The 144,179-nt window shown below is 44.7% G+C and overlaps 1 protein-coding gene across 2 annotated transcripts; it reads right to left on the reverse strand.

Annotated features, from left to right (window-relative positions):
• Window positions 1-1,623: 1,623 nt before the first annotated feature.
• Window positions 1,624-73,113, reverse strand: ELK3 (ETS transcription factor ELK3). Of its 2 annotated transcripts, XM_060112271.1 has the most exons (6): window positions 72,730-73,113; window positions 41,410-41,618; window positions 19,518-20,300; window positions 10,710-10,835; window positions 9,842-9,964; window positions 1,624-4,248 (listed from the first exon to the last, which is right to left on the reverse strand). In XM_060112271.1, the coding sequence occupies exons 2-6, from the start codon at window positions 41,614-41,616 to the stop codon at window positions 4,150-4,152; spliced, it is 1,338 nt and encodes a 445-aa protein (XP_059968254.1). In that variant the 5' UTR covers window positions 41,617-41,618; window positions 72,730-73,113; the 3' UTR covers window positions 1,624-4,149. The 2 variants fall into 2 exon arrangements, with proteins under 2 accessions (XP_059968254.1, XP_059968255.1); XM_060112272.1 differs by lacking the exon at window positions 10,710-10,835 and having other exon boundaries at window positions 72,730-73,109.
• Between the last annotated feature and the right edge of the window lie 71,066 nt (window positions 73,114-144,179).

The raw sequence follows: 144,179 nt of genomic DNA on the forward strand, positions 1-144,179 counted from the left end.
GCTATACAACATTTGCTTATCCACTCATCTGTTGATAGACACTGGTTTTTTCCATTTTTGGCTCTTGTAAATAATGTCACTATGAACACTGGTATACAAGCATCTGTTTGAGCCCTTGTTTTCAATTCTTTGGGTTTTATATTCCTAGGAGTGGAATTGTTGGGTCAGTTAGTAATTTTATGTTACATTTTTGAGGAACCGCCCAACTGTTTTCTACAGTGACTGTACCATTTTACATTCTCAGTAGTAATATATGAGGTCCAGTTTCTCCTCGTCCTTGCTTTTTAAATTTTCTCCCATTATATTCATTCTAATAGCTGTGAAGTGGTGTCTCATTGTGGTTTTGATTTGCATTTTCCAAATGACTGGGTGTTAAGCAGCTTTTCATGTGTTTACTGGCCATTTGTATATCTGCTTTAGAGAAATGTCTATTCAAGTCCTTTGCCCTTTGAAAAATTTGGTTGGATGTCTTTTTGTTGTTGAGTTGTAGGAGTTCTTTATATATTCTAGATTAGACCCTTATGAGGTATATGAGTTTTAACTATTTTCTCCTGTGGGTTGTGTTCACTTTCTTGATGGTGTCCTATTGATATACAGAAGTTTTTAATTTTAATGAAGTCCGGTTTATTTTTTCGTTTGTTGCCTCTGGTGTTGGTGGCATATTTAAGTTGCTATTGCCAAATCCAAGAACATGAATATTTTCCCCTGTTTTCTTTTAAGAGTTTTATAGTTTTAGTGCTTACGTTTAGGGGCTTGATCCATTTTGAATTAATTTTTGTCTGTGGTGTAAAGTGAGTGTCCAGCCTTATTCTTTTGCATATGAGTATGTAGTTTTCCTAGCCCTACTTGTTGAAAGAACTCTTTTTCCCACTGGATGATCTTGGCATCCATGTTGACAAGCAGTTGACCATAGGTATGAGGGTTTATTTCAGGGGTCTCAGTCCTGTTCTCTCAGTCTACATCTCTGTCCTTCTGCCAGTACCACAGTGTTTTAATTAATTGTAGCTTTAGAAGTTTTGAAATCAAGAAGGGTAAGTCCTCCACCTTTGTTTTTCAAGATTGTTTTGTATATTCAAGGTTCCTTGAAATTCCATGTAAATTTTAGGATGGGATTTTCTATTTCTGGGGAAAATAAGTTTCTTTGGGATTGCGATAGGATTTGCATTGAACTGGTAGATCACTCTCGGTAGTATTGTGATCTTAACAATATTAAGTGCTCTAATCCATGAACGCAGGATGGCTTTAATTTCTTGATATTATTTGTAGCTAAAAGAATAAATGGTAATTTAGTTTTTCCCATTCTCCTTACCTCCCTATCTGAGTACAGAATGACAGATAGAACTTCAGATTTAAAAGATCACAGGACCACTTTTCAAATCCATTCCCTTCCACCCAACTCAACCTCAATAAGTGTATTTGTTTCCTTAAATATCTGTGTTTAAATAAGATTTATATATACGTAGTATGTTTCGATGTGCAATATTTAAGCTAAATAACAATTCATTTTCCAACTTATACCCTATAGAATGGTGGAATTTGGATCATCCCAAGTAAATGGAAGTAAACCAATCCACTTGCCTCTTCACACCTTTTATCACAAAGTATTTATTGAACAAAAATAACAGTAAAAATGATACATATATGAAAGTTGAATGAAGATTTGCAGTCATAGAAAAGATGTGTACAAAGAGACCAACGTTTAGGTTATAGTTCTATAAAACTTTACCGTAGCGTTTTAACACTGATCAAGCAAACATATAAAAAGGGGAAAACAAAGTTATTTCTTAAGTTTTTTGAAACCTATTTTCTGACTAAAATAATTGTTTAAAAAAAAAAACAAACCCAACACACAGAATGAGTCAGAGCTATAAGTGTTATACTTCAATACCTCCAGTTCTCTGTTTGTGTTATAGTGAGTTTTTTGGTCCATCAAAAATTATTGTATTTTTCCATTTCTAGTAAGTGGAGCTAGAGTGTATGTTAATCATAGTATTTGGAGGAAGGGAGTACAAGAATCAGATTTACATTCAACATTTACATTTAAAATAATATTTTTGGTTGAGGTTTTTGCACATTGACTTAGTTTGTAAGAATCTTGAATTTGAGGTGTGCTCTTATCTGACAAAATGGGTTTTTTTTAATGCTCTTTTTTTGTTTTTTTCTACCTAACATACAGTTTTGGACCAGTAGTACCTATAGCTAGGCATGGGGAACTAGAACTGGACTGAGCACCAATCATTGTTCTACCTTTAATGGACTATGTAGCCTTAGGCAACTCCCACTTCTCCTGTGCAGTGTCCTTAACCTGGAAATGGTGGTTGGATGCATTTTCAAAGGCCTCTTCTAACATTTTATGTTTGGTGAATACCAGTCCCCTGGACCAGCTCTTTTATTTTAAATGTACAGAATTATCCTTAGCCTATAAGGGAGTGATAGTAGTGTCTATTTGGAGATTTTAGAACCAGGCCCATTATTTTATATTCAAAGATGCATATTGGAGTGTTTGGATTTTTTCCCCCCAGATAAGGGCATACATCCCCAAACACAGAGATGCTCAATTCCACTTGAAAATCTCAAGCTTTGTAAGTGTCAAAACAAAATTTTAGATTTCCTGAAAATTCAAGAATATTTGTTTTGGCAACCTTTATTTTTTTACCCTTTCTCATAATCCCTGCCATTTAATGCCTCATTTGGATCGAATTATTTAGCCACATTTCAAATTGGTTTCTGTTATAGTTAAGGATGATAATTAATTTAATATTGAATTGAAAGCACTGGGCACTTTCCAGTTCTTTTATCTTACATTAGAACTTTACTACTTCATATACAGAATGGCACTGTAGACTAGTGCCTGCTGATTTTTTGAAGGAACAGAAAATATGTTTCTATTATCACTGCTCTAAACTACACTGCACAGAAGAATTTACTGCTGAGCATTCCAAATTGTTATATAATCAGTTCAGTTCCACAATGATGAGGTTCCTGAAGAATTTTATATTTCTTTTATCAGTTTTCCTTCATTCTCACCATAAACAGTAATACATAAAGCAGTGTATCCTACACCTCTCAATTTCCACAAGCAAGGGTATACCTATACACATGAAGACACCTGGTGTTACAAAAAAATTGTTTCTACAAAATTGTTTCTTTGTTATTTGTATTCATCACCAGTCTGTGAACCTCTTCCAAAGCATAGGATTTTTAAACGTTAATTATAGTTTCTGGGGTTTAGAGAAACCCTAACATAACGCTACAGTAAATGCGTCAAAGAGAGGTATGATTCTCTATGGAAAACTGGGAGAACCAGGTTAATTTTTTTAAACAAGAATATGCTAAACTAGGAAATATTCCAGGGGCATGGATAGAGTGAACTTTATATAGCTTTTCCATCTCAGGTTTTTGTTTGGAAGGAGTCTAAAAGATTGTAAACAGGAAGCTAGCCTTTCAACGTTCATTTCTCAAAAAATGCACTTTAGAATATTTTCTTTTATGAAAGTTTATTGTCTAAATATGGCTTAGTTTTTTCTTATAAAAACATTACTTGGACATTATATTCACTGAATTTCAGTTCAAAAGAGGGTTCTAAGGCAATTCTCATACAGTTGAAAGCAAAAAAGAAGTAATATGAATGCTTTCATATTGCCTACTTGTGAAAAATAATGAAATTCTACTAGAGAGCTGTTTGATACTAATTTTTGTCTTTCAAACAATTTCTCTTAATACTAAAAAATATATAAATCATTTACATTAAACTAAATGCAAAGGAAGGCACAGCTGGTTATAGTGTATATAAGCACAGTTCAGCATATGCAGAATTAAAGAGGAAAAAAGCTTCACATCCTTATTAGTTACATTGAAAACCATTAAGAAAAGTTCTTCACTGTCAACAGTGTTCAACACTTAAGAGCTAAGAAGATATAAAAACAAAAACATTAAAATTCACTTAATGCAAAACAGATTTTCATATATACTTGAATATAAAAAAGTTTTTAAAATGCTAACATAAATCTAGACCATCCATGTTATGAAAAGTGCAAACCAAATTAACAGACGGGTTTCACAACGTCCTTCTCACGACACAGGTAAACTAGCCCATGGGGACAAATTTGTTTCATCAGTTAATGAGTCTTTAATTGTGGCCAGATGTCATCAGGATTTCTGAGAGTTCGAAGAAAGCAGTACTGGAGAAGCAGCTCTGTCCAGACTGGGGATTGGCACTGGCATGTGGCCATTAAGCAGTGTAGGGAACTGTAGTGGACAAAAGATTTTTTAAAATAGTTATTGCAAATCCATCGGGAAGACCTGAGTTCTTTACACTCCTAGACAGACCATAGTGGATCAGTTCTCTCATCACCCCCGTGATTGATAGAGGTCAGTTGTCCATTATTTTACAGAATGTGTGATTGGGAGATGACAATGAAATCAAGGTTACATACAGCAAACAGGCTAAGGCTTAGAAAATGTCCCTAATTATTTTATGTGCCTAGGCTAGTAGAAAAAAATATGTACTTTATATGTTGCCAAAGTATGTTCTAATACTATTTCTAAAAGATTCCAATCTACTCAGAATGATAATTTGCTTTAAATACTAAGAAAAATTAATTTTGAAAACCAGGAAACTGATTCCTTGCATGTAAATCAGTAACTTCTCATACTGTATTTTGAAATTGGCTATCAGTTTTCCAGAGTACTACAATGATGCTTCTTGGTAACTGTTAAAAATGAGGAAGGTTCTTATCTTTAAAGATATTCTTATTTTCTAAATCTTTTAAGTATTCTTTCTAATTAAAATGATAAACAATATCAAACTGAGTAGAGAGATCACCCATAAGTGCCCAAACTTAAAGACTAAAGTTAATTTCTGTCTTGTTGGTAACTAGGATGATAAATAGGACAAAGGTATATGATTTGATACCTTTCAGGTCTAAAATACAGCAGCTATACTCCCATTTAATTTTAATGAAATAATTAAAGACCTCCTTTTAAAACTGGTGGAAACTAGGTTTTCATTGTCCAGGATGATATGTGTCACAATGCTCCTCTCCTGGGCTGTCTTCTAGTTTAATTCCTATTTAGTCTAGATAAGCTAAATGTTAAACTTCACTTCATCAGTAAGTATCAAACTACAGAGCCAGGCATGTGTTAGAAGTACAATATTTGTAGAACAAGTAAATATATTTTTGCAGTTTTCAAACTATTTCAGTAACTGTTATGTGTCTAGTCCCTTACAGTTTATCAATCAGTGGTTGTCATTTCATTTGATATCTAGAGCCTATAAAAGTTCGGTTATCCCCATTTTATGGATGAGAAAACAGATTTCATTTAAGATCTGATTGATTGGCTAAAGGTCATAGCTTAGAAGCAGTAAAGCCAAGTTTAAACTCTGAAGGATACTGTGCTTTCTGTACCAAACTGCCCAACTTATTTTTGTCAGGGGTTGGGGGATGGTGCTCTTTAATTACTATTTCAGTTTATTCAAGGTTTTTGTTTCTTTCCTGACACTTGGAATTTTAATGTTACATAGAATTTTATCCATTTCAGCTGGGTTATCAAATCTATTTGCATTTAGCTTATACTCTTTTTATTTAAGGCGTGCTCCTAACCACTATTCCCATTGATTAAGAGTGAACATTGGAAGAAGAGCAGATTTTGAATTTTCATTCTTTGAGTTTATTTATATCTTCTCTCAGTTTTTGTCCATCTTATTGGTGTTTTCAAAAGAATCAGCTTTTGGTTTTGTTACTGATTTCTGTCCTGTGCTCTTTATTTCTGTATACTCAGTTGTCATAGTTTCTCTTGGTTAGCCTGGCTTTTCTGACATATTTCATACTCCTCTTTATTGCCCCACCCCCCAAATCATCCACACACAGTCCCTTTTCTTAAATTACAGCATTCCCCAACTTTTGTCCTCAGCCTTCCTTTCTCCTATACTGGACTCAACAAACATTTCCTGATGTCAGTTAGATATCCCCACCAATGCCTCTTCCCCACTCACTCTTAAGTCAAGAGGAGTGGTGGTAAGGAGCTCGGCCCTGAACAGGAATCAGGGCTCTGCCACTTACTAACATGCAATCTTGGGTAAGTTGAGCAACATCTCTGGGCCTTAGTTATCTTTTCTTTTTCTCGTGAAATTGGTTATCTTTTCAAATAGAACTATTGGGACTATTAAATAAGAAGCCATGAAAAAGTGTGCTTAGAACAATGTCTGGTATACAGCAGTCCTCAAAAAAATGGTAACTATTGTTATCAGTAGCATTCCCAGTCTTCTAATCACTTAGTAATCCTTGCCTCTTCCTAATTTTCACTACCTACTTCTTACACTCAACTAAGTCATCCTCTCAATTTTACCTCTGGAATGTCTTCTAAATATATTCCTGTTTTCACTGTTCTTATCTAAAAGATGATTCTTCCCTCAGAATTTGGAATAGTATAAATTTCCTCATGTTTTCCTGCCCCTTATGCTTTCTCTTCTGTCCTTTCTAGAGATGTTATGCTATTTCCAGCTTAAAAAGCCTTCCCTGGTTATCACTTAACAACTCCTTGGTATACTCTTCAAATCCCACAGCTGCTTTTCCAACCAGTCTCCTATCACCCAGTTCCTTCCAGAACAGACTATGTACGTTCATATCCAAATGATGCAGATCTATTCATTTAGAATATACTTTGCCAGAATCCTGGCCCTTCTTCCTAGCTCAGGTGACACTCTGTCCAGCCCCCAGCTGGAAAGAGCTACTCCTATGGGGCTCCTGGAGCACTTTGTTTACACATCTATTATTCACATAGTGTATATCCCCACAGTCCCTGCCTCAGAGCATTGCAAATATTTGCTGGGTTAGATTTGTTGAATTAAAAATGACAGAAAACAGCCTCAATTGAAAATTACCTTGTTTCAAAATATAGCTGTACCGGCCAGGTGTATTCCAAATCTGATCAAAATCTGTTTCAAAAGTGGAACAGACATCCTAAAGACAAGCTTAAAATGCTAAACGGTCCAACTGTAACCCATCTCTATTTATAAATCAAGGTTGTATATTTAGATTTAGCACAATGTCTTTGGCATCTCTCTCTTCACTAAAATGTGTCTAGATTCCAAAGCATACCTCTTCTAGAAAGGGTAATATAATATCTTCACTCTCCTTCCCTTAAGATTTTCAGTATCTGCTCTCACTTACTATAGTAATATCAGGGGACCTTCTGTGCCAAAACCCCTCAGCTCTGTCAACTGTTAGCCTAAGGATTCTGATCGTTTCTAGTCATCATAGCAGGAAATCTGCCAGCATCATTTAAAACTTACTATAGGCCAAGTCTTAATTTGTTTCCTCCTCTAACACATTCACATAGCATATGTGATAGAGGCTTGCTATTTTTAAAGAAACTTACTTTCATTAGTTTAAAAAGGGGTACTGTTGATACTAATCTGAATTGTGAATCCCATCATTTGACATGTCTGATTATTAAAAATCAAATTCTTCTTACCATGTTGTTTTACCATTTTCAAAACTGCTAATTAATTTCAGCTTTCACCAGCTCAATGCCCTTATCATAGGAAGAGTAATAATACTTTAAAAGGTACAAAATTGTTTTTCCTTAGGGCCCAAGGCCACGCGACCTGTCAGCCATCCAAACCTGGTTGCACTTTCCTTTTCAGGAATTGTTTTGCATGGTTCCAGGAGAGAGGACAGGTCCAGTTTGTGAAATCAAAATTCTGAGCAGGTAGCCTTTAAATGCAGCATTTCTTCTGCAGAATTCTAAATGTCAATTAGGAACCGCTGGTCCTCAGTGGTTCTCAAAGTGTGGTTCCTGGAGCAGCAGCATCACTAGGAACTTGAAAGAATGTTTTTATCAGGCCCCATCCTAGACCTTCTGAATCAGAAACTGGGGGTGGGGCTCAGCAAACTGCATTTTAACACACCCTCCATCTGATTCTGTTGCACGTTAACTTTGAGAACCACTGGTCTACAGTAGTGACTGAAGAGGAGGGATATGCCTATCTCCCAATTCCCAGAGCTCCTGATACCCTACTAATGTGTAGAATCACTATGGACACAAACCACTGTTCCTGTTGGGAGTAACGGGCTGGAAAAGGTTTAGTGTCTAAGGCAAGAGATCTCAAAGACCTCCCAACCAGTAGTTCTCCATGGCTTCCTTTGGAGGTCACCAAGCCCTGCACCAGTCAGGTGGCAGAATTCCCAGTGAGGAGGGAAGGAAGAGTCCATTCATTATTCACAAGTATCTAGGGAAGCCTAGAGAGGCCCTCTGTTAGGTTCTAGGATTAGAGTAGTATTACAGTCCCTACCGCCAGGGAGCTGGCTGTGCGGATGCACCATACAACTAACTCCTTTCTGCTCTACCCGGAAACTCTCTGCTGCTCCCATCTGGAGACTTCCAGGAAATAAGGTCTGTTAGTTCCCCCACCAAAAGATTACTAATCTAAAACTTGCCTAGTCCTGCACTTGCTCACTGGTTTTTGCTATTTCTAGTTTTTGTTTCCTTGCCTGAGTTAAAATGGCTAAGAATCACCACATTGGCTGTGCATGACATATCCTCAATTTCTTGTGATGAGAAGGGCCAGGAAGAGAAACCTGATTACTCCAGGGATATAGTCACATCATGACACCCTACCTCAACCCTATTAGGAAACCAGAGAAGCAAGATAGTAATCAAAACCTCTTTAGCTCCACCCTTCTCCCAATGAGACCCTGAATACCAGCGTGTACAGCCCATGGCACAGAGGTAGATATTAAGCTTGACAAGCAAAATGAACAACTCAGAAAAGCACTGGAGGCCTGATCTTTTTAACACGTAACTTTCTTAGACATCTCTTGATGAATTCTGAGGCATCCATTCCTTAGTCGGCCAGTGATACTTACTGAACATCATTCTGTATACCAAGAAATGTGCTAGATGCCAGGCGCACACCACAGCAAACAAGATGGCCTCTTGAGGGCCCACAGTTTAGTGGGGAGATTGCCAGCTGAATACAAAGTGGCAAGTGCCAGATGCAACGAGAGCAAAAGAACTACAACTAACTTGGGGTAAGCCATGTTGGGGGGCGGGGCAGACGGGTGCAGGGTGAATGAGACAGACCAGGCTAGAATCGGGTCAAGAGGGGGTTTGTACTTTATCCAGTTTTGCTTCATTCCTATGCCTAGGATCCCTTCTATACTACATTCACATATTCAAACAGTAACATCTTGGTCAGTGAGTAATCTTTGGGTCTCCAAGAGGAAATACTGATTTCCACATAATAGCAAGCGATGCTACTGCAGGATTCTAGTGTGGGAATGACTAATGAATGTGCTTACCTGGTACAGGGAGTTTTACAAGATAAAACAGCAGAGGCTTAATTCATTTTTAACCAAATGACCTGGAAGCTTTTTTTTTTTTTTTGGATCAAGAACTTGATTCTGATTCATAGAATTATGCAGGTAACTTTTCCATTACAGTTTGGAGAAGCTGTTCACTATTTTTCAATTTACTTTGTGATGTCACTACATTGACTAATAGATTAGTATTTTAAAGTCTTTTATGAGATTTTATAAAATACAATTAAAACAATTTTTTTCCTTAATAAGTTTCCAGTTTTCATAGTCAGTGAAAATATCCAAAACACTTCAAGAACTAACTGTTCTATTTATGGGTATCTGACATGAGAACTCCACCTCAGTGAAAATACGTGCCTCTGAAGACAGCCTTTTGCAGCCACGTGAACGTGAATTCCTTTTGGAAACTGAAACAGTGAGTTCTGCCCTATATTTAGTGAAAATATTACCTTGCAGGATTTACTGGGGAAACATCCCTTAGAAATTCCACATTTAAAAGTTCGTTTCCAAATGCTCACCTGGAACAGCGTGTTTGGCCCTTGCAGCCGGGCAGGACTCAGTGGAGCAACTGGACTAAGGCTGCTCCAGAAATGTATGCTGGACAGCAGTGGGCTCGGGGTCAGAAGCAATCCATTTGGTGTCTGGGAAAGAAGCACACACACAGTGTTTGATACAGGTATCACCTGACTCCAGCTGTGGTCAGTAGTGTGGCCAGGGGCATTAGCCACAAACCAAGAAACAAGCGTCACCATTTTAGGAAAATCTGACAACTTTGTTATTTCTGCAGGGCTGTGCAGCTTAATTTCCTTCAATGCTAACTGTATGAGCAGTTTTATAAAGGAAGAAAGCATGGAAACGTTACGTTCCTTAAGCATTCTAGTAGAAAAGTTAAGTTCCTAGCAACTTTTGTCCAGGTGCTCTTCAATTTGCTCCTCCTCACGCATTAAACAAGATTTATTGTACAAGTAAGTGGGATCCCATAAAAGGGCTTTACTTTTTCTTATCTATATTTTCTTATTTTTCTACAGTGGACATCCATTCCTTTGGCTACACACACACACATTTTTTAAAGGGCCTCCCAAGCTTCACTTTCCCTATCAATAGCCCTTTAATACTTCAGGATCTGCTGCTAAAATACCCTGTAGCAGCTTCATCAAAAGCTCTGAACTGGGTTTTCCAGATTTCACTCCGGATATGGGGTTCATGAGAATTCATCTCCCTGGCAATGGTTTGGAGGGGGGGGGCGGAATCCTTTCTTGTCAGATTGGGTATAAAGCCAGAACTCTGGGTTTCCTGGGAGAGTGCCAAGGATTGCATTTGCTTGCATACACGCAGCAGGAGTCCTGGCCTGCAAGCCAGCCAGAGTGCAGAAGAAACAACACTTACCGCCCCAGCTGGCAAGTCTGCATGGCTTTTATTCTCAGCGGAGCCAAGCGCCCTGGCCAGGGTGGTTTTGTACCTTTGCTGACTAGGAGGGGCCCCTCGGTGGTTTTGTGATGTCAGTAAGGTGCTCTGTGTAGGAAGAACGACAGTAAGGGCGCCAGCATTTCAGATTGCATCATGCTAGATGCTGAAGTGTTCTTTTTTCCTAGAATTGGCCCTAGCAGCTTCGTTAATTATCCAGAACATTTAGCTTAAATGAAAGGTCTGCTCTGTTCAGTGGAAAGGAGACAAACATCCAAAGGTTCTCAATCAAGCTGCTGATCAGACTCAAGTTATTTGAGTCTTTGGTTCTACAGCATTTCCTACATATTGAATGACCTATGAGGTCACTAGGATAAATACTTGTTTTGGATAAGCTTCCCATTTGTTCTAATTCAAGGCAATTTCACAAACTTGCCAGGCCATCTGGCCTAACGGTTCAGGCTTAGCAGTTCCACATGGGCTCTGCCAGGGTTCCAATCTCAGAACCACTACTTACTAGCTAGGTTACCTTTCTATGCCTCAGTTTCCTAATCTGCAAGACAGGGAGAAAAATGCCTACGTTTTTTACATTACAGGATTGTTAGGAAGAATAAATAATCTATGTAAAGCTCTTAATATGTGCCTGGAGCAAATGCTCAATAAGTGTTCAGGACTGTTATCATTAGTAATTAATTCAAAGTATACTTGATGAACTGTATTTCACCTATTCATGGGAGAAATCCTCAACTGTATATGGAAAAGTACTTAATGTTCTGAAACAGACAAACCAACCTAGTCAGCTGGTGCTTTAAGGTTCCTCTCAGTCATGGTAGGGTCAAGTCCACAGCTCAGGTGATCTGAGAACTAGTATTTGCATGTTACTCTGAAGCCAGGTCCCAACCACAGTATATGCCACATTAACATTTACTAACCAGTGTGTTCAGGGCCTCCTAGTTTACCTACCAATGAAAGTCTCACAGCTCTAAAGAGACAGTGAATCTGCTCAACTACAAAACATAGCTAGCTACCTTTCTCTCATCCATGGCCATAAATATATATCCATTTCTTTTTAATCCTCTGAGCAACATATGAGGTGTAGAATATATTTTCATAGTCTAAAATTCATACCCATGTCTGAATTTGAGAATTTGTTTCTAAGGGATACAGGATATACTCAGAATACAGTAGCCTTCTGTTTCTCATGTTAAATACATTCGAAATGTCTTCTATAGTACATGCAAATAAATACTGTAAAATGACTACATTCACTCCTCTCCCTCCCATCCCTGTTCTGCCTGAAGATAGGTGGCCGTAGAGAAAAAAACTGGTTGGTTGCTCTTTTAGGGAAAATTCCTATAAAGCCTGGCCTGGGTTATCTCTGGTATCATGTGAGCTTTCACAGCCTCTCTCCACAAGCACCTTGAGTCATGGAGGGTAAGCTGAGCCCGAGGTAGAGGCTAAACAAAGAAGCCACCAGCAAAACGCACGCTTCCTCTTCCTTCACTGAAGAATGTCTTAGCAAATGAGCTCTTCTGAATGGCAGACAGGGACTGATCCTGGCACCTGCCAGGGAAGGGGATGCCCTAGGGCCCAAAGGCAATGGGTGTTCATTTTCAAGGGGAAAGACCCTCCTCTCAGGACCTCGTTTCATCCTCCCCACTCAGTTCTTCTTACACTTAATACTGAGCCTTCTAGAAAGCCCTCATATCTGAGCTAAACCTGGTGAGTGAACACTGTCCAGACACACCCCTCCTGAGTGCCCTCCTCCTGGATCATGCCCTCTGACCATCAAAATGCCCTCCACCTCCTCAAAGGAGATTCCTGATTTCCCCTCAACCAGACAGCACAAACTCACCACCTTTCCAAATCCAGTGTTTATGACGCATCCATTTCTATCAACAGGAGCACCATTTATCTAGCCACTCGACAAATACTGACCGAGTACATAGTATGTATCAAGCGCCAGAGAAACAACGGTAAAACAAGACACTATCCCTGTACTCACAGCCCGGTCTATGACCCTGCATCCAGCCACTGAGGTGCAAAATGCCTTCCCCTCACCCCCTGCCACACCCTCTGGGCATGGCCTGTGGACACTTCCTGGAACTGACTCTCCTGCTTACCCCCTCCTTGGCAGTCTTGCTGCATCCAAGCCCCTATCAACTTCGGTGGCACTCAGCAACTGCCACCTGAAGCAGCTCAGCTGCCTCTGGTCTCTCCCTTCCAATCTGTTCTCATCACTGCCACTTGAATCACTCCCCTTAAGACACTGGGTTTAGTTTCAGGGAAAAAAAGAGTACAACCTCCCTGGCCACAATTCTAGGTTCCCCCATCGCCTAGTTTCATGTGAAACGCCCCCCTCCCCGCACGCCCCCCCACCAGCTTTGGTTGAAGTGTCCTGAGCACCACACAATTCCAACCTACTAGTTCTTTAGCACTCATTCCAGAACTGTCCTGACCACTCAGCCCATGGTCCCCTGGGCTACAGCCGTTCCACAAGTGACCGTATCTGCTTCTGCAGTTATTAACCAACCACCACTTGACCATCCCCAGACTCTCTCCTTAGCCCCAACTGAGCTGGGTGTTTCCTCCTGAATGTCTTTCAGGCTCCTCAAAGTCAGCACAGCCCAAACCGGACCTGTAACCTTTCCCCATGAGCTTCTTTCCTTCTGTGAAACTCATACTCAACTTCTGGCTCTCCCCTGGCACCTCCACACCCATCACCAAGTCCTGTTGGTGGCAGTCCCTGTGTCCCTCAGAGCCATCACCTTTCGCATCATGCCACTGTCACAGCCTTAGGTCCTCGTTGTCTTTCACCTGGAATTTTACAGTCATATTCCTAACTGCTTCCAGCCTCTCCCCTCCCTTATCCACGTCATCAGGATGGTTTCTAAAACACAATTCTCACTGTGTCACTCAGGCTCCATCTTCCACCACTTCCTTTACCTTTGGAATGTATCCTCCCCTCTTGCTGAACTACTGTTCTGCCCTAATGCACAAGGCTATTGCACATCTTTTTTTTTTTTGCGGTACGCGGGCTTCTCACTGTTGTGGCCTCTCCCGTTGTGGAGCACAGGCTCCGGACGCTCAGGCTCGGCGGCCATGGCTCACGGGCCCAGCCGCTCCGTGGCGTGTGGGATCCTCCAGGACCGGGGCACGAACCTGTGTCCCCTGCATCGGCAGGCGGACTCTCAACCACTGTGCCACCAAGGAAGCCCCACTGCACATCTTTATGCTTTGGCTCAAGGTGTTCCTCTGCCTACAATGCCCTCTTCACCCCACGTGCCAGATAAATTGCCGCTGATCCTTTAACACCCTGCCCAAGTGTGATCACCCCTTCCACGAACACCTTTTCAACACCCTTCCCCATCCCCAAGAAAGTTAATACCTTCTTCCTTAGTATTCCTTTTATACCTAAGAATTCCATTTGTACTGTGTCCGGGATAGTATATTAACCAACTTAAGTTACGAGTTCCCTCCCAACTAGCAGGGACTATCTAATTCACGTTTGCACCCCCAGCTCCAATCAAAGCCCGTGACATGATAGGTGCTCAATCTGGGTTTGCTGAATTGAACTACATGTTCTTTCCCCGTTCTTTTCCTAAGGTACTTCTCTGCACTGTGTATCTGGCTCTTGCCGTGTGCCATCTTGTGCGTGTGTATGCCTTGTCATGGCTAGGTCCTAAGGTCATAAAAATAGGCACTTGTACTTTTGGTGTCCTTCCTGTGATTTGCAGATAATGCTAAATAATTACTTGTTGATAGATTCTAACAGGGATTTTTGTTTCCCTTGACTTACACCTTCAGCAGCTATTAATTTCCCATCAAAACAAGTCTAAATTCCTCAGCGAGTTCCCAGGGCCCTGTATAATTTCACACCACCACACGTTACATATTGCCCTTATTCTTTACCTACTGGACAGCAAGCTTGTAAGCTCATGAGAACAGGAACTGTGTCTGTCTGGCTCACCTCCGTATCTCCAGGTGCCTAGCCGATGGCTGGACAGGTTGTAGCAACAAACATCTCTAATCTTAATCTCCCATGGATGCCAACAGAATCCATGACAGTGCTATTTTGTGGTTAAAAAAATCCTCAAAAGGTGACAGTGAACCTCTGGAAACTCCTAGAGTTGTCTGAATTCAAATAAAAACATGGTTTTAAGAACTTCCAAACAGAAGTAGAGTCACACAGAAGTTTGCGTAGCACTGAATGCGCGGATCTGAAGGAAAAGAGGACCAACAGGAGAGTTCCCTATTGGTCCAGGGCAGCCACGGTAAGAGGGGGAAAAACAGAAGAAGGGTAGGACTGGGGAGAAGTCGGCAGATCCACAAAGGATCTACAGAAAAGATAGGCCCCAGGGTGGAAAGAGGGAGGGCGACGGTCACACTTCGTTCATCTTAGGCAATCCAGAGCTGGGAGAAGCAAGAACCTTCAGCTGGAGTGTCAAGTCACCCCAAAGTCTACCAGTGACATCCTCCACTGAACAGAGCTCCTAAAAGGACACCCTTCTTCTGTAGGGCCTGGAGAAAGCTGCAGGCTGAGCTAGGGCAGTGTTACGGAGTGGGACGAAGGGAAAAAAAACCAAACTTCCTTCCTTTTGGGATCATGGCGAAAGAGACAGTAAGATGGAAACGACTCCAGAGCTGCGCCCGGAGGCAGTCTACCCAATGACTCCACACCACACGCATCCATTTTACGCCCAGTTCCCACCTTACGATCTGGGCTCAAGGCTATCACATCCATCAGTAAATGCAGGAGGGAGGTTTTAGCAGTTCAGTCCTCAGCAAGCTGTCTCTACTCAGTGTTAACCCAAAGCCGCTACTAATAAAACAGCCCGGGGCATGCATGCTCAGACTCTGATGTGAGTTCACGCCCTGGTGCCCGTGCATATCTGAGTTCAACATCTTAGACATCACGTGTGAGATGAACAGAGGTCTTGGCCTACATGGAGGGACGTGCAATGAGCCAACCTCTGATTCTGAGCTACCTTTACATCGGTAAGACAGGAGGAGGGAGAGGCTAAAGAGAAGAGGCAAATGGAAGGAAGGAGGGACAGGTGACACCCAGATGCAGAAGATACAGAGAATCAGAAGTTCCAGCTGGCACCATTTGGGCTTCCACGGTGCCTGGCTGGAAACCAGGAGGGTTTCACATCCGGGCTCCTCCCCCCGCCCCCATCTCAATTTCTGTAGCTCATGCCATCAGAGATAACATTCCTGTTTTTCTAGCAACAGCCCGATGTGACCTCGGTGGCGGAGCTCCAACTACCTCACTCCTTGGTGCCAGCTGGCTTTTGTACCTCATTTCCTCAGTTCCTCACAGTCCACGCTGGGGCTGCCTCGGGGGGATCCTCGTGTCCGTCTACCTTTGTAATCGTTTCTCAAAGACTGAGGAGACTCATCTCAACTGCATCTTGTATGGGTGCCAGCAGATGTGCCACAAGTATTCTTGATGGGAGTGGCGGTTATGATGTTGGGGGAGTGGCAGAACGCCGATGCTTTTTCATGCTCATCACGCTGCAGGCTGAAATTTCTAATCTGAATTTGGGCCTACACGAGGTATGTGGTTTAATAAAGTCCTTGGAGGGCACTGTAACCACATGACCCTAAGCAGGCCAAGACATGCTTAATCCTACCCTTCCTCCTGCCACGCTTCTAGCTGAAACTAACTGGGAATTATCCTTGGAATAAATGAATCAATAAAATATAAATCCTTCTTGGAATAAATACAAGTTCTTGGGAACTTCATTTTCAGGGTATCAAGTTATTACAGCACACTTTTATCTCTTTTAAAGCTAGCCACGGAGAAAGTTGATAGGCGGTCCCCACAGGTAACCAAATGTTTCTGCATACACACTGCACACCCCACAGAACGTGGGAGTTTCTGCGACAGAAAGTGCTAAGGGAGGAGAGAAGCCAGTGAGCCGCAGAGCGAGGCGCCACTGCTGCCTGTGAGAGAAACGCCCCACGCTCCCTTGGGTGGAGAGGAACCCCCCAGAGTTGACCTGGGGCCAACAGGAGTCCGCTCTCGTCCCTGGGGGCGATTTCAGGGAGATGGGCTCACCCCTCAGTTTGAGGCCCAGTGGACTTCAGGAGAACTGCTGAGGGAGCTGATGCTGATTCTGACTGTGCACTGGAGAACCAGGGGCTGGTGGGTGAGTTTCTGGGGCACCTGAAACAGCTCCTGTTCTCTGAGAATCCAAATCCTTCACTGACTCGAGGCCTCCCCGAAATCCTAGAAGACTCAAGGGCTTGTCAAGTCGAGATAAAACCACCTGACTCTCCTGTCTGCTCTCAGAGAAGCCACCTGGGGGAACACCCCACCCCTGAGTCCTGCCCTTCCTCTGCTCTCTCTGGTGTCTCCCTCCTGGCCTCTCCTCTCCCTCCCTGTCAGCCACAGGCGCTCCAGGTGCAGAGCTGAGCCCGCTAGAAGGTGAGGGGATCTCAAGTCCTGAGACTCCGCCACCCCCCAAGGGCAGCCGTTGACTCCTTTAGCTCTGAATGGCTTCAGACACTACCTAGCCCCCAACGCCACCCCCTCACACCTGATCCAAAGCCCCTCCCCTGGCCCAGGCTGCCACTTCCCCTCTCCTGTCCTTGTCCAGATCCTGCCCTGTGCCTCTCTCCCCTCGGGAAGCGCCCTCCCATGTCTTGGACGTCGTGGCCCACAGGTCGAGGCCCCGCCCTCACGGCCTGGGAGGACCAGCCCGCGCATCTCCCTAAGGCACAGGTTCTCTGTTAAACATCCGGCTTTCCCGTGCTTCCCCCTCCCTGCTGGCAGGCCATTCTGGTAGATGCCGTCTCCCAGTCCTGAGCTTTGCATCCATTCCTCCACATCCACCCTCTGTCCCTAACTCGTGTCACTGTCCCCCCTCCCCTCGGCCCAGTCACACATCCTCAGTCCTGTTGCCCGGAGCCTCCCTAAATTCACTATGTCCAGGCCCAGAACCACAGGGCTAGCCCGAGCTGCTTTCCTCCGACGCGACTACAGGGCTGGCACGTGTTCAGAGACGGTGATACACAGAGAAAGCAGAGACCGAAATCAGAGTTGGCCTGGGCCTGGCTCTAGGCCTCTCTACACCTCACAGCTGGAAACACAGAGGAGGCCGGGGAGGAGATGCTCAGATTGCACCCCCAGCCTGCTTCTCTAGTTACTTCTCTGAGCGACATCGGAAGCCACTGTGCCTGAGCCATTTACTCAGCGGTCCTTAGTCACTGGACAGCTTTGCTTGGTCAGGAAATGCCCCATTTAAGAGCACACACGCTCCTTCTGCCTGTAACGGAGCCCTGAGCCCTCCCCTCCGCAGCAGCCTGCCGTCACCAACAGCTCACAAGCTGAGCCGACACGAAATCCACAATCATCTGGGAGAAGCCACGGAGAGGAAAATGCCCAAGAGCTGCTTTCAGCTGCCTGCAGACTCCACGGGCGTCTCATGATCAGGGACAAGTGGGCATTTTCCCAGTGCACATGCCGAGAGCGTTTTACTTGCTTCTGAAGCGGACTAACCGGGTTCAAGTTCACCTCTGTGGCCTATTAGCTGTGTGATCTTGGATGAGTTACTTTACCTCCGTGCCTCATTTACCTCTGCTGGAAAAATGGGACAATAATAGTATCTCCTTCACGGGCCTGTGATGAAAAGTAACTGAGACGGTGCATGGACGGTGTTTAGAACAGTACCCGGCACACATGAGCAGCTCAGTTATGCTGCCACTAATGATGGTGACAGCAAGGACACCTACAGCGACGGGTACAGAGGCAGGGGACAGAGCTCCTACCCTCCTCAAGCATGACCCCACCCTGGTGCCACAAAGTCACAGGAGACTAAAACCTGCCGGTTGTAGCCAGCTCTCTTCCCACGGCCATTATCCCCTTTAATCCTCACAACAATCCACTGCACAGATGTGGAAACTGGCTCAGGGAGCAAGTACCCAGTCACGTTTCTACCCAGCAGTGCAGCCAGGGACTGAATCCAGGTCTGTGACCCCAAAGCCAACGCACTTAACCTCTGCCACTGAAACGCATCCAGTTTTCCAGAGGAAGCGGAAGTCGGTTTACCAGTACCTGCCCTGCCTTTGCCCAGCAGCTGCCAGCTGGACAAGAGTGAGCATCTGAGTTCCGTATTTAGAGGAAAAGGCCACCTTCCTGTTGGAGTTAATAGCACCGAAGACTGGTCTTGCTCCACGAGTTTGCTTTCCTCTCCCCTGTGCTGTGGACCTGGGCTTTCTCAGGCTAGCACTGTTTTTTACTGAAGCTTCTCTTTCTCACCGTTTGATGTGGCCCCTGCATTTCTTATTAGAGACTCCAGGACAACCCAGCTCCCCACTGACAACTGCAATGGCCGTATTGGTTAGCATCTATTTTCTTATTAACAGAAAACAAATAGCTACTTATCAAGGGCCCCCCAGAGAGGATTCTCCCATAAAATTTTCATAAAGCCCAAGCGCCTTCTGAAACGTCACCGGCCTGCTCCGCTTTCCCTAGGAAATCACTGTTTGGATCTGCTTTGACGGCCAGTGTGCGTATTCCATCTTACGATCACTTTAGGCCCCTAAAAGCTAGAAACCAATCAAGCATCCCACTGTAGCCAATACCCTAAGCCTCTCCTCTTGTGTATGCTCCCACCTGGGCATGGAAAAGTAATTTCCCTGCACAATGACACAGTGACTTTGCCACAGGGGCCCTCGGATTAGCCTCTGAAGATCAGAAGGAAGTTGCTTCGGTTGCTCTTCCCTCCCGTCCACTAAGCCACTGAGACTGGGGGCATCCAGGACGACAGAGACGCCTCTTACCTGGGCGGTGAAGAAGGCTGGGGTGAGGGATCCCGAGGGAAGGGCCGGGCTGTTGAGGGCGATGGAGCCGATGTCGGTGCCGGAGAGCACCAGCGGGGGCGCGGAGATCTCCAAGCCTTTGGGTTTTTTGGCCTTTGGGGGAAGAGATGGAGACCTGGTCTTGGAGCCCGATGACAGGTTCAAGGGCTCTAGGGAATCCGAGTCATGGCAGGCGGCCTCCAGGAAGAGGCTTCTGTGTTCGGAGGGGAGGGGCGAGTTCGGGGACAGGGACGGGGACCGAGAGGAGGAGGGTGAGGCAGACGAGATGCTGGCGGCGGCATTTGGCAACATTAACGAGGAGATCTTGGCGGAGACGGACGAGGCCAGGAAGGCCTCGGACGTGGAGGGCAGGGACACCACGGGCCTGCTGATGTGCTTGTCGGTTTTGTTGGTCACAAACCTGATGACAGTCCTGACTTCTTCCACGGGAGGGCTGTCTTCCGGCTGCTCCTCCAGTTTCTCCGTCTTGATGGCCTTGAGGGACTCCGGTGGGTTCTGCAGGGAGTTGATGGTGAAGGAGGAGTACAGGCCCGAGTGGATGTACTCGTTGCGGCTGGCGCTCTTGAGGGCGGACAGGCCATGTCTGTGGGCCTCGCGGCTCTCGGGGGGCGCCTTGCACTCGCTGTCCTGCAGCAAAAGGCTCTCCCGGCTGATCTCCACCGCGTGAGGGTCCATTTTCAGTATCTCCGGGAAAGAGACGAACTTATACACAAACTTCTGCCCGATCACCTTCTTGATGATGTTCTGTGAACACAAAAGCAGACGTGGCAAAGATGAGTGCGTCAGAGAAACTGTTAAGAGGCTCATTCTTGTGGGGGACCTTGCTGGCAGAAGCACTGAAACAGTCCTGATGGCACATGTCAGCTAAGGTGTAATGGAAAGAGGACTAAAGCTGAGGGCCGAAGAATCTGATTTGCATTCCAGTTCTGCTAAGTACAAATGGTGTGATCTTCGGCAAATTGGCCATTTTTAGTTTCCTCATCTGTGAAGTGAGGATCGTTACACCTAAGAACATAGTAACAGTTGCCAATTATTAAGCACTTACTATGTCGCCAGTATTGTTTATGCATTAGCTCATATAATCTGTACAGCGATCCTAAAAGAAAGGGATGATTCAACTCCCATTTTAGACCTTAGGAAAATAAGCTTAGAGCGTTTAAATAACCCACAGAGCCACATGGTAGGTCAGTGGTAGAGGCAGTGTTTCCTTTACCATAATATAGTATTGTCTTACCTACCTCTGGGACTTGTGAGAATTCAATGAAATAATAATGGGAAAGCATTCTGTAAGCTGGAAAGCATTATAGAAACGTAAGTTATTATCACCAAACCACCACAGTGTTTTCTTAAATCATGCAGCCATTTTTTTCCTTTTTAATTCTCTGCCAAGAAAGCCGCTGGAGGAAAAAACAAAGTGTCTACTTGGATGTTCACGACATTCATACAGTATTTTCAGTCGCTGGTGTCTACTTCTGGATCTTCAGTTTATGGCTCCCATCCTCAAACATTAGGATGTAAATGAAAACCAATCATCATTGCAAAAGTTTCCACCCCCTTTGGGAGAACGGACTTCATTTTAAAGGCTGTACTGTTCTTGAGATTTATTAAATCCGAACATTAGCAAAGTCTATCAAATGTTTGCCGGGCCCGAGGTGCTCAAGGCAGACAAAGATGGTCTCCCTCAAGCACAGAGAGGTAGTGGCACCGTCCTGTGGGAAGAGGACTTCCGTACAAACTGTCCTCCTAAAACCTGGGTATGGGGGCCTCCCTGGTGGCGCAGTGGTTGAGAGTCCGCCTGCCGATGCAGGCGACGCGGGTTCGTGCCCCGGTCCGGGAAGATCCCACATGCCAGGGAGCGGCTGGGCCCGTGAGCCACGGCCGCTGAGCCTGTGCTCCGCAACGGGAGAGGCCACAACAGTGAGAGGCCCGCATACCGCAAAAAAAGAAAAAAAACAAAAAAAAACCTGGGTATGAATGAGGGTAAAAAAAAAAATCATTTTGGGGAGAAGAGCTTGAAAAGTAGCTGCTGCTGAGCATCTACTCTGTCCTGGGCGTTATGCACAAGTGATCCCATTTGATCTCACATGAACCCACTTGTAGGCTGGAAGGTACCATCCTTATGACATAAGCTCAGAGATGGGAAGTGATGTGCTCAAGAGCCACAAGATCTACTAATTCTAAAGCCTAAGGTTGTTCCCATTTCCACACAAAGTTGGAGGGAGAGAATCAAAGAGCCCCCTTAGTAGAGACGACATTTTAAAATTAGTTCAGGGCTTCCCTGGTGGCGCAGTCGTTGAGAATCTGCCTGCCAATGTAGGGGACACGGGTTTCAGCCCTGGTCTGGGAAGATCCCACATGCCGCAGAGCAACTAGGCCCGTGAGCCACAACTACTGAGCCTGAGCATCTGGAGCCTGTGCTCTGCAACAAGAGAGGCCGCAACAGTGAGAGGCCTGCGCACCGCTATGAAGAGTGGCCCCCGCTTGCCACAACTAGAGAAAGCCCTTGCACAGAAACGAAGACCCAGCATAGCCAAAAATAAATAAATTAATTAAAAAAAAATTAGTTCAGGGGCTTCCCTGGTGGCGCAGTGGTTGAGAGTCCGCCTGCCGATGCAGGGGATACGGGTTCGTGCCCCGGTCTGGGAGAATCCCACATGCCGCGGAGCGGCTGGGCCCGTGAGCCATGGCCGCTGGGCCTGCGTGTCCGGAGCCTGTGCTCCGCAACGGGAGAGGCCACAACAGTGAGAGGCCTGCATAATGCAAAAAAAAAAAAAAAAAAAAAAAATAGTTCATCTCAAATTTTTAAAAATTGAGATACAATTGACATACAACATTAGTTTCAGGTGTACAGCATAATGATTGACATTTGTGTATACTGCAAAATGACCACCATAATAAGTCTGGCTCACATCCATCAACACACACACCAAATTTTTTTCCCCTTGTGATGAGAACTTTTAAGATCTACCCTCTTAGCAACTTTCAAATATATGAGAGGAAACTGAATTAAATGCTGATGTTCATCTTGTGATCATTTTGGTGTATAAATATACTATGCTTTTGCCTCCCCTCTTGTTACATCACAGCCTGCTAACGTGCCTTTGTCCTTCTTAAATGCATCCTCAAATCCCAGAAGTGAATTTATCCAGCAGTCAGGAGGGATGGGCATAATTACCAAGCCACTGAGATTTTCAAGGAAGAATTCTTCAGGGCAGGCATCTAAGGGAGGGACACTCAAGGTCCCCAGGCAGCACCAGAAAACCCAATAACGTAAATCCTGGCGAAACTTTGCTCAGCACCAGCACACAGGCGGTTCAAACCTGAGTACGTGAGATTCAAAGCTGAACAGTTCCAGTGCATGGCATCCTGGCCTGCAATTTAACCCACCAAATCCCATTTACTCCATCTGACCTCATTTTCACACTCGACACTAGCAAAACTGAAAACCACTTAGAGAAACTTCAGAGATCTAGTAAACTTAAGAGTTCCACCTGGGCCTAATTGGCATCATCTCTGCATGTGACACACCAGGCCTGGGTAGACAATGGCGCCTGCGAGAAATCAGCTCCCAAAAGGAAAGGGTTAAATCAGGGTGTTACTGGTGCCACCTGACCCATAAAAAGAAAGCATGCTGGCCTGGTGTGTTCCTCTGCTAAAATTCGAAGGTATTTTTGTTTCCCACTCATAATATTCTTCTCCCTGGAGGAAAACTTCATTTTATTCTCAGCCAGTTTGAACACTCATCTCAACTGAGTGAATCATTAAAGCCTAAATAATTACACAGAAGAAAAGAGAAACTGTATGGGCTGAACCCTTTCTTCTGCCAGGTCTTGGAAATTTTTTTTTTTTAACAGAACCAACCTTTAATTTTATGATGGGTATTCAGAACGTAATGTCTGAGCAGGGATTATGCTCACAAGCAAACCAAGAAGTCATCTGGGGCTGTGATAAAAATGATAAAAGTGGCGGGAAATTGAAAGGCAATCTCAAATAGAGAGCTGGGCGTCAATGTGTTAAAAAGAACATAAGGGGGCTCCCCTGGTGGCGCAGTGGTTGAGGGTCCGCCTGCCGATGCAGGGGACATGGGTTCGTGCCCCGGTCTGGGAGGATCCCACATGCCGCGGAGTGGCTGGGCCCATGAGCCATGGCCGCTGAGCCTGAGCGTCCGGAGCCTGTGCTCCACAACGGGAGGGGCCACAACAGTGAGAGGCCTGCGTACCGCAAAAAAAAAAAAAAAAAAAAAAAAGAACATAAGGAACAACCCACACGACTATCAACTGAGAAATAAACAAAACAGGGGACAGTCATATGACAGAATATCATCCAGCCATAGAAGGGAATGAAGCACTGGCATAGCTACAACATGGACACACCTTGAATGTGTTCTGCTAAGTGAAAGAAACCAGACACAAAAGGCCACCTATTGTATGATGGACTCTATTTATATAAAATATCCAGAAGAGACAAGTCTATAGAGACAGAAAATAGATGAGTCATCTCCTAGGGGATGACTAGGTGGGATGGGGGAATTGAGGGGTGACAGCTGAAAGGTAAGACATTTGGGGGGGCTGGTAGTGAAAATGCTCTAAAATTGGATGTACAACTCTATAAAGACACTCAAAGCCATTGACTTGTATGCCTTAAATGGGTGAATTCGCTGGTATGTGAATTATACTTCAGTAAAGCTGTTATTTAGACAGAGAACATGAGGAATCCTTTTTCCCCCAGCTTTACTGAGATATAACTGACATATAACATTGTGTACATTTAAGGTGTACAGTGTGATGATTTGATGTACTATAGATCACAAAATATTTACCACAGTAAGGTTAGTTACCACATCCTTCACCCATGTAATTACTATTTTGTTGTTGTTGTGAGAAGATTTAAGGTCTACTCTCTCTGCAACTTTCATGTATATATTACAGTATTATTAACTCTAGCCACCACCCTGTACATTAGAGCCCCCAAATTTACTCATCTCACCGCTAGAAATTGGTACCCTATGACCAACATCTCCCTGGTTCCCCCACCTCAGCCCCTGGTAACCACCAATCTACTCTGTGAGTTCAGCTTTTGTGGATTCCACATGAGTGAGATCATACAGTATGTCTTTCTCTGACTGACTGATTTCACTTAGCATAATGCCCTCAAAGTCCATCCAGAACATAAGGAATTTTAAGAATTTTGGCATGCTTAAAGGGAAGATGGTGGGAACTTTTGATGGCTGGATGGCAACTGCCATAACATGCTAACCCCCACTCTGAACAGAAAACAGAAGACACTGCACAGGGCCCTGAACTCCGCTGAAGCAGTAAGGGCCCTTCAGCAGCTGCTGCCTTCGTGAGGAGAGCTGCTTGGACACCAAGATAGTTTTTTTAGGGAAAGGCTACACAGTGACAGGGATGGAGACAACTGAAGAAGCTGACGACCGACCGAAGGAGAAACAAACAGCTTTTGGAAAGAGCCAGGGAGGGTCTTGCTTCTCTAGAAACTAACAGGAAAGATGGACTAGATGTGGCTACCTGGACAATTTGAAACCTCTGCAAAGATGGAAGGCTGGGAAGGGCTGGGAGAAGAGGGGAGGGTGGGGTGCAGGGAGGCGTGCAGGAAGGAGGTCAGAGTGTGCAGGCCAGCTGTCTGGGAGCCCAACTCCACACCGGGGATATCTGCTCACATGAGGGGAGCCAGTGAGGAAAGCCCCCCACCAGGATGCCCAAGGCCAGAGACCTAGGTGGGTAGGGGGACCCAGAGGAGGTGTGTGCCTGGCCGCTGAACTGACAGCCCCTTCGTACCCGACTTCCAGGGCAGACCCCAGGAGCATATTGGGGGCATGTGTGTTTGAAGATCTCTCTGTAGCCTCCAAAGGGAGGTTTCCTTGCAAGAGTTTGGCCTGTGAGGGGTTTGCTGAGAAAACGCACAGCACAGGGGAATAACATCAGGTAGTATTTGCTGAGTATTATCTATCAGGCTGTGTACTAAGAACTTGGACCACCTTCAAGTCATTTAATCCTCTGAAAGATTGGAACTGTTATTACCCCCATTTTAGAGATGGGCAAACTGAGGCTCAGAGAGTATAGATCACCCCCAATCACGAGTGTGTACTTGGGCAGTCTGACTCCAGAGCACTTGGCCACAACGGAAGGTGACACAAGACTCGGGCTGACACAGCCCAGGACACGAGAGCACTTGGGATGGGCTCTTATTATGAAAAGTGACAAGGATATTCAGAAGAAGCCTGGTTTTTCCACCCCTTCCTCCCAGACTCACACATATTTGTTGTTTACGGTTGCCTGGTAACCTGACAAACTCTGTCTGTGTCCAGTTGGGCTGAGTGACTCTCAAGCACGGTTTCAGGGCAACAGCTGCACACATCTTCCCTCCACATGTGGAGGACCAGCCTCTGTCCGTAATTTCCCATCAAATGCGTATTCACAACCAGGGTGGACTTCTGACCCGGCATTCCGCGTGGGGTTACAGGCGGCAAGGACGGGACCAACTTCAGCGAGGGGGGAAAGCAACATCCACCCAACGCACCCCAAGCGGCAGTTCCAGCAGAAGTGGAAGCTCGGGTCGCCAAACCACTCCATTACCACTGCCCAGTGGGTGTTCTAAGACTGCTGGAGCCTACAGGGCAAGCAGTCCATCTGGGGCAGGACTGTGGCCGCCTTGTGCAAAGGAACCCTTCCTGACGCACCAGCTACCTCTGGTCCCTTGAGAGTCTCCCTAGGCTATTTCACCCTAACAAGAGAGACAGTGCCGAGAGAGTGGGTCCTGCTTCCACTTCCCTCAGTGTCACCTGCTGCCCTGATGGGTTCCAGGCTTACTTACAAAAATAGGGGTGTCCATGGGTGTGTTCAAATATGTATACATTACACCCAACTCTGCCTTCTCCTCCCACTGAAGAAGAAGGAGCTTGTATAAATAATCCCATACAGTGGAGAACTCAGACATATGTCTATTAAGTATTATGGTTTAAAAAAAATTACATACAGTGCAGGGTATTGAAGAGATGCTTGTGGAATTGAATTTACCGTCTTAATTTTGATGTTATAAAGGATACTATTAAGTTCGCTACATGTTTACTGAATGAATGACTCTCATTGTGGAGAGAACCGACTGAGGCAGGAAGCCAGAGGCTTCACCCCATGACAGACAATTTTCCATGGCTAATCCCCAGGCTGGTTAAAGCTCCATGTGATGCATCCAATACATATACTTTCGCATATGCTTTTTTGCTGGCATTTTTAAGTGGAAAGCTCCCAGACAGACACTGGGGGCTAATGCAAACCTCCACAACCTCACACCTTCTGTGAGAGCTTAATAAACTGTAATTCCACGTATCCCAGCAAATATCTGTTGCCTCTGTGTGCTCTGGCCTGGCACCCCAATTTTTTTTTTTTTTTTTTTTTTTTTTTTGCAGTACGCGGGCCTCTCACTGTTGTGGCCCCTCCCGTTGCGGAGCACAGGCTCCGGACGCGCAGGCCCAGCAGCCATGGCTCACGGGCCCAGCCGCTCCGCGGCATGTGGGATCTTCCTGGACCGGGGCATGAACCCGCGTCCCCTGCATCGGCAGGCGGACTCTCAACCACTGCGCCACCAGGGAAGCCCGCACCCCAATTCCTGGGCTCAGACTTCTTTCCCCAGCTCTCATTCCTTCCCGGTGCTGTGCTTCCCTCGGAGGCTGTTCCTGACCCCAAGAGGAGCCGGACCAGCTGTGGGTTCCCCATCAGTAGGGCTGCGGCTCCCTTCATCCTCCACCATTTCAGGGCTCCCAGAAACTGCAGGACCCCTGCCCCCACCACCCCCGATTTCACAACTTTCCTATCTTGTTCTCAAAACTGAGAGATGTCTGCGGCTCACGACAGACAGCCCATCCTTCTCTGAACCCAACACGGGCAGCAGGGCTGGGCACAGAGGCCTGAGTGGTGGATTTCCCACTTGACCTGGCCACCAGGGCTGCCCCTGGGATGACAAGGAGCGGTTCCAGAGTCACGGCCTGAGGTCAAATGCCACCCCTGTCTCTTATCAGTCGTCTCCTCATCTATAAAATGAGGGGACCGACCTCCCACCCACCTTGCGGGATTGATTGTGTAATCCACATAACGCTTAGCAGAATGCCTGAGACAGCCACACGTGATAAGCCCACAGTATATATCAGCTCTTAGCATTATTATTTTTACACTCCCACTGAAGCAAAACCAAAACACAATGTAAAAACCACCCTCTATCAGCTCTAATGACAACTGAAGAGTCCAAATTAAACCTCTTACAAGGCTGTACTTATTCCCATGGGTCTGGGTGACCGGTTGGGTCGCCTGGCAGACAGAAACACACCTGGTTTACATATCTCGACCAAGGAGGGGAAACATGATGTTCTATTTAGTTGGGTTAAGACACGAAGTAGACGCAAGGCTTCAGTCCGTCATGCCTCGTGTGGCCAGCACTTGACATCCACTGTGAAGAAAACCTCACACACGCCAACTGATTCAGGACTCGGGGGAAGAGAGGCTCTCCCGCAGAGAGCAGCAGACGCGAGCAACTGGGGAATCCAAGCGTCCCGCTCAGAATGTCCCAGCAGCTTCGGCCGAGATGCCGCACGTCCAGCCTGACAACTGGTGCAAACACTAACCAGACACCCCAGCCAATCTCGCTGTTCTCTGATGCCTCTCAGAGCAGGAAACGCACTGCCCAGGCTGGAGGGAGCAGCCCAGATCCATGGCGTCTGCTGTGGCTGCGGCCCTCGGGGAGGGTGATGCAGGCAGCTGGCCCTGAGCGCCTGTCACCGAGATCCTGGGGCGGGGAAGTGGGAAGGATTTACTTGGGGGACTTTCGTCTGGCCGGGGTAGATAGCCTACATGAAAGGAACCCGTGGCCAGAAAGGGCAAAAGAAAGAAGCAAGCATTTGCGAGGGCCTATCGCGTGGTGTACATGCACTGCCTCGCGGGATGGGCACTGGGATCCCTTTTTTTTTTTAAATTTATTTTATTTTATTCTTTGGCTGTGTTGGGTCTTTGTTGCTGTGTACGGGCGGGGGCTACTCTGTTGCAGTGTGGTGGCTTCTCATTGTGGTGGCTTCTCTTTGTTGCGGAGCACAGGCTCTAGGCACACGGGCTGCAGTAGTTGTGGCACGTGGGCTTAGCAGTTGTGGCTCACGGGCTCTAGAGCACAGCCTCAGTAGTTGTGGCGCACGGGCTTAGCTGCTCTGCGGCATGTGGGGTCTTCCTGGACCAGGGCTCGAACCCATGTCCCCTGCATTGGCAAGTGGATTCTTAACCACTGCGCCACCAGGGAAGTCCCTGTGATCCCATTTTTAAGATGAAAAAGTCGAGGCTCTTGGTTGGAAGTGAGGTTATACCCAATTTCCCACCCCACAGGGGTGGTTTCAATACTGGGTGAGCCTTACGACAGAATGCCACAGAGGTCTCTCAGAGGACAATACATCATTAACATCTCCCCATGTCTTTAAATTAAAATTAGGGGGAAAAGCAGCATGCCTGGGATGCTTCCATTATTTTAATGAAATCATTTTACATGTATCAAATAAAAGGAGAAAAATTAATCTTGAAAGGTGTGTAATAAAATTTGACAGAGGTAGGATTACCATTGATTTGCAAATTTGTTTTTGCTTATCTGCATTTTCACATTAAAAAAAATTATGTTTCATATGTTTTGCTTGTCAGATTAAGAGAAGGAAGCAGGCTCTGAAAAGCTTAGGCACCCAAGACCACGTAGCTTGTAGCTGGAGGAGCTGAAGTTTGAACCCAGTTCTATCCAGAGCCAAGACCAAAGCCTCCCCTGTTCCACCACCACACCCTCTCCCAGAAAGCAGCTGAGTTGGCTGAGAGGCTGCTGCTTAAGCCAGGCTGCCAGGACCACGGGCTCTGCATTCCAGAGGAATCTCGGGGTAACTGCGGCGAGCCTGGGAAAACCAGCTCCGCGCTCAGGAAGCTAGGGCACTTCGAGCCCCTCCTGAGGGAGGCCGGCTTCCTGAGGCTGTTCTTTAGCTCCACTGGAGCTGCCCCTGCCCACCTCCAGGGCAGAGGAGGTGCCTGCTTTGATGGGACACCCTACTTGAGGCACCGGGGACCCAGCGGTCCCACCGCAGCAGGATGGACATCAGAAGCCCACCTCTAAGTGGGTGACACCCAAGGGTGACAGGAAAATAACGGGAAGCTGATGTCCACATACAGGGCCTGGTTACGGCCCCCGCCGAGCAGCAGAAGGGCCTGGAGGGAGCATGGAGAGGGATGGGCAACCCCTCCCAGTATCCACAGGCCTGAGCAGAGCTGCTCACACACAGGGACAGGCCCAGGGCCTTGACGGGCCAGAGGCGAAGTGCGACCAGCACTGGGGTGAACACACCCAGGTTTGAATCCCAGCTTCATTACTTACTATGACCTTGAAAAGGTATTGAACTTCTGCAGGCTTCGGTTTGCTCACCTCAATTCAATGAGTTGGAAACACATTTAATATGAAATGTTGATATTCTCAAAGCAACCTTTTTACATGAATTTAGGAAAATGAATGTTAAACAACCTTGAAAACACGATACAGGATGGTGGTATCTTTGAAAAACATACAAACGACGTTAAGAAGGGAAAAGAGATGTATTAGATAGTTGCTTTCCCCAAACTAGATATTTAGTTTATTCCTAAAAGGGAAATAAAAATACCTCACAGGGCAGTTTTTTCTAAAAGGCCAGTGTAAGTCAGTGCCTCACTCAGAGACGTCCTCAAAACATGAGCTCTCACCCAGTGGAATTTCACCTAGCAAGCAATGATCTAATGGAATAGCATCCTCATTATATCACACTGTCTTCTCATTTTATTCTGCCTTCAAGGAATCAAAATTCCTTCTATGGGTACTTTGGTTTACAGTTACAGAAGGCTTATGCAGCATCTCATGTAAGCCTCACAACACTTTGAAACCCATTTCACAGATAAGGGATCCGGGGCTCCAAGCTGGGTTCACAACCTAGTAAAGCAAAGCTGAGCCTCCAGGCCCCCGGCTTCGCAGCCAACACCCTGACTTCAGCTCCTTGTTTTGGGTTCCCATCCAGACCAAGATCTGATTCATTCTTTCCTGACACAGAACCTAACTGTCCTCTCTCCAAAGTCAGAACAAGGACTCACTGTAGGAGTCATGCTCCAAGTTCCTCCTCCATGACACGCAAACATTCTTTCAACAAACACCGAAACGCGTTTGTATGGAAAGCTCCTTGCTGGGCTCTGAGGAACAGCAAGGGAAGGAAATCTGGCCTCTGGCCTCATCCTCTAAGTGTCTGATGGCTGCCTGCATGGCAGTGCCTGCCTCTTCTCGTCCCTGCCACCTGAACCTGAGGGGACGCAGAGGTTGGCTGGCTGTACTGGGCTCTGCTAGGAATCTGCCGTGGGCAGGCTCGCCTCCCAACGGCGGCCCTAGAGCAGCTATGAAAGGGATCCTGCGACCCACCCATGAGCCTGAGTTCCCTCCCCCGGGGCAGTCCTTCTCTTCGGTCCTGAGTTGAATGGCACTGCCTTCACCCAAAATCCACACCCACCCTCAAATGAGACCTTATCTGGAAATAGGGTCTTTGCACATGTCATCAGCTAAGGATGTCAGGATGGAATCATCCTGGAGTTGGGGTGGGCACTAAATTAAATGACTGATGTCCCTACAAGAAAAGGAAAAATCCAGAGACACACACAGGATGAAGGCCATGGGAAGACCGGGGCAGAGATTGGCAGGTGCAGCTATAGGTCAAGGAACCAAGGATTTCCGGGAGCCACCAGAAGCTGGAAAAGGCAACGAAGGATGTTCCCCTAGAGCCTTCAGAGGGAGCGCAGCCCTGCTGAACCCTCGATTTCAGACTTCTGGCCTTCAGATCTTTTAGAGAATAAATGTCTATTGTTTTGAGCCAACAACGTGCGTGTTAATTTGTTACAGCAGCCCTAGGAAACTCCTTCCTCTTTCTCAACGTCTCTGTCCATCGGGGCAGGGAGGCCTGGCCTTTCCTTTCCAGAGCTCGGCCCGCCTTCACGCCGTCACATTGCTGAGGGCACTGGGTCCAGAACAGCCTGGGCCGTCCTGGGCCTCAAGCTGAAGCTTGGAGTGCGCACATTCGCACACACGCGCGGTCACACCCAGCCCCACTTCCAACTTCTAAGAATAACGTGCTGCCAATAAAGGGCTCCACCTCTGTCTCCGAATTGGCCGACTCCCGGGGGAGGTTTCCTTGTGGTTTGGGTTGAGATCTCTATTCTCTGGCACTGTAAAGCTGCAGGGCCAACCGTCCTTCCAAATTCTCTCCCGGCCTGGAGTGAAGGGCTCCTCTCCCTGCCGCCCAGGGGGCACCCACCGCACCGAGCGGCCCACACTGCACGATGTTAAGGGCATTTTCCCACCCCCTCTGGGCCCGCGGCTGCGTCTCACTGGATGGGGAGTCTTGTCTCCCCCTGGCTCCCTTTCAACACTCAAGGGTATTTTTATTAAAGGCCTCTGAAATGTTAATAAGATGTAAAACTGCTCCCCCACTTCCCCTGCGGGTGGGGCGGTTGCAGGGGATGCAGTCGGGATGGGGCCAGATGGTGAAGGGACTTTGGAGCCTTTCCTGGAGGCTGCACGGAGCCGGGCAGGTGCACAGGCGGAGGCGTGCCGTGCTCCAATCTGGCTCTCTTTACGAAGTGTCATCTGGAGGCAAAGGAAGTGCAGGGCATCCAGAACTACCACCTCACGTTTTCAGCAGTTTTTCCCATTATCATTTCCAACAACAAACATTGGACCCCTCTGCCTGCCTGCCCTGGGGCAGTAATCAGCAATATGAGGAATATGGGATTCAAGCTTGAGTTCCTGGCTCTGCAACTATGTGACCCTCCAGCTTCGTAGTCCTGAGCGGGGGCCTTGGGGTCAAGACTCCGAGGCAGAAAGCTCTGCTGCTCACCGGCCGCTTCATCTTGAACCTGTTAGTTAACCTCTCTGAGACTCAGTATTCCCACCTCTAAAATGGGCCCACTGCCAACAGAGATGACAGGCATTTCACGTGTTAGGGAACGAGTCTCTCAATGTAAAAATATCTACCACAGGGCCTGGCTCAAGACAGATGCTCCGTACATGTGAGCTTCCCCTCCTTCTGTCACAAATTTGGGGTAGGAGCTGAGATAAACTGTTGCCGGAGCCCAGGCAGGAGACGGGGAGGAGGCCGCTCAGAGGAGCAGCTGGGCCTGGTGGGTGGATGGTGGGTGGCGGGCAGTATGCTGTGAACGTTAGGGGTTTTGTCAGTTTGTCTGCACAGCCACTAAATTTTCCTGCAGCTAGAAGCCCAGAAGCGGGAAGGCTCATGCTGGCACACTGGTGTGGGCTTGGGTAACGGCCTGACGTAAGGGGATTCAGCCGGCCTGCCAAGCACAGCAGCCTCATCAACACAGCGCTGAAGTTATTCCCAAGACTCTGGGTGTTTCTTAGCAACGGCCCTATTTGGGGGAACACTGAGTGCCACAAGGAAGCTGGCTTGGAAGCTTGTACAAGACAGGCGACACCCCCAATCAACACGCAGGGTCCCCCCTGCAGCCTGGCTCCCTCATGCCAGCTGCTCTCTCCCGGGGCAATGCGGCCGGGCTGGAAGCCCTCCACGAGGCCAGCAGCTACCCCGCAGGTCTCCAGGCTGCATCCAGGACCAAAAGCTTGCAGAGAGGCCCTGGTTAACCCCTCGGCCCCCAGGCAAAGCCCAGTTGCCATCTGTTGTACTCCAAACCATCCAAGCGGCTGACGGGACACAAAAGAAAAAAAGACACCCAACAAAACACGCCAGGCCCTCAACACTCAGACCCAGGGCTGAGCACAGAGGGCGCCTGTGAGATACAAAAGACCCCCGAATGGAGTCCAGGATAGATGGGTCTCCTGTGGCATTTTGCAACTAACCAAGGTGTTCTAGAAAGTTCCAGGATATAAATGCTCGCTGGACTTTTGTCCTTTCTCCACTCTGACAGACAATATGTCATATTATCTTCACAAAATGTATCTGGGGGAATTAAAGAATTCTGCCAGGGCCAGGCTTCTTGGTGCAGGCAGTTGAGCTCAGATATGTATTATGAACACGAACATTTTCCTGTCGTGATTGCGCACCCAATTTAAAATGAATTATCCAATTAAGTTAAGAAGGTGATGCGTTCCGCTTCCAGGAATATGTTGCCAATGACTCTGTCTTGACTGTTCTCCCCTAAAACCCTTCCAATTAAGTAAAGACCGCTCGGCACATCGTGAGGATAAGCCGGGAGGTTGCTGTGGAGACAGGAGGATTTTTCATCGTATCACCATTTCAATCTCCTGATGAGAAGGGAGCTGGCAAAGCTTTCAGCCTCCCCCTGGGATGAACATTCACCGCCAACAACAACAAGGACAAAAGCTCTGCTGGACAGAAAAGGATGAAGGACTGTGTAAGCTTCCAGGTCTCCTTCGGCAGCAACACAGAGAGTCATGGCTTGGGCTCCCTTGAGCAGAAGTCAGTTGGCCGGTGTTCGCAAGAGGCAGACGCCACCATTTCCCTTCTCTCCCCCCGCCCCCTCTCGGGCAGTTCTAGAGCAGGGCGTGCAGGCCTGATGCTGAAGGTGTAACAGCACCAGCTCAGCCCGCAGAGAGCAATCGATTTGTGCTAACCAGCCAAAAAGATCAGGGCTGTGGGGTTGGACTGTGGCACCATCAATGTCACGAAGAGTAAGAGGAGACAAAGATCTGTATTTCTAAAATGCAAACCTGACCACGGCACTCGCTCGCTGACAGCCCTGTAGTGGCTTCTCCGTTGCCCTTGACATCAAGTTCCAACTCTTTAGCACGACACTCTCCATCCTCCATCCCCTGCTCACTCTTCCAACCTCACCCCTCCCTCATTCCCTAAATAAACACTCAGACTCTTTCATCACACCTCCTGGCCTTTGTACATGCTGTTCCCTTTCTCAGTAAATCCGTTCCCAACTTTTGTCAGCCTAGTAAATGCATTCTTATTCCTCAAGACCCGGGTCAGATGTCTTGACCTCTGGTAACTTTGTCTCTGCCTTTACTTCTCTCCCCGTCTCTCCTGGAAGATAGATGCTAGAATCATGGCCAAGCCAGCGCTTTACAAGATGTCGCTATTATAACTGGTTTGCACGTTTGTCTCCCCAGCCAGCTGCTAAGCCACTCACGGGGAGGTGGTATGTTTTCAAAGGAATGACTGAAGCACAGAAGAATAGTCAGAGGTGAGAGAAAGGGGCCATGTCACCTGGAGACGGATGTACAGGAGTATCTCGGAGATACTGCAGGTTCGGTTCCAGATCACTGCAATAAAGCGGCTATCCAATAAAGCAACTATTGCAGTAAAGTGAGACACAAAGTTTTTGGTTCCACAGTACATATAAACGTTATGTTTATACTGTACTGTAGTCTATTGTGTGCAAGAGCATTATATCTAAAAAAAGAGTACATACGCTAATTAAAAAATACTTTATTGATAAAAAATGCTAACCACCATCTGAGCCTTCAGCAAGTCAATCTTTTTGAAATAGTAACATCGAAGATCACTGATCACACATCACTGTAAAAAACATAATACTAATGAAAAAATTTGAAATACTGTGAGAATTACAACTCGCTCCACACACGGTTGCCACAAACTTTCAATTTGTAAAAAATGCAGTATCTGCAAAGCGCAATAAAACAAGGTATGCCTGCATAATTAAAAACCACCCGGAAGTTGTTCAAGAAGAGAATAAATGCTGTGAATCCCAGCCGTCCCCCATGCTCGTCACACTTGGGCCAATGGGTGTGGGCAGGCGTCAGGGCCAGTGATGGCTGTGTGCTGGGTACAGAGCCCTTTCTTCCCTACCCCAGGACAAGAGATTTAAAACCCAAGTCTGCCTGAGGTAATTAAGAGCTGTTCAACTTTTTAATAAATAAAATCTCTGTAAGAGATCCTTATAACATCAGCCTTATAACATCAGGCTGTAAAAGTACCTTTTGGAAGACTCAGTTTAAAACTAAGAAAAGGGGGACTTCCCTGGTGGCATAGTGGTTAAGAATCCGCCTGCCAATGCAGAGGACACGGGTTCGAGCCCTGGTCCGGGAAGAGCCCACATGCTGTGGAGCAACTAAGCCCGTGCACCACAACTACTGAGCCTGTGCTCTAAAGCCCACGAGCCACAACTACTGAAGCCCACCCACCTAGAGCCCGTGCTCCGCAGCAAGAGAAGCCACTGCAGTGAGAAGCCCGTGCACCACAACGAAGAGTAGCCCCCACTTGCTGCAACTAGAGAAAGCCCACGTGCAGCAATGAAGACCCAACACAGTCAAATATAAATAAATAAAATAAATAAATTTACTTTAAAAAAAAAAAAACTAAGAAGAGGAAAAAAGCCCTACCCCATGTGAGCCGCCAGAACTACTACCATGAACCAATCCATCTCTGGAGGCTTAGAGCAAGACTGAGGGAAACAAGCTGGCAGAGGGTGACGGTGAGATACCCAGGCACGAACTAAATGTTCCCTTTAGGTCTCTGTCAGCTCTGGTTTCTGCGCTTCATAGGCTCAGACACAGGCGTCCTCCCATTACCTGCATGTTTCCAAGCTGAACAGGGGCCTCCAGTCCATGTCTGAGGAATAAAATATGCTGCGTCCTGGTCTGGGCATCACTCCTTTCTTAGAGTTCAAGTTGGGTCTGCCCAGCCGCCTCTTCAAAGCTCTGAGAGGGCCAGCAGGTCCTTGGCAGTGCCTGGCTGCAAAACCCAACCTCCCCAGCCTTCCCTCACGCATGAGAAATGGGCAGTCCACAGAAACGCAGGTGGGGTAAGGAGCCTCAGGGACCAACACCAGACCTTAGCCATTGCTAATCCAGGGTTGGAGCCATCGGGGTCGGTCGGCTTTTCTCCCGGTCTATGTCATGTATTTAAATTCATTTGTTGAGCAGGGAACTGCTGAATTTCTAGACTCCAAAACCCTCTAAGGCAGGACTCATCTTCTTGACTTTTGCTTCCACCCCAGGGGACCCAGCACAGCGCCCGGCCCACAGTGGGTACACTGTATCGTGCCTGTCAAAGAGTCTAATTTCACACCTGCAGTTGAATCTAGCTGCTGTCCATGTCACGGGGAGCAGTTTTCCTTTAGGATTCGTTGAATCCAAAGCTCTCCCTTGGTGTGTAATTTTGAAAATCTAAATGTAAGTCCAGGAGTGTCAGAAATATATATACATTTTATGGGTTGAAGTGTGTTCCCCAAAAAGGTAGGGTGAAACCCTAGTCCCAGTACCTGTGAATGTGACCTCGCAGATGTGAGTTAAGATGAGGTCATGAGCGTGGACTGCAATTCAATAGACCTAGCGTCCTTTTAAGAGGGAAATTTGGACACAAAGACACACAGGGACCACCATGGGATGGCAGAGGCAGAGATCGGAGCTACAAGCCAACGAACACCAAGGACTGATGACGACCACCAGAAGCTGGGAAGAGGCAAGGAAGGATTCTACCTAGAGTCTCAGAAGCAATGTGGCCCTGCGGACACCTTGATTTCAACTTCTAGCCTCCAGAACTGTGAGAGGATAAACTTCTGTTGTTTTAAGCCTCCCACTTTGTGGTAATTTGTTACAGCAGCCCTAGATAATTAATACAGTACAATAACCCAGAGGCAGGAAGTTTTTGTTGTTTAACACCTATTTAGCGTCGGCTTTCATGATAGAAGTGATTTGAATTCGGGTGGCGGCCACTTCATTATGTTATCCGTTTGCTCATTCATTTGCTTCCAGTGTTTACTGAGCCCCTAACATGTGCCAGACTCTGTGCACAGTACCAGGGTGATGAAAGTGGCTAAGCCAGGAGCCCATGGTGAAGACGGCTTTGTAAGGATGACGGCCATAGACACGACTGTACCGCCAGGCAGTTAAGTCTTGCAAACGCGGGTATCAGAATCGACCGGCATTTGCTACGTGTCCTTACCAGGTGCTGAGCGCCTCACGCACATGGTCACACGTACTCACACAATCCCACGGAGGAAGGTGCTATTCGGTGCCCACTCCCCCATCAGGGATCTAAGACTCAGGGAAGGAGGCACGGCAGGACTTTACCCTGGACAGCACTGACCGCAAAGGGAGCACGGGGGAATCAAACAGGGAGGTGTTTGAGTCAGAGGGGCAGGAAGTGTCATTTAAATATGAAAGCATCGGGGCTTCCCCGGTGGCGCAGTGGTTGAGAGTCCGCCTGCCGATGCAGGGGACACGGGTTCGTGCCCCGGTCCAGGAGGATCCCACATGCCGCGAAGCGGCTGGGCCCCTGAGCCATGGCCACTGAGCCTGCACGTCCGGAGCCTGTGCTCTGCAACGGGAGAGGCCGCAACAGTGAGAGGCCCGCGTACCGCAAAAAAAAAAAAAAAGAAAGAAAAGAAAGCATCTTTGAAAGTTGAATTTTCAAACCAGCCAAAATAGATATCATTAAAAAGCACAGCAAAGCACTCCTGAGTGCTCACAGTGAGAAGAGCCGTAACACCCAGGATCTGACGCCCCCTCCCTGTGTGTAGGATGCTGGCACAAAGGTCCTAACTTTCTTCTTGGTACCTGCCTGAATTTTTCAAATTAGCGATAAGGAAACTATCCTCTGTGTCATTACTCTGGCTAAGACTTGCAGCACTTGACGTGTTTGGGCACTGTTCTCAGCCCTGACCACGTGTTCACTCAGCTAATCCCCACCGTAACTCTCTGATGTAGACTCTACTCTTATACCCGTTTTATAGAAAAGGAAGCTGAGACCAGGAGAGATTAGGCAAAGCACTCACAGCCATGGAGCTGGATTCAAATCCAGACTCTGCAGCCCAGAGTTCATGCTATTATCATAGTTCTCACTGTGACAATCTGCCCCTCGGAGGAGAGGGAGGGATATTTTAAGGAACGATGATTAAAGCACCTCAGCCCCAACCTGATACCATTAGCCCATACATGGTTCTCTGACGCCTTCTGCAAACTTTTGCACACATTTTCCACTTTTTTTTCTCTGCCCATTTCTAAATATTCTGGAATGAGCTAAAAATATGACATATAACATACAAAAATAATGATATCCTCATGCCTACCTACTCTGGCAGGAAACGTCCCTATTAGGACAGACCAAGGGATGTGCAATTTCAGCCGACAGTGAAGAGATGATGGCAAGCCGGAAAGAGGAAACACAACAGGGGCAAAGACGCAGCTGTCAGGTAGGGAGTCACTGACTCTATGCCACGTGCAGAGCAGGCTCTGGCTAAGTGTCAAAGGGAGGGGGAGGGGTGAGAAGGGGACTGAAGATGACACTGAAAGGCACACAGGGTCACAGGAGGGCTGGGTGGCCGTGAGAAGCACTTGCAGTGCAGGATGGGGCACAGCAAGGGGTGCTCATGTGGCCAGGGGCTCCACATTCACAAAGACCTTCCTCGAATCTGTCTCTCCAGTGAGAGACCAAACCATTTAAGACTGCCGTTTTTGTGGGTCAAAAACGGTCAGATATTGGCAATTTCACACTAGTCAACTTACACACAGTCCCTGAGCAACGCTGGCCAAACTGAGAAACGTAAGAGTCCATCACAAAATGTAACATACAGTTTTTTAACCTTCCTTCACCCTTTCTCCTCCCCCCTTTCTCCCCGCTTTCTGCCCGCCCTCTCCCCTCGCTCTCGCCCGACTCCTCTCTTCTCCTTCATCCTCCTCCCCCTCTCCTCCCTCCTCTTCTTCTCACGTACAACTACATTCGGTGTCTAATGACCACTCTTACTCATCACTTGACAAGGTTTCATGAGAAAGATTCAAACGGCTGTGTGTAAGTGCGTGCGTACGGTGGACACGTTTCCAAGGAAGGACGATGGGCGTCTTCTCCTGGTGGCCAAGCCTGCACGACACCCTGGACAAGAACCACTCCCGCCCTCACTGTCAGGGACAGCTGGCTGCACGACGGTCACGTGGCCGGACCTTAGCTCAGCCCCAGCAGAGGAGGAAAGGGACACCTGGGGCGAGCAGGCCACACTGGCCACTTGGACCTGGGGCTTCACAGTCGATACAAATTTCTAAGGTTGCGATACCCTTTGTGCTGCCTGACTGCCTACCTGGAACTCAGGTATTCAGAGGCAAAGGAAGTGAACAGCACAAAAGGCAGGGCGCAGGCCTTCTGGCCAGGAATGTGGGCATCCTGGCTTTACCACTTCCTGGCTGCAGGAGCTTGGGCAAGGTTTCCATCAAACGCCCCTACGTTCTGATCTGTAAAAGGGGGAGAGGCCAGCAGGACTGTCTCAGGGGGCTGTGATAGTTTAAAGGAGACCATGGGTAGGGAGTGCTTGGCACAGTCCCTTAGACACAGAAAGTACCAAGACATGGTGGGTGATTGAAGGCTCTGAAACTGCTTTCCCTCGAGATTTTCAAGATCTGCCCGAGGGAGATCAGATGTAGTCTGAACAGCACAGCTTTGCCCATCTTTTGGGGAGTCATCTCCAGCCCATGATCCCTCTGTGTGCTGAAGATACACAATCCTCAGCCCTAATGCCTGGGCCACGTGAAAAGGTGAAACCGAGTCACAGATGCCAAATTCCTTTTCTGTGACACCTTGATTTAAAACAATAAAATTCCTTTTTTTTTTTTTTTGGTCAGTCTCAAAGCCATGCTCTCAGGCACCTTGCCAGCCAGCAAGATGACTGTTTTCCCTCAGAGGGCCCCAATTCCCATTGTGTAACTTAGAACCTGGGGGAAAAAATGCAAAGCAATAAACCATCTGCAAGGCTTTCAGACAGTGCAGTTTGTGAGAAGTGCTTTTACATCTTGGTAAGACGCTGCATTAAGCCAGCATTAATTAACTGCTACATTAAAGAGAAGCACCTTTAACATTTCAATGACAATCATATGCAGTTACGATCATACAAAGGAACACTATAATTAATGATGCTCCCACTTCCTGCAATGTGCAATCCTCTGTCTTGAATTCCAAAGAGGTTGGCAGGAGGAAAGCACCAAACACAGATCAGGAACTAATATTTAAATCCGTTTTTAATTCACCTTTCACCAAGAAGAGTAAAACCAGAACAAAAGCTTATCCTTATTAGGACTCCAAATCTTTATGTCTATGAGGCTAAATATTCAGCAACAACAGATCAACACAGAAATGGTCAACAATTACAGGCCTGAAATGATTACCCCTAAGGGCACTAATTTTGCCCTACCAGGCACATCAACCGCTTTCCCAGAAATGCATTACGACTCACCCCAACAGTCCTGACTTTGGAAACTATGCTGTGTTATCATTAACAAAGCACTCTGACTTGTTTCTGTGACTTAAAAATGAGAATGGTTTTTCTTTTAATTAGGGAAGTTTCCCACGAAGTCACGATCCCCAGGCACCAAGCACTGTTCTAAGTGGTTACCGTGTGTTGGCTTGTTTAGTTTTTCTCGGCAATCCTGAACCCACACTATTATGAGCCCCATTTTATACGTGAGGATAGCAGGTGCCCAAATGTTAAATAAACTATCCCAGGTGCCATCCCCCGGATTCCTGCAAAGCCTGTCTGAGTGAATCACAAACCGGACAGACTTTCTAGATTGCATTCATTCTGTCACTCAAGAACTGCCCACGAGGGAGGCCCCAGAACCTTCCCGCATCTAATTTCTGTTGTTATTAGCAAAATCCTGCAGCAACACAGAAGAAAGTGCAGAGGGAACAAGATTTGACCCACGATAACACCTTAAGGGCTTCCAGAAAAAAAAAATCCCTACGGCATAGTTTTTCTTATAAAACAACAGCAACAAAACCCACATAAATTGCCTCGATTTCCCTACTTTCCACTTGCATGGATGGATTGTGAAGGTGGCTCCCGCCCCGTGACAGCCTCCCGTAAGGGCAAAGGCTTACCTTGTCATAGTAGTATCGCAGGGCTCTGCTCAGCTTGTCGTAGTTCATGTTTGTTTTGTTTTTCCGGAGTCCCCACAGCTTGGCCACTTCTTCTGCTTTGAGGAGCTTGAATTCACCATCGTTGGAGGTCCAGCAGATCAGGTGCTCATGTTTCTGGTCCAGCAGCAACTGCAACAGGAACTGCCACAGCGTGATTGCACTCTCCATACCTGAGGAGGGAGGGGCCGCGTCAGTGCAGGTGCCAGGTCTGGGGGGGGTCGGGGGCTCAGGGCGGGCACCTCAGCACCTCCCCCTGCCCCCAGTGAGCCTAATCAAAAGTTGCTTTCATTTCCATCCCAACAGGCCACTCTGAATCAGGTGCCTTCTGGCTGCATTTTTTTTTTTTTTTTTTTTTTTTGCAGTACGCGGGCCTCTCACTGTTGTGGCCTCTCCCGTTGTGCAGCACAGGCTCAGCGGCCATGGCTCACGGGCCCAGCCGCTCCGCGGCATGTGGGATCTTCCCGGACCGGGGCACGAACCTGTGTCCCCTGCATCGGCAGGCGAACTCTCAACCACTGCGCCACCAGGGAAGCCCCTGGCTGCATTTTTGTAAAGAGCCACAATTCAGAAGTACAGGGAAGCCCTGTGACCTTCGTATTCACCACACACATCCCGGCAGGTAACAGGGGTGCGTTGAGAATAATGTGAAAAAAATGATTAATGAACTGCCCATTCCTAGAATCAGTCCTCATACAAACTATCCCCCATGTTAATCACTGTTAATGCCCACAATGATTAACATGTTCCCGCCCATCCTATCAACTCCTTTGCTGCTCAGCCTCTAGGCCATTATTTGTGTGAAACGTTGGACCCCGTGATAAGTGCATTTACGTGGGGCCTGGGGTATTTCCATCAGTGTGACCACACGGGGAGCTTCGTGAGGAAGGGACTTTGTTGGATTACTCTTTGTATCCCCAGCACTCTGATAACCCAGCCCAATGCCCGAGTGTAGCGTGCGTCTGACTGATACATGTTTATAGACCTAAGGAATGGGTCACTGCCACTTGAAGAGTCGTTCTCTTTCCCAGGCACTTGTCATGTGGCACAAGCACAGACATGGGAAAAGCATTTTTTTCTCCACTGTGAGAGGAAAGCCTATAAAATCTTATCTTCTTTCCTTGACTCTGGTGTGGACTTTGTCGGTGCTGTTCCTTCTGCCTAAAATGCTGTTCCCTAGCTTTGGAGCCTGGTGAACTCCTACTCATCCATCATGACCCAGTTTATAGGGGACCTCCTTGAGGAAATTTTTCCCCACTCTCCCAGGCAGTTACCAACTTCAGACATCTGAGGACTTTCATGGCAATGGGTACTGATTCTAAAAATAATAACAACAACAACAGTAATAACAACCGTTTGTCTTATCAACATTCGTACGTCAGGAAAGAAGCAGCAGTTGGGCTGGCCTCAAAAGCTTCACCGCAGATCGACTGTCATGATTGGACACGTGAAGTGCCCTGGGTTTTGATCTGGGAAAAATGGGGGTAAGATCCTAGTGCTGGGCTGAGGGAGCCAGGGATGACCAGAGGGTGGAAAATTGTCTTCTGGCACAGATGGAAGCTTCAAAGGCCAGTTGTGAGGTGGGGGCAAAGCCAGAGAGAACTTGGGATCATCCCCTACTGTGCCAGGAGGAAACTCTGAAGCCCCAGGAGGTAGCCAGGGTGAAGGGAACAAGGGAGCAGTGAGAAAGATGCACGACTCTGGGAGACCCGGAAGCCAGAATAACAGCCTTAGGGGGTGTTATCTGTACCAATATTTTTGTCAACTCCACACCTCTCCTGCATTTCTCTTAAAGGGGCAGCGTTCAGACTGACAAATCATTTTTCTTCCTTTCCGCACGGGGATGGATGTGAACATACCTAGCCCTCCAGTAAGTATTCATTTCCTTATTTCCTTTCACATGTTTCGCCAAAAGAATACATTTTATTGTTTCCCTGAGCAACGTGGGTTTCTCAGTTAAAGGGAAGCAGATTAGGAATGTTCTTCAAACACCCACAGGGTACTTTATTTATGGCTCTTTAAAGGAGATATTCTCTACAGAAATCAATCTTCACCACAATGGCCACTCAGTCTGTAAGACAGTAAGTCATTTCATTGTTAGATCAAAACCGCCTTTGCATCTCATGAGTCTTGTAAGCGCAACGGCGGTGGCGCATCCGCAGCAGCCTGCCAGCTCCAACTCCTAATATGAGCTTCCAATTACTTGAGGACGAGCCACAACTTTCTTCTCATCATTGGCACTAAGAATTGTTAACAGTTGTCTCAAACTCTTTGGTGTGTTGTCAGCCAAACACTTCAGACAGTAAGCTTTCAAATATCTTTACAATTTTCAAGGGCAGAAGGCGGCCAGTGGGTTTAGAGGTCTGGACAGAAAGGATTTCTGGGTCTGTGGCTCACATGCCAGGTAGGATAGTGGTCAGCCACCTGCACCTCCCCCACCTTTAATTGACACGAGCCATCCTGTTCCAGATGGGACGGGAGGACAACGTAAACACCTCCATCTGTTTTACACTTAGTGCTTCTACCAACCAGGACTCCTCGGAGCTTCTTGTGCTTCCTGGAATCCCTTTCCTTGGCGTTCCAAGCCCGTGTATCAGAGCCATGTGCCTCGGACATAAATGATGAGGACCTGTATGGCAGACTGGATAAATGTTCTCCATTCTTCACCCCTTCTCCCTTTCAAGTGACCATGAAGCAGTGCCCCAGAGCAGGTGGAGTACTTTCTTCCCATCCCACTGAAATTTGGGCTTGGCCACGTGATTTGATTTAGCCAATAGAAGGATGAGTAGAAATGACAATGTGCCAATTCTCAGCTGAGGTCTAAGAGGCGTCCCATGTTTGCACTTTTCCTCTTGTGCTCCTGTTACTGCCGTGAAGCTGCTGCCCAAAAGTGAAAGGCATGCGGAGCCAACCTGAGCTCAACCCAAAGCCTGGAGCCAAGTCCCACAACACACAGTCTGAAGCAGCATCCCTGAGGTTAACCAATGAGGAAAATAAATACTGCTGTTTGCCAGTGACTCCTGGGGCTGTTTGTTATGCGGCACCATTGTAGCAAGAGTTGACAATTACAGTGCCCGACATCTTGGTCTAAAATAATTCTCTCTTTGCTGGGGTGCAATATCTTTACACTGTAAACTTACATTCACAATCACGAGGTGTGTCTAGACACGAGAAAGCATGCTATGTAGGGGGATTGCCCGATCACACCTTTACTCAGAGGGTCACGAGTGGGCCACAAAAATGACCATGGGTGCTGTGGCCACGGCCTACGGCAAATGCAGAAGGAGGAAAGAGGGAAAGAAAAGGGAGACATGAAAGAGTAGAAAGTGAAAAGGCAGAGGAGCCAATGGTGGGGATGTGGACCCCCTCATTAGGGCCCTCCCAGGTTTCTGGAATAAATGGACCGGGCTGAGGGGAGGCACGCGCTGAGAACTAGGAATCACAGAGCCGCCCCAACAAACTCAGAGCTTTGGTGAGGCTGGGTGGGCTGAGGAACAACCCCTTCGCCCCCTGACTCTCCCACACCAAGGTGTCAGAGCCAGGCTTCGGCTGCGGATGGGAGGATCCCTTAGAGGGCGGATGTGAGTAACAGGGCTGCACTGGAGGTGACTAAGGCCTCAAGCCACCTCTGCCTAAAGCCCGTCAAGCCCGGCGCTGAGGGCCTCCTTCTCCTTTGCCAGCTCTTCGGCCACTCCTCCACCCTGGTGGGTCCACCAGTTTCAATGGGTGTGCAGTCACACAAATCTTTACTGTTAGAAATCCAGCCACACATTACTCAGGGATGAGTCTCAAAAATGTTTCCTTGTGGGCTTCCCTGGTGGCCCAGTGGTTGAGAGTCCACCTGCCGATGCAGGGGACACGGGTTCGTGCCCCGGTCTGGGAAGATCCCACATGCCGCGGAGCGGCTGGGCCCGTGAGCCATGGCCGCTGGGCCTGCGTGTCCGGAGCCTGTGCTCGGCAACGGGAGAGGCCACAACAGTGAGAGGCCCGCGTACCGCAAAAAAAAAAAAAAAAAAATTTCCCTGTGAGCGTACTGCATCTACAAACATCTGTCATCCCCTTCTACACTCGGCAGAAGTCATTCTGGGAGACAGTGGGCCCCCAGGGCGGCTCTGGATGCCCCCATCCTCTCTGGCCGGAGCCAGTGGTGTGATGGAAATGGGCGAGTGTACGTGGGGAGTGGGGACACGGGGAGGGAGGGAAACAGGAGGGCAGACGGGGGAGGGGTCACCAGCTGACGTCACCGCTGTGGTTCCAGCCATCAAGGGTACTCACTGTTTCTTTGATTTTAGTTCCCACCTTAACTTATTTTAACTATGATTAAGTTTCATCATTTACACAGTTGTCTTCACATACAATCATGCTTCACGTTCTGTGACACACCTCTGCCAGCTACAAACTTTGCCCCCTCCCAGATGCTGGCAAAGAAAAAGAGTCTAACATCGTGACTGGGGAATAGTCTCCCCCGTAACCACCAACACATATTAGCAAATTCATCCAAATGAAGACTTCTCTCACCAGAAAGAAAAATTAAGTGTTTTTTTTTTTTGCGGTATGCGGGCCTCTCACTGTTGTGGCCTCCCCCGTCGCGGAGCACAGGCTCCGGACGCGCAGGCTCAGCGGCCATGGCTCACGGGCCCAGCCGCTCCGTGGCATATGGGATCCTCCCAGACCGGGGCACGAACCCATATCCCCTGCATCGGCAGGCGGACTCTCAACCACTTGCGCCACCAGGGAGGCCCAAATTAAGTGTTTTTTAAAAAAATTAATTCCTTGATGCCTAGAATCCTTAATAAAGTCCTATATCTTAACATGTGGGTACAATCAAGTCCAAGTTATACGGCTGCCATCGTAAGGAATGTGTGTAATTCAGACAACATCCTGTGGCTCTTATTAAATAAAAAGTTCAAGAAAGTGTTGATACTTGAGATTTATGTTTGATATATTATTATACAAACTGGGGTCTGCTTTAAGTTAAAATGTTTCATCAGCCTAGCCTCACTGAGCCGATTTCCCACAAATCTCCACTTAAAATACATAGAATACATAAAAAAAATGCTATTAATCAAAAAAAAATTTCCCAAATCAAATTTTTGGCTACCTAGAAAATGCTGTTTTTTCCCCCCAGATCTTACTTTGAATGGATGAAATTTTATCAAGTATTGTAATGTCATTTTTTTTTTTTTTAGAGTTGATAAAATTTAATTTTCAATATGAACACATGATCCTTTGAAACCTTAAAATCTCATGAAATGATATGATAGCTGCAAAACCATCAACTGATGATTTTTAAATTATTTTTAATTTCATGGAAAGCACATGATTCTATTCTTTTTTTTATTTTTAATTTTTTTAATTGATTGATTCTTTAAATTCTATAGCACTTGTAATGCCATTCTTAATGCAAAAGCAAACTCTGCACTTTTACATTTAGGAGGATCCACTTCTAAAGCATCACTGCTCTTACAGGAAGAGGTGTCCTTCCGCATTAGATACTTTCTGTACCCCGCTGACTGCACCCTCAATCCCACCGCCTGCCGTGGATGGTCTCTCTCTCACCACTTCTGTTGGAACTAACCCAAGACCGCAGTCACAGCAGCTGGCAAGCCCTCATCCAGGCCTCTCCAGAGAACAAAGCTACCTGCTATTTGCCCCAACTGTTCCTTTTCCTTTGTAATTTATAACCTAGATCTTGCTGCTGTGGAGCACAGTTAGATCATTTGAAACAGTTTGTCAAATCTGAATAATACACACACATCCTTTTAAAGGAGCAAGAGATATGTGTATTATGTTCCCATGTTGACAAATCTTTTCCACTAAATTTTTTTATTATAGTCTCCCTTCAATATAAAGAAGAAAAATGGATATAAACACCTCAAGGTTTATAGTTCTTATACAGCCACATGAAATTCACAAATAAAATAGACTGCTCCCACCCTATTCAAATTAACAATTAATTTTGTATATGACACATGATGTTTTGTTGAAAGGCAACCAACAAAAAGGTTACGGCAATGTAAGTTATTTTGAGTAAGATGTGTTTATATGATTATACCCTACAAAGAGGAGAGAGACCCAATTCTCTCTCCACTTTTTTCAAAATTTTTTTGAGTGTACATTTTATGCCAAGACACCCTCTGGGTATTTGGGACACATCAGAGAACAAAGGAGATGAAGACCTCTGTCCTCATGGAGCTTACATTCCAAAGGGAGAAGACAGGCCATAAACAACAAACATATGACTATTAAAATACATAGTATGTTGGAAGAATAGTGTTATGGGGAAATGCAACCAGAGCAGGATAAGGGTGTGGGGAGCCTGGGGTGTATGAGCAGAAGGTCATGGAAGGCCTCACTGAGAAACTAAGAGTTGAGAAATAACTTTGTTAAAAAATAATTTTCTAATTGGGTGAAATCATGGCTCTCCTACAGATATAAAATGAAGACATGTTAAAGATTTTATTTCACTCATTAGTCAAGCAGGAACTTGGCAGATGTTCTAACGAGTTCAAAAAAGAATCTGAATAATAAAGGCATTTATAAATTAGGAATATTGAAATGAATGCACAAATGGGGTGAGAGAGGAATCAACTGAACACTATAAGATAGAACAGAATTTGCATATCTATAGACAATAATTATTTTGCTATCAGTTATCTATAATTAACAGGATTGTAAAATAGCTTCCATAAAGCCAGAATCACATCATCCAAAGGGGTTTTTCTCTAGAGACTAGATAATGCAGTTTTTCATGGAAGCACAATTATTTTCTACAGCTTGCAGCAGGCGAGAGGGTGAACCACTTCTGTCTACTTGGAAGGTTACATAATGGGTAAAACAAATTCAGAGCCAGACTCTCTGGGTTCAAATGCAAGTACCAGTCCTGTCTGCCTGTGGGACTTTGGGTAAGTTACTTAACCCTTCTGTGCCTCAATATCCCCATAAGGAAAATGGGGATGATGATAATAAAAGTATTCCCTTTACAGGGTGGTTGCAAGGATTACATGAGTTACTAAGAATGCACTTGAACTACACCTGGTACATAATAAGTGTTATTCAAATGTTTACTATTACTTTTTAAGCAACAGGGAAACCTCTGCGTAGAACACATTGTGAGGACATTTGGCCTTCACCTAGCTCAAAGGCATCATTTAGCTACTGTATCCACCTTGGTTCTTTGTTCATTAGACAATGACTCCAATACAAGCATTGAAATCCAGGGAGAATCTTCAGCTATTTGGTGACTATTGTTTATAAGGTAACCTGGAATACGTTTATGTGAGTTTTTTTTTAAAGATTATCATCAAAAAATGAAAGAACATTAACAGATATACACTACTATTATAAAATAGATAAATAACAAAGACCTACTGTATAGCACAGGGAACTATATTCAATATCTTGTAATATGTAAATTGATACAGCCATTATGGAGAACAGTATGGAGGTTCCTTAAAACACTAAAAATAGAATTACCATACGACCCAGTAATCCCACTACCAGGCATATACCCTGAGAAAACCATAATTCAAAAAGACACATGCAGGGGCTTCCCTGGCGCAGTGGCTGAGAATCTGCCTGCTAATGCAGGGGACACGGGTTCGAGCCCTGGTCTGGGAGGATCCCACATGCCACAGAGCAACTAGGCCCATGAGCCACAACTACTGAGCCTGCGCGTCTGGAGCCTGTGCTCCACAACAAGAGAGGCCGCGATAGTGAGAGGCACGCACACCGCGGTGAAGAGTGGCCCCCGCTTGCCACAACTAGAGAAAGCCCACACACAGAAACGAAGACCCAACACAGCCAAAATAAATAAATTAATTAATAAACTCCTACCCACAACACCTTAAAAAAAAAAAAAAAGACACATGCACCCCAATGTTCACTGCAGCACTATTTACAATAGCCAGGTCATGGAAGCAACCTAAATGCCCATCGACAGATGAATGGGTAAAGAAGATGTGGTATATATATACAATGGAATATTACTCAGCCATAAAAAGGAACAAAATTGGGTCATTTGTAGAGCTGTGGATAAATCTAGAGACTGTCATACAGAGTGAAGTTAGTGAGAAAGAGAAAAACAAATATCGTATATTAACGCATATATGTGGAACCTAGAAAAATGGTACAGATGAACCGGTTTGCAGGGCAGAAATTGAGACACAGATGTAGAGAACAAACGTATGGACACCAAGGGGGAAAGCAGCGGTAGGGTGGTGGTGTGATGAATTGGCGATTGGGATTGACATGTATACACTGATGTGTATAAAACCGATGACTAATAAGAACTTGCTGTATAAAAAAATAAAATAAAATTCAAAAAAAACAAAAAACAAAAAAGTGAAAGAACATTAACAGATACACACTACTATATATAAAACATAAATAACAAAGACCTACTGTATAGCACAGGGAACTATATTCAATATCATGTAATATGTAAGTTGGTACCACCACTATGAAGAACAGTATGGAGGTTCCTTAAAAAACTAAAGATAGAACCACCATACAACCCAGCAATCCCACTACTGGGCATATACCCTGAGAAAACCATAATTCAAAAGGAGTCATGTACCCCAATGTTCATTGCAGTTATGTTTACAATAGCCAGGACATGGAAGCCACCTAAGTGTCCATCAACAAATGAATGGATAAAGAAGATGTGGCACATATATACAATGGAATATTACTCAGCCATAAAAAGAAATGAAATTGAGTTATTTGTAGTGAGGTGGATGGATGTAGAGTCTATCATACAGAGTGAAGTAAGTCAGAAAGAGAAAAACAAATACTGTATGCTAACACATATATATGGAATCTAAAAAAAAGGTTCTGAAGAACCTAGGGGCAGGACAGGAATAAAGACGCAGACATAGAGAATAGACTTGAGGACACGGGGAGGGGGAAGGGTAAGCTGGGAGGAAGTGAGAGAGTGGCATGGACTTATATACACTACCAAATGTAAAATAGATAGCTAGTGGGAAGCAGCCACATAGCACAGGGAGATCAGCTCGGTGCTTTGTGACCACCTAGAGGGGTGGGATAGGGAGGGTGGGAGGGAGATGCAAGAGGGAGGGGATATGGGGATATATGTATATGTATAGCTGATTCACTTTGTTGTACAGCAGAAACACACCACTGCAAAGCAATTACACACCAATAAAGATGTTAAAAAATATATCTTGTAATAACCTACAATGGGAAAGAATCTGAAAAAGAATATATATATATATATATATATATATATATATATATATATATATATATAACTGAATCACTTTGCTGTACACCTGAAACTAACACAACATTGTTAATCAACTATACTTCAATTTTTTAAAAAATGAAAGAACAGATTAAAAAAAAATTCTGACAGAAAACTCAGATCCCTGCGTACCTATTTACTGCCTTCAGCTTAAGAAACACTGGCTTAAAATGCTTAGCCTGAGGCCTCCGAGTTGTTGCGACTCCAGCAAAGATGGCCCTTGAGTGCTCACACTTCCCTTGGAGCTAGGTCTGTGCCCGTCCATCTTGTGCCCCTGGAGCGGGGAAGGGAGTCAAGTAGATGAGAACTGTTGGGTCAGAAAGAAGAAAGAGAAGTGTTCTAAAACGACAAGCCAAGGGATAGCCAGGACAGCACTGCTTACGAAGATGGAGCCCGCCTGGGTCCATTCCCTGGGCTGGTCCGGGTGGAGGTGGCCCAAGTGTAGAGCTTGTCCACTGGCACAGAGCGGGAGGGACACTTAGGCAGACTCTGAGCGGTTACTTTCCACCCTCGTTCTGTGTTTTCAACTCCTTGTTTTTAAAGAATGCAAATAGTATCATTGATTCATCCTTTAATTTCTGGATGGAGGTTCAAAGGGAAGGATGCTATAGACTGTAGATACTGACTCATCATCGCTGGTGCACCTCTCGGCCCATATGAGAGCCGTCAGGCCACGTGGCCCCATCACAGCCTTGGCATCTCCCTCGGGTCAAGGGTACCAGCCACCAATGCTCTGGGCACACCAACTAGCTAAAGCCAGGCAGACTTCCACTGGGGGTGGGGGTGGGGAGCTGAACACCCTCCTCGGGAGCAGAAACAGGGCCAACGCTCGTGAAACAGGGTGAGAACAGTAAAATGCAGTCACCATCCTTGTGCTAAGTCAGGTTGCCTCCAACAGTAAGTACAAAGCACGGGACAGAGAAGATCAAAAGGTCCTCCCAAATGGACATCACTTACACTCACACACTCATGTGAACACACTCATCCCAGGGGTCCTTAGAGCACTTTATCATAGTGTGTCCTCCAGTGGTATCATTCATTCACTAATCTGTCTTTTCCGATTATAAGAGCCTTCTCTTGGTTTTCTCTGTACATGTTGGGTATTATGTATTAAGCCTTTACCATACACCAAGCACTTTGCATGATCTCACTGAATTCCCACAACAGCGCTCTGAGTTAAATAAAATTACTGTTCCCTCCTTGCAGATGAGGAAATTGAGGCCCAACTGTGGAAGAGCACAGTCTACTCTCTGTGTGGCCAACATCAGCGCAAACTGTTGGTCACCAGTCCATGATGAGTTAAGTACAGGAATTGAGAGTAAATATTTAGAGACTTCACTGCAATTTGTCATTGTCACCACGTCCAAGTATGTGATCAGTAGGCTTATCTGGTCAGCACAAACTATGGACTAGTCAGAAACATGAAGAAGGACCATGCTAAGATGTGTGATGTTCAAGGTTAGTTTTTCAACTATAACCCCAAAGTGTATAAAAATCTACAATTCATTGGTTTCATTAAAAGATGATTTAATTGTAACTGTATTATGTTATAGGATAAATTGTTGGAACTGGCAACTAGTGAAGGAATGAAGATGGGAGTTTAAAATTCAGCAAACTTGCTGCATTTTAGATGAAAGTTAAAAAATGAATATCCTGAGTTTGCTGGAATGGGTTTAAAAATCTCTTCTTTCTGTCTGGTCAACATACCTCTGTGAAACGGGCTTCTCTCAAGCGTAATTAAAATAAAACACAGAAACAGTTTATATACCTCGTCTCCTGAAAGTAGCACTGTTGTATCCAACCTAGATTAATTAGTCAACCTAAACACTTTCCTACATGAAAAGCGAAGTATTCATAAGTATGGTGTTTGTTTAAAGTGTGCTTATAGGCATTTAATACAGGGAATCTCTATTTCACTTATGACTTTTTCCTTTGGCTAAAATTACAGAACGACAAAAGTTATCAGTAGGAATAGTGATCTTCTATGTAACTGCCTTTATATGCATTTTCAGTGAATATGTAGCTTTTTTTTTTTTTTGCGGTACACAGGCCTCTCACTGTTGTGGCCCCTCCCGTTGCGGAGCACAGGCTCTGGACGTGCAGGCTCAGCGGCCATGGCTCACAGGCCCAGCCGCTCCGCGGCATGTGGGATCCTCCCGGACCGGGGCACGAACCCGTGTCCCCCCTGCATCGGCAGGCGGACTCTCAACCGCTGCGCCACCAGGGAAGCCCCGAATATGTAGCTTTTTGTAATTATTTCCCCCATTATGTTTATTCTTATTTACTGAAATATAATCTTACGCCTGCCTAATCTATAATAAAAACTAGGGGCTTGTATTTTGGTATCTTTGTTTTTAATTTTATTTTCCTAGTAATTAATTTTTATGGTATTATCCAAAATTATCAGTCCACAATGTACTGGAAATTTAAAACACCGGTCCTTCTCCATAGATGGTTTGAAAAGCACTGCTCTTGAAGGTTGACTCCACGAGTCCCAAACTTTGTTTTGCTTGCTGATGCAGCCCTATCTCTTAGATCACTGCCAGGTCATAGTAGGTGCTCAAGAAACATCTGTCAAATAAATGAATGAATAAAACTGAGATTAGTATAGGCCACAGCCCATGCCCTTAGCCACTCTGTTATACCGCCTCCTACCAAGGATATAGAAGTCACATCAGGATCAGGATTAGGATCAGACTAGCTGGAGAAGGCTTTCTAGAAGAGTAAGCTTGAGCACAGCCTTAAACAAAAGGTGAGGAAAATTTGAAAAGGGTGAGAGGATTTGATCAAACCCCCTCCTTCAAAAGCTGAAAGCTAGAGTTAAGGAACTGCTGCTGACCAGAGAGCAAGCCCAGAATTTCTCCCCTTTCCTTGCTAACATTTAGCTTCTGTTGGGTCCTAAAAACCAGGTTCTGGTACAGATTTACAATTCACTGAGTTGTGTCCTCAGGAGTGAGTCTTGGGTAGGAGAGCATTTGAGGTTCTGGGGGCCAGAAGGCAAGAGAAGAATATTCTCCCACCTTAAAAAAGAAAAGCGTGAGAGGACAGAGGCAGATGTTCCCCGCGGTGGGCAGGGCAGGGGTGGGGGGGAGCAATGGCAAAGGCAAAAGCAAGGCTCCGCGTAGGGGCCTGGATGAAACGGCTCTGCGGTCTACCCAGAGACAACCTCCAACTTGTGCCTGAGAAACAAAGGCCACCCTAGACGCACAGAGAACAAACTAGTGGCCACCAGGAGGGAGGGGGAAGCGGGGAGGGACAAGATAAGGGTACAAACTACTGTGCATAAAATAAACAAGCATGGGGCAGGGACAAGATGGCAAAGTAGATGGACGTGAGCACACCCCCCTCACGAAAACAGCAAAATCACAACGAACTGCTGAACAACCATCGAAAGAATAAATAAGCTACAAGGATACATTGAACAGCACAGGGAATATAGCCAATGTTCTATAATAACTGTAAATGGAGTTTAATCTATAAAATTTGGAAACACTCTGCTGTACACTGGAAACTAATATTGTAAATCAACTCCACCTCAATTAAAACAACAACGACGAAGTCCAGAGGTTACTGTGCGCCTTCCAAGTCCACCAAGCCTCCAGCAGCGGCCAGGCTGCCAGGAGAGTTAGCCCTGCCCCATGAGCGCCAGCATCACCACCTTGTCACCCTGCCGCCAGGAGGGCTCCCAGTGAAGCTGATGGGAGACCCGAATGCCCCGGGGACCACCACCTGGCACAAGTCTAGGGGCCCCAGGGATGTTGCATTTATAACTTGGTGGGGGCCTGTACAAAGAGGATTTCCCCAAATTGTTTAAGCTTCAGCCCCCTTGACACCTAGACCTGCCCCGGCACCTTCTCAGGCCGCCTCCTTCCTCATAGAAGTTGCTTTCCTCTCCTTGGAGGCAGGCACTCTCTCTATCTGCCACAAGGTGGCGCCAGACATCCTAACGTGAGACGGGACTGCACAGACCATGTACGCAAAGCGTGAGGTTTTTGCTTCCATTCTTAGAAGCTGAAAAGCCCACTTATTTGCTCTTCTTTATATCCGTGGCAACCTAACACTTCTCTTTGCATGTTTCTGGTTTCATTTTTTAAGTTACACTGAGGTGGGGCCTGAAGGGGGTCAGATTATCTTTATAAATCCTACATGTTGTGGGAACTAGAGAAATTAGCCAACTTAAAAACACCAATTAGTCAGAAACGAGAGAGTCCAAGGAAAGGAGAAAAACTCCTGTGTAAGAAATAAACAAAGTAGGTGTTGCAAGTTCATGTCTTTTTACTTGTTAAAAACTGCATGGGGCCTCCCTGGTGGCGCAGTGGTTAAGAGTCCGCCTGCCGATGCAGGGGATACGGGTTCGTGCCCCGATCTGGGAGGATCCCATATGCCGCGGAGCGGCTGGGCCCGCGAGCCATGGCCGCTGGGCCTGCGCATCCGGAGCCTGTGCTCCGCAACGGGAGAGGCCACAACAGTGAGAGGCCCGCATACCGCAAAAAGAAAAAAAAAAAAAAAACTGCATGGTTACAGAAGTGAGTATGGATTTAAACACTTAGTACTGAAAATTCTCTTAAGTCCAATTCCTCTGTCCAGAGCAACATCTATTAAGAGTTTCTGTATTGTTATGTTATCAGTGTCCAAGAGAAACGTCAGGAACCATCGCACTCCCGATGCAGAGGGCCCAGGTTCGATCCCTGGTCAGGGAACTAGATGCCCCATGCCTCAACGAAGATGCCGCATGCCGCAACTAAGACCTGAAGCAGCCAAATAAATAAATAAATAATTTTAAAAAACAAACAAAAACCACCTGTACTTAAGGCAAGGAATTGGAAAACAACAATGCGTACTATTTGTGGTCTGCGATAACTCAGCACAGAATAATTTTAGGGCACCAAGTCAATAAGGATTAATATTTGGTAACTAAGCACAAACTGAAGTCTTTTTTGTTATTTTTGAGAAGGTGGAACTAAGATTATTAACATTTATTTTCAGAAGACATCTTAATTACTGTCAAACACTGCATGTAAAAAAAAAAAAAAAAGCTAATCGGTGAGGCCAAGTTCATGTCCCTCAAAGCTCTCTTATCTATTAAAAAATGTTTATATTCTCATTCATTCTGTGAATATCTACAGATTGTCCATGCTTTGAAGAGCAGAGTGAACAGGAAAAGAGGGAAAGCAGCCATGGCTCAGCCTACTTTTTTACCCTTTAGAGTTCACAATGTTTTTCAAATCCGGTTTTTCAAATAACTCCTCTATCTGAGGACAGAGAAAGATTTTTCCGGGGAAATCACTGATAGCCACTGTAATAACAACATCTGCCCTTTACTGTGTGTATGATCCACCCCTCCTTCCTCCTGAAACTCTGTTGTCTGTGGGTAAATGAGAAGCAGTTCAACTGGTTTGCTGGAGACTTTTACATGGGTGAATTTCCTTTGGAAAAGTAACTGGATGGCTACATTAACGCCAGCTGGGAAAGTGCGTTCCAGCCATTCTACTTCCTCCCACATCTGTCTATGCAGGCCATTCCCCCCACCCCACCCCAGGATTGCACATCCAGCCCTATCTTATCCCACACTTTCAGGCTAGGCCCACATGCAGATGGGAAAGGGCCTCTTCTCACTCTAGGCTGCCTCACATGGATACCCCTTGGGTCCCTAATTTGGCAACATCCCAAAACTTCCTAATGTTCCTGGTACTGAGTTTGTTCCTCCTGGGCCAGAGGAAGAGGTGGTGATCAGTCCACGGGGTTAAAAATGATAATAACAAATGACTGTCCCAGAAGCACCCACCTATTTCTCTGCACCTGAAAGAAACAAGTCGATTTGAATGAGATAGTGTATGGGAGAAGCTGGGCACAGGGCCCTGTACATTGTGAGCCTTCAACAAGGCTTAGATGCTGCCTGCATCTGTGCCTCCTATGAAGCTCTCAACAAGGCTCCCACAGATGGAGCTATTTCTTGTTAGCCATCATTCCATCAGCATCACCCAGCAATTCCAACACAGCACACCTGGCAAACCACAGGCATTCAATAAAAAAGTGAGCCATGAATCTCAAGTTCTTGGGATCTCAATTTCTTTACCTTTAACGTAGGGACTGTAACATCTGACTTCAGAGACTCTTCTATCACATGCTAAAGAGCCCAGACACAGTAGAATTTTATTTTTCTCTTTTTTTCCTTGGGAGAAAGATGGACTTGTCCACTTCTCCAGCATCTCCCCACGTGGCTCACAATCAGGTAGCCACACAAAGAGTGTACGATCTGTAGTCCTCCACATATGTACACATCTCCATTTAATCTCTTCCTTGAAAGCATCAGATATAATTTTATAAAGCAGTTAAAGGAACACAAGCCTGCTAGATCAAAGCGGCCAACTGGTCACCCAGCTTTCCCGAAGTGGGGCTGTAGTTCATTACAGCCAATCACCACCCCCGTATGTCAACATGCCCGGGAAACAGACTCAGAAGCCCTGGGCACTGCAGGGAAAATCTTTCCAGGTAACCAATGGTATTTTTTAAAAAAGCAGACGTCTTGAAAGATGATTAGGACTGTAAAAAATCAGAGGTTCCTACACCCTGAGACAGTCCCCAGGTGCCCCCATGGAGTCTCACAGAGAAGCACAGGCTCTGGCTGACAATGCTTTTTCTTTAAACAGATGGGTTGCTCCTTCCCAGACATTGTTGGACTAAACCCGAACCTTCACTTTCTTGGCAATTGTTTTTGTTGTCTGTGTTGTTTTTGAGGATCTTACTTCTGGCTTGAAGCACGTCCCCTTTCAGCTCTCATACTTGGGAACGTTTGGCTTCCTCTTCTTCTGCAGGTTGCAGGCAGGAAACTGGAAAATGGGCCACAGGAAACCTGGCCTCCTACATCTGTCCCGCTTTGTAATTGCAGCTCTGGTTTCATTTTGCCTTGTGTCAGCTCTGTTTTAACCCTCAACACGACAGCCAAACTCTGCTTTCTGTAAGAACACTGCTACTCTTATTGCCCAAGGAAACTCACGGAGACTTTGTTTTCTTCCCCAGAGTCATTAACCATATGAATTCAACGTGGAAAAAAAATACTGAACGAATTCTCCTAACAGTAGTCATTTGGGTCAAAAGAGTATGGAGCTAGAAAAATGATACATTCGATGTGATAAAACTACTAATAAGTCCCCAGTGAAAATTCAAGACTACTTCATAACACTGCACACAGCAGAAGTTATATCAGGATGATTATTAGTGGTCCAAGGCTGCCTGACAAATGTTGACTTTTGAGGCTTTGATAAATAACATATGAAAATAAAATATAATCATTCTTCATTATAATCTCTCTCATTATGATGCTATTTCAAATTATGTTTCTTAACCATATCACCAACTATTAGGTTCAACCATATGAAGTTGTTTTTATGGGTCAAAAACAGTCAAATACCAGCAGTCTCATACGGTCAACCTAAAGCATATAATTACACCCAGAGAACAGATACATACACACACACACACACACACACACACTCATCCCCAGGGTAGTATCTTCTTCCTGTGTTTGGTCCATGGACCCTTTCTGAGACTCTAACATTCTCTAGTAGAGAAAAAAAGATAGATTTAAATCCTAAAGGTAACTTATAAATCTCAAAGAGTCCCATTCTAAAGGAAATGTTAGCTATATCGTCCCCCACCAGCCAATACTGAGTGTCCATGGAATTCTCAAGAATAGGGCTCCTACCAAAAAAAATCCATTACTTATTTAAATAGGAGCTTTTCTTTTTTAACGCTAACATTTGATGAGCATTTACTATGTAGCAGGCATTGTGTTGAGCACTTGATACACGTTATCTGAATTTGATACTGCATGACTTAACAAGGTAGAATAAGACGCTCCGGCCACGGGAGTATTTTGGGAAAACAGAGACTTGTATACAGGGCACGTGGCTCCAAAGTCCAGCTTCTTAATCACCACACATAGTTTCCCCAGCAGAGGCTTCATTTCTTATATGCACATCTCACTGCTACTAAGAGAAAAGTCCCATTTTAACACAGACGGCGATACAACATTCCTATGAGAAATCAAATCAGGAAGTTTTCTTGTTCATCTCTGGCTTGCCTCATCTGTGACTCCAGTTGTTCCAACTGGTTCTGTTTTTAAGAAAATTTGAACCCATCCCACCATCACTTTTTTTAAAAACCCAGTTCCCCTTTAAAAAGATCTGCTATTGGTTTAAATACACAGCTGTGTCATCCAATGCTAAATAATCGAGGTTGCCTCTTGATGAAGACAGGAGGTGAGAAGCTGTGCCTTCTGTAACCTAGCTCCTTCTCAACAGGAAAGACTCATCCTCTTGTTCGGTGTGTGCACACTGTATGGTGGAACAAGAGGAAGAAAGTGGAAAATGAAAGGTAGGCGATCTCGCCGGCCCCGGAGCGGGGCCCCAAACCTGCGTGCATTTCACGTAACAATGACATGTACCATGAGAAACACTGAACTGCGAATAGGGACATGATGGGGATCCCACTGAAACGACAAGACTGACGGAACTTGGTGAGCACCCAGCAGGGGCTAAAAATTTTTCCTTTAAAAACGAACACCTCTGGGGAAGCCCTCTTTCAGGTTCTAAGAAAGCCATATTTGGGATTTCATGGCATCTCATGACACGCACATAAAATTTAAGAAGGTGTTTTGCATTCAGTAAAACTTACTTAAGATCTTGCTAACTGTTCTTGAATATGAGCTTCAATTTAATGAGCTCCCTAATTTCCTGTGGGTATTTCCCCACACACTACCCCTGATTCTTATATTTCATAGGCCTTTGAATGGAAAATCTTTTACCTAAACTTTTGTACTGTTAATATTAATAAAATTCGATCCTGTGTGCAAGGGGAAACATTGGAAGTCAGAACATATAAATTTTCATCGTAGCCATGACCTTAAAGAGTTGCTTGGGGCTTCCCTGGTGGCGCAGTGGTTGAGAGTCCGCCTGCCGATGCAGGGGACACAGGTTCGTGCCCCGGTCTGGGAAGATCCCACATGCCACAGAGCGGCTAGGCCCTGAGCCATGGCCGCTGAGCCTGCGTGTCCGGAGCCTGTGCTCCGCAACGGGAGAGGCCACAGCAGTGAGAGGCCCGCGTACTGCAAAAAAAAAAAAAAAAAAAAAAGAGTTGCATGACCTCAGGCAGGGATGTTAACTTGTTTCAACTTCTTAAGCAAGGTCAACCCTATCCCCCCTCCATACATGAAGGTCAGCAAACTAAAAGACTTTTTACAATTAAGAGTATTTCAAAAGTAAAAATGTAAGATATCCTTTTGATCAATACATCGTGTAAGTGATCTTTAAAATAAAAATGGAATAATGCCTTCAGCTTCAAATAAAGCCTTCACAGAGAGATTTTTTAAATCTGTGGTTGCCTTCACATCAGAAAATGTTTATTTGCTTACTTTGTTTTACAAAAATCGAAAATAAAGGAAATCTTCCAGGCCACTTCTACTAGAATGAAACCATAACCTTTCAGATAAACTTGAAACCTTTTCTGTGCTAAATAATAAGCTGGTAAAGGCCACAAGTATATACCCAGTGCGGTAAGAACACTTTTGCATGACACAAAATGATGGTAGTTTTTCCACATCCAGAAACTGAAGCATTTCCTGCCAGAGCATCCTCCAAACTCTTCTATTGTGTTGAAACTGTAAAATCTTTCTAAATCAGGACTTCCTCCTATTATGCTTTAGAGGCGTCTTTCTGGGAAGGGTAGATCCAAGGCAAAAGGTAGGAATTCCTGCAGCACCACCCAGTGGAAACATTAGAAAAAAAAAGCAAGATAAAACATGCTTAATAAAAGAAAATTCACGTCCTAAAAGCTCTGCTAATTAAAAATCTGGGCAGTGCACTTTTTCCATCAATGGCAACCAGCAATATGTTTTGCTTAACAACAGTGCCCTTTCTCCCCGGTGCCATTCCTTAAATGCCAACCACACAAATGATCGTCAACATCACATCTGCCTTGTCTCTTTCACACGTGTGCACACACGCTGCGCCAGGGAGGAAGGAGTCCCGGGTGGGGTCAGGTGTGGCCCAAGACACCATCCCTTCCTCTCAGAAGGATCCCCAAGGGACCGTGGGGACCGGGAAATCTGCACAGCTGTGCTCAGCGTCCCAGTCCAGCTGCAGCGTCGGGCGTTTCCTGGCAGAAAGGTAAGATCTGTGCACCTTTCCCTTTCCCTGGTCTGAATACACCTGGTCTGAGCCACCTCCTACATCTGCAGGCACTTCTACCTCCCTCAGTTCCCCCGAGGGAAAGGCTCAGAGCCTTTCCTCCCCCTGTGGCCCTTATCTCTGGTCCCCCCCCCAGCTCTCTCCATGGTGACCATCGCTTCTGCTCCCCTGTCCGACCAAAGCCTCCCACAGGTCGTTTCAGTCTCTGTCTACTTCACTTATGCCCTCATCAGAACACGTCTCTTCACCAGCGGCTGCTTCTCACACACGCATGACACATCAGGCTACTGATCCTGGGAAGGGGATCAGAGCGATAGGACCCCCCAACCCTCTCCTTCCAGCTTTCCTTCCCAGAGAGCCCCGGCAGCAGACAGGAGAGGGTCTCAGAGAGCTGTCGTCGTCTTCCCGGAGAAACTGAGAACTCTCTCGTCTTCTCTACAGAATTTAAAATAATAAAGTATCATTTCTTCAATCACGTCTGGATGCTTAAGTCACTAAAGAAAATGGTCCCTAACAACAGCACTCCTGGGAAAGTTATCTTTCCCTCTTCCTGGAATAAGTCCACCGAAACCATTTTAAATGTCTTTTAAAAATAGAAAAGAGGGAGGGGATTTGGGGATATATGTATATGTATAGCTGATTCACTTTGTTATACATCAGCAACTAACACAACAATGTAAAGCAATTATACTCCAATAAAGATGTTAAAAAAATAAAAAAAATAGAAAAGGATACTAGTTAGCCGATCTTGATATTGTTCAGAAATATATGATCTGTGTTAAAACGTTACAATATAGCATATTTGAACTGATAGCTTGCAAATGGCTAATAGTATTATAAACCCTTTTTTCCCCTTTTTCTGAAGTGTAACATTTCACAAAATGTGCTGGTTTCTGGAAATGTCAATATTTGGAAAATATTGACATTAGCTAGTCTTGGGGCCCCACTGTATATAGTACTGTTGCAAAAATGTTACGAGTTACTGGTATTTGTGTGACATCTTCTTTAGGGATTTTGGAGAAGCACTAAGGCTGCCTTCCGGGGTGGTTACCTAAGCAAAGAACTGCACTCTTCCAGATCCTGTGGTCACTTTAGCCTCACCGCTTTTCTTCAGCGCTCTTCTCGGCAAAACTCTTGCATGGTTTAGAAAATGCAAATTCTAGGCCTCAACATTTATACATAAATCTGGTATGATAATATATTCACGTTGGAAGGGATCTAAAAAAACAGTGACTCTGCAGCCTTCAAAATATCATCACCTGCTCATGTGGTGGACATCTGTGGGGATTTTAGCTGCATCTAAAGTCATGAAGGTAGACTCTCCCTTTTATAGCTTTACTGTCTCCATATACATATTTCTCTCCCACGTTTTTGTACAGGCATCGAGTTTAGCTACATATAACAAGTACGGTGCCAAAATGCAGTTTCTTCTAAATTTAAATAACTGCTAATAAAGTTCTTTTTAACATGAAGCAAAACTACAATGGCGTTAAGTTAAAATAGCAAGCAAAAGGCATCTTGTTTTTCACAGAATGTCCATTTAAAATCTAGCCTGACTTGTAGACAAACTACAGTAAGTGGAACACATTTAAAATATCTTGGTGTTTCTGTTGAGTACAATTATTTGTAAAAAAAAAAAAAAAAAAAAAACTGTTGCAAAAATAGACAGTGAGTGATTTCAAAACTAAATAATCTCTTCCAATACATTACAGTTAAAACCTGTTGATTAACCCCCAAACCAATGAATACGTGAACAAAATAACACTGAAACTGTCATCAAGTGGAAGACCGAGAGTTCATTCTTTCGTGTCACGTTGATGTTGTGCACACACATTTCCTTCAAGAAGTCAACAAAAGCATCCCACGGAAAAGAATGGCTGTTGGTGGCATCAGCATCGAACATCAGACATGTACGTAAAGCCCCCTCACAGCCCTTAATTCCCATTTGGGAATCGGCCATCCACTAAGTTGGCTTTACCCCTTTTTGTAAATGTCACATACGACTTGTTCCTCCGCTTACTCTTCCAGTAATTGTTCCACGTGAAAATATTAACTGTACAAAACAAATGCTAGCTTCCGCTTTAGAGGATCTTTCCCCTTTGCTAAAGAAAATCACCCTTTCTGTATTTTAATCATCTGGTACATGTACGATGTTCTACATCAAGGTCTTAAAGTTTCTACTTTCCTAAAGACAAATTGGTAGGTCTTAATATTTAGGTTAAAAAACAAAACAAAACAAAAACAAAGGATGTGGCAAAGCCTAGAGGAAGATGCCGTTCTTGTGGTTCATCTCTGATTTAAATCAAAGCAGGGCAATGCTCTTGAGAGTGAGACGCGGAGCTTCTGAGAGCCCAAGTACTCTTGGGTCATTTTGTTTGATTCAAGACATCTTTTAACAGCATATACTTTGGTGATCAAAGTAATTCACTTTAAGAAATTGTTGGGGACTTCCCTGGTGGTCCAGTGGTTAAGACTCCACGCTCCCAATGTAGCGGGGCACGGGTTCAATCCCTGGTCGGGGAACTAAGATCCCACATGCTGCACGGTGTGGCCAAAAAATAAATAAATAAACAGTAAAACAGGAGAAGAGTTCATTTAAAAAAAAATGTACATTGAAAAATTGTTAACTCTCTTCAAAAGTACTCAATGTCCTAAATGCAGAATTGAGAATGAGGGCTAAAGAGCCTAAAGAAGTGAATGAAGCAAACTTAGCAATGCTGAGTGGTTGGCTGAGCCATGCTTCTGGTTTTGCTTCGACTATCAGAGGTGAAGTGGGCCCATCAACAGGCATTCTTCCCTCCTCTATAGGCTCAGCATGGATGTGTCAGCATCTCTCTCTCTGCCTGGGGTTTAATCAGTTCCAACCCTGTCTCAGAATGTCACTTGGAGAATTTGGAGATGTTTGTTCTAAAATGTTTTAAAAAATAAAAAAACCCAGCCATGCTCTACTACCCAACACCCTCTGGTCTAAATGGTCAGTATCTGGAGCTTGAAAAACAGGCAGGAACTTTAGCGAAAATAACTTCCCCACAACACTCATGAATTCTAGATTCCAGAGGATTTCAAAACGCAAGACCATACAAGAAGATGAAGGAGCCGCCTCCACATACAGTCTTCAAATAATACTAAATGGTTTGGTCCTTTCCTGTATGTTCTGTATGGGGCTTGCTGAAATTATAAGGCATCTGAGCTTTCTCCTCTCCTGAAAACTATAACAAAAATCTAAGTTCTGTCTTGAGTTCTCACAATGAAATAATGATTCTTTGGGATGGAGAGCTTTAGCAAACATTTCCTTATGCTCTAATCCTCTGTATAGAAGTGGGGCTTGAATCCTACATGAGAGGGCTGACTCTACAGAGAAGGAAAAAAAACTGAGATCATATACTGTCCCATTGTCTTAGACTCATGCATTCCTCTTGTAGCTACATTTATTGAGGCACACCCAAATACACACACACACACACACACACACACACACACACACACACACACACACACACTCTCCTCATCTGCCAATGCTTATCTCCAACAACCAATGGCTTATATTTAGCCTCTAAATGCAAACCTTCCAAACTCCAGTAAGGGAATAGTGTGGAAGTTACATTTCCAGTTCACTGAGTATTAACCAGAGATGTACTCTTCTTAACTACTAGTGTTAGGAAATAGTTCTCACATCTACAGCCCTTCCCCTTGCCTAATAGAGCTAATAGAGCATTCTGATCATTCTGGGCCCCAGTATCACCATTCTGAAAATGATGAGGACTTACAGGTGGAGACAACGTAGGAATCCCTGCAGTTAATTCCTACAGACAGACCCTACAGTTACCCAGGAGCACATCGTGGAATAAATTCTGGGGCTTATTCTGTTGTGGTGGTGGTGGTTGTCTTAATCTCTGACAATTAAGTGCAGGGAGAAAAAAAATCTGCTTAATTACACATTATGGTTAATCAAGGTTTGACTATCCACAAACCACTCCTTGGCAAAACCCAGCTGAAATTACCAGCAGATCTAGCCCTCGACCAAAACCAATTTAGGTATTTAATCATTCATCCTTTCATCATCACACAGGCAGTGTCAGTATTTTAAAACTCGATTAGAAATGTCATTTATTAATTATAAAAGGTTATGGACAAAAGCTACACACACAGGTTTTAGTATAAGTGAGGAAGCAATTTCACCAGTGAATATTACGAAATTCAGTCCAAGGGATCTATGAAAATTTGGTCAACTGAAGTCTTGATAAAGGACTATGATCCTTGCTGTAGAACGATTCATTTTAACATGGGAAGAACTTTACATTGAGATTCTTTCAAGCTGTACTATCCTATAAACTACGTAACTGTTAACCAACCATTCTGAGTATAACACTGATATCAACAAATAGGGCCAAAGTTTGTCCTCTCAGATGTTAACACACCTGATCTCTGTACATTCACTTCTCCTACAAATCTGGACAAAAATTCTGGAAAATGATATATCCTCTATACAGGATCCTCTTGGCTGTCTCTTTGGTTTAACCAAGAAATATGCCTCTTATTAATTCAAATAATTGACTGTCTAGGAAAGAGTTGGATTTAGGCATAGCAATAAAGTGCTTTATCAAGTCCACTGGCAAAATGCAAAGAGAGGAGCTACGGCGACAAAGTTTTCCCCCTTCCGATTGCTTTTAACTCAACGAATGCCAGGTATTGTACAAGGGCTGGGATAAACCCAAGGATGAGAATAGCAGATGAAGCCCAGAGGGAGCTTACAGGCTGATGGGCAAGACAGATGTGAAACACATCTTGATACATACACGCACAGATATCCCTCAGTTTCCAAATCTAATGAATTCTAGGGTTTGGACAGTGACTTCAGATAGCAAAGGGTAGCCTGCTATCAAATCTACTTGGTTCCTGAGTTCTGGATAAGGAATATTAATGAATAATGAGAAACACCAGCCCTATCTCCGGAAATATATATCTGAAACTGGTACCTGTGCTTGGACAGTAAGAATCTGCAGAGGAAGAATTCAGGTAACAAGGAAACCTGTAAGTAAAGCCTGTGGCAAGGGCTCCGAAGGCCAGGGATGGGTGACTGGGGAGATCTAATCTGGAGGACCAGCAAAGGCTTCCCCAGGGAAGAGATGCTTGAGCTGAGACCTGACCGATGACTACACACTGGCTCGAAAGTGGAGTGAGAGAAATCGATGGGAGCGGAGGACCAGGAGGGAATTCCCAGAAGAGAGAACAGCATTTAGAAGGGCCCAGTGGCCAGGGGGCACGTTACACATTTGAGGAATTGAGGAAAGGCCAGTGTAGTTGGCCTAAATCACAGCATGCTGCTTACATTAAAGATTTTTGGTCTCTATCCCAGCTGAAGCCACTGGGAGATTGGAAGCAGAACAGCGAAAAAGTCGGATCTGTGCTGGAAGGGTTGCTCTAGCTTGTGGGCGGAGAAGGGACCAGAGGAAGAGGGTGAGGGGAAAGGTGGACCCCTCAGATCCAGCGGTGGAAGATGGACATCATTTTCAAAGACTATCAGGAGGAAAGAGTAGGGCCCTGACCTGGTGATCAAGATCTTGGGGCCTACTCAGCACCCAACCTGGAGACAGTCACTAGTGTCCCCAAGAACAAGGCAGTCGTCTTTAGAAATGAGTGGTGCCTGTCACAAACCTCAAAAAGAGGAGGAAAGGAAGCACAGCAGCTACTACCGACCTTCCCTCAGGTGTTCCTTATTCAACAAGGGGCCCCCATGGGATTGAAGGGGAAACTTAAGGGGAATCCCTTTTTCCACCCCAAAACAGTTTTTAAAAATTGCTGCATATGTCTCAAAGTCAGCTTTTTGCGGATGACAGCAAACATTCACTCTACACTTTCACAACTCCTAGAAGAATCCAAGTTCTTTATTCTAAAAAAGAGCACAGATGAATAGGACTTTGGGATGCAAGGGATCATCCCAACCTCTCTACTCCAGCCACTTTGCCCTCCAGCCAGGGAAACTGAGGTCCAGGGAGATTAAGCGATATCCTCTAAACACAATTGGTTTTAAGGGAATCTACATTTTCCCTGCAGCATACATATTACTTTTGGTTAGCGTAAGTGATATTAAATAGTGTAGAAAGGATTTTTCCTCTTATTGGATGATGAGGAAATCCACACGTTCTGATGATTTATTTTTAACCAAGTAGATTAAATAAAAATACTGCAGTATCTTATCCAGGTGCTCTGGGGTATAATAACATGGTAGAGTCATGAAATTGCCATAATACAATTAAAAATAGCCAGGGAATGTTTTGGGGTGATGGAAGTATTCTCTACTTAGAGGTAGGGGGTGGGGATTATATAGGTGTATACAATAACATTTAAGAGCTGTGCAGTTTCATGTACATAAGTTACACAACAGTGAAAGAAAGTAAAAGACACCAAGAGTCTCAGATTCGTTCTATTTGGAGTAAGCCACCCCTAACCTCACCAAACAGTGTAAGAAGGTATCAGATACATGTGTTTTATACCTACCCCATCACTCCCATATTTATACCTGGAACATTAGGAATTGTTCTTAGATATGGTAGCTTTAAAAAGACTTAGGATACTGTGTGCTTTAGAACTTCTTTTTAAAGAAGTTAAAGTGAGTAAATTCATTTTAGTCCAATTCAAATCAGAATATATTAGTATAACCATCATCTTAATTTCTTTAAAAATATGCAAATAACTCTCACAGCCAATTATAAAATAATCCCATTTAATTCCTAATTTAATAATTACTTTCCAGCAACTGTAAATTAAAACACATGAAGTGGTCAATGAGTAATTCCTAGTGGCAAATCAACCAAATTACAACTTACTGAAATGATCAATTCAAAGTTTACTTTTAAACTGCTGACATATATGTAAGTTTCCAGTAATGGATGAAAGGCCATTTTCATTTCGGTTGTGGGTAGGGATAATGGAGGGTCAAATTTCTACTTAAAAGACTGGAGGCCCTTAGGATTTGTTAACAGTGCACCCCAGACATAGAAAACAAACTTATGGTTACCAAAGGGGAAAGGGGGGTGGGAAGGGATAAATTAGAAGGTTGGGATTAACATACTACATGCTACTATATATAAATAGATAATCAACAAGGACCTACTGTATAGCACAGGGAACTTTACTCAACATTTTGTAATAACCTACAAGGGAAAAGAATCTGAAAAAGAATTTATATAGGTATATATACGTGTAACTGAATCACTGAGCTGTATACCTGAAATTAGCACGATATTGTAAATCAACTATACCTTAATAAAAAACAAAACAAAAACAGTGTGCGCGCACGCACACGCACACTCTGATCATTCAATTTACTGGTGCTGTACTATAAGTGGCAAAACTGGAGTTTTCATGTTCTCACTGCCATGGTTTCAACCAAAAAGCTACATGATCTCAGTTCAAACTGGCTACGGGCAATAGTACTCTTGAATTGAAAATCTACTTAAAATACCAATTTCAAAGTTTGGAAACTTTACTGATATAAAGTGAAACAGTAATAAGTAAAGAGTCACCAAGTGTGCAAGAGGCACCTTCCTCCCTCCTTTATAGTTAGAGAAGTTCAAGGTGTATTTTTGGTCTAACCTAGTTTCTCTGTTTTCATCACTGAACATTCTATTTTGATGTGTCGCACCCTGGACTTCCTTTTACTACATCTTGATATTCTACTGCAAATCATGACTCATCCTTAAATCATAGAGAAACTCATCAAAATCCCAAACTGCACAGCACATATGAATTCAGTCTTTCAAGAGGGCAGCATTCTTAGAACATTACTTGGAGCCACAGAGACAAAAACACTGAACAAGTTCATGTAGAAATTCTGTCAATCCACTGTTGAGTCAACACATTTATTAGACCAATAAATACGAGCTCTATGTGTGGTAATTTTGGTCTTAGTACCAGTTATTAAACTGTGTTACATGATACGTTAACTGAAAATAAGCTACAAAACAGAAAGTATAGTGTGACTCCAATTAAAAATTTTATGTGTGTGCATGTGCAGCTGTGTGTATATGTATTTTAAAAGACCAGAAAAATATACACCAAAATGTTAACAGAGGGATTATAGATGTTTTTTTTTCTTTGTGGTTTTCTGCATCTTCCTAAGATAATTCATATTAATATTTTTTATAACAGAAAAAAACAACTAACCTTTAGAAAATATTGCTATACTAATGTAATCTCAAATATGTCATCAATCTACAAAGGCAAAGGGGAATTATGGATAAATAATAAAACATAAAATACTCTTGCCTTAGACATACAGAAAAATTTGCCATGAGTGGCAAATTAAATAAATGACCAGGACCACTCATCTATATGTGCAGGTACCAGCCCTTAGGGGCAGAAGCCAGCTGCCTACAGCCAGGTCACAGCCAGAATAAAAGAAATGGGTTCTCTGTCCAAAGTTTAATGAGGAACCCCAGGTCTAGGAAACATGAGGATGGCTGAATCATTCCCTGGGACTAGAAGGGAGTAAAGCCGTTAATTAGTAAGCAGTAATTCACCATCAGCGAAAAAAGACTTTACTCCAGGAAGTCACATCCTTAGATAATTTTTTTAAAGTGTTTTGGGTTTGTTTTGTCTTAGGTAATGTTTTGCAACCATACTGGCTTTTTGAATCCTACAGATACATAATTGGGTAGCACAGGACGCACAAAATCCGATACATGACAGCTAAGAAAGGAATATTTTAATTTATACGCACTGCCTGGACGCCCTTTAAAACCGATTTCAGGAGAAGTTCTAAAAAGTTATTACAACTATAAATTTCAATATATGATCTCAGAGTTACTGTGATTGTACATTACCAGGTTTGAATTAGTAAATTATTTTTTAATAAGAAAAAGAAGAGGGCTTTAATAAATGTTTAGCAAACTTCAAAATTCAAATGGGGCTGTGCTCTCCCCCATGTGGGCTATTGCCATTCTGGTCTAAAAAGCATTAGTACCAAGTGAGTGAGATTCAGAGATGGTCTAATTCAGCTCACAAAGGTACACCATCACACTGTCATTATTTACATGTCATTCCACACATATTACTGACCGAAAAGAGAGAAAATTCATGCATACTGTGTTATTCACATGGCAGAAACGTGCCAGTGATGACTTTTAAATGTCCTATTCCTTGTATGAATGCATATAAAAGTTGTCATCACCATTAATGTAAACAAGAGTTTCTCAATCTGGGTACTCCTGACATTTTGGGCTCGAAAATTCCTTGTGGGCATTGTCGGATGTTTAGCACATCCCTGACCTCTATTCACTAGATGCCAGTAGAACCCCCTGTGATTATAACAACCAAAATGTCTCCAGATACTGCCAAAAGTCCCTTGGGGAGCAAAATAACTCCCAGTTGAGAACTACTGATATAAATGAACATTATTCATTCCAAATAATAATTTATCGGAACGAAGAACTCTAATTATCCCCTTTTTATTTTGAAGGAAATGTAGTCTTGAAAGGAGAATACTTAACAACCTTCATCCTTAAGAGTGGTCATGCAAAGTGATGTTGACTTTGGAAAGCTTTCTTCCTTCTCTATTTAATATAAGTCCTGTTATCCTACTCACAGCTTTCAATGCAACAATTTATTGAGCATCTACTTTGCACCAGGTGCGGTGTTAGGGACATCCTGTACTCATGTCCACTGACTCACACCCTGCTCGGGCTGTTTGGGTTGTTTTTAGGACATGCTTTGCCACCAGAAGAGAAACACGGACACCTTAAAAAAAAAAACCCTCAAGAGAGCAGCGTGTCCTTGTCAATAAAAGAGCCCCACAGTTCCAATCAGGTTCCTTAAAATTCTTTACCCTTTTTAGTAACTCTACACATTTGCAACATTTAAAGGTTTAAAAAAAAAAAAGGCCAGAAGGCCTTTACTATATTTGGCATAGAATGACCATCAGGGGTTTTTGCAGGCAGGATCATGACTGGAAACTCCAAAAACACTTAGGGACAGTCTTCTTAACTGTCTGACCCACGTGCCCTCTTAACACAATTTGTAATTTTATAACCCCCATAAATTGAAACTCATAACTGACCTTTCCCAAATAAGTGTGTGTCACAGAGAGACAGAAAAAAAGGGAGAGAGATGGGAGGGTATTTTGTTTGGCAGTAAGGCTCAGAAATCAATTTGAGCTCATTAATAGATGCCCGGAACATGCCTGGTTTCTCGTCACCTCCGCCCTCCCCCGCCAAGAGTGAAGCACAGACGCGAGAGGATGGGTGTGTTTGAGGTGCTTGGGCAATAGAAAACACACACACGCACACACACCTGGGAGAGAAAAACCTGTGAGTTCGAAATCCAAAATGGCCAAAATGACTTCAAAGTTTTCAAGATGCTGCCCTGAAAAGGTTCGTTGGGCGGCTGCCCCTCTAAGTAAATAAAGCCGTAACTTGTCTCCCTCTCCAGCGCAGGGCTCCCCCGGCTAACAGTGGCTGCACAAAACCCCTCCTGTGCCGAGCAGCGGAAACTCCTAATGAGATTAGTTGGTGTGTGTGCAGACATTACTTAGCAATGACTACAGGGGCTCTCTCTTCCTGCAGCAGCCAGTGGAAAATTCAGGGAACTTTTTCCCCCGCAGCAGCAGAATCCCTTTAACCCTCTTCCCCAGCCAACTCCAAAAACAACTCAGCCTCCCCCAGCGTCCCCCCTCCCGGCCGGGGTGCTGGGGGGAGTTAAAGACCCGCCAGGGACTTCCAAAAGCGGGAGGGTGGGAGGGGGCCGGCGGGGAAGGGGCGGGTGACCCCTCGAACACTACAAAGGAAACTGTAAAAGGCACAAATACATAAACCTGAGAAGGAGCAAACCACAGTTTCTTTGTGAGCTCCTCTAGTGAGTCATTTTCAAGATGCTGTCTGCTGCCAGTTTCAAAGCGGAAGCGCATGGCAATTAGTCTTGCCGTTTCCAGACAAGCCAGAAACTCTGCCGACACTCGTTTTTTTTTTTTCTTCCTTCTAAAAAGCCCCTTTTGCAGTTTCTGAAATAACATTTCTTTCTCCAACCTCCATCCGCCGCCTAACTGCAGCTTGTCCTCAGGACGATTCGGTTCAGAAAACGTAACAAAACCGAGACCTCTAATTTTTTTTTTTTTAAGCCCTCCAAAATCGTAATTCCTCCCCCAAAAAGTTACGGAAGCATTACAGGCCAACATTCAGATGCAAGCTGAAGAGCCCCAGCCCAAAGTGCTGGGGGCTCCAAGACCATCTCCTGCCCGGTCCTCCTCCAAAACCATGTCCAGTAATGACTCCACCGGCTTTTAAAGGTCCGGCTGGGCGTGCGCCTGGGGCGGGGACCCGGGCGGGGGTCACCTGCCGAGCGAGAGGGGACGCGGCCCCCAGCCCCGCGGCTCGGCTCCCCACGCCCTCCGCTTCCCTCTCCACCCCTGTCCTCTCCCTGAATCCGAGCGTCGGTGCCCACTGCCAGCCCGAGGAGAGCCCCAGCCCCGGCTAGGTCAGCGGTGGTCCAGCCTCCAGGCACGCAGCCGGCTCCAGTCACCGTTCCTCCTAGGGGGACCCCAGGTCTCACCGCCGCCCGCTCCCCCGAGCGCCCCCTCCTCCGGGCTCACAGCGCAGCCCAGGGCGGGGTGTGCCATCGCCGGGTGGCCGCAGCCCCCGGGCCGGCGCGCGGACCCGGCGCAGGAGCATCCCAGCTGCGCCCACTTCCCGCGGCCGCCCCCAGCCCCGGGCCTGCAGCCTCCGACGCGGTGCCCACCCGCCCCACCCCCACCAAGCCAGAGAAAAGAAAGAAAGAAAAAACCAAGCCCCACGAAACTTTGCAACTGTCCGAGCAACAGGCACGGACCCTACTACATACCCAGATGCGGGGGAGTTTTCAAGATCCTTCTTCGGGGGAATTTCTAGGAGGAACCGGGCGAAAGTCCCCGACTTTCCATGCTGACAGGCGTCTGCAGACGGTCTGTTGCTCTTGTAATGAGATCCTGATTTTTCCCCCCTTTTTTTTTCTTTCTCTCGCTCCTCTTTTTTTTTTTTTTTTTTTTCCTCTGGTGTGTGTGAGAGCAGGAAGTTGGAGCAGTCAGGCCGAGCCGGCTCACTTCCTTTACTGCATTATTCCCCAGGCGGTGTGCAGTCTGTGTAAACAGGCTTTTCCGCCCCGCGCCGCGCGCCCCGGCCGCGGCTGTGCGCCGGGGCTGGCCGCCGAGGCCCGCGCATACTCCGCCGCCTGGGGCCCCGCACCGCGCCCCCGCCCGCCGCTCTCCCCGCTTCCTGCTCGGCCACCCCCGGGGAGGAGCCTCAGGACCCCGGGCGACTCCGCGTGGCCGCAGCCCCTCCCCACGGGGGGGCGGGCAGCTCGGCCAGAAACGCAGAGAAGCCGCCCCCGGCGCGCCGAGGGGCTGAGCTTGGGTTGTGGCGAGACGGGGGATCCCTCTTCTCCCCTCGGGGGTCCCTGTGCTGGGCCCAGCAGTGGGGTCTTGCCCTGCTCGGTCGGTCGGTCTGGGCGGGGAGGCCCGAAGTGGGGAGGCCGCTGGACTCGCTGTTTTCTGTCAGCTGGGATGGAAGAGTTGTAGGGCCAGGGGGCATCGGGAGTGGGGTCCGGGTGCTCTGGGCCAAGGGCTGCTTTGCTCGTGGGTGGGGGTGTGATTGCTTAGCATGAGAAGATGTTGCATGTGCAGAAAAGGAGGCACGGATTTTGTCAGGGGATGGACACAGTTCCTGTCTGGGATTTAAAAAAAAAAAAAAAGCCAGCGCTCAGAGTAGGGGGCCCACTTTGGGGAAAAGGATGAGAAGCCGTAAACTGGAAGCCAGGATTCTCCAGGAAGAGCCCTTTCTGGCCGTTCGCTATGGCCCCGCCACAGGCCCAACCTTTCCTGCCTGCTAAGGGACTCCGGAGCGAAATGAGCAGCGGCCACGGAGCCGAGTGACTGAGGCTTCCGAGGGAGGCTCCGTGGTCTCAAAACTGGAGTCCACACCACACTATCCCTCAAGGACCGCCCACCCCGAAGGGCTCAGGCCAGACTCTGACGGGAGAGCTTGTCCACTGCCCTGAGGCTTAGAGGAAGGAGGAGGGTGCGGAAGAGTCCCTCATCCCAGCCCTGTGTGCCAGCCCCAACTGCTCCCCTTTTGGACCTCTCCATTCCCATACCTCCGCCCCTTAGCAGCGCAGACCAGCGGCTCCCAAACTTAAGCGTGCACCAGCATCACGTGGGGGGCTTGTTAAAACACAGGTTTTAACCTCATCGCCAGCGTTCCTGATTCAATACGTCGGGGGTGGTTCTCAGCCCTGGCTAAAGTTAGAATCACCTGGGGAGTGTTTTGAAAACTATTGATCTCTATACACAGCCCAAACCAATTAAGTCAGCTTCCCTGGGAGCCAGGGGCGTGAGTGCTTTCCAAAGGGCATTCTAAGAGCTCCTCCACTTGCTTATTTGTTTCTTATTTCTGCAACCTTTCTGATCATTTGTTTACGAATCTCTCACTATTACTAACTGTGGGCTTCTAAGGGCAGGGATGTATTTTACTCTAGTTAGTACCAGGTCAAGGCACCTGACTCATAGGACAGTCCACTTGGCAGCATTTGCTTTGGGGCTGGCATGGATAGTTCAGTGAGAAGTGGGACAAGGCCCACCAGACCTCTGAGAAGGGTGGGAAAACATGAGGTGTGGGGGGCTGGGGGAAAGGTAGGAGAGAAGAAGGAGAAGATATGGGGGAGAGGGCTGTTTATCAACCCCTGATTTTCCACAGCTGATTTTACACTTTAGGGATTATTGTTTTAATCCCTAGTGGGCTTCTCCTGTCACTCAGCAGAGCTCACTCTGTGTCCCTGTATGATCTAGCTGTGGACTGGGAGAATGTAAACTTATTTTATTTTCCTTCTCAGGGAGAAAATATCTCACATATCCAATTCAGAACACTGTTGCTTTATCTAAAAAGTGTATACCAAAGCCAAGCATATCTTAAACCAGTGACTTTCATGATTTTTATTGTACATCTTCACAACAAATCTTTGTTGAATCCTGATATGTAAGAGAGAAAAGGTGTACATGCTTTCATCAGACTTTAATTGTTTTGACGAAATGCCTCTTTGTCTAAGGCACCCCTGAAACACTCATGGGCAGCCTTGGCATTTCCCAGACCAAATGAAGACCTCCTTAAGTTTTCCTGGTGTTTTAGGTTGTCCATACCACTATGCCAAGCTCTTTGTTAGAATGAATAACTCAGAGCTGACACTGCTCTTCCCCAAGGCACGGGGAACAAATTTTACTTGTAGGTGTCCGCAGCTTCTGTAACTTGCATAAGACAGCTTCTGCTGTCTTTGCTCAGGCTGCTATAATAAATGCCCTAGACTGGGTGGCTTAAACAAAAGACATTTATTTCTCACAGTTCTGGAGGCTGGGAAGTCTAAGATAAAGGCGCCAGCAGATTTGGTTCTTGGTGAGGGCCCTCTTCCTGGCTTGTAAAGGGCCGCCTCTTGCTGTGTCCCTACATGGCCTTTCCTCCATGTACACATGTAGAAGGAGAAAGAGAGAGGAAGCAAACTTTTTGGTGTCTCTTTTCATAAAGGGCACTAATCCCATCATGGGAGCTCCACCCTCAGGACCTCAACTAAACCTAATTATCTCCCAAAGGCCCAGCTTCTTAATACCATCACATTGGGGGTTAGGGTTTTAACATGAATTTAGTGGAGACGTTAACACTCAGTTCATAATGTCTGCCATTTGTTTTTTGTGCTTTCCTTCTCACTATCAAAAAGTAGCCAAGAGATGTGGCATTTAGTATTGTGTGATCCACACTATTTTTATGCTTCTGTTATAAAACAGATAGGACTTAGGATTATATGGGTTATGAGTAAAATTTCTTCAGGAATCCTTTATAGCAGGTGACAGGGTCATTCATTTCTGCTAGCCAAGAGAGAATGAGGCTCTCTCAGCTTTGATAAGAACAGCAGACGTCTTACCAGAGACTGGAGTTAGTCAATGTGATGTGTTGGAGGGTGCTTGGGGCAGGATGGAGGAGGATCAGCTCAAATAAACCCTACAGATGAAGAGTGGAGGTGGGGGCTGAGCCTCCTGAAGAAAATAAAAACCCTGGCTCCCAAAGAAGGGGTGTATTACTCAGCTTTTGCTACTGTAATACTGTGTAACAAACAACCCCAACACTCACTTAAACAACAAATGGGTTGCTTAAACAACAAATGGGTCTTGGTTGGTTGGGTTCATGTTTGTTTCACATGTTTTTCTCATTCTGGGACCCAAGCTGAAGGAACGGGCTCAGTGTGGGACACGTGGCTTTCTGGAAGGGCAGGAGCTCCAGAGAAGTGAGTGGAGACACATGGAGCCTCTCAAAACCTCTGCTTAGGACTAGAACACCCTCATGTCAACTCACAACCCAGTGGGGAAAGCAAGTCATATGGCCAAGTCTAAAGTCAATGGGACAGGAAGAAGGAAAAGGAGGGAAAAAGGGAGAATTCTGAACAAATAATATAATCTACCACAAGAGAAAATGGATGTTGGGTATAAAAAAACAACAAATCTCTTTGTTCCCTCATAATTTAACATTCCATAATGTATAACAGAATGGGATGCTGTGGATGGTTTAAAAAAATACAGATGGATGAGGAAGTATAATTAGATAGGACAGGAAAAAAATGAGTTTTAGAATATATCAAACTAAAATATTTTAGAACATAACAGAACAAATAATATATGAAACGTAAGAATTGATGGTATTAAACTTATGAATTGATGAATTTTGGTAGAAACTCAAAAGCGGTTTGCCTCAGTACTTTGGAGACTGCCTCAGTGTTGAGGGGGATGCGGGTAGGAGTTGGGAATAGACAGCCAAAGCCTGATGGGAAGGCAGCCCACTCAGGTGGCAAGTATACATTTGGAATCAGGAATTTGGGTATCCAGTCCCATACTGACTTGTTCTAGCTCTGTGACCTTGACTAAGTCACTCACCCTCTCTGAGCCTGCATGAACATCAGTTTTTACTGATTTTTACAGTGAATGCCAATTTTACATTAAAACAACATGTGTTATGGACTAGAATTCAAAAAATTTCATGAACCTCATTTGAAAGAGTATTTAAAATAATTTTATAGACTTGCGGGAAGACCCCACTGGGAGTCTGCGTTCTCCCTTTCGCATTGTTAAAGATCTTTCAGTGGGGACATTTGAGAAGCATTGATTTGGGCCATCTTTTTTGCCCTCAGACTGGCCATCGATAGGCCAGAGGTTGGCAAACTGCAGGCCCACCGCCCGTTTCTATGACTTTCAAGGTAAGAGTTAACTTTTTTCTTTTTAAAAAAATGTTTAACTGTGGTAAAAATCATAACATAAAATTTACCATCTTAATTGTTTTTAAGTGTTCAGTACAGTAGGGTGTTAAGTATATTCACATTGTGGCGCTACTGATCTGTAGAATCTTTTCAAAAGTTTCAAAACTGAAACTCTCTACCCATTAAACACAATGCTCCCTTCTCTCTTACCCCCAGCCCCTGGCAACCACCATTCTACTTTCTGTTTCTATTAATTTGACTACTTTAAGTACCTCATATAAGTGGGATTATATACAGTATTTATCTTTTTTGTGACTGGTTTATTTCACTTAGCATAATGTCAAAAGTTCATCCATGGTGCATCATGTGACAGGAGTTCCTTCCTTTGCAAGGCTAAATAATATTCCATTGTGTATATACACCACTTTTTTTTTAACCATTCATCGGTTGATAGACATTTGGGTTGTTTCTACCTCCTGGCTCTAGTGAACAATAAGAATTTACATGTTTAAGCAGTTGAAAACAAATCAAAGGAAGAATAATATTTCATAACATGTAAAAATTGTATGAAATTCAAATTTCAGTGTCCATAAATAAAGCTTTGCTGGAACAGAGCCACGCTCACTCACTTACGCGTTACCCAACACTGCTTTTGCGCTACAGTGGCAGAGCTGAAGAGTTGTGACAAAGACTGTTATGGTCTATAAAGCTGAAAATATTTACTTTCTGATTCTTTACAGAAAAAGTTTGTCATCCCCTGGCATAGGCCATTTGAGACAAATGAGATTCTGCCCCGTTTTCTGGTTTGTTTTTTTTTTTTTTTTTTTTTGCGGTACGCGGGCCTCTCACTGTTGTGGCCTCTCCCGTTGCGGAGCACAGGCTCCGGACGCGCAGGCTCAGCGGCCATGGCTCACGGGCCCAGCCGCTCCGCGGCATATGGGATCCTCCCAGACCGGGGCACGAACCCGTATCCCCTGCATCGGCAGGCGGACTCTCAACCACTGCGCCACCAGGGAGGCCCTCTGGTTTGGTTTTAACTGCATTTTCTTTCCGGTTCTGAAGAAGGCCTTTCCTTGCCATATGGGGTAAAAATCTTAGTGTCTTTAACAAACTTCACATCCAGGAACTTCATCTTCAGAGGAAACCAAGTTGTTGTGCTTCATTTAATTCCTCTTATTCGATCTTCTTCTGAGGTGGAGAATAGCTGGCTTGGACTCTCCTTGTCGCCCCGGAGACAGCCTTTCAGACTTTTCTCTGGTCTCTGAATAAGCCTGAGTTCCCAGCCCTGGTTACACGTCGGAACCGTACGTACCAGGGCCTCACCCCTGAGATTCTGAAGTTGAGTCCGAGAATCTCTGTATCTCCAGTGCTCCACCCAGATGACCGCTCTCCTTATGAAACCCTTGTAAATGTCTTACTCACCCTTTAGACTAAGCTCAAACCCCACCTCATCCAAGAAGTCTTCCAAGAGCCACCAGATGAAGTCCACGGCCCATTTCTCCTGCATCCCCACCACACAGGGTTTGAACTTTACCACTTAGCATTATCCCAAATGCCTGCAAAAAAACGTGCTAACAAATTTTTTTTAATCAATCAATTCATCAGTAATATTGGGTTGGCCAAAAAGTTTGTTTGGTTTTTTCTGTAAGATGGCTCTAGTAGCACTTAGTTGCCTTTAACTTAATTGGAAAATTTCTGTTAGATTGTATTGTGACAGCTGTCATATTAGTGTGCATTTTTTTAAAAAACTCATCAAAATTGGTGAATTTTTGTGTAGCCGTTTTAAGATGGAAGAAAATAAAGCAACATTTTTGGCATATTATGCTTTATTATTTCAAGAAAGGTAAAAATGCAACTGAAACGCAAAGAAAGATACGTGCAGTGTATGGAGAAGGTGTTATGACTGATTGAACGCGTCGAAAATGGTCTGTGAAGTTTCGTGCTGGAGATTTCTCACTGGACGATGCTCCACAGTCGGGTAGACCAGTTGAAGTTGATAGCGATTAAATCAAGACATTAACTGAGAACAGTCAACACTTGGGAGATAGCCAACATACTCAAAATATCCAAATCAAGCGCTGAAAATCATTTGCACCAGCTTGTTTACGTGAATCGCTTTGATGTTTGGGTTCCACGTAAGTCAAGCAAAAAAAAACTTCTTGAACGTATTTCCCCATGCAATTCTCTGCTTAAAAGTAATGAAAATGTTCCATTTTTAAAACAAATTGTGACAGGCAATGAAAAGTGGATACTGTACAATAATGTGGAATGGAAGAGATCACGGGGCAAGCGAAATGAACTGCCACCCACCACACCAAAACGCCGGTTTTCATCCAAAGAAGGTGATGTTGTGTATACGGTGGGATTGGAAGGGAGGCCTCTATTATGAGCTCCTTCCGGAAAACCAAACGATTACTTCCAATAAGTACTGCTCCCAATTAGACCAACTGAAAGAAGCACTCGACAAAAAAAGTCCAGAATTAGTCAACAGAAAACGCATCATCTTCCATCAGGGTAACGCAAGACTGTATGTTTCTTTGATGACCAGGCAAAAACTGTTACAGCTTGCCTGGGAAGTTCTGATTCATCAGCCATATTCACTAGACATTGCACCTTCGGATTTCCATTTATTTTGGTCTTTACAAAATTCTCTTAATGGAAAAAATTTCAATTCCCTGGAAGACTATAAAAGGCACCTGGAACATTTCTGTGCTCACAAAGATAAAAAGTTTTGGAAGATGGAATTATGAAGTTCCTGACCAATGGCAGAAGGTAGTGGAACAAAAGGGTGAATACGTTGTTCAATAAAGTTCTTGGTGAAAATGAAAAATGTGTCTTTTATTTTTACTTAAAAACTGAAGGAACTTTTTGGCCAACCTAAAAGGAGTGATACGCCATGGAGTTTTGTAAATGATATTGTATAGTCCTGAGGCATGTGAACAATCACTAGGAGGGATAATAACTGAGGAATTAGCACTGATTCTGAGCTTTAGATTTTTTAAATTCACAATTGATTGAAATTTATTAATACTTTGTATTCTCACACTTTGTATCCCCAAATCCACATTGTAGCATTACAAAGGAAAGGAGATTAAAACACAGTGATAGGGTGTCACAACTCCAAAAACTGTGAGTCACTGCTGTTCTTTCCAGGATGCATACGACTGAGAAACTGTCCTGACCAGCTACTGGTCAAAAGCATTTCCTACATAATAGAAATCTGACTTGTCCAGAAAGGTACAAATGGTCTTGGGCCTTTTTTCTTTCAGTGATGCCCAGAGTTCCTGTGTAAACAGCTGCTTTGGATTTTAAATGTGTAGATCAAGAAAACAGGGCACTTCATCTCTTGTTTTGATCCTAGAAGGTGTTGGGCAAGACTATGAAGAAAACTGCAGTCTTTCTTTTCCCACAGCATCACAGTCACAGAAACCCAGGCAATGCCCCATGGGCAGGAGGTCGTGCTGTGCTTTAATGGCAAAGATGGGCAAGGGGTGGTTCGGGGAGTTTCAAGACCAACTCCTTAATGGTGCAAAAATCGAATGAATTGGAGGCTGATTATCACCTTTGAAAAATCCTGAAACTCAAATGAGAATAGTGCTTTGAGAGCAGCAAAGGCAGGCCTGGGGCCATGACCAGGCTTGCCAGAGATGATGGTAGCGCAGGGGCCTTCAGAGGGAGTAGAAACTCCCAGGCACAAGCATAATAATTTAATTCCTTCACAAGGGTCTATGTGCACGGGGGGACAGGCCTTGTCTGGGGAGGCTGGAGCCAAGGGGGGATTTTGATGCAAAATCAAAACAAATGAAGTTGTTTCCTGCGAAATTTAGGGGTATTCTGAACCCAGGCACTCCTTCTGCCTGGGGTCCAGCACCGAGAGGGCATGCAACCTGACATCCCTTGTAGTCATGAGGAAGCCCCTGAATAAGGAAGCCAGAGAACAAAGAACAGGAGGCAATAAGCCTTCATGTTTCTGTCTGGAAGGATCTCCAGTAGGAAAGGGAGAGGGAAGTTCTCTGACTGGTGAGTTTAGGAATAGCAACTGCAACACTTGGCTCAGCTCCCACCTGCCCCCTCGTTTGGAACCCGCTTGTCCCAAGAACACACGGTCTCTTTTCTCCACACTGTGGGTGCCTGCAGTTTTCCAGCTTGGCCCAGGTAGGTAAGTTTAATCCAGGGGCGAAATGACAGCCAGCCCACTGTGCCTGTAGATGGGAGGATCATCCTCCAATCTAGCTGTTATCAGTAGGAAGACGATTATTTTGATCTCCACCAGCCTGGCACCTGCTTTCTCTCTCAATTGTTTCTGAAATTGGACTGGAAACAGAGAAGTAATTTAGTGGGCTGGGGCTTTACCTAGCCAGCTCGTGTAAGACACTGCAAGTGGAATTCTGAGAAATAACCAGAGAAGAACTGGGTTTAGGGGGAGTGGAGGTGCAGTACTGAGTACCCCCATGAGCATGTAGAGATTCAACAGTGTCATTAGCGGGGTGTCCATGGTCATAGGGCCTCATGTGTACCCACAGGCTGATGAGACTACAGATGTAACCCAGGATGGAGGAGAAGAGAAACGCCATCTACAGGCTGCTGTCAGGAACCAGGCACCATGGTTTGGAGGTAAAGGAAGCTGGGGCAATGGCGTGTTATTGAACTAGCTTTCAATTAACTAGGATTTCTGTAGACTCCTGTGAGGGCTCTGAGGACAGAAGCAGATGCTGGGGGCGAAATGAATGGGAGAAGCGTCTTCTCCCCAGAAGGCGTCAGTGGATCCTCTTAAGAGGGGGTGAGACTTGGGAATATTACAGTCATTCCCCCCTTCATCTCCACAGCAATACACATTTCTTGAATAAATATCATAGATACTCAAGGAGAAAAAATAATTATTAGAAAATATGTATAATGCCTCACAGTGTAAAAAGTGTCATTAAATAGATGAATTCAATTGGTCTCTAACAGTAGGAATCCTGTTTTACATTTGATACTACTGAGGAGTAGGAATGTTAATTTGTGTGTTCAAGATCACACAGTAAATGATGGGGTTGGGACTAAAGCCCAGGCTTTCTGCCCCAAACCCAAATCCTTTCTGGTATTGTTTGCTGAGTTATAATAGAGGACCACACGAAGTAAAGAGAAGAAACCCAGGATGGAGAGGCAGGGAAACTGCTGGGAGCGCCAGTTCTACCACGGATTGGCCCTACGGCTTTTCTTAGACTCAGCGTCTTCCCTCGTCAAACTGTAAACTGAGGGCCTCCCTGGTGGCGCAGTGGTTGAGAGTCCGCCTGCCGATGCAGGGGATACGGGTTCGTGCCCCGATCTGGGAGGATCCCATATGCCGCGGAGCGGCTGGGCCCGTGAGCCATGGCCGCTGGGCCTGCGCATCCGGAGCCTGTGCTCCGCAACGGGAGAGGCCACAACAGTGAGAGGCCCGCGTACCGCAAAAAGGAAAAAAAAAAAAAAAAAAAACTGTAAACTGAGGGCGTTGGACCAGAGCATGTCTGAGACCCTGACATGCTATGAAGGTCCTGGATGGTTCTCAGCATTAACTCACCTTCCACAGTACTTATTCACAGCAGTTCTGCCTAAGAAGCCCCCGGTCACAGAATCTGCTCAGGGGAAGGCTGGGGTGTTTTAATCTGCCCCCTAGAGCAGCGGATTAAAAACTTTAACTCCTACGCACAGGAGGAAATGCAGTTTACATCTAAGCCCTATACACACATGTAAAGAATTGAAACAGCCTTCACAAAACAATAGTTTTTTTTTTTAATGTTTACTATGTGTGATGTATTTTGATATTTTCTATCCTGTTTTATTTGCCTAGAAAATGTCGGTTGCAGCCCACCAATCTGACTTCATGATCCATGAATGGTTTGAGAGGCACAGATTGCTGAAAACTGATGGGTAGTGGTGGGGCCGACCATAGGACAGCGGGATCACAGAAGCCAGATGAGGTCGAGTAGGAGAAGTGGCTTCATATAAAAGGGAGAATATTTGTTTGTGTATGTATGAGTCAGTGTCCTTCTAAACATCCCCCTACACTTTCGCATTGTCTGCCATCCCACCAAGCACGTTCCCGCCTGTCACGAAGCTATCTTCCCCGAATGCAATACTTAAAAGACACTTTTGAATGTCTTCGCTTTGTTTCTCACTGTCTTGATTTATCAGCCCGTCAGCCCACGTGTTTCTTGAGGAACCTGCACTGTGTCTGTGGCCAGCTGCTGTACAGTTGGCCCTCAGTGTCTGCGGGTTCTGCATCCGCAGATTCAACCAAACACAGATGGAAAATATTTGGGGGAAAAAATGCCAGAAAGTTCAAAAAAGCAAAACTTGAATTTGCTCTGCACCCAGCAACTATTTACATAGTATTTACAACTACATACACAGCATTTACACTGTAGTAGTATTGTAAGTAATCTAGAGATGATTTAAAATATATGGGAGATACAATGGAATAGCATCAGTCAGCCATAAAAAAGAAGGAAATAATGCCATTTGCAATGACATGGATGGATCTAGAGATGATCATACTAAGTGAAGTAAGTCAGACAGAAAAGACAAATATCATATGATATCACTTATATGTGGAATCTAAAAAATGATACAAAGGAACTTACAAAACAGAAACAGACTCACAGACATAGAAAACAAACTTATGGTTACCAAAGGAGAAAGAGAGTGAGGGATAAATTAGGAGTTTAGGATTAACAGATAGACACTACTATATATAAAATAGATAAACAACAAGGCCCTACTGTATAGCACAGGGAACTATAGTCAATATCTGGTAATAATCTATAATGGAAAAGAATCTGAAAAAGAATATATATATATATATCTGAATCATTTTATTGTCACCTGAAACTAATACCACATTGTAAATCAACTATACTTCAATTAATAAATAAGTAAATCAATCGATCAATAAGTAAATTTCAGAAACTGATTTAAAAAAACATATGGGAGGATGTGCATAGGTTATATGTAAGTACTACACAAATACCAGTGGACAACTGTACTTACCATGGTGGGACGTGTTATGTTAAGGGGGCGTGCACAGGACAAGATCCTGATGTCACCACGGGAAGGCTGGTTTGGCTGGTGGTCCATGGATAGCATCACCTTGGTGATGGTCTTAGCCTGAGCCAACAGGTTCAGAAAGTGGACCTACACCTCTGAGCACAGCCTCACCACACAAGGCCTCATATTTAGCTCTGACATTGTCGCCAAATGATCTTATTCTTGCAGGTACAGAGACAGCCCGATAAAGTTGAAAGTAGGAGGCGTTCATCACATATCCTTAACCGTACATCCCATCATCCAACCACTGCTTAAAGTGCACTAAGAATTAATATTTTTGTAGGTCCTTAATTATATTGTCACTAGCACAATACTATCTCATTGTTTTGTATGTTAACAATTAAAATGTAAAGTGTTACAATATACAAGTTTTACACCCTTCTTTTAGCATTTGTTCAGTTTTTAATATACCCAGAACCTCAACAAACAGCAGTGGTCTATGCCTTTCCCAACTTTGAGAGGCCCCACCCCCAGGGAAGATCAGATTCTTGGTAACACAGCTTTCTTGAAACATCTACAAGTGAATTTGCTTATAATGGAGAACATTCCTTTCTCAAAGTGACTGAAATGCTTGCCTCTACTGCCCAGAGGCGTAACCAGGAAGCCAAATCAACATTTGAGAATTTGCTGCTCGGTGGTCAACAGTGAAAGCACATGAGGTAAATTTCTTATCATGGAGGGTCATCTCCGGAAATAACAAAGCGCCCACGCCTCACAAACATTTCCCCGAGCTACATTCTGCTGGACAGTCAAGCCAAAGGTGGCCTTTCTCCTTGTGCTCCATTCCCACCTACACCCTATTCTGTCCTCACATTCTTTCTTTGGACATTAAAGTCCAGCAAAGTAACTGTTCCAGGGGACCTGAAGACGTCTGGTGTTTTTCTCATCACATGTGGATTTAACCTTTTTGGTTTAATTTTCTGAGAGAAAACTCACTTCCAAGACCCGGGGTGAACCTCTCTGCAGGCTCCACACACTCCCAATGTGCATGGTGCAAAGTAGACACTGTGCCTGACCTTGAGGATTTACCAAACTAAAATGGTAGGTTAAGCCAAGAAACCTGTCCTAAACAGATAAATTGGAAGCAGCATGGTTTGGTGGAGAGAACCATGATTTAACAGCATAGACTCTCATTCCAACGCTGTCGTGTGATTTTGGTAAAGACACTTACATTCCTGTACTGAAAATGGTAGGCCTGAGGTGGGAGGTGGTTCAGAAAACCTCTCATGACCGAAACCCACTCATTCATTGATTCATTCATTCATTCATCATATAGGAATTAGCACCTCCTGTGTATCAGAGAATGAGTCACAACCAAATGGCAAGATAAGTAATACATGATTCCTGCCTTCAAGGGACTTTCAATCTATAACTTACAGCCCTAAAATCTCGCTCTTCAAAATACAACGATAATCAGAAAACTTATTAGCACAGGGTGGTCAACCATCTTAATAAGGCCACGTGCTACATGGGAAGGTCTCCCACAGTGCAGTCAGATGGTCCTAGGTTCAAGTTCAATTCCATGACCTTGGGCAAATTCCCTTATCCCTTCCAGTCTCCATTTCCTTGTCCCTAGAATGGGCATCATAAGATCTGCTTTGAAGTGCTGGGAGGATTAGAAATAAAATATACAAAGTATCCCACACATAGTTAGCATTTAATAAACCACCCTCCCACTTCCACTCTTAACCCTCAACATCCATTCTCCAAGAAGCTAGATTGTTCTCTTAAAAATGTAAATCACATCCTATCACCTAGTACCCTTCCATGTGCCCCCTCAAATACACAGATCCCGGACTCTGTATTGTGGCCTACGGGCCATGATCTGGCCTCTGCCTTCTCCCTGCTCCGTCTCCTTCCTATCCCCTCACTGCTCCCTCCAAGAGACCACATACCTCCTCTCTGTTTTCTCAGATCAGATAAGTTTGTCCCCACCTCAGGGCCTTTGCTCTCTGCATTTTCTGAAGAGTGATTAGTTTCTCACCCATCAGGTATCAGCTCAAATGCCACATTGTCAAAGAGGTGCTTCCCCGCCATACATCTCCCAGTTCAGTCCCTCTATCACATTTTCTTGTTTACTTTTATACCACCAGCCTCTAATTTTCTTGTTTATTTCCTTGTGTACTGTCTGCCCTACCTCCTTCAAGAATGTAAATTCCCCAGAGGTAGATTCCTTGTGTCTCTTATTCACTATATCCCCAAAACCGAGGCAGTGCCTGGCATATAACAGGTGCTTGAAAAACATGCTTTGAATTTATGTTGTAAAAATGACCATTATCATCTCGTGGTTGGAATTTGTCTTCCACAGATAATGTCTGAATCTTGAGCCAAAAGAGGGAACTAGTTTCATGTCTGAAACACAAAGCTGAGAAGAATGTGTGGAAAACTCAGGAATCAGGAGGAAGGAGGGTATGAGCTCTGAGAGGCCTTTTAATGCAATATAAAGAGTTCTGGATTTGGAGTAAGAAGTCTGAATTCTAGGCCTAATTTTACCAGGAGCTACCTCTCTATTCCTTAACTTCTCAGGCCTTCATTTCTTCATATGTGTAAGAAAGAAAAGGTTGAACTAACTAGGCCTTTCCATGCCTTTAGGACAGGGCCACTTTGGGAAGCCCAGAAGCATACACGTGAGATGCTAAAGGAAAGCAGCTGAGAAGGGAGTGATGGGTGAGCCCCTCTCTGTGCAGAACCACTCAGATCCTGTGACTGATCCACTCCATGGCCAGACTGTCCCGCACCACACTGCTTCCCAGGCAGGGCCTGGTGGACGGCCGCTGCTCACAAGGTATCGGCTGAATGAAGGAATGTCCTCTGGAACCACAGGGAGGAGGAAGTGACAACTCAGTGACTCAGAAGAAAGGACCGCTGAGTCACCAAGCCACTTCCTGTCTTGCTCAGTGTCCTTCCATGGTGGGAAGGTGGCAAAGAGCTTAAGCTCTAGTGGGTCCAGATGCAATGACATTGCAAAGAGAAGGCCTTCAGGGTCAGGGGTTGGGGGAGGAGGGGAGAAAATGAAACAGTCACTTAACCTTTGAGTTCTCTACAGCCAACCCTAACATACAACTAAATGATCATACAGCCTGATTCCTTTTTCAGAGCAATAAAATCAGTCTCTAGATTGTCAGCTATAAAAGGGGCTGTATCAGCTATCTGGTCCTGTGTAACAAACCACCACTTGGTTGGTTAAAGCAACAACCATTATGTTTGCTCACAGTTCTGTTCGTCAGCAGTTTTGGCTGGGCTCAGCGCAGTGGTTCCTCTGCTGGTCTTGTCTGGGGTGGGTCATGTGACTGTTCCTCTGGCAGCTCAGCTGGGGTTGGATGGTCCAAGATGGCCTCTTTCACATCGTCTGCTGGTTGGTGCCGGCTGCTGGCTGATCCTCTCTGTTCACGTGAGCTTTCCTCCTCAAAGAGGCTGGCCTAGGCTTGCTCACATGGCCACAGCACCATTCCAAGAGAGTGACAGTGGAAGCTGCAAGACCTCTTAATGCTCAGACTCAAACAGAATGTCACTTGTACTGCTTTCTATTAATGCAAGTCAAAGGGCTAGCCCACTTTCAAGGGGAGAGGAAATAGATTCTACCTCTTTTTTTTTTTTAAATAAATTTATTTATTTTATTTTTTGGCTGTGTTGGGTCTTTGTGGCTGTGCGTGGGTTTCCTCTAGTTGCGGTGAGCGGGGGCTACTCTTCGTTGCGGTGCGCAGGCTTCTCATTGCGGTGGCCTCTCTTGTTGCGGAGCACGGGCTCCAGGCACGTGGGCTTCAGCAGATGTGGCGCGCAGGCTTCAGTGGTTGTGGCGCACGGGCTTAGTTACTCCGCGGCATGTGGGATCTTCCCGGACCAGGGCTCGAACCCGTGTCCCCTGCATTGGCAGGCAGATTCTTAACCACTGCACCACCAGGGAAGCCCTAGATTCTACCTCTTGATAGGAGAAAAAGCAAAGTCATGTTGTGAAGGACGTGAACAGGCAGGGATGGGAGAAATTGTGGCCATCCTTGAAAACAATCTACTGCAAAAACCCAGAGGCTCATATAGGCCTCTCATTACACAAATGAGAAGACTCCAACACACACAGGCTAAGTGACTTGGTCAAGTTCAGAGAGTCAGTGGCACATCCAGAATGGGAAACCAGGTCTCCTGTGACCCAGTTCAACGTTTTCATACTTCAAAGACCTCTTCCACCTAAAGGGTCTATCTTCTTTATCCAAACCTAGTGACAGAGCCAGTCTTTGGAGCTACCCCACTTCTCAGGCTTCCTCCTCTGGATTAGCTGACCGGTACAATCACAGATTTAGGAACAGACCACCAAAGGCTGGCTGCAGCTGCCTTTGCTCTGTGAGTCTCCTTAATAGGAAAGGAGATGCCACTCCATCTTCTGGCCTCTTGAGAGCTTGCCAGGCTCCCAGGCCATAGCTAGATTTGACAGCAAAATCTCATTTCACTGGGTTCTGTTATGGCCATTTAATAAGACAGTGCTTTGTAGCTGTGGTAGTTTTTAAAGCAATATGTCTCTAGTATGTCTTGCAAGGGTAGTAAACCAATCCGTTAGACACAATACAATTATCAAGAATTAGTTCATCAGAATAGCTTCTGAAAGTGAAGACTAGAAGGAATAACAATAATCATCTAATGTTTATTGAGCTTTAACTACATCCAGGCACTAGGCTCAGCATCTGCACGTATTAGCTCATTTAATTCTCATAACTACCCCGTGACATAGGTCTTATTGCCATCCCCATTCCTAAAACTGGTCTCTCAAATGTCACCTTAGTGTCCAATTGCCAAATCCAAGGTCTTATTTGCAACCTTTAACCTTTTCAACTCTGCATAATTTGAAAATACTCATTTATTCATTCATCCCTACATTCATTCTATTAGGTGATAAGACCTGGTCCAGGTATAGGCGATAGAGCAATAAACAAGTCAGAAACATTTCTTGCCCCGACAGACCTTCCTGTCTAGTGGGATGGACAGGCACTGAGTAAGTAGCAGCCTGCAGGTTGGGTGTTATGAAGAGAGGTCTGGTGAAGGACCCTGAAAGGTGAGTCTCTCTCCCCTTGGTTTCTGGGAGTTGCATCTCTCCAGATTCTAGCTCCTATTCCTCTGTCCACCCCTTTGCTGATTCCCAGGGTTTGGAGCTTGTCTCCTCCCCTTCTGGCTTCCTATGCTTTCCCTGGGAGCTCTCCTAAAAGCTCGTGGCTTCAACACCTGCTGAGGATTCCCAAACTAGCTTTCCAGTCACATCAGCATTCCAGCTCCCTTATGGATGTTGTAATCGACATATCCAGAATCGTGCCTCGGCCATTCATAACCCCTTGCTGATATTTTTAGTTATGCCTTCACCCACCCCAGCCTTTTCAGCCAGCTACAATCCCATTCACCTTCAGGGCACAGCTCACGGCCAGCTTCTCCAGACAGTCTACCCCACCCTCTCCAGGTGGAGCCAGTCACTTTTTTCTCTGAACTCACATATTTCCCCCTGGCTACTCCCATACTTATCACCTTATAGAATAATTAGCTTTGTCTGTGCCAGTATCCTCTGCTAGACCTTGTGTTCCCTGAAGGCAGGGTCCAGGACTCCTTCATCTACATGCCCTATGTTTTGCAGAGCAGTAAAAGCCCAAACACTATTTATTGAACTGTTGAACTCAATTTGGATCTAGGAAACTCTTCCAATCTCCCAGTCGAAGGCAGCGCTTTTTAATGTGACCACAACACTTCCGTTAGCGATTCTGTTAGGGTTAGCTGAGTGTGCCCGGCTCAATCACGAGGTTGCTGGCAATCTCTTTGCACATTTTATTTGTCTTTTGTCCACCAACAGCCTCCAGTACCAGTCATATAATGAAAATGTTTGTAGTCCAGAATCATTCCATTGCCTTGGTCCATCCTTGGTCAAAGTTCATTCATTAATTCACCCATGTGTTCATGTACTTATTTAACAAGCACTAACTGAGGGCCTTATTTGAGCCAGGCATTACTCAAGGCAAACCCTGCCCTCAAGAAATTTAAATTTTAGTGGAGGACATGGACAATAAACAAGCAAATAAATAAGTCAACAAGGAAATATCAGATTGATAAGTGCTACGAAAGGAATAAACAGGGAGATAAGATAGCAGAAGGGGTGGCATTTTGGGTAGAAGGCACAAAGAAGTCCAGAAGAGACTTGAGGAGGGGAACAGGGAGGGCAACAGTCCTGACACAGGCAGAAAAAAAGGGGCATATTAAGAAATTGAAAGGAGCACATGTGCCTTGGGTGGAACGCACACACGGAGCATGATGCAGGTAAGCAGGGGCCAGGGCACCAGGAGTCCTGCAGGCACGGAAGGACTTTTGATTTTATTAAAAGCAAAATGGGGAACCATTAAGGGATTTTATGCAGAGGAGAGACACAATATGATTTATTTTGTAAAAACAGTTCTCTAAAAAAATGTAGGCAGGGGCTTCCCTGGTGGCGCAGTGGTTGAGAGTCCTCCTGTCGATGCAGGGGACGTGGGTTCGAGCCCAGTCTGGGAAGATCCCACATGCCACGGAGTGGCTAGGCCCGTGAGCCATGGCCGCTGAGCCTGCGCGTCCAGAGCCTGTGCTCCGCAACGGGAGAGGCCACAACAGTGAGAGGCCCGCGTACCGCAAAAAAAAAAAAAAAAAAAAAAAAATGTAGGCAGGACACAGTGAGAGCAGGAAGACCAGTTACAAGATTGTTACAATGGTGCAGATTAAGTTTACTGCTGGTTAGAGCAGGCGCTGGCCTCACAGAGGGAGAGAAATTGACTCCTACGGACACCAGGCTTGAGTCTGTCGGCTCTTGCTACTTCTGGGAACCATCTACCCAGCCAGGAGAGTTCTTAGCGATGCCACTGCGTGCCCGGGGCCCAGGAAAAATCCACATGGGGTGGGCGAGAGGTACCCAGAGCTGGCCGGGAGCCCACGTCCTCTGGTCTCTGTCTCCTTGGCCCTGTTTTTTCTGGCTCAGCCCCATAAGAAGGAGAGCCCTGCTTCTGTGCCAGCCCTTCAGAGGTTTGGAGAGATTGGAAGAGCACAGGAATGCCTGAAAGCCGACACTGCTGCGGGATTTGGCAGGTGTGGGTAGCAGTGGTGGTCGTCTGGGCGCCTACCAGCCGCCTTAGCTGTAGATCCCTACTCCATTTTCCTAGGCTGCTGTCCTATCTTGACTTACTCTCAGACCCTCTCTAAATTCTTCACTGTTGTCCTGACTGCTAAAACACAGTTTGTTAATGTTGTTTTTTCCCCACAAAACCAAGGAGTGTTTTTAAATCAATTAAACAGAGTTGAAGTGCACCTGCCAACTGTTAAGAGCTGCCAAAAGGTGCCCAGTGCCACTGGCCTCACCTCTTCACCTACTCCCACTGGCCTCACCAGCCTCCTTCCTCCTGGGGACCTGGTGCTCTCCCCTGCTTACCTAACTCCTCCTTTAAATCTCAGCTCTTATATCACTTCCTTCTCAAGCCCTCCCTGAGGGCTGCCTGCCAGTCTCTGTGCCCTGATTCAATGCACTCTAGGCACCAGGGACTTTTCATAGGACTCATGGTAATTATAATTACATACTTACCTAGCAGGGTGGAAATATACACACTACAGTTCAAGTTTTCTTTTCCTTCTTTTTTTTTCTTAAAGGTCGCTTAAATTTTTAATTTTTATAACTAGTCTCCCATTCCTGCTGATGGTGGGGAGGAAAAAAAACCCTTCAACTTGCCAATGGAAGGTAATAGCCTCTTCTAGTTTAAAACCATGTTTCCCTCCAATAATCAGTTACTTCAAGGTTGACGCTATCAGGGATTCTCCCTTCCCTCCCAAATGCTTTGCCTGCTGGTCCTCCTTCCCAAGATGGGGCCTGGCTGCAGGGAGGGGTGGGTCAGGGGGCCTCAGGGCGCTGGGCAGGGCCCAGGTGGGCTGCCCTAGGCTGAGGAGGGTCCCTCCCCACCTGGCTGTCAGCCCCCGACAGCCACACCCCAGGACACACCCAGCCTTGCACACACCCAACTCCTGGAGACCCCAGGGATCCCCTCCTGCCCACCACACACCCGGCTCAGCTCTTGCTGGCCCCCGGTTCCCCCAGGACACCTTGGACACCATGTACACTCCCAGTGCCTCCACGCCTGTGATTTGGGGGGTCAGCTCCACCCTCCAGCCCTCGACTGCCAGGCCACGTCTTAGTTTGCTTGAAAGCTCACAGTCTTGGCCTCCTCTTGGGGAACTTCTATTTCCCCTGCATGCCATACACAGGCCAAGAGGAAGTGGGGGGCAATCTAGGACCCCTTGCCGCAGAAACCCCACCACCACCCTTTTGACTCTGCTGTGATCAGGAGCCTGGAGAGGGCTTCCTCTAAGTTCCGAGCAGAAAGCAGAGCCCAGTCTCCTCTGATCTGACTCCCTCTCTGTGCCACCCGGACTTTTCTCATCCCTGCCCGGATGTTTGTTCAGGATGAAGGGACCAAGTCTTTTTCTCCCTCCATCCTCCTCCTCCAGGTGGAATAGAGCTTTTCCCTTCTCTCCCAGTCTTGCCAGATCCTGCAACCCTGTGATATGGTCTCCGTAGACTCACAGTGTGAGTCCCTGAAGCCCATGATCCAGGTTTGCCTCTCCATGTGTAAAGGCAAGCTTTGGAAATTAACCTTCACCTCCTACCCCTTAAATACACACACCTGCCCCCCAACTTACACTTTTTCCTTCTCCCACAAAGCCTGCCTTTTAGGATTATTGTCTTGTGGATCTAAAAATCGAGCATGACCCTCAAGGCTGGGCAGGGACTTCTTTCTCCTAGCTGGCATCCACCCTCTCTGAATCCATCCATTCATGGATGGGGGCTACACAGTTTTCAGGAAACAAAAAGCACCTTAGCTTAATGTTTTGAAAAATAACTTCCTATTATAGTAGTTTGTGTGATTCTTTGCTGCAGGTCTATCTCTACATCTCTTTGCTCAGCCCTGTTTTCTTTGTGACTAATGCATGTCCATGTGACTAACATATTTTGTCACGTGATTTAAGTGAATGGTTTAACTTTATAATAATCATAAAATGTCAAAATTGCCAGGTAAGATCCTTTTTGACCCACCTCCTAGAGAAATGGAAATAAAGACAAAAATAAACACATGGGACCTAATGAAACTTAAAAGCTTTTGCACAGCAAAGGAAACCATAAACAAGACCAAAAGACAACCCTCAGAATGGGAGAAAATATTTGCAAATGAAGCAACTGACAAAGGATTAATCTCCAAAATTTATAAGCAGCTCATGCAGCTCAATAACAAAAAAACAAACAACCCAATCCAAAAATGGGCAGAAGACCTAAATAGACATTTCTCCACAGAAGATATACAGACTGCCAACAAACACATGAAAGGATGCTCAACATCTTTACTCATTAGAGAAATGCAAATCAAAACTACAATGAGATATCATCTCACACCAGTCAGAATGGCCATCATCAAAAAATCTAGAAACAATAAATGCTGGAGAGGGTGTGGAAAAAAGGGAACACTCTTGCACTGCTGGTGGGAATGTGAATTGGTACAGCCACTATGGAGAACGGTATGGAGGTTCCTTAAGAAAACTACAAATAGAACTACCATATGACCCAGCAATCCCACTACTGGGCATATACCCTGAGAAAACCATAATTCAAAAAGAGACATGTACCAAAATGTTCATAGCAGCCCTATTTACAATAGCCCGGAGATGGAAACAACCTAAGTGTCCATCATCGGATGAATGTATAAAGAAGATGTGGCACATATATACAATGGAATATTACTCAGCCATAAAAAGAAATGAAATTGAGCTATTTGTAATGAGGTGGATGGACCTAGAGCCTGTCATACAGAGTGAAGTAAGTCAGAAAGAGAAAGACAAATACTGTATGCTAACACATATATATGGAATTTAAGGAAAAAAAATGTCATGAAGAACATAGGGGTAAGACAGGAATAAAGACACAGACCTACTAGAGAATGGACTTGAGGATATGGGGAGGGGGAAGGGTAAGCTGTGACAAAGTGAAAGAGCGGCATGGACATATATACACTACCAAACGTAAGGTAGATAGCTAGTGGGAAGTAGCCGCATAGCACAGGGAGATCAGCTCGGTGCTTTGTGACCGCCTGGAGGGGTGGGATAGGGAGGGTGGGAGGGAGACGCAAAAAGGAGGGGATATGGGAACATATGTATATGTATAACTGATTAAATTTGTTATAAAGCAAAAAAAAATTTAAAAAAGATTGCCAGGTACCATACAGATCATTTAGTCCAATGCCTTTATTTTAGGAGAAGGAACTTAAGGCCAGGGTGATTCAATTTATTGTTCAAAGTCACACAAATAATGCCAGGTGTGGATCTTGAATCTCCAATTCTTCTATTCTCAATTTATTCCTTCTCCAATTCACCCAACTGTCCTTGCATCAGATTTCACTTGCCTCTGTCTCCTAAGCCAAATTTATATAATTTCATAGAGAACTAGTTGTCTCAATCGACTAGTTTATGGAGATAAACCCTCTTCCCCCTTCTCGTTTTCTTCATCGGGCAGATAGATACATAGATATGTCATTTTTAGAATGGAAATAGTTTAAAGTTTCATGATTACAAAAATCAAACATTCTCATTATAATACAAAAGTGTAAGGAAATCTTTACACTGTGTTCCTAGCATTTAACGTAGTGCCAGTAAACACTGAATTCTTGTTGAATGAATATTAATGAAGAAAATAAAAAACACGTGTAATTGTGCTACCCAGAAATAATGATTTATTCAGTGTATATGCTTCAATGCACGTTTTCTATTTGCACACATATACACATCATAAAAAATAGAATTAGATATTTATTTTTCCCTTATCAGATTCTTTAAACACACCAAAACATATTTTAAAAAGTAATGGCCCCTTCAAGGAGGTCACGTTGGGAGACTATGCTCTTATTTTAAACATGTTATTGTTGCTAATACACTTATGGAATTGCCTTCCAAGACTGTTGCTAATTATTTTATTCCCAGTATGAACAAATATTCATCCTTTAATGGATTTTACTTTGGAACAGAGATATTATTTGAATAACAGTGAAAAAAGTGGGTGTTACTGTTTTGGATCAAAAACAAGATGTGAATATAAAATAATGAGATTGACTTTTACTGTGTGACTCATAAATTGCTTTGAAGATTAGCCCCCATAGGGAATCCCAAAATATTTCTAGCAGGGGCATCATGGGAAAAGGGGCCTATCTTCCAAGGGGATCACTCAGCAGGTTTGCATCTGAATGTAAAAATTCCAGTAGATGAGTTTTAAAAGACAACCATATTGGTTTATAGTAATATTTTGTATAATATTGGGCTTTTATAGAAAATTATTTGTAGTTGCAGGGAATTTAGCTTAATAATCGGGTTGTTTTGTTTTTAAGTTGAAATTTGAGGTCTTATATGATTTGGACTTGAGGGGATCAAGGATTTTCTTCCCAACTGTTAAAAGCTTTCTCCAGGAGTTGCTTTAAATTTGCCCATGATTGCTTCATTTCTCTCCTCACTGTTATCTTTTAACTTTTTGGTACTTAATAACAATTCACAAGAGACATAAGCGCCGCACATACTTCTGCATCCTAATATATGTGTTATCAGAGCAAAAGTACATCCTATTTTTAGGAAGAGTCTAGTTGACGGGCCAGGCAGGTCACATAAATGAGTGAAGAGGGCTGAAGAAGGCTGTCTGTAAGAAAACAACAGTGTCAGCCTGATGACAAATGGCAAACGATGGTCAGCCTCAGTGTTGGAAGGCCATAGGGAGTGGTGGGGACTGGGGAAAGTCCAAGAACACATCCCCATGGAAAGGGGGCTGGTTTTTGCCATGGGGGAATATAAGCTCAGGGTTATTAGAACTTCTGATTTTTAATTCTGAGAAGCTGGGAATCTGGGTTTTTATCTTATCTCCCTTGATTTTTAAATGTCAGCAAATAATTCAAGCATACCAGAGAGGCAGAGGCGCACACCGATCCAGAACTCTTACTCTGGAGCCAGACAGCTTGGGTTCAAACTCCGCCTCTGCCATTTATTAATTAACTGTGCCACTTCAGACAAGTTACTCCGCCTCTCTGTGCCTTGGTTTTCTCATCTGTAAAATGGGGCTGGTCATAATAGTTTTGATGTGACGATTAAGTGAGTTAATACATGTAAAGTGTATACTTGCCTGGTGTGGAGTTAATGCTACAGAAATGTTAGCTTTTGCTATTTAAAATGAGAAATCACTGTATGGGCTTAATAAAACACATCTGCAGGCACCCATAGACTTCCAGTTTGGGTGCTCCGGTCTAGAATCAGGAAAGAAAGCTTCTGTAACCTAAGACAGTTTGCAAAAAATTATATTCACCATCTCAGCATACTCCAAAGTACACTAAGTCTTTGAAATAGACTGTGAAGGTCAACTGACCCTTAGTAACTCTCCAATTTGCTGGTGAACACAGCTGTCCCAGTAGTCACTCAGCTGACCCACAGGAGTGGGAGACCTTTCCATTTTACCTGGGCAGGCTCTATAGGTACGGCTGTTTAAGTTGTTAACATATTAAAACACTTTCATACTGGTCCATAAATGCTGTCCTAGCCAACTGCATCTATCACTTGGCTACCCTGGTGACCTCAGCCTCTTCCCCAGTGGCCCCTGTCCCTCAGACCCTGCTTCCGCTCCATGGACTGGCACCTGTTCTGATTGGTTAGTGTCCACACCATACCAGTTGTGAAATATTTTGTTTACCACCTCTGTGCTTATCCAAATAAGCTGCAGATTCAACTTTCATTCATTCAATTTTCATTTAATGAAAAGTTTTGTTCTGCTAAAACTTGTTATTTAACCTCTCTGAGCCTTAGTTTCCTTGTCTGTAAAATGGGGATAATATTAGTAACTACTTCTTGAGTTGTGATAAATGAGAGAATCCATGTAAAATGTTTAGCACGGGGCCTGAAACATGGCAACCCACCCACACCATAAATGCTACTAGGCTATTAATTTAGATACTCTAACAGAAGGCCATGCCTTGAATCCCTTTTACCTTTCGGAAGACTTCATCTGGCTTACTATTCAAGGCCTATGGATTTATAACTCTATATGTTAAATCACTAACCATTAGGGAAATGCAAATCATTTCTCTACAATGAGGTATCACTGGAGGTATCAAATCAATGAGGTATCATCTCACACTGGTCAGAACGGCCATCATCAAAAAATCTACAAACAATAAATGCTGGAGAGGGTGTGGAGAAAAGGGAATCCTCTTGCACTGTTGGTGGGAATGTAAATTGATACAACCACTATGTAGAACAGTATGGAGGTTCCTTAAAAAACTACAAATAGAACTACCATATGACCCAGCAATCCCACTACTGGGCATATACCCTGAGAAAACCATAATTCAAAAAGAGTCATGTACCAAAATGTTCATTGCAGCTCTATTTACAATAACTAGGACATGGAAGCAACCTAAGTGTCCATCGACAGATGAATGGATAAAGAAGATGTGGCACATATATACAATGGAATATTACTCAGCCATAAAAAGAAATGGAATTGAGTTATTTGTAGTGAGGTGGATGGACCTAGAGTCTGTCATACAGAGTGAAGTAAGTCAGAAAGAGAAAAACAAATACTGTATGCTAACACATATATATGGAATCTAAAAAAAAAAAAGGTTCTGAAGAACCTAGGGGAAGGACAGGAATAAAGACACAGACGTAGAGAATGGACTTGAGGATATGGGGAGGGGGAAAGGTAAGCTGGGACGAAGTGAGAGAGTGGCATGGACATATATACACTACCAAATGTAAAATAGATAGCTAGTGGGAAGCAGCCGCATAGCACAGGGAGATCAGCTCCGTGCTTTGTGACCACCTAGAGGGGTGGGATAGGGAGGGTGGGAGGGAGACGCAAGAGGGAGGGGATATGGGGATATATGTATAGTAAAGCTGATTCACTTTGTTGTACAGCAGAAACTAACACAACATTGTAAAGCGATTATACTCCAATAAAGATGTTAAAAAAATAAAAACTCTGTATGTTAAAAAATCTTAACACAATTAACTATAAATAATATTAGTAAAATTCTATTTTATTTATTATTATAGATTACAGAAGCATATAAACACATTATAAATCATTTGGCCAATAAAGAGGATAGAAAAAAATCTAATATCTCGCCAATCTAGAATATCAGCTTCTAAACAGCATATTTAAACATGATTAAGAAGAACTTTTCAAGTGATTCAAGTACAAGTTCACACCTTTCTGACATTTGGCCAGACTGTTAGCCCCCTGAGGGCAGGGTCACGTCCATCTTGGGCACTGCTGTGTCCTCAGCACCTGTAGAGTGCCTGGCCATGATCAGCACTCAATAAATATTTATTGAATGATGCTTGAACTCTGAGTGAATGAGTGAATGAAGACTGGGGGAAAAGCAGAACAAGAGAGCCCAGGGGAGACCCAGGCTGGGCACCTGCTCGCCTTGGAGGATGGTAGACCTGACTCCACAGGTAGCTGTGCCCCTGCTGGGCCAGGTGGGGAACAGAGCGCGGGGCTGTCCCCCTCCTGGCTGATTGTCCTTAACATAACTCTTGCTGCTTCCAGCCCCATTTCATATCCTGTCTCTGATTAGAAGGGCCCTTCCTCCCTCCCACTGCTTTCCTTCAGTGGGAATGAATACCCTCCTGGGACCTATATGGGACTTTAGGCTCAGGTCAGTTGAGACTCAAAGACCCTTACACCATGTCTCTCTCTGAGTAGCTGCTAATTTAGAGCAGCAGGCCCTAGACTGTTGGTTTCTAGAGATGGGAGACTGTGCTTTGTACATCATCACATTCAGGGCTGTTATTTAGCTTTCATGCAACGGCACAGCTGTAGTGGTTACTGAAATATTGAAATGCACTATAAAGCAACTAAAGGGTTAACACTTGGCACAGGGGTGGGGGACCTCCAGCAGAATGTCCAGCAAGGTCTCCAGGAGCCAATGTCTTGCTGTGAAATGTATTGAAAACCACCCCTGATTGTCCTTAAAATGTAACCCAGTGCCTGGCACCTTATTCTATAAATGAACAAATACATGAATGAATGAGTGAATGAATGCATGGAGGGATGTAGGTAACAGTTGTCCCAGAAATGTGTGCTGCATGAAGGAGTTCTCCATCAACTGTTTTCTGAAAATGCAGGTACTCCTTCCATGCCGCAGAGCATTCTGAGCACATCTTAACCAGAATTTTAAACTGCTTTCAGAAGTCAAGGTCACCCTCATACTTGTACCTGGGCTTTTACATAACACACGTCAATCACCTGTCTGGGGCAACTGTCAGAAAAGCTTTCTCTTGTGAGTAACACATCCGGAGCACAAGCCATATTTTGCTTTACATACTTAAGTGAAGAATTGGCCCCTGGCTGAACGTAATGGGAAACATTTGTTCTGGAAAAAGCAATTCAGGAAAAGATATCACCTAAAAAGCTAGAGCAACCCACTCAGAACTCTCTCCTCTGATGGGCCGTGAAAGATACTTGTGCTTAAGAGCTGTTGGGGGGTGGGGGAGATCAGGGGTGCTTCAATTTCCCGTAATGGCATCTTCTAGGAAGTCCGTCTATTCACTGTAACCATTTGCTTCTGCAGTGTATGATTGGCCCCATCTGAGAAGTAACAAATGTTCCTTTTAGCGTCTGGCAGCCCCCGTTAGAGACAGTTTGTAAGTGGCTTCTACAATTCCTAGCCAAGTTGAAGACATTTCAATCAGTGGGAAAAGTAGAGAGAAATTCCTTACACATCAGACGTTGCCCTTGAGAAGACCCTTTCCCTCAAGCCCCCAAGCAGGGAAGGGGTAAGTTTTCCATCATTATCTGTCACCCATCTCTGTAGCCTGAGGCAAAGGGGAGTCATTTTGGTTTCACACACAGGTACTAGGAACAGGGGGTGTGGACCCCTCCAAAGCTGCTCTCTCTTTTTATCTTGGCCCTTTTCTTTCACACTTAACCATGGTATCCCTGCTCCCTGTTCCAGCTGTGCTTTTCATAACTCAAGCCTAAAGCCAGGAGCCATGTGGCCTCAGGATGGGTTCAGAGATTCTTGGGGTAGCTTCTTCTGAGCCCTGGTAGGTTGAGGACAGCAGGCGGGTGGGGAGGGAAAATTCCAGCCCTCACTACCATGGCGATAGAGCTGTTCTCACATCAGTTAGGAGTGTGTTTCTTGTGGCACGTCTCTGGCCAAAACTGGGGACGCAAACCTAAGCCCTTGCCTTGTTGTGGGAAGCAGCGATTTGGCCACTTTCAACTTTCGTTCAAAGCTTCCTAAAAGGGAGCCACCCTATCCCACACGGGACTTCAGGGAAGCTGTGCCCTCCCCAGAAATGACAAATGGAAAAGACAGAACAGACTCCAGCCAGGCCAGGATACAGTCTCTGGAAAGAGGTTGTTTTTGTCTCCAGTGCCACAGAAAACACATCCTCTTAACTTATTAAGTAGGGAAACAGCACAATCACACACGCTGGAGGTTACCAAGGTGAACAGAATCCGAGATTAAAATCTGCCAGCCCAGTGGCGCGTGGAAGCATGGAAGGCCCAGAGAGGAAATCTAGTTCACGATTGGTAAATTTTTTTGGATGCTGTTTATGTTTGAATTTTTCTCTGTTTTCCTGTAGAAACTTCCGTACCCTCTTCCTGTGTCCCTGCAAAAGGCCTGGACAATGCAGTCCCAGCACTGCTGTAGGACATGGGCGGGGTCCCACCTTCCTCCTTCCTGCAGGGATATCCTTTCCTATAGAAGAGGTAAGAATGTAAGGTTCATGTGAAAATGTGATTATATTCCTTATCTCAGTCATTTCGTGATTTGCTGTTTGGTGACAATAAGTCAGCCTGGCCACGTTCACAATAGAAGTGGCCCCAGTTCCTAGTTTTGGCTCCTGCTGTTTTCTCAGCTGAAGAGGGCAAACGGCTGTTAAAAACGCAGCTTGTTTTCCAGGATCTTATCAAGAGTTCATGTCTAAGGCCAGAAAGAGAAGGGAGGGCTCCATTTTTTTTTTCCCTCTCCTCATTGTTTCCAACTGAATTGGCAGGAAATGGGAGTCCTCTACCTGTCCCTCTTGGGAGCAAAACTGATTCGATTCCATTTATCAGATGTATCCGCTACCACCAGAAGTTGGGGACATTTCCGCTTACCCCAAAACGAATGTGTCCTGCATTTACACAAATGACATCTTTCAAAATTGGAAATGAACCAAACCTCAATGGAGAGCTTTGGCTTTGGTGATTGCCATAAATTGCCTCCCAACGTCTCAGATTTGTTTTATTTTCTCCTTTTCCACTCGAGAAAGTGCCTTTTGGGGCTGTAGACCTTGACTGACTCTAACAAGTGTGCAAGTGTGTGTGTGTGTGCATGTGTACCGTGGATGGCATAGACACTCAGAGAATTGAAATCTTTCATACCAAGTTTTGCATCGGTTAAAACGGTTCACGTTGATAGCTGCCTGAGAGCATACATGACAGACAGAGCAATGCAGAATCCAGACAGAAGAGGAGTCAGTTTCTCAAGAATCATGGTGTGTTTGTAACTGACCCAGTATTTTCCATTTAACCCAGTTCAGCCAATTCAGTCAATTTGGATAAGATTCAAGGTTCATCTGGATACTTCATTTCATATAAAATCAGCCTCAGGTGATTATATTTTAAGGGAATTGCTTGTTTTACTGCCTATAGATAAACTTTCAACATAGGAATTATATAAACCACAGTATTCCATAAACAGAAGAATCTTTCAATGTCAACCTTTCACCTTGGAGCTTAGACACAGAACCTGGACGGTTCCTAGATGGAATCATGAAACAATCCATTTTTAACTACCCTCAAGAGCCTAAGAACCGGAAAAAGCAATTTGAACCCACTCGAGTGGGGTCTTGGTTTTCCCAGGCCTCATCATCCTCAGTCCAGGGCCCTGCTTCTGATCAAAGAGACTGCCCCCACCCAGTCTTGTTCTGGAACTTCCAGCTCCTTCTGCTATGTGAGGATATTTGCAGGTAGGGAGAAACTTTCCTGACTCTCTTCCTGTGGGTCCCAGGTGGCCCATAGGGCAGTGCTCATCCCGGGGTACCCAACTGATGTTTCAGATACAGAAGTCCAATTGATCTGCCAAGAGCTACCCCAGAGAGTTTTTCCATCCAAGTGAGGCAAGCAACTTTAGATCAGCCTCCAAGGGATTAGATTTGTGGGAGAAAAATACTTAACATCCTTGTATTGTATTAACTGATGCTTCCCCCCAATTCCCACATTTCCTTTCTCTCCTTGGTGCTTCCCTCATGTCCCTAACTCCCTTTGAAGCAGTTGGGCTCTTCTGTGCTGACCCGCCTCAGAGAAAGGATGTTACAGTGGAAAACAGAGCCGGGAAAAGATTCTTCCTGACTTTGGAATTTCAAAAGCTTAGGTAGGCCATTAGGGAAATGAAAAAGACCCACAGAGAGGACAAAACATTTGGCAGAAATATCATGAGTGAGAATAAAATTCCTCACCAGCCCTACAAAATGAGCTCCAAGAATTGGGGAGAATCAGAGGGGAGAGAAAAACTGCTGGGGTCTGGGAAAAAGAGTGCCCGATCTGAAGGGACGCCAGGGGCATGAGCAGAAACAGCCTCCACAGACCACCCATTATCCACTCACATGACCCTGTGCATCACCCATGCCCAGGGGCTACACTAGTTACTTTGTCCTTTGGCGTTCAGTGAAGACTTCTCGCTGACTCTTTAGCAGGAATAATAACTGACTGTGCCCCCGAGCTTGGCTGTGTTGTTGTAGTCGGACTTAGGCCATGTGATCAACCCAACATACAATATCTCAGGGCACTTTTAAGCCCCCAAGGACGAGGGGGTCCTGGGGCACCTGGCAAGGTAGTGCTATGGAAGGAAAAGTCCCTTGTGTCTACAATTGAAGGCTGAATGAAACCAGTCAAGATTTTCCCTGAACAAAAATGGTGGTTAAGCTCCCCAAGTCCTCTCGGTTATATGATATTCTAGTTCTTTGAAAGGGAACCACACTGCTCTTCTATGTTGAAGAACTTTGGACTGTTTCCCACAGAGCTGATCCAGTGATCTATTTGGGTGATTCTACCCTGTCTTACATTCCAAGCCTCTGAACTAACCTTGAACTTGATCTTGATCTTGGATAACTGCCTGGTTTTCCAGGTTCTCATGCCCCTCACCCTAGAACCCTGCCCTTCCCAGTTCCCAGGCCAGGGTTTGTGCAGCTTTCATCTCTTCCACTTCGTGGGGTGTCAGTCCCAATGCTCCAGCCACCCTCCTTCTCATGGGCACATCAATCGCACACCTAGAGGTTCCCTAACTTCTGTGACCCTCAGCCCCACCACACCTCATCTTCCCTAAGATGGAGTGAGTGACAGACAAAACGGAGTCCTCAGGGCCACACCATAAGTACCAGAAAGTGGAGGTTGTACCTGGAATGAATCAAGGTATTATACTAACAGAACCAGGTTGGGCCAGTGGCTGGCCTGGATCCCTTCTTATCAACATGGAGTTTCTCTCATGTGACTGGTGTGGTCAGACCATCCTAAGACCAAGCATACTCTCCTCTTCACTAGGGGGGAAGGTAGTAGGGTGGCTTCAGACCCTAAGGAAAGGCTTCTCCTGTAATCTAGAGGTAAGGTCCAGAGGGCCACAGGATGGGCCTGCGGGAAAGTGTCAATAGCTGAGGTTTGTATTTATTTATTTACTTACTTACTTACTTACTTATTTATTTATTTATTTATTTATTTATTTATTTGCGGTATGCGGGCCTCTCGCTGTTGTGGCCTCTCCCATTGCGGAGCACAGGCTCCGGACGCGCAGGCTCAGCGGCCATGGCTCACGGGCCCAGCCGCTCCGCGGCATATGGGATCCTCCCAGACCGGGGCACGAACCCGTATCCCCTGCATCGGCAGGCGGACTCTTAACCACTGCGCCACCAGGGAGGCCCTGAGGTTTTAAACTAGGGAAGAAAGGGTGCAGCCAAACCAGATAATTCTTCAATGTGAAAGTTCTCTGATCATGTCTACACTGAAAAGACGAACATGGAAAACATAGAGTAGAAGGAACACTTCCGGCTTATGTCACATACTTAGCACATTGTTCATCTTTGCATGTTCCCCTGCCCATGCCTGCTTCATAGAGACGAAGGCTTAATTAATGCTGATAAAGTGTTCTACAGGTCTCAGATGAACATTCTTATAAAACTGCAAGAATGAGCACCATTACTGACCCCAATTAGCCTGAAGCCAAGTGAGTATTAACTAGTTTTAAAGGTATAGGAATGTTGGTGTGTGTTTCAAAGGCTACCACTACCTGAAGGGAAGACATTAACCATGAAAGGAGATTTTTCACGGTGAAATTATAAAAGTATTCGGAGTAAAAAAAAAAAAAAAAAGGAGCAAACATCAAGGGATTATGAGCGACCACGAAAGCAGACGAGTTAGCAAAAACAAAGCAGGTCCTCCACCAAGCTGACAGTATGACTGATTTTTATGTAAGATTTTTCAGATCAAGTCTATTAAAAGATCTGTCGGCTCTGTGAACTTTCACTGTGGTGCCCTTTCTCTGCATTGACTGCTGGCTGAAATTAATGGGGGTGTGGGCTGTGGGTGAAAAGCTTTTATTAAAATGCAGAAATTTTTGTGGTAAATTATGGTAGCTAGGAGTTTGTGGTTGGGGGAGGGGAATGTTCTAGAACATTTCTTCTAGCAATTGCCCTAGCAATCATATCCATTTTTGGAGGCTCACTGCTTGTCTTCTAATCTTTAGTGACCTTGGGGCAAGTTATTTAACCTTTTTGTGCCTCAGTTTCCTCATCTGTAGGAAGGGAATAGTGAAAATGCCTACCTTATAAGGTTGGTATGAGAAAAATGAGTTAATACATGGAAAGCACTGGTACATGGAAAATAGTACTAAAGGGTTTACTATCATTATTATGATTAACCTTGTTATAATTGTACTCTGCCCTTGGACAGGGAATCTTTCGGAGATTGAATAGGCTCTAAATAGGGCCCAAAGAAGGTCTAGGCCTCAGGGAAGAGACAACGGAGAAGGAAAGATGCCAGGTGGAAGGAGAGTGGATCTGCTGTGAAGATTTTCTTGGACAGGTTTTCACCTATTCCAAAAGATTTTTCATGCTATTCCACCTCATTTGAAGCCATTATCAAAACAGTATTTGGCCTATAGAACCAAACTGTTTGCAATCATGTTCAAGCCCTGTTTGTAGCCCAATATTTTGAAGCAACATGGGACACAACAGCATTATTTGGCCCTTCTCTCTCAGTTGTCATGGGATTTTCTGAAAAGGGTATTTTAGATAATGGAAAGGAGATGGATAGTAATAACATGTGTCAGTTATTTCTAGCCCTCCTGCTGCTGGGCACATGATGGGATTATACTTCTGGTCCCCTTTGGGGCATTGGACGGGGCCAAGTGGCTAGTTCTGGCCCACGAGTTGTGAAAAGCAGTGAGGTGTGTCTCTTCCAGGCTGAAGCATTCAATAGCCAGTGCAAGACCTACCAATCCTCTCCTTCCCTCTCGCTTGGAAGCCAGCAGCTTTTGGAGGTGGTGACTGTTCATCAGCCTGCATTCCTCAGGGACTGGTCATGATGAGCAGAACAATCTCATGCCCACCCCCTTCCAACCGATCCCCAATAAACATGAGAGAGAAATAGACTGTTATTGTTTAAAGCAGCTATTTAGGGGAGTATTTGTTATTGCAGCATAACCCCATCTCCCGTGACCAATACAGATGTCTTTAGTGTAAAAAGCTACTTGTACACTGAAACAGTGAATTACAATAGTGAAAAGCCATCCTGACTACTGTCCCCAGGTAAATCTTTGTGAAACACGTCTTGTGTTATGAGATTCGTCTTACAGCCTGGTATGAGATTCCAGCTCCTTGGCTTTGCCCCTCAGTCTCCAATTTGACTTTCTGTCTCACAACTTCAGTAAAGAAACATTCTCAGTTTAGACTGCACTCATTTTTTTTTTTTTTTTTTTTTTGCGGTACGCGGGCCTCTCACTGTTGTGGCCTCTCCCGTTGCAGAGCACAGGCTCCGGACGCGCAGGCTCAGCAGCCATGGCTCACGGGCCCAGCCGCTCCGCTGCATGTGGGATCTTCCCGGACCGGGGCACGAACCCGTGTCCCCTGCATCAGCAGGCGGACTCTCAACCGCTGCGCCACCAGGGAAGCCCGTGCACTCATTTTTTTTTTAATTAATTGATTAATTCATTTATTTTTGGCTGTGTTGGGTCTTTGTTGCTGCGTGCGGGCCTTCTCTAGTTGTGGCAAGTGGGGGCTACTCTTCGTTGTGGTGCACGGGCTTCTCATCGCAGTGGCTTCTGTTGTGGCGGAGCACGGGCTCTAGGCACACGGGCTTCAGTAGTTGTGGCATGCAGGTTTCAGTAGTTGTGGCTCACGGGCTATAGAGCGCAGGCTCAGTAGTTGTGGCGCACGGGCTTAGCTGCTCCGTGGCATGTGGGATCTTCCCAGACCAGAGCTCAAACCCGCGTCCCCTGCATTGGCAGGCAGATTGTTAACCACTGTGCCACCAGGGAAGTCCTAGACTGCACTCTTTGTCATGGAACCTCAACAAGCCTTATTTATTCTCACCTCCCAGAGTATTCAAACTGTTTCCCTAACAAGAGCAGCTCTCACTACTGTTCTCTGCCTATTTAAATCCTATCCTTAGAGTGTAATTGTTACTATCTTTCCAGAGAGCAACTAGAAAACAACTACAAAACTTTAGAACATGATTATTGTGGTATTATCAAACATAGATCCACAAATACAATACAAGAGGGCCACGCAAGGACCAAAGATGACAACCTGAGATGGACCAAGGATTATGATGTACAACTGAGGTCCCTGCACGTCAGTATGGATAGTCTTTATTGGCCACAGTGTCACATCCAGGACCTTATCCTGCAGCTGCACTATCACAAGTGTGCAAAACTGCATCTCTGAGACATTCACTACCCAGTGGTCATCATGGTGAGAAACTGGGAAAGCCTCAGTGGCCATCAATATGGCACTGACTGAATTAATTACCATAGATCCATAAACTGATATGCTGAGCAAGTGTGAAAAGGGATAAAGTGGACTAATACGTATTGACATAAACAGATAAGCATAACATATGGTTGTGTAAAAAAACTTGAAGAACAGTATATATGGTATGATTTCATTTATACTGCTGAATATATTTTATATTCATAAAAGCTTTGGAAGGGTACTTACTAAACCAACAGCAGTGGCTACACCTATGGAGTAAGATTGCTGGAGTGGAGTGGGGAACTCTTTCACTTTTTACTGTATTTCTTGACCTCTCACTTTTATGACAATAGTAATAACAGCTGTTGTTCACTGAGCACTTACTGTGTGCCAGGATGCCACTAAGCTCATATGATAATCATGACAGTGTGATGCCATGAAGAAAGTTTTTTTTTAACCAGCCCTATTCAAGTCACTGAACGTCATGCTATTTTTTTAAATTAATTAATTTATATTTATATTTATTTTTGGCTGTGTTGGGTTTTCATTTCTGTGCAAGGGCTTTCTCTAGTTGTGGTGAGCGGGGGCCACTCTTCATCGCGGTGCGCGGGCCTCTCACTATCACGGCCTCTCTTGTTGTGGAGCACAGGCTCTAGAGCGCAGGCTCAGTAGTTGTGGCTCACGGGCCCAGGTGCTCCGCGGCACGTGGAAGCTTCCCAGACCAGGGCTCGGACCCATGTCCCCTGCATTGGCAGGCAGATTCTCAACCACTGCACCACCAGGGAAGCCCCGAAGAAAGTATTTTTATTCTCCTTATTCAATGGATGAGAAAACGGAAGGACAGAGAAGTGAAGCAATTCACCCAGAGTTAGTAAATGTCAGAGTCAGGATTTGAACCCAGGTAGTTTAGCTCCATGTTGTGCGCTCTTAATCACTGAACTACAATACAAACAAATAATTTTAAAAAGCCTGTTCTCCCTTCAAGACACAGTTCAACTCTCACTTCAGTGATGCAACCTCTGACCACATCAGGCCATTCATTCATTCAACAAACATGTACTAAATACTTATTATGGTCAAAGGGTCTGTTTGGAATATTGAAAAGTATATAAGTCAAATAAACCACAATTCCTGCTGTTTAAGAGCTTGCTGTCTAGCAGGGGAAGATAAAGTGACCTCAGAAACTGGAACAGGAAATGCTAAGAGACAGAGACAAGATTCTCTAAGAGCTCAGAGAAAAAGAGAAGACACTTCCAACTCTGGAAGCAGAGGCAAGCCTTGAAGGCAAGAAGGACATCAAGAAAAGCAAATCAGGGCTTCCCTGGTGGCGCAGTGGTTGAGAGTCCGCCTGCCGATGCAGGGGACACGGGTTCGTGCCCCGGTCTGGGAAGATCCCACATGCCGCGGAGCGGCTGGGCCCGTGAGCCATGGCCGCTGAGCCTGTGCTTCCGGAGCCTGTGCTCCGCAACGGGAGAGGCCACAACAGTGAGAGGCCCACGTACCACAAAACAACAACAACAACAACAACAACAACAAAAAGAAAAGCAAATCATTCTCTTTGGAGTGAGGAGGAGTAATAGACAAAGCTGCAGAGAAGGGGAGGGAAAGGACTCGACAGCCTGCTAAGGGTCATGGCCTTGGTTTGGGAGGAAATAAGACCCCATGAGAAAATTTGGAATAGTGCAGTGATAGCATCAGAACAACTGAATGATAATAGCAAATATTTAAAAAGTGTCAGACAGGATGCTAAATACTTCCACGGAGAGAAACTCATTAAATCCTCGGAACAACCCTAAGAGGAAATTACTAATACTTTCCCATTTTTACAGGGAGCTGAAATGACTGGCTAGTTGGGTAGCACAGCTGGGATTTGAACCCAAGGAGTCCGGGTCCAACGTTTGCACCTTTAACCACTTTATTTTACTACCTTTTGCTGGAGAAATCTCTCTGGTACCACTACTTGGGGTAGCTTGGGGGAGGAGAGAGCCTTAAGGCACAGGAAAGCTGGTTCGGAGACTATTACAACCCTCCAGGCCACCACCCCAAACTCGCATAACATTTTGTCCGAAGTATTTATTTAGTCCTTTATTCTAAGTCAGCTTTTCTTATGTGTATTAGTGTTCTCAAGTGGATAAGAAACAATCCATTGCAACACTATGTACAATAGCCCGGACGTGGAAGCAACCGGCATGTCCGTCGACAGATGAATGGGTAAAGAAGATGTGGCACATATATACAATGGACTATTACTCAGCCATAAAAAGGAATGAAATTGGGTCATTTGTAGAGAAGTGGATGGACCTAGAGAGTGTCATAGAGAGTGAAGTAAGTCAGAAAGAGAAAAACAAATATCATATGTTAACACATATATGTGGAATCTAGAAAAATGGTGCAGATGAACCTATTTGAAGGGCAGGAATAGAGACACAGACGTAGGGAATGGATGTGTGGACATGGGGGTGGGAAGGGGGTGGAATGAATTTGGAGGTTAGGATTGACATATATACACCACCACGTGTAAAACAGATAGCTAGTGGGAACCTGCTGTAGAGTGCAGGGAGTTCAGCTCAGTGCTCTGAGGTGACATAGATGGGTAGGATCGGGGTGGGGGTGTGGGAGGGAGGTCCAAGAGGGAGAGGATATATGTATACATATAGCTGATTCACTTCATTGTACAGCAGAAACGAACACAACATTGTAAAGCAATTATATCCCATTAAAAAAAAAAGGAACGACCAAAAGTGTATTGTTTCTATAACCCATGAAACATTCAAACATACATGCACACATAGGTCACGTAAAAGGGCTTGAATTTATAATTTCTAATATTCTGTCATTCTCTGATTCCATAGGGAGTAGATCTTGATACCAGTTAGAGTAACAAACTCCAATGCATGGCACTTTGCAGTTTTACACTTTCCTCCAGAGCACCGTTCTAATTCTGATCTTTAGAATGAACTTCTGAGGCGGAAGAGCAAGCATTTCTTTTTACAGAAGAGAAAATCGATGAGGTGAGGTTAAGTGAACTGCCCAAAGTTGCAGAGCTTCCAAGCAACAGAATCTGGACTCAAACCCAGGTATGTGATTCCAAGTCCAGTGCTCTTTTGAAAGCTGAAGAAAACACCATGATTCCTTATGACAGAGCTCTCCTAAAAACACAACCTAATCTTCATATTAAAGCTTGCTTCTGAGAAACTCAGTGTTTCAGACATTGCATTCATCTTTTCAGCATCTAAAGGGGTGGGCAGGCAGAACTAAACCTGCTTTTAACGTGGACAAACCTCAGCACAACTTATGGGCGCATCAGAGCTGGAGTGACCAGGAGCTGGACTGTAGACCCCAGTGGCTTCTGTCACCACCCACCACATTACTTAGGTTGCAGCTTCCCACACCTTCAACTTTAAGGTCACATTAATTTTGCTGCCCTGGCATTCATCCATATACACTTTGATGTGGATAGACTTGGATGTGAAGTCACCCTCTTTGATTCACTTCTACTTCAAAGAAACAAATTATAAATGAACCCACCCCAGGTATGTCAAAACACTAGAAATCATGGGCCATTCCCTGCTAATTTTTGCAAGACCCCCTCCTGGACATGATTACATGAAATACGGTTTGTGGAAGTGTCTAGCACTGCGCCAGGCATGTACTAGTCTTTGGATAGCCAATCATTTCTGAGCACCGCTTGGGCCAGGCTCTGCTCTAGGTGCTGGGACTAGAGGAGCAAACAAAACAGGTGAGGCTCCCGTCCTCAAGGAGCCCAGCTGGGGAAGAGAGAGAATGAATGAGGAAATAAACAAGAAGGCGTATCAGGTTCCAGAAAGAGCTATGAAGAAAATGAAACAGGTGACATGGTGGAAAGTGACTGTGAAATGACTTTAGATATAGTAGCCAGGGGAGGTCTTGTGACAAGAAGTCTTTCATTTAAGGGCCAGTCATCCAAATGGCTGCAGGAATGTCATTTGGGCAGCAGCACCCATGGGCTTAGCCTGTGAGGGATGAAAGAAGGTGACGTGGCTGCAATGCGAACGAGGGAAAGAGGCTAAGACAGCATTCTAGAAAGGAGATGGCAGCCAGATCGTGGAAGGTCTTCGTAGGCTGGAGAGAGGTGTGTGAGTCTGGAAGTGAATGGGGAGGTTAAGTCAGAATGACTTGAGCTGACCTCTGCTGGGAAAAGCTGACTCTAGCTGTTGGGTGGAGAGTAGCGTGCAGGGAAACATGTCTTAGAAAACCTAGGCTGCTACAACAAAATGCCACAGAGTGGGTGGCTTAAACAACAGATATTTGTTTCCCAGAGTTCTGGACACCGGGAAGTCCAAGATCAAGCAGACAGCAGATCCGGTTCTGTGAGGACCGACTCCCTGGCTTATAGACGGCCATCTCATGGCTGTGTCCTCACGTGACAAAGAAAAGACACTCTGGTCTCTCCTCCTCTTCTTATAAGGGCATTAGTCCCATCATGAGGACTCCACTCTCATGACCTCACCTAAATCTAATTACCCCCCCAAGGCCCCACCTGATACCATCACATTGGGGTTTAGAGCTTCAACATGAGGCTTTTGGGGAGACACAAACATTCAGTTCCTAACAGGGCAGGTGGAAACAGTGAGAAGAGGCAGCTGAAGAGGTCCAGGCGAGAGATGGTGAGGCCTGGACCAGGGTGGGTGTAACTGGATGGAGAGATGCAGACAGATTCCGGTTGTCCTTTGGCGTTGAAGCCCACGGGACAGACCCTGAATGCATGTTTCCACACGTGTTTACCTTTCTTCCTTTCCTCCCTTGCTATCTCCTTCATTTCATTTGTTGAGCTTTGGCAAAGGGTATTATTTCCACAGTAATTTACATCTTTTTCTTTAAATGCACAGATGATAATTACATCCAAAGCCAACTCAAATGGATTCAACAAAACTTTGCTGAGAAGAGAATATGTAGTGTGGGAAACACACAACCTTCTCACATCAGATGCTCTTTCTACTCATTTCAGTTCATTTCAACAATGGGTTGTGATTGGCGGTTATGAGCCAGGTACTAGGATTGGTTCCGGCAGTTCAGATGAAAAAGACACAGACCTAGCCTTCAACGATCTCACAGCCGAAGAATGGAGACAGATGGGCAAGGCAACAAGGTACTATATAGGGAGACAAGTGAAACACAGATATATGTAAGATATGGGACAGAAACAATGCAGGGGGAGAAAGGAACACTCAGAGAGAGAGGAAGAGGAGAAAGCTTCCCAGAGGAGGTGCCTGCTGGCCCAAGTATCAGGGAAGGACAGTTTCCTGGGGAACAAGGAGTGGGTACAGGGCAGGGGCAACAGTACAGGCAAATACACGGAGGAACAAAACAGCAGGGTTTAATTGAAGAAGCCTAGGCTGCTCGGAATTGGTAGAGCCAGTATAACAACAGAGGGAGATGAGGCTATCAACAGTAAGCAGGACCCGGATCATAAAGGGCCTCATTTACTATAATTAACAAGCTTGTACTATATTCTGTAAGTGATGGGGAGTCAGAGGAGTGTTTCACACGGGATGACACTTTCAGATTTCATTCAATTCTACGCATTCGCCAAGTGCATACCTTTAAAATGCACACAGACACATGCACATTATTTGAGAATATTTGCAAAGCTGTGTGAATGAGATACTTTAAAAACGTGGCTCCAAGGAAAGTCTGTAATTTGGAAAGGGCAGGGAAGGAAGAGAGGAAAAACTACAGCAGCTCAAGGAGAGATTCTCGGCCCCGTTCCAGCCCCCAGGAAAGGTCCGACGCAGGAAAAGCAGCCCGTCTGTTTTGTCTGCAGGCGTCTGAGGCGAGCCCGGCTCCTCCAGAGAACAGAGCGATTCATGCAGAATGTTGAGACGAGAGGTGCCCATTTTCCAGGGGCTGCACTGCCAATTCCAGTTGCAGTAAGAAGGTGACAGGAGCCTGGAGGCCTGGCTGTGTCAAGGTACACATTTCCAGTGGGCACACCATTAAGGCCATTAAGTTAAAAACTCCTAATTGTGCTCAGAGGATTTTCATAGAGCTTGGCATCTTGGACCAGCTGTGGAATGTGCAGCTCCCAGGCCTGGCTGAGTGGAGCGTCCTAGCATCTTGGAGGGTCTCGAGAGGTGGCGTGAAAGTCGGCCCCGATGCATGAAAACGAAATTCATTTGAATTCCACTTTGATTTTATTTTTTCAGATGCCACATAAAACTTGGGAAAGGAGATGTCGTAAACCAGAGTCACAAGAGGATGGCATCACTCTGTGAGGTTCCTGCTGTGAAGAATGAACTGGGAAGGTCAAGGTTTCAACATGGAAACATCCCCCCGAGGCTTCTAAATGTTGTTGTTGGCATGCTGGATTGCCTGTAGGAACTGTAGGGGGGCAGCCCTCATCTTTGTAGTGGGCAGAGAGGCAAAACCGGGCTCAGGGCATGGCCAGGAAAGGAGATGGAAATGGTGCTATTATTTGGACTGAAAATGCTCAAACATTCTCTATTGTCAGCTGCTACAAAAATCTTATAAATCTGCAATGTCCGGCAGGGTAGCAGCCAGCTGCATTGTTAATTGAACTGAAACTTGCATTAGCCACATTTCAAGTGCCCTGTAGCCACAGCGGCCAACGGCCACTCCATTGGACAGTGCAGATGGAGACCATTTCCATCGTGGCAGAAAGTTCTACCGGAGAGTGCGGTTTTAGACACTGGCTTCTTGGTGCTTTTTCCTCAGACCATAGACTCTGAGCGCTGCCTCGTATAATGTTGTGATAAGAGTAATAATTGCATTAATAATAATGAGGAAGATGGTCTGGCTCTGCCAGGCACTGTGCTAAGGCCCTTCTGTATCTGGCAGGTTCATTCATTGAGAAGTTAATTTTTTTCATCATTGCCTTTTCCCTCTCCCCACCCCAAAATCCAAGAGAGAAGGGACCATTGGCTCCTGTGTAAGGAGAGGTTGGTGCTGCAGAGCCCAAACTCAAAGTCCACAGAACATAACATATCTCCTTCTCTTTGGCAAGAAAGCTAAGCTCGTGAAGGAGACTGTGCTGGATCTCACGGACGGGGAGAGGAATGAGGGGAGAAACGAGCAGGAGAGAAGGAGGATGGAGCAAGTCACCTGGACTGAAAAGAGGGCAAAGGTCAGAAAGTCCCTTTGGCAGTGGAAACAAAACCCCACTGCCTGGAGAGGAATGGCTGCTGGTAAGACTCCCAGAGAGGAATAACTGGCTGTCCCTGGGAAGGCTGCACTCAGGCCCTTGGCTCCCAGCCCTTGCAAAAGCTTCTACGCCCCAAGCATGACATAGAAGTCCTGGAATTACTGAGCTTTAAGGGATCACGAGCCGGGCCACCACTAGTCCATGTGGTGCCTTTGTGCTAATTAGAAAAAGGCAAACTTCTTCCGCATATAAAATATTTAAAGTCAGTATGTTACTGATATGGGCTGAATTGTGACACCCCCATTCGTATGTTGAAGCCGTAACCCCCAGTACCTCAGAATGTGACTGTATTTGGAGATAGGGCCTTTAAAGAGGTGATTAAATTAAAATGAGGCCATAGGGTGGGACCTAATCCAATCTGACTGATGTCCTTATAGGAAGAGGAAATTTGGACACACAGAGAGACCACAGGAGCCCACATGCACAGAAAGACCATGGGAAGAAGCAGCACGCCAAAGAGAGAGACCACAGAGGAAACGAACCCTGCCAGCACTTTGATCTTGGACTTCCAGCCTCCAGAATTGTGAGAAAATAAATTCCTGTTGCTTAAGCCACCCAGCCTGGGATACTCTGTTATGGCCCCAGGAGACTAATACAATTATTGTGCAGTCTGACCAGCTCTCCCTGGTTAGTCTCTGCAGAGCCCGTCCTGACTGCGTGCTCACTCCTGTTCACATACACGCTGTGCACCTGGACAGGTGCTGAGGTGAAGAGAGCCTGTCAGGTTTAGAGGGAGGGACACATAGGAATGGGGCCTCTGAGGGCTGTGGATGGGAAGAAGGAGCAACTGCTGGAAAGAGGTGTAGCACGGCCCGGCCCCGTGTGCCAGTGAGGGTGCGCGTCTGGCATCTACTGAACGTGTGCAGAGCTGAGCGGACTCTGCTGCTCCAGGACTCGGCAGCTAGAGGCCTGGGCTGCCCATGTCCTCTCTCACAGTCCCACAAACCTTAATACAGGTCTCTGCTGTGAAGGGCACCCCTTTAGAGGAGACGCTGGCCAGCAGATGGGCTTGGACGATGAGGCAATCAGCAGCAGTGAGATGCTGGAGGCCAAAGAGCACAGTTCTTACTTTAGCGAGACTCTGGAGAAGTGAACTGCCACCGTGTTTCCTGCCAACCCAGTGGAATGGGAGATTGGAGGCAAATTTCATTTTATTCAATGAAAATAGATTAGGTGACCCTTCTTGCACATATAAGTTTGTGAAATAAGATTCATGCTTTATGTATGATTCCGAAGCAGGAGCTGTGGCCATTGTCTCCCAGAAGCCCAGCAGGCAAGGAGCCTGGGGAATAAGTACCCCAATGCAATTTTTCCACCCTCTGACCTCTGCTGTGAGAATCCTTAGAGTCAAGCCCAACCAGAAGCGCAGAGCAGGGTGAGAAGGATAAAGAGTGACACTAGGCCAAACAGGGAAATCCAGCACACCTTTTAAACATGGATCAATTTATCTAGATCTCCAGAGATTCTCCAGTTAGGCCCAATTATTATCCCCATTTTATAAATACAGAATCTTAGGCTTGGGGAGGCGTTTAAATGATTTGTCTCATTAGATTCTAGAATGTAAGCTCCATAAAGGCAGTGAAGTTGTTTGTCTTGTATCCCATTATATCCCCAGGGCCTAAAAATGTGCCTGGAGTACAGTAGGTGCTCATTATGTGTTTGTTGAATGACTAAAAGAGTAAACTCCTCCAAGATTCCACAAGTACCATGTGGTAGTGCAGGATCTGAACCCAGACTGTCTGATGGCTAAGCTCACAGGTCTAAGGATCACATCAGGGACTTCCCTGGTGGTGGCGCAGTGGTAAAGAATCCGCCTGCTGATGCAGGGGACACAGGTTTGAGCCCTGGTCCGGAAAGATCCCACATGCTGCAGAGCAACTAAGCCCATGGGTCACAACTACTGGGCCTGCGCTCTAGAGCCCGCGAGCCACCACTACTCAGCCCATGTACTGCAACTACTGAAGCCCTTGCGCCTAGAGCCTGTGCTCCACAACAAGAGAAGCCTCCGCAATGAGAAGCCCCGTGCACCACAACAAGAGAAGCCCCCGCTCTCCGTAACTAGAGAAAGCCTGTGCGTGGCAACGAAGACCCAATGCACCAAAAAAAAAAAAAAAAAAAAGGATCACATCAATGTTCCTATACCAAGGTCTGTAGATCTTGTAGGTCTAAGAGTTTGCCATGATAATTGAAAACGTTTGTGATTTTGTGTACTCATTTCAAACATAGCCTTAAAACGTTAATATTAGCATATCCTGGATCACCTATCCCATACACAGGGACAGTTTTCCCAAGTCTGTGTCTGCGTTCACTGTCATATTGGCACAAAGCAGTAGCACTGTAATCATCTTGGGCTAGTGAGAAAGGAATGTGGATAGACCTAATTCCTAAGTGATACCTATGAAAACCAAGCGACATCATGGAACACTGTACAAACAAGAAAAGCTGGGGGACAGGGTGGGGGGTGGCACATGCAAAAGAACTGACACCAGGAGGTCAGAGCCCTAGTCTCCTCATGGTCAGTAATTTACATTACTGCAAACACCATCTTTCATGCTAATGTTGTTATTCTGAATTATACTGATTGTGTAACGGTTTGGGCTTTATAAATTCAGTTTGATTTTATAGTTGCATAGGAATTTAAGCATAATTTTACACTTATATAGTTTGGGACAAAATACAATTTAAGTCAACCTTTAAAGGTTTTTTCCTTTAAAATATGCCTGGGTATTAGTCAAGTATAGGAAATGCTTGTGCTATATGCTATAAACTGTGGTATGAACTGCTTGCAGCAGGAACCCAATGGAAGCAGCCCAGACCTAACTAGAGATGTCTGGGAAAAAAGAAAAGTCTTGATTTTCCCTTCCCAAAGCTGGAAATAGTTATTATTTATTGAGTACCTATTAGTCCCTGTACTGAGTTCTTTACATGTGCTATGGACTGAATTGTGTCCCTCCAAAAATCCTGTGTTAAACCCCTAACCCACAATTCGATGGTATTTGGAGATGGGGCCTTTGGGAGGTAATTAGGTTTAGGTGAGATCATGAGGGTGGGGCCCTTTTGATGGGATTAGTAACCTTATAAGAAGAGACACCACAGAACTTCTCTCTTAGTCATGTGAGGACACAGCAAGAAGGTGGCTGTCCACAAGCCAGGAAGAAGAACCTGATCAAGAATTGAATCTGCCAGTACCTTGATCTTGGACTTCCCAGCCTCCAGAACTGTGAGAAAAAGATGTCTGTTGTTTAAGCCACTCAGTCTATGGTATTTTGTTATAGCAGCCAGAACTGACTCATACAACATGTATCATCTCAAACCCTCCTAACAACTTTGCAATGTAATTATTATTTCCCCATTTCACAGACGAGGAAGCCGAGGGTCGGGGTGGGGAGTGTAATTTGTCCAAGCACACAACTAGAAAAAGGAAAATAAGGATTAATTTATAAAAGTTTGTGAATAAAGATTTATAGATTTTGAAAAGATTCTCTACCTTCTAAGTCTCGATTAATAGGTGACAAGGATTATTCCTACCATTTATGGTGAATATCATACTGTTAATACTGATAGAAACACTTCCTAGTCCCACATGATACTTTCTAAAATTTTTTTCAACTTTATACAGATCTGTGGACCATTTGTTACTAACATGGATGTTAACTAGGGTAAAACTGACTGTTCAGCTCTAATCACTTTAAACTTTGAGCATCTTTGAACCTAACTTCTCTTCCCACTGAAAGCATTCCTACGTGAGCAAGAAACTATATCTGCTATATGTCTTCTATACTCACATGGCTAAAGCTTAGATGAAAGAGCTCAGCTTGGCATTGCATAAAGCTGGGGCTGTTCTCACTACTCTAACCCCTTGTAATGAGTCTCCAAATCACCAGCAACACCCAAGCTGATAGACAGCACTACGGGTCAACCTCAAAGATAGAAGCAATTAATGATACCATCCCTTGTAGCTGTATAGTGTTGCAGAGTCCACAAGGAAAATATGTCAGAAATTATGTCACATAACTTCAAATCAGGGGTATTAGTCTCAACTTAAAGATGAGAAAATTGAGTCTCAAAAAGGTTAAATGATTTGTTGAGGTGTTGAACCCGGATTTTTGGACTGACTGTAAATCTAGTGCTCATTTTTACTGTTCTGTTGGTTTCCCTAGTCTGAGGAGCATGGACCTCTCAGAGGCCACTGCATGCTTGTAAAAGAATCTAATACCAGCACATGTTCAAATTACTAGGAATGTAAACTCCAAGATGGCAGGGGTTCTCAAAGCAGTTAAGAGCTGGGGAGCTGGACCTGGACTGCCAGATTCAAATCCCAGCTCCTCCATTAGCTAGCTGTGTGACTTGGGGCAAGTACCTTAACCTCTCTGTGCCCTCATCTTAAAATTTTTATATTAATATGTAGTAAGTTATAGTAACATTAATAGCATCTACATTATTGTGTTTTAGGAATAAATTAATGAATACACATAACACCTTTAACATAATGCTTAATACAATGAGTACATAGAAAGCACTCAGTATATACAAACTATAATTATTATTATTTACCACTGAATTATTCAGCATCTAGATTAATGCCTGACACCTAGTGCACCCTTCAATTACTTGTTGGATGAATTAAGTAAATAAGTATTTTAACAGAGGATTCCAAAGATAATATAGTGAAGAGGGAACCCTTAAAACATTTTTACTTTAAAAAGTAAAAACAAAATATCTCCCTGTGACAGTGACATCTAACCTTGAATTTACAACATTTCTAGATGATTTCAAATACCCAGAAAAAAAGTAATTTCGAATCACTTTGGCTTTTAAAAATAATTTCACATCAGCGGCTAGCACAATTGGATGGCATACAATAGGCAGTCACTACATATTTGTTTTTGATGAGAAATACATTATTTTGTATCTGTTTGGGGCAGGAACAAAGGAGAGGACAGGATCACAGTTTCTGGAAAATAATTTCTGCAGAAACTTGGCAAAAAGAACTCAGACGGCTGGTCTCGACATGACTGATACTGTTTGAATGTTTCTTGTTGCGCGTCAGTCCTTGTATTAGTAGAGGTAAACTCTATCCTGAGAATGGAAATTCAAGAGACTTTTTTTTTCTTCCTTTCCTAGAGGCAGGACTTCTGCTTTTCTGCAGTAATTTGAAAATCAGGAGAGTGAAAGTCGAGGTGGGTTCCACCCAGGCGAGAGGTACAAGGCTGGGCATGCAGGATGTCTGCAAAGCACTGCATGTCGGTTTACCCAGAAAGCTCTTAAGCTGCAGCTTTCGTGATTCAGAAGACACGATAACTCTGGGCGGCCAGCGATCACGGGTGTAAACTGCCCACCAGCAGGCTGAGAAAATGCGAGCAACTTTTCTAATATCAAGACTTACTGCTGCTCAGGGAGTTTTTGTTCTGTGGAATGCTATTTCTCTCTTTGCAATCGACCCCACGTCTCTTTTCTTATTAGACATTTTTGACTTTTATGAATTTACTTAGAAAATTACGTTCTCAGAGTAATCGGGAGTTCCTCTTTCTAGGATGGATTTGACCCTCCTGCCCTCCCCCACTGGGAATTTTCCCTGAGACAGGTTTGCAAAAAAGCACTCGGAATCTTTTCAACACACCGTGACTGTTCACAAGGCACAATTGTTTGTCTTCAACTTGGAATTCATCTCCATTGAACCAGGAACAAAATAAGGCGACAGAGGTTTTAAAATTCAGACAGGAAGTTCTGCCCTTTTGACCTGGGAAACCAAGAGGAAGGTGAGGAGGAAGACGATAAAGAAAAATACCGGGGGGGTGGCGGGGGTCTGATATCTGTGCCTCTTATATACCTTCCATGTTTTGCCAACAAAAAATTTTAAGGTAGAAGTGGTCTTTTTCAAAGCTACTGATGAACACCAAGTGAGTCAGAAGACACCCCCAGCCCTGATCCAGGCAGGCTCCTTGTCATAAACTCCTTTTCTGCACAGATACAACTAAGGCAAGTAGCTGGAAGAGAGAGGTGGGGGGAAGCAACTTAGAAAAGACTTGTGTCCTGAACCCTTCCAGCAGAGATGTGCTTTCCACACTCACGTCCTCCATTTCCCACCTTTTTTCTCCCCGCCGGCCATATGTTCACATCTTTCTCCTTCCTTCCTGTGTGGTCACTCCTGCCCCTTGTCTATTTCTGGCTCACTTCAACCTGTTCCCTCCTGCAATTCTTGTTGCTTCCTTCCTCTGCTGTACCCTGGCCATCCCTCCCAAATCAATTTCTCTATGTTTAAACCACATTTGTCCCACTTCTTTCATTTCTACCATTTGTTCTCAGTAGGATTTTCTAAGAAAAGCACCTCTTCCTTGTGGGTAGTATCAGAGGCTACTTTACAAACTGTGGTTTAGCTGGCCCGGGGGTTACACTTCTAGGTAAATGTTCCACTGACATCTGAGACTGAAGTAGGCTAAAACTAAATTCATCACCTCCACCCCCAATTCCTCTCACTCCCACTATGACTTCTCTGGTCCTCCTTTTCCTCATCTGCCTGGATCCCCTCAAACTAGCTCCCTCCCTCTCCTGCTTCCCCCAAGGCCTGTTGATATCTCTGCAAGGTCTTTTAAATGTTTTTCTTCCTCTCTGTTCCCATTGCCCTAGTTCAAGACTTCATCATCTCTCACCTGAACTGTTTTCAGCCCTCCTGCACCGGTACCTTCATTCCATTTCCCATCAGACTTGACTCTCTAAAACCCAGACCTGATTGCATCACTTCCCTGACTTAAAATTTTTCAGTGGCTCCCGGTACCTAAGGGCTAATCCACATCCTACAGCAAGGCATCAAGGCTCTTCACCATCTGGCTCCGACTTATTTTTCCAGCCCCGTCTCCCACCAACCACATGCAGGGTCCTACGTCACCATGCATTGAATAAAAAATGCTTTGTCTTAGGATGTTTTCTTCCATGATTATAGCAGCTGTGGTTCATACTCAGGGCTCCAAAATATACTGTCTCCTGACCCAGGTAAATGCTGAGGCATGGCTACCCTGAGGGGTCCATCTGGGTCCTAGCCAGGACCCTGAAACTAACTAGCTGTGTGACGTCTGGCCGCCCTTGCTTCTTCAGGCCTAGGTATCCTCATTAACAATGCAAGGCCAAGATGACTTCAAAACTACCCTCAGTGTTAAAGATGATGGATAAGATGTGCAGACTCTCCAAGCCAGACTTCATGGGCTGTGGTACTTTGCTGAGTTATCCAGGTACTAACTCTGACCTCTCAGTGCTGCCCATTTGAAGCCACCATCTCATTCAGGGATGAGATCAGATCCTGAGAGAACTGACTTATACTGCCCAGACTCAGACAAGTTGGATTTGTCCCAGAAAGCTCCTTTACAAATATGCAGTAGCAAGAAGACCTCCACCTGCTACCCAGAACACCTTTTCCCTACATGAATTGTGTATGTGTATTAACAAACTATCTAGATTTTTTTCTTAGTAAGTTAAATTAGTTACCAAAGATTATTTGGGCTTATGGATTCAGAGCAAAAAGGGCTCATGATCCAGAGGCTAGTGTTTCTTGGCTGTAATAGGGTCTGATGAATTCCCTTTGTTCCATGTGTCTGTTAGAAGTGTCTGATTGCAAGCAGTAGAAACTGACCCTGGGTGCACAGAGCAAGAAAGAAGGATTATTGGGAGGATCATGGGTAGCTCATGGAGGCTTTCCCTGACCATCCTATCTGAAGTGGCCTATCCAGCTGGTCTCCAACACCCCACCCCACCTCTCTCTTTCACAGGACTTGTCTAGTGTGCAGTGATCTTCTTTACTTGTTTGTCATCAGTCTCCCCTATTAGACTGCTCACTCCATGAGGGCAGGGACATTGTCATTCTTGTTTGTACTCCAGAACCTAGGACAGTGCCCAGCACACACAGTTTGCTCACCAATATTTGTGGGATGAATCAATGAGTAGAAAGGAGAAGATGAAAAATTAAGCCCTGGGAATGACAGGAAACAGGGGTAACCAGTAGCAGGAACGTCTGAACCTTCTTTGTAGGCATTACCATGGGATGACTCAACTCCAGCTGTATTTGTCCCTCTGTGTTTCTGCTCCAGGTTCACATGCCTAGAATGGAGAATTCAATCAGCTCCAATGAGAATCACATGCCCACTGTAGAGTCTTGGGGTTGGTTGCAGAGCCTCACGTGGAAGGTAGGAGGGCAGATCCTCAAAGAAATGGCTACCAGGCAGACGTCCACTGCTTAGTGACTACTTTTCTTAGAGACTTGTCAGTTGGACATAGCAATTCTGCTCCCTAGAGATATCTTTAGAAAAGCTTGTTTGCCTACTGTCACTGTTCTTGTCTCCATGGGTTCCACCTAAATCGGTCTCATCCACTCAAAATTCTCACCTGCTCAAAAGAGGTAGATATACTCACTCTGAAGAGAAGATCTATTTACTCTCTGCCTGGCATATCCCAGTACATCTTTTTGTACATTTGTTTCTTATTTTCTAGCTCATGAATAAAACATACAGCTACTTTACATTTGAAAAATGTGTGTGCTTTTGCTTAACTCAAATTCCTTATTTTCTGTAAACCCTCATTTAGATGACTTTGTAGTGGCTAATACTGTTGTCTACCTAACAGCCACTTGGGGCTGAAATTCACTCAATCGCAGGGATGAATCACAATGGAAGCCTTTCACTTCTTTGCCTGTGATTGGACTAAAGATGACATATAACCCAAATCTGGGATATGAAAAATAATGCAAAGTCTGATGGGAACTTCTGGAAAGATTTTCCTCCCTGAGGAGTCACATGAAGAGAAGGGGTTTTTGTACTTTTTCTTCCTTCTTCCTTCCTTCTTGGTGGGAATGCTGTCATATAGGGATATGATACTTGGAGCAATGGCAGCCATCTTGCAAATATGAGGTGATAAAAGTAAGGGCATCATGCAGAAGATGGTTGGGTAGGAGAATGTATAGGCCTGGTTCCTTGATTGACTTCATTCTTGAAACACAGAAACCAACTCTGGATTTCTTAAGTAAATAATAGGTATCCATATGGCTTAAACTATCTTTTGTTGGGCTTTTCTGTAAATTGCAGTCAAAAGCATTCCTACCTGATAGATCCGTGACAAACAACTCCTTCTTGATCTTAACTCTTACTCCTTGGATTTGCCACATTAGAGATGCTTCTATTTCCTAGTAATAGGGGTTTTACTGAGCATTAATGAGAGAGTACATCTGAGGAAAAGCCTAAAAATTCACTGTGTTCTGTTATAAACATTCTTCACTATTTATATCTACTTCTTATAAAAGGAGCATTGTGAATATTTGCTTAAACAAATACTGTGGCTATTCGTACAGATATCTCATATATAAATGTATATATATATATATATATATATATATATATAATCTATTTTTTGTTCAATTTCACATTACAAATTAATAGTCTCCAATCAGGTATGATTTTAGAATTTCTATACAGAAGGGCCTTGAAACTGACAATTAAATGGGAAGTGGGGGTGTGGTCTTGCAACTGCATTTGCACTGCACTTTTAAGATTGAAAAGCATGCAACTGCTCATATCGTGGAATGTGAGAGGCTAAGGCAGCCCCAAGCACCCCCATCTGTACTGTGTCACTGCTATAGCTTCTACCCTTAAAACCAACTGCCTAAGGATTCCAACTTTCCTCCTGGGAGTCAAGGTATCCGTTTTGATGGTTTTACAGCATGGACCTCCAAGATAGAAAACTTGATGGAATAACATGACTTTACATCTGCATTGTCATCGAAGCTGTCTTAATCGCTTTACCTTGCTACGCTGGGTGGATGATCACTAGCATTTCACATAAGAAGAGATTCAGGCTCAGAGAGCTTAAGTGGAGGCTCAAAACACACAGTGAACCAGCAGAACCAGTTCTACAACCTTGATCTTCTGATGATTACTCTTCCCACTGCACCAAGCTGTTGTCATTTTAGCAAAGGGGTCTCTAGGATCTAGAATAGTGTGGCTATAAAGGAATGCTCCTGGTCCATTAAGAGGAGGCTTTTGAAGAGCGTACCTTTTACTACCAGAGAAGAGAAACAGAAAACAAGAGGGTCTGGGGAAAGAAATGGGTCGTCCAATCACTCAATGGATCTGGAAGGTGGTTACCCACTAAACACCCGGCTCCACATTGTCACCATGTGTTTCTCCAGAGTATTAACTGCCTTCTGTCCCGTATTTGCCGAAATGATACTGACCGGTCTCAACTAGGACAAGCACACCAGGAGGAACTTCAGATCTATGAAGCAGAAAAGAGAAGGACTGGGCATGCCCTACACCACTCCCTGTGTAAGTGGTTTGGAGGAGCGTTTCCGACTCCTCTATATGAATGTGATCTGAGAGCAGGGGTCTGTGTCCTTAAGAAAGGAAGAGGGTCTTCAGGAGCAGGCTGGTGGACCCAGGGAGCAGAGGGTTTAAGTCAAAGACAGCCTAGGTTTTCCAAGCCCAAAGGGCAATCGAGCTCCTGTAGAGACATGGAAAGTTAGAACAGAGCCAGAAGGGAGCAAAGGGAAAAGGAAGCAAAAGGAAAACTCATGTTGACAGACGGACTGACTGAAAAGGGTCATACATAAACGTGAAGAGAAGGAGCTTCTGACTTCTCAGCTCAGGACCAGGGTAATGATGTAATCAGCATAAGTGAGACACAGTGGCCTGGCAAATGTGCCAAGTATGTGGGCTGAAGGGGCCTGGGTTATTCCAGGTTGCCATGAGTTTTAGCCAAAAGTAATAGAGCCAGGCAGGGAAAGCAGGAGGCCTTGTGCCTCAAGGATGTCTGTCCGTGCATACTCTGAGGTCCAGGACAAAGGAGTCTTGTTCATTTCCTTACTATATTGGCCAGTGAGTAGAGTTAGCAGTAGAGTGTAGCCCTTAAAGGTATAAAATACGGAATCAGACAGACTGGAGTTCAAATCCTGGCTCGACCATTTACTTGTTGTGTGGCTTTGGCAAAGTGACTTAACCTCTCTGTGCCTCACAGTCTTCACCTGCGGGCTAATCAGAGCGCCTTATTGATAAGGTGGTGTGAGAATTAAATACAACATGTTCTAAAAAGGTGCTTAGTCTAGTAGTCTAATAAGAACTCGATCTTAACCTATTCTTTTTCATAATAAAGTATATATTGAGGTAAACAGTGAAGGGATAAAAGCAGGAGAGTGATAAACACAGATTCTACACACATAATAAAAATGCACAGGATGAATGAATGGGAAAGAAGTGAAGACTAAGATTACGGTCTAGGCCATCAGTAACCGAGAAGAAAGCAGCTGGAGACGTCTCGGATACGTTCACCAAGGGAACTTTTGGTTTGTAGGATCAGGTGAGAAATTTTGAACCCCCAAAATTATCACCTGGAAAAAAAATACTGCGTGACACAGATTTTCAAATAAGTGCTCACGTGGGGAGATAATTTCTTTCTTTATAAAAACAACAGTTGTAACTTTTTTAAAACATCTTTATTGGAGTATAATTGCTTTACAATGGTGTGAGTTGTAACATTTTTAATACCACTTCCTAAATGTATGACCAAAGGCAAGGGATTAAATTTCCTCACACCTTCTTTTCCTCCTCAATAATAAAATGGGGGATAATAATAGTACTGACTTCAGAAAGCAGTAGTGAGAATCAAATCCATTAATACGTGTAAAGCTTCTAAAAAGGGGCGGTAGACCCATTTATACTATACCACAAAAGCAATCCGTGTGGATTGTGCAAACATTACCACCCACCTGCCACCCTACTATCTAATAGCCACATTTAATATTTTGTATATATTCTTCCAACCTTTTCTCCTGCACATAGTCACTAAATATGCATTTGTTTCTCGCAAAAGGGATCATTCTGTAATGTTCTCTTAGGCTCTGCTTTTCCACTTAGCCACATATGGCGAAGATCTTTTCATTTGTCAGCCTCCACCAACCTTAGGCCTCATTGTCATCCTCTTTGGCAATTTACCCTGGGTCTCAGCAGGGTCAGTCCCGGTTTCAGCTGCTTCTTCTCATTTCCTGCTTCTTTTCACTTTCCCAGCTGTGCCTGGCACCTCTGCCGGCTCACTTGCTGCCTTCCTGGTTCTCCAGGCCCACTGCCCACCCTCCACAATGTAATGTGGCTAAGCTACCCCAAAGGAGGGCAGGGAAGTTTTACTTCTTTTTATTGCTTACCTCTCAATTTTCCGAAACAGCACCAATCAAGGTTGTGGGTATTTAATTGAATTTTCCAAAGGATTAAAAGTAAGAAATAAAATGTCGAGAGAAAAAAACTTAAAATTTAGCGTCAACTCTGTTTCTTGAGTCTTAGCGGGGGGAAAAAATTATACCCTTCATAGGAATTCCCTTCACTGGCACACCCCAGCCCCACTCCTGGCCCCCAACTTCCAGGCTGGGAAACAAGCTTTCTCCTGGCTCCTCTCTGCTGTGGCCACACTATGACCAAGGCAAACTGGCAATCCTCGGGTGCTATTCAATCATCAGAGATGGTCTGGCCAACGAGTTGCTTAAAATTTTTCTTTCGAATGAGTTGTCATCATTTGAAAACCAGGAGATTTTATGTACAAACCTACATTTCTGGTTTCTCTTGAATGATGAAAAGCTTTGGCAACATGGAGCCCGCATTCCTGTATGCCAACAGTTTGGGAGCTGAGTACTCTTGCTCCAAATACATAGAACATGTGTCCGCCAGGTGGCCGTGGGTCCTACCGGTTCCTGTCTTAGACACTGGGGCGCATCACTTGTTTATTTACCTGCCTGGCTCCTCTAGGAATCTGAGTCGAAGTGGAGAAAAACGCTATCAGCTCCCTGCATCCATTGAGAACCTGCCTTAGAACCTTCCCCTCCACCCAGAGGGTCGCTGTCATCTGGGTGATTTCAGTGTCTAAAAGTCCTGTCCACACCCCACCTGAGGCCAAGGCCAGCTGGGTGAAAGCCATCTGCTCTGGGGTGGTGTCTAAGAAGGAGGGTCCCTGGGGAGAGGGTACACTGAGGGGCTCCGAACACCAGGAGGGAAAGGGGGGGTCATTGCTGGGAGCAGTCATAGCCATTACTTAAAAGTGGAGTGAAAAACATGCAAGAAATCTGAGGAGAGAGGCAAAGGCAATGGCGAAGCTGGTGAAACTGATGGCGGAGAGGGTTAGTGCAGACGGGATGGGACAAGGCACGGCTCGGGTCGGTCAGGACTTAATCCTGGGACAGGGCTCGTGAGGTTTTCCCTATTTTATGGGACGCCGGCAAGGTCATGGGAGCAGAAGGTCCATGCGGTTGTGTGGGGTGGCCTCACCTCTACTGTCCTTGGGCAGCCGCTTATGTTACCACATCCTGGGCCTTGTCATCACCCAGGGGTGTCCTCTGCCAGAAATCTTAAACTCTAATCTCGAGGCTTCAGACCCCTGACGTCGCACCTTTCGGCTCTCTTCTTGAGGACTCCATCCAAGACTACTAACCCTCTTTGCTTCCCTTTCTTCGTGCCGGGCCTGGATTCCACCGGTTATCAGTTTGAACGTGTGTGGTCTGTTCCTTCACAACTTTCCCTTCCAATGCCTGCCCTGCAAACCACCAACCTTCACTCAACCAATAACCCCCTCTCCACCCTACGCTGGGTCACTGGGTGCTGCTGAGCCAACCAATGCCTCACCCCACGCCCAACTCCATGAAGCCTCTACCGCGCTAAGTCTAGGACCTGAAAAGCTCCCACTACCCCACCTCCACCTTGTCCACATCTGCACCCATCTGATTTCTTTTTTTCGGTACGCGGGCCTCTCACTATTGTGGCCTCTCCCATTGTGGAGCACAAGCTCCGGATGCGCAGGCTCAGCGGCCATGGCTCACAGGCCCAGCCGCTCCACGACATGTGGGATCTTCCCGGACTGGGGCACGAACCCGTGTCCCCTGCATCAGCAGGCGGACTCTCAACTGCTGCGCCACCAGGGAAGCCCCCCATCTGATTTCTGTCCCTCCTACCTCAGAGTCCTTGCTCCTATCCTTGGGACCCATCTTCTCTTATCTCCTCTAGGACTTTGTGCTTCCAATAATCCTTTCTGTCCTCTGTCTTTAACTTTTCCCTCCCTCCTGAGTCCTGCTCAGCCCCATCTTTGAAGAAAAGTGCCCGGGAACTTCGGTGGAAATGACTACAGAATGATAACATTCAGGGTTCTAAGGAAGGAAGGAGAGAAATCAGCGAGATAAAGAAAACAGGCTGCAGGAAGGTGCATTTCTTCAAGCTCAGGGTTTTGGCAAGAAAAGCTAATGGGAACGAAATCTGAGGGACAAAGGGTTTGAGGGAACAGGATGCCCTTTTCACATCGTATACTAAATTCGTCATAATGCCCTTCTTGTGTATATTATGTAGCTCACATGCAGTGTTTCATCCAATTTTCACTTCAGTCCAGTGCGATAGGCGTGGGTGAGACCAAGTGGGTGAGGAATGGCCTTGGGTGCCCAGAAGGTACGGGCACTGAGCTGGGGTGGGACCAGATATGCAGCTCAAGAAAGAAGGAGAAGGAAATCCCTAGTGGCTGCAGCCAACAGGGTAAAGCAGGGAAGTGCTGGTGCCACCTGGCAGGAGAGATCATTTGCATATGGAAAGGATGCAGCTGAAACCGATTTCTTAGACCTGGGAGTGCCTGCATGAAGAAAGAAATTCATCTTTAAGGTAGACCACGGGGGGACAATTGAAGGCAGAAAATGACGCCATTATTAAAGGCTGATGTGATCACTAAGTTAAAAACCAGTCCTTCGGTCTATTAGATAAAAAGAGAGGACCCAGGGAACGAGCCCTCTCAGAGAAACATTGAAACAAAGGGCAGCGTGAACAACTACCAAAGCACAGCCTTTGCAAAAAAAGCTCCACCGCCATCTAACCAAATAGATGTCCCCTTGAATGTGCTCTGGAGGTGAAAGCCAGGAGGCTAAACGCTATTTACAGGACTTCCCCAGCCATCTAGAGCCTCCCTGCACCTCCGTTTTCTTCATCTTGATAATCCCACTGCCCAGGCTCCCTCACAGATGTGGCAGGAATCAAATGTAACAGCACATGGGAAAGCGCTTTGGGAATTACAAAGTCTTAAGCAAATGTAACCCAACCCCACTGACAGTGGGGAAAGCTGGTAAAGGAGACTAAAACAGCCACTGCACAGCAGCTGAACGGGGCCGAACAGGTCTGTATGTGAGGATGGTGTGAGCAGAGACAACAGCAAGGGGAAGTGAAACTCTGAAGACTGGGGGCAGGGGGATGGGGGGTGGCGTGGCAGGGGGGAAGGAACAGCTTTTTAAAGACACACAAGGAAACTGCCATCTCAACTAATGAAGTAAACCCAGATCTATCAAGGTCAATGCCGGCAGGGGGTTCTCCACTGGGCTTTCCTTCTCAGCCACCTCAGTGGAACAGTGGCTTTTATTTAAAGAAGACTGCAGAGTTCTTACAAGATGAAATCTGCACCTTATACAAAGGGAAAGCATGGCCCCAGAAATTACAAATCATCCACCATGTAAAGAAGAGGCTTATCCGATGATGGATGATGGACGGAGCAGAGGTTTTGGGTCCTGGCTGATCTGGGTTCAAATATGCCCCTTGGTAGCTGAGTGGTACTCCATTCTTAGTTTAACCACTCAATAGTTATAAAATGGAAGTGATAATGTTGATCTAAAAGCATGGGATTAGATAACATGGGAAAAGCACCTCAGCACGTGATGAGTGCTCAGTCCAACAATTCCTGGGATGCTTGGTTAGTAAAGAATGAGGTTCTGGGACTTCCCTGGTGATGCAGTGGTTAAGAATCCACCTGCCAGTACAGGGGACTCGGGTTCGATCCCTGGTCCGGGAAGATCCCACATGCCGCAGAGCAACTAAGCCCATGCGCCACAACTACTGAGCCTGTGCTCTAGAGCATGCAAGCCACAACTACCGAAGCCCGTGCACCCTAGAGCCCATGCGTCACAACTACTGAGTCCATGCACCGCAACTACTGAAGCCCGTGCAATCTAGGGCCTGCGTGCTGCAGCTACTGAAGTCCATGCGCCTAGAGCCCGTGCTCTGCAACAAGAGAAGCCACCACAATGAGAAGCCCATGCACTGCAACGAAGAGTAGCCCCCGCTCACTGCAACTAGAGAAAGCCTGCACGTAGCAACAAAGACCCAACACAGCCAAAAGAAAACAAAAAAAGAATGAGGTTCTATCATGAGCAAATTTTCTTGAACCAATTTACTTTCTGTCTGGAAAGGGAAGTCATACAAATGGAACAGTGGTTCTCAACTTGGGGTTGATTTTGCCCCCCCACCCAGGGGACATGTGGCAATGTCGGCGGACATTTTTGGTTGTCATAATTGGGTGGAGGATTGCTATTGGATTCCAGTGGGGAGAGGCCAAGGATGCTGCTAAACATCCTACAACACACAGGACAGACTCTTAGAATAAAGAATTCTCTGGCTCCAAATATCAATAGTGCCGATCAAGGAACGCTGGCCTGGCCGAAACCTGGGTCTTCACTGTTCCTTCCACAGTGTTTAGTCAATAGGCCGAGTCAACCCAACTGCATCTGTGGAGGTTCGTGCTCTGAAGCAGCCAGTGAGGGGAAATATTCCTGTGACACAAATGTGCTAGTTTAGGGCTGTTAACAATCTTTGTTTGAGGCTGGAGTAATTCATTTAGATTGTGTTTATTGGTCACAGAGGACACCAGGTTTGGGGATGGGTTAATATTTTGGAGGAGGGAAATTATGTCCAAAGTCACCTTGACAAACAAGAGAAGTCGTTTTCCTAAAGCAGAATGGAATCCTTATTGGGGAAAAATTAGTGAGGCTCACGGGTCATGGAAATGACCTGAAGGTCACAGAGGACGAAAATTGAAACATGGCCTATGGTTGAGACAGACTCCTTCAGCGTTTCTGAGACTGAGCAAGGCCATTTTAAACTGCTCAGTGCAGAGCTCTGTATTTTTAAAAGAGATACGGAGAAACCCACAGAAAAGGAACAATAAGAGCTGGAAAATAAAGAGTTCTAAATACAGGCAAAAGGAGTTTGGGTTTTTTAACACGGAAAGAAGAGGGCTGAATGTGCGAGGATTTGAACAAGAAAGATTATCACAAGGAGAAAAGTGGCCAGCTGTTTTCCATCTCCATGGAAGAGCAAATTATAGGAAATGGGCTGAGATCACAGCACAATGGTGGTTATGAATACGAAAGCATTTCCTAATTGGACACTGGAACAGACTTCAGAGGAAAACAGTTCAATTCCCATTACTCAAGTTTGCTAAAAATAGGTTAAGTATTGACCTGACCACAGACAGGGGACTGGACGTGATGACTTCTTGAGCCCCTTGGTTTAATCATTTTGCCTCTGTCTTCACAAGGCACAGCTAATTTGCTGATGAGTGAAAAATTCAGTTGTTTCACTGGATGGCCTATAGAAGTGAGTTTCCTAAACAACCCATCTGATGGATTTTCACTGATTGTATTATTAAATTGACTGGTGGTTTTAGTCATTTCACAAAACCTTTGTAATTTTATAACTACAGAGCATTTGTAATTTTATAACATTTGTTTTACTCCTTGAACTTGGACATGAACCTATAAATTATATGATGCTTTTGGGTCATCAAGTCAGCCTTGCATTGATCATAATGTTTAGTAGCTCAGATTTATGAGACACGGGTTTATGCTGATACTGTTACACACTTTGATGTAAACTGAACCAGTCATTCAGAGCAGAGCAAACAAGGTAAGGAAATGGTCCCAGGCTTTCGGTTTGTTCCAAGGGTGTGCTCTTTGCATCCAGAGTGTATTATTGTATTCATGGGGGGTTTTGTTTGTTTTTTTGTTTTTGTCTGGCCCCACTGCGTGGTGGGCGGGATCTTAGTTCCCCGACCCGGGATTGAACCCGGGGCCCTCCACAATGAAAGCACAGAACCCTAACCACTGGACCGCCAGGGAATTCTGTGTTGAAGCCAATATCTGAGTTTGAATGTGGCAGGTGGGGGGTTGGGAAAAAAGATACGATCCTGCTGTTTCTAGCGTTGTACAGAAATGAATCCATTCCATTTCCAAGTGAATTTACTAAACTGCTGATAGAAAAGTACCCAATCTATTGAAGCCTCACAACATGTACCATGAGCGTCAAGCTAGTGTGTTTCCTTGGACTCTCTTGTGCATATACTTTAACTTTTTAGGCTTACACCTTAAGCGGGAGCAGTAACATAGATTGACTTTGTCATCCACTGAGTTTTTAGCTTCTCTGCTAAAAAATGTTCCTCTGCAAATGTTCACGTTAGAGGCACCAGTAATCAGTAGTTCCCTGGTGTTCTTAAAAGGTATAGAAAAGCAGTAAAATCGTTGATGTGAATACAAAATGCTGTGTATTCAATAAGAAATAAGCCTTGTCAAGGCAGAATTCTATACAAGGGTCTATTGACCTGGTTTTATCCCTGGGGCAGGATTGCTGGCTGTTCCCTAACAGCCAATCCTTCCTTCTTCCTTTAATAATACAGCCTCTGAGTTTTAGCCAAACCCATGACTGTTTCACTAAAGACTACATTTTTTCAGCATTCCTTGCACTTAGGTGAGGTAAGGAATAAGTTTTGACTGATGAGATGTGGGCAGAAGTGATGTGTGCCATTTCTGGTCCATGACCTTACAGGGGAAGGATAACACCACCCTCCATGTCTTCCTTCTCCCCTACCTATAGGCTGGGAGGCAGACATGATGGCAGGATCTGGAGCAGCCACCTTCAACCATGAGATAGAAGTCCTCTGCTGAGGATAATGGAGAATCAAGATGGAAGAAACTTGGATTTCCATTATCATGGAGCTACTACATTAGCCTTGGACTATTTATGCTTTGACTATTACAGGACAGAAAAATAAACTTCTATGTGTTTAAGCTACTATTATTTTGACTTTTATAACAGTAGCCGAACTGGTATCCTAACTAATATCCTAACTCCCTGGGCACCAGAACCTTAACTTTCATAATTCAAGTATTTTTTCATTCAGCAGAAAATACATATATTGCTTGAGATAGAGAGATAGATAGACAGATAGACAATACACACACAGGCACATGCACGCACACACACACAACAATATTTGAGATTTATGATTAACTAGGGACTTCGTGAAGATCACCAGAGAATTGGTTGTAAAGAACTCACCCCACACTCTGTAATATGAGCTATGTACAACTTGCTTTATGTTTTTCTGTATAAAGAACTAACAGAGAGAGAATAAATGATAGCGAGCCTCCTAGGGAGGTGGCAAAGAGCACATGCTCAGGGGCCAGGCAGCCCAGCTGAACGACCAGGCTTAACTGCACTGAGTGTCCAGGTTTCCCCATCTGTACAAAAAGGCTAATAATTGCTGTGAGGATTATACAAGATCGTACAGGAAAAGTGGTTAGAACGCTGCCTGGCACACACTAAGCTCTGAATAAACAGTCCCTACTATTATAATTATTGGTTCCTCTTCACTAACAACCAGAGATAATGTTAAAGAAATGTGCCTAAGGGAATGGTTCTACAGTGCTCTTGATCGACTTCTATGTTTCGCTCTTGGTCTTATTCAAGACATCTGATCCAAAACGTTTGCTTCTTACCTCGAGTCCCTTATTCGTGAGTCCCAATCTTTATTTATGCACACACTTCAGGTACTATATGAACTACTCTATCATTGTATTTTTGTAAATTGATTTCTAAAAGAAGCTTGAACAGTAGCAATGACATTTTAGATAGAGCTGCAGCCCTCTGTCTTCCTCATTGGATCCCCTCTCCCTCCCTCCCTCCTCCCTCTTTCTCTTTCTTTCTATAAAGCAGCTTTATTAAGATATAATTCACATAAAAAAGAAAAAAAAGAGATATAATTCACATACATAGAACTCACCTATGTAAGTAAACTATGCAACTCAATGGCTCTTAGTATATTCACAGAGTTGTACAACCAGCACCACAATGTATTTTAGAACATTTTCATCACTCTGTGAAGAAACCATACCATTAGCAGTCATTCCCCATTTGACCTGCAGCCCTAGGCAATCACTAATCTACTTTCTATCTTTATAGATTTGCATATTCTGGACATTTCATATAAATGGTATCATACGGTATCTGGTCTTTTATGTCTGGCTTCTCTCACTAAGCACAATGTTTTCAAGGTTCATTCATGTTGTAGCATATATCAATACTTTATTCCTTTTTACAGCTGAATAGTATTCTATTATATGGATATACCTCATTTTCTTTAACCATTCATCAAGTGATGGGCATTTCAGTTGTTTCCACTTTTTGTCCATTGAAGTGCAGAAGTTTTTTATGAAGTCCAATTTATCTATTTTTTCTTTTGTTGCTTATGTTTTTGTTGTCGTATCTAAAAAGGCTTTGCTAAACGTAACATTATGGAAATAAACTCCTATACTTTCTTCAAAGAGTTTTATAGTTTTGGCTCTTACATTTAGGGCTATGATTTAATTTTTAAATGTAGTATGAATGGGGTCCAGTTTCATTCTTTTGCATGTGGATATCCAGTTGTTCAGCTTCATTTGTTGAAAAGACTCTTCTCTCCCCCATTGAACTATCTTAGCATCCTTGGCCATATGTCTTTCTACTTCCTCAAACAGACAAGCAGATTCCTGCCTCAGGGCCTTTGCACCATTAGTTTCCTTGGTATGGAACCCTCTTTCCCTGATTTTCACTGGCTGGCTCCTTCTCATGCTGCAGGTCTCAGCTCAGAAAGGCTAACCCTGAACACAGTGCCCAAAGCAGCTCATCCGCCACTCACCCAGCCCCTCACCATCCTTTTTTTATTTTATTCTTAGTACTTAACACTGCCTGAACATATCTAATTTTTTAATAAAGTAGAGTTCTTTAAACCCTTTAAGTGGATGGATTTTCAAATCAAGGTAGTCCAGGAGTAGATAGTAGACACTGAATTTAGAAACAAAGGATTCATGTAACTGTTGTGTGTATGTGTTTGGGGGATGGGGGGGTATGACTGAGAGGAAGACCTGTGGATGAGGGTGAGAAATGAGTGGGTGAGTTCCAGGGCAGTCTGGGTGAACATCAGAATCAAGGAGCTATTCCTACACATTAGTCTTGGCAATGATTTTTCAGATTTGACACCAAAAGTACAGGCAACATAAGCACAAATAAACAAGTGGAACTACATCAAACTATAAAGTTTCTATACAGCAAAGGAAACAATCAACAAAATGAAAAGGCAATCTATGGAATGGAAGAACATATTTGCACACCATATACCCAATAAAGGGTTAATATACAAAATATATAAGGAACTCATACAACTCAATAGCAGAACAAAACAAAACAAAACAAAAACCCACTGAAAAATGGGCAAAGGGGCCTTCCCTGGTGGCACAGTGGTTAAGAATCTGCCTGCCAATGTAGAGGACATGGGTTCGTGCCCTGGTCCGGGAAGATCCCACGTGCTGTGGAGCAACTAAGCCTGTGTGCCACAACTACTGAGTCTGCGCTCTAGAGCCCAGGAGCCACAACTACTGAGCCCGTGTGCCACAACTACTGAAGCCCGCGAGCCTAGAGCCCATGTTCCGTAACAAGAGAAGCCACCACAATAAGCCCGCGCAACACAACAAATAGTAGTCCCCGCTCGCCACAACTAGAGAAAGACTGCATGCAACAACGAAGACCCAATGCAGCAAAAATAAATAAATAAATTTATTTATTTTTTTAAAAGTTAAAAAAAAAAATGGGCAAAGGACCTGAACAGACATTTTTCCAAAGATAGCAAACAAATGGCCAACAGGTATATAAAAAGATGCTCAACATCACTAATCATCAGGGAAATGCAAATCAAAGCCACAGTGAGATATCACCTCACACCTGTTAGGATGGCTATTATCAAGAAGTCGAAAGATAACAAGTATTGGTGAGGCTGTAGAGAAAAGGGATCCTTTGTACACTGTGGGGATATAAATTGGTATAGCCATTATGGAAAACAGTATGGGGGTTTCTTTAAAAATTAAAAATAGAAATACCATATGACCCAGCAATTCATTTCTACATATATACTTAAAGGAAATAAAATCATCATCTCCAAGGTATACTTGCATTACCATGTTCATTGCAGCTTTATTCACAATAGCCAAGATATGGAAACAAGTGTTTAATGACAAATGAGTGGATAAAGAAAATGTGGTATATATATATCATAAATACAATGGAATATTATTCGGCCTTGAAAAAGAAGGAAAGCCTGTCATTTTTGAGAACATGAATGACACTGGAGGACATTATTCTAAGTGAAGTAAGTCAGTCACAGAAAGACAAATACTGCATGATCTTATTTGTATAAAGAATCTTAAAAAAAAAAAGTTGCATTCACAGAACAGAGAGTAGAGTACTGGTTACCTGGGTCTGGGCAGCAGGGTGGAAGAGGGAAGGAAAGATGTTGATCTAAAGGTACAATTGTCAATTATAAGATGAGTGAATAAGTTCTGGAGACCTAATGTACAGCATGGTGACGATAGTTCATAATAATGTATTATATATTTACTTGAGATCTGCTGAGAGAGTAGATCTCAAATGCTCTCACCACACATGCAAAAAAAAAAAAAGGTAAATATGTGAGGTGACAGATATGTTAATTAGCTTGACTGTGGTAATCATTTCACAATGTATATGTATGTCAAAATATCAAGTTGTACACTCTAAATATATATAACTTCTGGTTGTCAATCAAATCTCAATAGAGCTGGGGAAGAAAGGTCATCATTTGGTCACTGTCATACTTGATTCAGAAAGCATCATCAATTGGATTCTAAAATTAGTAAAAGTTTGAAGAGGAAGTACCTGTCACTTATTAATAAGTACCTGCACTTATTAATTACAAAGAGAAAAATAGTTATTTTACAGTAGAGAAACCTGGCAGACACCACCTTCATGATCAAAGTTAATATCACCAGGAATGGAACAAGCCGACATGATATATCTCATGATACTGAAAAGAAACAGTATCACTTCTGTGGTATTCCTGCCAAAAATACAGTGCCTGAATGGGAACCAGCAGAAAAGCTCAGACACACCCAAACTGAGGAACATTTTACAAAGTAACTAGTCAGTACTCCTAAAAAATGTCAAGGTCATGAAACAGAATCTGAGGAACCCTTACAGATGAAAGGAGACTAAAGAGACATGATAACCAAATGCAAATTGTGATCCTAGACTGGATCCTGGACCAGAAAAATAAATTGTTTTTGCTACAAGGAAATTACTGAGACAGCTGGTAAAATTTGAATAGGACTGTACCTTAAAAGCTAATATTGTATCAATCTCAACTTCCTAATGTGAAAACTATACTGTTATCACACTGTGAGAGATGTCCACATTCTTGGGAAACACACACTGAAGTATTTAGCAGTGAAGGGGCATCATATCTGAACTTACTCTCAGAAAAAATAATACACACACAAGCACAGTGATACAATGATAAACACAATTAGGTAATTGTTAACAATTGGGGTTTCTGAATGAAGAGCATATAGGAGTTCTTTGTATTTTTGCAACACTGTTATAAGTCCGAAATCATTTCAAAATAAAAAATTTCAAAACTAGAAATGAAGATGGGTATCTCACGTCTCGTAAATCCCATATAGGGATCTCCACTTTGGTGTCTTCCATAGTTCATGGAAGATTTATGATTACTTGGTAAAAATGGGTTGATGATTTTTTTTTTTTTTTTTTTTTTTTTTGTGGTACGTAAGCCTCTCACTGTTGTGGCCTCTCCCGTTGCGGAGCACAGGCTCCGGACGCGCAGGCTCAGCGGCCATGGCTCATGGGCCCAGCCGCTCCACGGCATGTAGGATCTTCCCAGACCGGGGCACGAACCCGTGTCCCCTGTATCAGCAGGCGGACTCTCAACCACTGTGCCACCAGGGAAGCCCCATTGATGATTGTTGATTGGCAATCAGAGTGCTTTACTCATTCTCTTTCAAGTCTTAACGGATTTTTTGAAAAGCAGCTACAATTTTTAACTTATAAAGTTAGATCCTGGGACAAACAAAGATTGTCCAAGGAACACTAAGGAAGCAAAAATTGGTCAGCTGGAACTGAAAGATCTCCACCAGCAGACCAGCCCTTCCTCGAGTGGAGTTTATTACAACTGGTGTAAAATGAATCACAGCCCAGAGGTTGCTGTGAGGGAGAATGAAAAGACAGCTCAGAATACAGAACGTCATGAGACCCTGAAATTCAATACTGTTAGTTAGAGACTCTGGGTATGGTTAACACCAAAAATGAATAGGTGCTATTTTGCATTAAAAAACTTTTTTTAAAGAAAAAAAATGATATTTATTTGCAATATAAACAAAGTCCTATTGCTGCTTCAGGATATATATGTATATATGTGTATATTTGTAAGGGTCACAAGTTTTCCTTCATAAGATCATAAAACAAAACTAGCTACCCTCTCATCATACCCTCATTTACACAAATCTGATACATCTTTCTGGGTTTTTCTTTTGACAAGTAAAAAAGAAAGAGAAAGAGAATCACATACAGCAGGGAAGCTTTTTGTCAATTTCTTGACCATAGCAAGATTTTAATCCAGTGTGTTAAAAGAATCCTGAAAACCACGCCTGCGAGGTAAGATGCAGTGAGGCAGAATTTGATTTGCTAATTTTACGTAAAATATTCAAATTATATGAGAAAATTTTAAAGATTATTACATAAACCACGTTTTTTACATACTTCCAGCTGCCTTCGTTTAACTTATTTTTTCTAAATCAATACTCTCTGATATTAGTTTTGAGTTTAGCTCAGATATATCTAAACCTGAACATTGTATTTCTATTTCCTTTTCACATGAAACTTGTTAATTATATATTGTACAAATATTTTTCTCATGGATGGACCCTGAAGGCATATTGCTAAGTGAATAAGTCAAACAGAGAAACACAAATACTGTATGATCTCACTTATATGTAGAATCTAAAACAAGCAAACAAACAAACAAAAACCCCACCAAACTCAGAGAAAAAAGAGATCAGACTTGTGGTTACCAGAGGCATGGGGTACCGGAAGTGAGAACTGAATGAAGGCAGCAGGAAGTTATGAACTTCCAGTTATAAGATAAATAAGTTCTAGGGATGGAATGTACAACATGATGATGATAGTTTACACTGCTGTATAATATACAGGAAAATTGTTAAGAGAGCAGGTCCTAAAAGTTCTCATCCTAAGGAAAAAAATTTTTTTTCTTTTTATTGTATCTATATGAGATGACGGATGAGAACTAAACTTATTGTGGCAATCATTTTATAATCTATGTAAATCAAACAATCATGCTGTATACCTTAAACTTATTCAGTGGTGTACGTCAATTATTTCTCAATAAAACTGTAAAAGCTTTTTTTTCTATTGTGTCCAAAAAAAAAAAATCAAGGAGCTGTTCTGTTGCCCAAGGCTGGTTTTGTACATTCTCTCCACAACGGATTGAGCAACATAACTACTTCCATTTCCATCTCATATTTGTAATGCTACAATTCTAGCCTCTATTTCCATCAAATTCTAAAATTGCCAAAGGTTCTCCCTGCCCTGACCCAGTGGTGGGGATCTGGACCCCTCAGAAACTCCTATCCCTTGGATCAAACTTTATCTCCCTGTTTAGACCTAAGCTTTCTTCACGAGGCCAAAGCTCAAGGAGCCCCTGAGAGCACTAGGAGGCAGCCATTCTCTTTCCCTGAAATGCTGGTGACAGTCATTCTTTCCCTGAAATGCTGGTGACAGTCATCCAGGAAGTTATGAATTCCTGTTGATCCTGCAGCACCTGGGAGTTGGAGGGAAGTGGGTGAGTGAGGGGGAGAGGATGTCTGGCCCACGTTATTCTCCTCACCACCAAGACACAAAGGAGCGTGTCCGAGCGCTTTTCTTGGGGACTGTGGGGGAAGACAGTGATGACAAGCTCTAGGAAAACAATCCAACTATGGAAATTTTGTTTTTAAGGCTCTTGAGTGAGAGTTTGGCTTTTAGTTCTTGTTTTCACAGAATAACTCCTTGGAGGAAGTTTTAAAAATCATAAGGTCATGGGGCTTCCCTGGTGGCACAGTGGTTAAGAATCCACCTGCTAGTGTAGGGGACACGGGTTCGAGCCCTGGTCCGGGAAGATCCCACATGCCGCAGAGCAACTAAGTCCGTGCACCACAACTACTGAGCCTGCGCTCTAGAGCCCGCGAGCCACAACTACTGAAGCCTACGCGCCTAGAGCCCATGCTCCACAAGAGAAGCCACCACAATGAGAAACTCGTGCACAATGAAGAGTAGCGCCCGCTCGCTGCAACCAGAGAAAGCCCACGTGCAGCAACAAAGACCCAACACAGCCAAAATTAAATAAATAAATAAATAAATTTATTTTTAAAAATCATAGGGTTATGAAATCAATGTAGTGGGCTATAACCGTCCATTTTTTAAAAAATGTAATAGAGGGACTTCCCTGGCAGTCCAGTGGTTAAGACTTCGCCTTCCAATGCAGGGGGTGAGGGTTCGATCCCTGGTTCAGGGAGCTAATATCTCACATGCCTCGTGGCCAAAAAACCAAAAAAAACATAAAACAGAAGCAATATTGTAACAAATTCAATAAAGACTTTGAAAATCGTCCACATCAAAAAAAAAATCTTAAAAAAACCCAAAAAATAAAAATGTAATAGATTGTATTAGAATAGACAATATCAAAGTGCAATTAACCATGGACTCTGGAGCCAGACCTGTTGAATGTGAACCTGCACTGTGTGGCCACTTACTAGCTCTGTGGCCTTGAGCAAATTACTTAACTTCCCCAAGCCTCAGTATCCTCACCTGAAGAGTACTACCTACATACTTCATAGAGTTAGCGTAAGGATTAAATGAATTCATATACATAAAGTACTTGCTCGCTCACCTGTGGGTCCGTTGAGGATTGGCTAATTTAGGTTGGGCTCAGCTGGGCAGCTTTGCTTCAAGCTGCAGGTCCTGCCAAGTTTGGCCCCTTACTGCTGCACCCAGGTCTGTTCCACCTGCTGTTCAGTTTGGGGTCCAGGCTAAAGGGGCAGCAGCTGCCTGGGCGTAGTCCTTCTCATCATAATGTTAAAGGCACAGAAGAGTAAGCCTCACCCCATAAACACATCTGAATCCTCTGCTTGCCTCATGTCTCCTAACAGTCCAGTGAAAGACAAGATGCAGTGAAATGCACAATCCTATGGACCAAAGCCAGCCACACGACAGAGCCCAGCATCAGTTAGGCAGGGAACAATAATCTACTGAGCTAAACTGTTGAACAAAAACCCAATAGTCATAGTGGAAAAAGTTTGAGGAGCACTGCTCTGAAGCAAGCCAAATCTGACCCACCACGTGTTTTTTAAATAAAGTTTTATTGGAACACAGTCGTGCCCATTTATTTGCATGTGGCAGCTTTTGTGATACAACGGCAGAGCTGAGCAGTTGTGAGAGGCCATATGACTTGCAAAGGTGAAAATATTTACTCTCTGGCCCTTTACCCCAAAAGTTGGCAGATCCCTCTTCTTAAAAATGAAAAGTTTAGGAATTGAGGAGAATTCAGCATCAAATCAAATTACATAGTCACTGCGCTCTTTCTACGCGCCAACCACTGGCAAGTGCTGCCCAACGACTATGTGGTTTGACTTGATGCTTGATTCGTAACCACTGCAAGAAGCGAGTACCTTCCTAGTTTGCAACAACCACGGTGTGGTAAGAGGCAGCCCCGTCCAGCTCTGGCCCTTGGGTCTGTAACAGAGCCTCATAGCCGGGATTTATACACTCACTTTCCTATTCCTGTCCTGTCAGGAGTTCAGTATTGTGACTTTGGTTAGAAGACATATTACATTTGGGGTAATGATCCTCAGGATGCTCCAAAAATTTAAGCTTAAAGAAAAGGATGCCATCATCTAAATAAAACAAGATATTTTAGAACTTCATTGGACCCCAAACCCTCAGACCCTGAAATCGTAGGCAGAAGCCCCCCACAAGTGCACTGATCTACGTGGAGCTGCTGAGGCTCAGCGTGGGTGGGAGGAGGCTGGGCTCCGGGCCAGCCCGCTGAGTGGGCTTCTTCCCTCTCTCACACCACAGTCCCCTCAGAAGCCCAGCGGCAAGTAGAAAATGCCAGGGCTCCTTGGAAATTAGTTTTGTCTTTGTGAGTTTTCTAATACCCCAGAGGACAACTTTGTTGTACAAAAAAGATTGCTTTGGGGCTACTTTTTTTTTTTTTTTTTTCCCTGTAAGCCATACTTGATTTATTGGAGTAACAAATTCGAATCCTACTCCTTCCTTTAAGCTTTTAAGCCACTTTTATAAATCTTATTGTGTTATTTATCAGGAAAATCACAACTTATTTTATGGGAGGCTTTAATTAGGGGTTGGTTCCATTTAGACTTAGTTAATTAAACTTTAAAGGTGTTTAACTGCATTTATATATTTGATATATTTGATTAGCTTTTCAGTGACAGCTAACACAGCCCTTACTATGCTCAGAAACTGTTCTAAACAATTTACATTGTTAACTCGTTTAATTCTCACAGCACTTCAAGCAGATATCTCATGGTATTATCATCTTTGTTTCAAACACAGGGAAACTGAGGTACAGAGAGTAATTTTCAAAAGGTCATGTAGCTAATAATACCTGAACTACTTTGTGAAACATACAGTTTGGCTTCAGAATCCAGGTTTTGACTCTTATCCTCTATGTTAATTAGCTAACTCTGAATTAACCAACTTTAAAAAAGAAAAACAAAAAGAATCCTGGCTGCTTCAGTCATTCTTGTAACACAATACCATTAAACTTATAAATGTAGTGTAACAGGTTCAAAATTCTTTTCAATGTTCCATAGTTGATTATAAACTTACATAATTGATTACTCTTACAAAAGCCTCTTAATATAGCAAATTGTCCTCCAATTTACCAAATTCATTTAAATGTTACACATACTTAAAACATCAAACACACAGATTATTTCCAAACTTAACATAAAAAACTTAATGCTATGGATGTGATTTACTTCATCATCTCTGTATTTAATTCCAAACCTTCCCTGGGTTGAAGACATTACACCGCCAAGGAAACAACCATGCTCCCCTGGGCTGTCGGGAGCGTGTCAAGAGGGAAAGAGCCTTGGGATCGATGCTGCCAAACGCCTCAATAAGGACTGAAAATTAACCATTGGATTTGGTCAAGTGAAGATCACCGTGACCTTGACAAGAATAGGTTTTGGTGGTTTGATGGGTGAGAGCGTAAATAAAAGGGTTCAGGACAGCGGAGGCGGTGGCAACTCATTTGCTGTTATGGTAACTGGAAACTGGGGCAACAGCTGAAGGGAGAGGTAAGGTCAAGGAAGACTTTTTAAAAAATACCGAATGTGTCGTAAGTAAGTTTGATAGAAATAATCCAGTTGAGGGAGTGAGGAGAGCAGGAATCCACGAGAAAGAAGCAACGATGTCCGTGTGCTGGCAGAGGGGGTGGACTCTAAAGTTGGACCCTAGTAACTGGAAGGAAAAAGAAGGGCAAAAGGATACAGATGCTGGTATGTGTGATGGAATCGGTGCAAGTGTCTTCTGATTGCTTGTTTCCTTGGGGAAACAGAAAGTAAGGTCATCATCTCGAGTGATGGGGAAGGGGATGTTGGAGATTGGAGGAGAAGGAAGATGTGAAATGATCCTCCAGGGAAGCAGGAGAGTCAAAGGACTGAGGAAATGCACTGGGATTGCCCGTTAGCATGAAGGGCTGCTGGCCCGTGGAG

Source organism: Mesoplodon densirostris, chromosome 11, assembly GCF_025265405.1.
Source record: "Mesoplodon densirostris isolate mMesDen1 chromosome 11, mMesDen1 primary haplotype, whole genome shotgun sequence".
Lineage (NCBI taxonomy): Eukaryota > Metazoa > Chordata > Mammalia > Artiodactyla > Ziphiidae > Mesoplodon > Mesoplodon densirostris.

Coding starts and splice junctions, on each gene's coding strand:
- ELK3 (XM_060112271.1), bottom strand. CDS start 41,616: ATGGAGAGTGCAATCACGCTGTGGCAGTTCCTGTTGCAGTTGCTGCTG. Junction 10,836..19,517: donor CAGCCTTCTTCACCGCCCAG/GTAAGAGGCGTC, acceptor CTTCCTACACAG/AGCACCTTACTGACATCACA. Junction 4,249..9,841: donor GGCCAAACACGCTGTTCCAG/GTGAGCATTTGG, acceptor TGTCCACTACAG/TTCCCTACACTGCTTAATGG.